Genomic DNA, 130,495 nt, shown 5'->3' with positions numbered 1-130,495 from the left:
CAGTGGCAGCGCGGGTCCGCTGTGCGGCGCTCTACACAAGGGCTTACCTTGCTTCTGGGATGAAGCAACGGCGGGTTGGAGGCTTGGAGTTAATCCGGCCAATTGCTGGGGAGGGAAAAAGTAACTTAATAAATGACCGGGCTCCGTGAATGACTGCTTCCACCTTGAAGCAAGGTAAGCTCGCGCTCAGAACGCCGATAAATGTAACACTCCGTCATTCACGGAGCCCGGTCATTTATTAAGTTACTTTTTCCCTCCCCAGCATTTGGCCGGATTAACTCCAAGCCTCCAACCCGCCGTTGCTTCATCCCAGAAGCAAGGTAAGCCCTTGTGTAAAGCGCCGGTTAACTAAACACTCCGTCACCCAAAGAGCCCGGTCTCTCATTAGGCTATCTTTCCCCCATAGCAACTGCACGCTCCCGGCTGCAGCACACGCAGCCAGGTAATCCCCAGCAACCACGAGGACCCATCTGAAGGAAACCTCGACCAACACGGATATTTTCCCCACCGCTACACGGCCCATACTACATGTGGCCAGGTAAGCCTCCATTCCTCTGTGAAATCCTGTTATTGATCCAATGTAAGCCCCAGCCTAACGGCAACATTATAATTAATTCACAGCAATTGATGTTGAAAACCGGCTGAAATCTCTTCCACCGGTAAGAAGAGCTATTCCAATTATAGGCGACTAGCAGTAGCGCCAGGTAAGCCTTACTATTGAGTGCCAATGAGACATGGAAACAGTACACTCATGGCACGACCAGTGAGCACCACTCACTACCTGGTAGTACCTATCTCCCAGAACAGGGAGATTTACCCTGAAATCCTGGCTTCTGCAAGGCATGACTCCTGCCCTCATTGGAAGGTGACTGCCCCTAGGCACTGTTTCACTCACCAAGTCACATCATCACAGAGCACTAGAATGCAATAGTAGCATCCCCCATGTCACCACGCATATATCACAACTATAAATGACACCCATGTCACTGCGCCGTTTTTTCAGCACTTTTTCACTTGTAAGCAATCTCTTTTAAAATTCACAATCACACTAGCCTAGAACCGGCGAGTCCAAGTACTGAAATGGCCTTTTTAAAAACTTATAATTGTGCCCTGTCGAGTATTAAGCTTTCTTGAACATTTTTCTTTCTGTGGGCCTAGGCCTAAAAATTGTCATTATTTCTCCCCCCCTTTTTTTACAGGCTATATTTACTGCAGGCACTAACTGTAAAAATTGTCCTGATGATGATCCCATTGTATTATGAGCCCTTAGGGATCGAAACGTCGACGCACAATGCAGTGTAGCATATTACTTAATATGTTTATTTGAAATTGTTGACACTGCAGGGTGAATTTGTTGTAACTGTATTTACTATAACTACAAGTCACCTTTTGGCTCAAAAACTTCTTGCTTGCCTGAAAAACTTTTTTCTTGCTCTATCTCCTTCTTCCTGGTTTATCTCTTCTAAACCTCTCGGGATAGGTACAGGACTGTACCCTATCTTGCCACTATCTTTGGCCCCTCCATGGGCCAACACAACTCTATGTTATCCTATGAATAAACTTACGTCCGGCTGGACGTTTTTCAAAAATATAGTACTGATTGTAGTCTATATTATTATCTGCATGTGATATTGTGAATCCTTAGGACCCCTGTTCCCTATAACAAGTTAAGTAACCCACGGTCCGAAGGTCCCTTACTGGGTTCCCTTGTGTCCAAAAACGATTTGAGCGCAAACGCTGGTTTGCAAGGTCTCCAATCTTGTCCAAACTAATTAGTTTGGGTCCCCTAGTACCTAGTACTTTTTACCCCACTGTTTCTATACTGATCCCACACGGGCGATTCCCACTCTCCCCTTCTTTACCCCGCCCCCTTATTATTTTGACAGGGCTATTATGTCTAATCATGCTCCGCTATATACAGATGACTACTTAAAACATTTATGCTCTAGACCATCATTACTTTCTGAGAATGCAGACATTTCCAACCAAGTTAGTAACTCACTTCCAGAACAGCTTGAAAAACTGAGAAAAAAGCAGGTCCGCCTACAGTTGATGATTCTGATGTTAACTGACTATCTCAAGGCGGAAGTTATCCCTCTGGGCTTACAAGTCCGGAATGTACCAGGTATCTTCACGGACAATCCAAAATATATAACAGGTTTTAGTTACATAGGTACCACCTGCTCCCGGCATTGGCTGGCATTAGGGATAGACACAGCCTCCGAAACCCTAAAAACACTGGAAACAGAAATTGCAGAGATTTTGAAACAACTTGAGGCTCCTGAAAATATTGCCGATAGCAAGAAATTAATAGAACAGGTAGACAAAACTGTAGCAGAGTTCTATAGGATTGAGCAAAATAAGAAATCAAATAAAATTAAAAAAGACATAAAAACCTACAACATTGAAACAACATATCCTTATCTACAAAAGGATTTTTACACCACCAAGGCATACAGCAACCCCCAACAGAATAGACCTTGGGGAAGGTTCAACAGGAGACAGAACCTTGTTGGCTTTTCCGATACTTCAGCCGAATCTTCTGATAATTCAGACGCCGGCGAGGGGTCAAGTACATCAAGACGTGGTGGAGCACATCAGAATTCGAATCCTTTTTTAGCCAGAGGCCAGCAAGAACCACCACAGCGAGGGAAAGTCAAAAAGCCTCAGAGATGGGTAAACCCACCGGGAGAAAGGAGGACCAGGAACAATTATTACCAGTGGTAATACAACCTGGCCCCACAATAGAGACCATTCCTATCTTTAACCTTTCCACTCACGTGCTGGCACAAGACGAACTCTCCCTCTTGAAAAAGGGTCTGACGTTTGTCCCAACTGTGGCCCCGAATTTTATGGAATTGCACACCGAACTCCTAAAATTCTTCAGAAGAATACGACTAAAAGCATTTTTCCAACTTCATCCCTCCCCCGAGACAAATGCTCAAACTCCCTTCCGGCCACCATCTACCTTTCTACCATCGGCCAATATGATCCCGCCTGAGGTCTCCACATTTGAGAAATTAGTTCTAAAGGACCTCTCGCACATGAAAGGGCAAAAAAAGTTTGTACCGTATAACATCACTCTTAAGGAGAAAGAGTCTATTGTCTCCCTAAAAAATAATGACGCCATCGTGATAAAAAGTGCTGATAAAGGGGGAGGCATTGTCATTCAGGAGTTGGACTCCTACACAGCTGAAATCCAGAGGCAGCTAGGAAATAAAGATCACTACCTCAGACTTGCATCAAATCCAACCAAAGTCATTCAGGAAATAATACTAAAAATAACAACCGAGGCAGTACAGGAAGGTTTTTTGACTAAGAAAGAATTTAACTACCTTAATGTAAAAAACCCAAGACTACCAGTAATATACACCTTGCCAAAGATTCACAAAAATCTAAATGCTCCCCCTGGCCGCCCGATTGTGTCAGCTTGCGGCTCAATATTGGAACCCCTAGGTGCATTTGTTGACTTCTTTATCAAAGAATTTGTCCCCCAAACATTTTGCTATGTGCGCGACTCCATGGCCATGATCAATCTGATTGAACACCATCCCTTCAATCCAATCACTGACACACTTTGTACCATGGACGTGGAGTCGTTGTACACGAATATCCCGCAAACAGCAGCCCTACTTGTTATACAACGCACGTTGGACAACCGTCCGCGTCCACATGCCATTCCAACATCTTTTATCTGTAAGCTTCTGGAAGTATGTCTAACCAAGAATTTTTTCACCTTTCAAGGCCTATTTTACCAACAAATCAAGGGGACCTCCATGGGGGCTATTTTTGCTCCAAACCTGGCCATATTGTTTATGGACGAGTTGGAGAGACTAACAATCCTTGTACCTTCCAACCCTTTTTTCTCCGGTGTAATTATGTGGCGAAGGTACATCGATGACATCTTCATGATATGGAGATTAGGCATCGATGTGCTTTCCCACTTCTTACACTGGATGAACAACAACTGCCTGGGTCTCCAATTCACCCTCACCTCTGACAAAAACTCCATCAATTTCCTTGATCTGACAATATTACATCAGGAGGGTGAGCTGTTCACGAAACTTTACAGAAAGCCCACAGAGAGAAATACTCTGTTAGAATACTCAAGTAACCATCCTAGGGCATTGAGGGACTCCCTACCTTTCTCCCAATTTTTACGCATTAGGCGCAATTGCTCTCGCAAGGAAGATTACTTCCGCGAAAGCACCATTCTGTCGAACAAGCTAAAAAATAGGGGATACCCGGGAAAGATTGTTAAAAATGCTCTCAAAAGAGCGTGGTATCGCCCAAGAGAGACACTCCTTGTCCCTAATCAGAAAACTAAGCAGGACAAAATAGCTTGTGTTACAACATTTTCTCCCATCTCCAATAATGTGAGAAAAATGATTCTGAAACACTGGCCAATAATAAATGCAGGAATTCTGGATTTGGAACGCCCACTCTTTGCATTCAAAAAGAGCAAAAATCTTAAGGACCACTTAGTCCGGGCTGCTCTCCCTAGTCCTACCAACGCATCCACTCTTGAATCCGCTTGGGGTCTGTCCCCCACAGTTGGACACGTGAAATGTGGTGGGTGTGTAGTCTGTAATTTCACAATTGAAGGAAAAAGTTTTTTATTTGATAACGTCACCTTTAAATGCAATACACTTACAAATTGTAACACCACCAACGTGATATATTTGATCCAATGTCCTTGTAAGAAAAACTATGTAGGACAGACCGCTCAGAAAATCAAAACCAGGATTTGTCAACACAGGAGCCGCATCAGATGCCGCACACCAAACGCTCCTTTGGTTGAACACTTCGAGGAATTCAACCACAATGAGGATGACATTCGTTGGACTATCCTGAAGCCATTGAAGCTTCCACCAAGAGGGGGCAGCATGTCCCAACTACTGAATAAAGAAGAGCTCAAATGTATAATATTACTGGACTCTATTCATAAGGGACTTAATCGAACAGAGGACTGGACATCACTCCTCTAAAACAACTGTATGCAGCCCTTCACTGTATTTATTGTGCTCCTTGTGGAATAATATGATGTGAACACCAGAGATCTGAAAACGATGGTTTACCCTATCAACCGAAATTGTATGTATGTAGAGCATGGCTGGCCAGCACTACTCGCCGTATCTGCACAAATTTTACTCACCCCCGTGTAGCAGCACCTCACGCTACAATACAATATGTCACATCACCTAACTAATACCCATTTCACAATCTATAGAGCCTTTATATTAGAGGCATAAATACTGTGCACTTCGAAAGTATTGAGTAACCGGCCGAGTTTATCATTACAAGATGTCTGCCAAACTACAGCCACTTGAGAGTAGCTCACCGACCGTTCCAAGATGTCTGCCATCACCATAATGGAATTAGTTCCTTTTCTATTTTTATTATTCAACAACATAAGCCTAACCCACGAGGACTTCACACACAGCGGACCCGCGCTGCCACTGTGAAAGGGCAGAAGCCGATCGAGCTTCGCCCAACCCGCCGCTGCTTCCACCTTGAAGCAAGGTAAGCTCGCGCTCAGAACGCCGATAAATGGAACACTCCGTCATTCACGGAGCCCGGTCATTTATTAAGTTACTTTTTCCCTCCCCAGCAATTGGCCGGATTAACTCCAAGCCTCCAACCCACCGTTGCTTCATCCCAGAAGCAAGGTAAGCCCTTGTGTAGAGCGCCGCACAGCGGACCCGCGCTGCCACTGTGAAAGGGCAGAAGCCGATCGAGCTTCGCCCAACCCGCCGCTGCTTCCACCTTGAAGCAAGGTAAGCTCGCGCTCAGAACGCCGATAAATGTAACACTCCGTCATTCACGGAGCCCGGTCATTTAATAAGTTACTTTTTCCCTCCCCAGCATTTGGCCGGATTAACTCCAAGCCTCCAACCCGCCGTTGCTTCATCCCAGAAGCAAGGTAAGCCCTTGTGTAAAGCGCCGGTTAACTAAACACTCCGTCACCCAAAGAGCCCGGTCTCTCATTAGGCTATCTTTCCCCCATAGCAACTGCACGCTCCCGGCTGCAGCACACGCAGCCAGGTAATCCCCAGCAACCACGAGGACACATCTGAAGGAAACCTCGACCAACACGGATATTTTCCCCACCGCTACACGGCCCATACTACATGTGGCCAGGTAAGCCTCCATTCCTCTGTGAAATCCTGTTATTGATCCAATGTAAGCCCCAGCCTAACGGCAACATTATAATTAATTCACAGCAATTGATGTTGAAAACCGGCTGAAATCTCTTCCACCGGTAAGAAGAGCTATTCCAATTATAGGCGACTAGCAGTAGCGCCAGGTAAGCCTTACTATTGAGTGCCAATGAGACATGGAAACAGTACACTCATGGCACGACCAGTGAGCACCACTCACTACCTGGTAGTACCTATCTCCCAGAACAGGGAGATTTACCCTGAAATCCTGGCTTCTGCAAGGCATGACTCCTGCCCTCATTGGAAGGTGACTGCCCCTAGGCACTGTTTCACTCACCAAGTCACATCATCACAGAGCACTAGAATGCAATAGTAGCATCCCCCATGTCACCACGCATATATCACAACTATAAATGACACCCATGTCACTGCGCCGTTTTTTCAGCACTTTTTCACTTGTAAGCAATCTCTTTTAAAATTCACAATCACACTAGCCTAGAACCGGCGAGTCCAAGTACTGAAATGGCCTTTTTAAAAACTTATAATTGTGCCCTGTCGAGTATTAAGCTTTCTTGAACATTTTTCTTTCTGTGGGCCTAGGCCTAAAAATTGTCATTATTTCTCCCCCCCTTTTTTTACAGGCTATATTTACTGCAGGCACTAACTGTAAAAATTGTCCTGATGATGATCCCATTGTATTATGAGCCCTTAGGGATCGAAACGTCGACGCGCAATGCAGTGTAGCTTATTACTTAATATGTTTATTTGAAATTGTTGACACTGCAGGGTGAATTTGTTGTAACTGTATTTACTATAACTACAAGTCACCTTTTGGCTCAAAAACTTCTTGCTTGCCTGAAAAACGTTTTCCTTGCTCTATCTCCTTCTTCCTGGTTTATCTCTTCTAAACCTCTCGGGATAGGTACAGGACTGTACCCTATCTTGCCACTATCTTTGGCCCCTCCATGGGCCAACACAACTCTATGTTATCCTATGAATAAACTTACGTCCGGCTGGACGTTTTTCAAAAATATAGTACTGATTGTAGTCTATATTATTATCTGCATGTGATATTGTGAATCCTTAGGACCCCTGTTCCCTATAACAAGTTAAGTAACCCACGGTCCGAAGGTCCCTTACTGGGTTCCCTTGTGTCCAAAAACGGAAGAGGATTATATTTCATCTGTGCCAGCTCTGTGCCAGATGCTACTTGTTGTGGATAAACGAGCAAGCATCAACTTTCAGAAATGTGGTAAGTCTTATGCATCCTACTCATTGATACTATGGGATCGATCATTGAAGGTGGTTAATGCTTCCTCCTCAGCTCTCCAGATCACTTCTTACATAGTCATGATATGGCATGAGGTAAAAAAACTGTCCATTTGCTCAGGAGTTCTGGCCGATTTATTATAGCATGTGGGTGTCCTTCTTTCAAATAACAGTTTTTGCTCTCCTTTTATAGATATATGTATCTGTGCCAATGTTGCTGCTCTCTACAAACTTTTTGCAGTTTGCCAGCCTTAAAGTTACTTTCCTGTTGGTTTCATCTCTTAATCTGGTTAATGCTCTCAACCCCTGTCAACTGTCCCAGGTTTCCACACTCTGTGAGGCTACTTAGTCCTCTAATGCTCCTCTGCATACCTTGGAGTATTTTTGCTCTCTTTGGAATTACTTCTGTCTGGTATGCTGATCAGACCCTTCTGGGTATGGTACCTATTTATACGCGTTTAATTTTGTTGACAGCAACAGTGGTGTGTTTTATTCCTCCTTGGAGTTACTTTTAATTATTATATTTTTCTCTGCAATGTTTCTGGTTCAACATTTTGGACCTCAGATCCAGACTAAAATACTAGTAATTGGCCCCCACTTGACTTATGGACCTAGTACACAAGGATACCTGTTCAATGAGGGTAAGTGAAAATAATTATTTTGACTGACTCCAAGGTTAGGAGGAAGATTTGCATCTGTGGGTGAGTATCTGTAATTGCAGACTGCATTTACAGGGTTCCAATTAGCTCTCCTCACTCAATTTTCCATTGGCTGTGTTGTTAAAGTGCAAGTGACCTGGACAGATGGTATCATAGTCTATTTCTTTGTCACCTGTGTTACGGGGTTGTGAGCAGAAGAGAGATGGCAATATGTGCCCCTGTATTGCCTGCCTCACAGGTCATTAACATTATTAGAAAATGGATATGCAAGAACATGTTCTGGAGTCCTATTTTCTTATGGGTATCTGCTGTCACAGAATGACATGGTCCATTCAGGATGCAAAGCAGGTCCACAGCTCCTGCGACATCCTCTCTTATCCCACTGAAGACTTTTGCCCCGCAATGACAGCTGCAGGGGGGAATCTGTGCATGACAGCTTAGGTCATTCCTTGACAGCAACTGATGGGGGTCGGAGGGGGAGCATTGTAACAAAGGACATCACGGCACCTTACAACTCTAGCAGCAACCTTAGTGGTAGGGGACCTTTGCCAGTATCTGCAGTGATCTCAAAGTATCCTCATGACCTCTAGAGCATCAATAACTATACAACTTGATTTGTTTGAAATTTTCTTGATTTTAACTTTCGTAATGTGATGACTTTTGCATTTTTGGTTTTATGTAATGGTTTTCAGTAACCAACAATAAATATCATTCATTCATTCATTCATTCATTTATTCACTCTAGAGCATCAATGAAACATCACCCATCTCCCCACCCTCTTCTTTGCAGGTACAACTATGTGTCATAAGTGTGTGTATCAGCCATATATCTTTCTTTAGCAAGTGTTACTCAGTATTATATTAACTGAGTATGACACAGCTTCTTTCTTTTGTATCTAAACAGCTGAAGGCCTTCCAATGCGCAGCCTGTTCATCAGACTACTAGTGAGTATCACATACCACCCCCACCATATTCCACCAGATCCCTTTTTGCCAAGTTCTTTGCTGGCATTTCTATACAACTTGCCCATGAGGATCTTAAATTCAACTCAGCTTTTATCCATATGAATTTGATGGTTTTATTTCCAGTCTATTGGTTATCAGTACAACATACTGCCTACATTGTACAGAAACAGCCAACATGTGGATTGTATAGAAAACAAGATAGCATTTACAGATACTTTAAAGCTCAGAGTAAGACCTGATGAAATGATCATGTTTTGAATACTTTGTTGTGGATTTTCAGGTAATTTCTTCTTATCCCCACTGGGATGTCGAAAGGGGAACCTCGGTGTTGGCTCTTCTCGAGCACCTGATTCCTTCAAACTACCCATTTCTAGTGGGACTCGTAAAAATGAAGATTCCCCCCCTGATAGCATGTTTAGAAGGTAAGACACCAATGCATGAGCCAGTGAGCACACAAATTAAACAAGCATTAATGGTATTTAAACAAGCATTGACAAAGCCAATAATTCTGGTGTTCGCTGCTAGCGTTTGGGCTTTGTTCACGCTTGTATGTTTTAACGGTTTTTGTAAAACTTTTTTTGTGGGAGGAGACATCAGGAACTCACCAAGATAAAAAACATATTGTCTAAAGTATAAAATATTGTTTTGGTCTTGAAAAGTCCACATTCTCATAGTAGTCCCTGGAATTCAATAAAAATACTCTGTGTGTGAATATATTCCTTGTCTAAAAGTAGAATGTCATCACTCAGTGAAGTTAGCCTAGGGCTGATTGGCCCATTGTGAATGCTGGGGAGGACAGAAGAGAATGTGTTTGATATGACACAATAGATCCGCGAATGAGGAGGTCTGTATAAGTAAGCAACAAAAAAAAAAAAGAAATAAATACACATAGTCATTTTTTGTAGCCGGCTGCTGCCATACTCCAAACCGCATCGACAGAAGCTTCATACAAGTTCTGGGTTCCTCATGTTGACAGCATTGGTTTGCTGAAAATCAGTTAGTGACAAAGCTTCTGCAATGAAGTGCTTCAGCTGTCAGACGCAGGCTTGATCACATAAAGAAGCGGTATCTTGTATCCACGTTTTAAAGTGCACATTTGCTCAAAGATTCCATGAACATAGAAAAAATACTTCTTCAATATATCCAAGGCCATCATGATTATTACACTTCTCAGATCTGCAACAGGTCTTATATTTCAATTGTGACTTATTTTAACAATGCAGTATCACCACTTCTTCGAAATTATTGAGTTTGAAAAAAGTCCACAAGTGGCTTCAATATAAAACACATTTATTAACACCAAACGTTGTCTCTACTTTTATATTAGAAGCAGGTATTAGTCAGGGTACATGGGAGGGTAGATTAGCTTACAGATTAGCCTACTTGGGCATAACATTGTTTGTATGAAGAGTAAGGCTGAACAGGGTATTTTACCACAATTAATATGTAGGAAAATGTTATGACACTGGTTCAACCATTAGTTGCAGTTAAAAGAAATGTTTTAAATGTTGCATAACTGAATTCTATTATGTGAGAATTTCACAATGAGGGACATTAAGAAGAGTTGGCGATATTACATTGGTAGTAATAACTTGATATGTATTACTGTTAGGTTGCACACTCTTGTTTTCTGAAACACAAGACATATTTCAGTCTGTGTATACCAGATATCATGTGGAAGTGTTTTAATGTGTTTTTAGATAGATATTACTTATTATAATTTCATTTAGGTGAATTATGAAGTGTTAAAATCATTTTGGTCTTGGATATAGTAAAATAGTTTTTGTATATGTATATGTGATTTTAGAGCAAGTATGCACTTTTAACTCTGAACTATGATGATGATCCCCTTTGTGATCATGGCTGCACCTGACAGCCGAAATGCTTAAGGGCAGAAGCTCTGTAATACACTAATTTAAGGAGTTAAGAGTAACATCAAGTGCACATGAATAAGTGAGGGCCTTGAAATCAATTACTAGGTGAGGCTGAACCAACAGACATATTTTTCACACTTTGAACTGTGTGATTCTACTTCTGCCAGTGCTTGGTATGTAAGCCTTTGGCCTTTAAAATGCGTCTTGACGTTTACCTTTACTTACCTATATATCTTTTTTTCCAACTGCTATTTCAGCTTCAACGGAAGGAACCTTTGGCTTGGCACTGTGGAAATGCATCCTTGTTTCAGTAAGGATTATTTGATAATGAATGTCACACATGACTCTTGACTCTTTGTTTTCTTCCATAACAACTCATTCAGAGTGAATATATGCAGATATTTAATTCACCCCTTCATTGTGTTGTTCTGCTATGTGGTTGCAATATTTTCACCCTATTTCTATTGTTTCTCTGGATTATGATAGTTTCTATGACCTTGATTATGATTGGGCACAGAGGGGGAGAAGCCGTACTGGGTACACAACATTTTCCTAGGCTGTAATATCTACAAGCAGCATTAATAACCTCTTTGGCCCAAGTTGACACTCAGAAATTTAAAAATCATGTACTTACTGCACCTAGTCCTGCATGCATCATAGTGTATCCCCATGTTTTACTCAGGTAAATTACAGGCTCTGCTGTGATTAATATTAATGTTAATGTGGGTGTACTTGTAAAGCGCACTGTGACTCCAAGGAGTATCCTGGCGCTGAAGACCGCTGGGGAACCCGTCCTTGTTTTCCCTGTGAGATGGTCCCTTTGTGGGTATCTCCAAGGTGAAACAAGGCATCCCCGGCGTCTGTGGGGGGCCGTTGTAAAGATGAGGCAAGCTTAATGCCCAGAGTTGCCGAGTGTGTTCCCTGGTTAGAGTAGGCACCGAGGCGAGAATTATCGAGTCCGTTTGACCCTGGTTCACGACCCTGCCGCGTCGGGAATTGAACCCTGGTCCCGGGCCGTTCTCTGTTTACGGGTCTGCCGCCTCTAACCAGTGAGCCACACCACTCCACCACAATCCATTACTCATAAATTTGACTGCTGTTGCACTGGGCTAAAAATGTAGCCACACACTGGTAATCGGGTACTCTGTCTTTTTTTGACCCCAGGATAGTCACAGTAGCACAAAGTTCTTTTTCTCCATAGATTGTCACAATATTCCTCTTCCTGCCCATTGCTTTTCGAATTATCAGTATGTTGATATTATGCAGTCGGCTTGGCACATGATCAGTGCTCCCTATCTTCATCTGAATTATCACTCTTTCACCGTTCCAGTTCAACCTTGTGATGGCCATGTAATAGCTTTCTCTATTCATCCCTTGGTTAGCCCACTACTACTTGGTTCCTTTTTAATTCCCAGACAGTCATATTAACTGTATTTTGACGAGGTCATCACACTCCACTATGCTATTATTATGCTCCTTGTAGGAAGGTGGAATCTGACTACATTGTTGCCCCCACTTTTTTCTTGGTGTTTTGATGGTTTTTGACTTAGTTTGACTGGGAACCTGCTAGTCAGGTCCCCAGCCTGTCTGCTTTCTCTTATAAATTGATTCCATGTACTTTAGATACACTGCAGATTGGATTCTAGGGTACCCTTATAAATCCCTAGTATATGGTATACTATGTACCCAGGGCATAGGTACCCCAGAGGCCTCCCAGGGGCTGCAGCATGTATTATACCACCCCTGGGAAGCCTTCCAAAATTAAACAACAGGTCTGCTACACCAGACTGTGTAAGGTGGTGTATGCAGCCCTTACTCATATACATTTTCATATAGGTGTCTATTCACTACACATATGAACCTATCAGTCACCCCTATGGCAGGCCTTATCAATCCTGAAGGCAGGGTGCTGGGATTTGTGTGAGAGGGTGCCCATACATGAGCAGAGCCCCTCTACAGCCTTCGGAATCTATCTTACGGGGTTGTTAGTGATGCAGCTTAGACCATATACTCTTAAGTGTGGTATAACCTCGCGGCTTCACAGGACCATGTGGTTTTGGGGTAAAAAACACATTGGAATCATACCTCCACACCAGTAACTGGTGTGGGAGGTATGATTCCTCCATGGTAGAACCACTAGTGTGGGGCACCGGACTACCCGGTACTAGGTTTCCTTAACGCTGGCATCACAAAATGGATGCTGCAGCCACAGACATGAGTCTGGCCACCTGCTGCTGGACGAAACTCCAGCAGGGGAGGCCTGGACTAAAGGTTTCCTGTCACAGGGAGGTGTAACCACCTCACCTCCCAGACAGGCTTTAGTGTATTGGGGCTGTGCAGGTGAACTCCAAGAGTGCTTTGAAGTCTGCACTGGGAGAACATTTGGTGTCCCTGTGCATAGCCCAGTTCATATCAGTTGCAGGGGCTACCAGCCCCTGCTCTGGCGCGAAACTGGACAAAGGAAATGGGTGTAGCCATCCCTCTTCCCAAACCCTCCCATAGGTTGGTCCCCGGAGTTTGTCCCACCCCTTCCTTGGGTATAAAGTAGGAACCCCTGACTACAGGACTTTAGATTTACCTGGACAAAACTCTGATACTGAATCCTGGAACTTCGACGATCTACCTGACACTAGATGACTGAAGAATCTCTCTTGGAGTAAAGTTACTCCCCTGCGTGGCAGGCACCAAAGACGCATCTGACCGGTTTGCATCTCCGAAGCTACCGCCGGACTCCAAAGAATTTGCAACACAGGAGGTGGGTTTCCAGACTTTCCAGAGGCTAACCTGAGCTCCGAACAAGGCTAAGACCCGTAGCCCTCTTGGGGACAGTGGAACCGGAACCCCTGCACACCATGCACATTTGCAAGTGCATATGCTTCTTGGTGATCCTTGAGGCTATGCTTTGAATTACTTGTAGCCCAGACCCTGTGCCGCATTTCCACCAAAGATTGTTGGCCTACAATCCACGAGTGTTCCGTGAGCCAACCCTTTGTGTTTTCTCTCGAAGTACCTTCGCGATCCCTGGTTCGTCGACCTGTGGGTCCCTGAGAAGGCAACTTTGACTCTCCTTGGGCTTCCCTGGTTGCTCTAGACGTGCCCTGACTCTAAATCACTTGGTGAGTCGCCTGGGCCCTGCTGGTCCACACCAAAGCATCTTTTCTCCTTCTGCGTGGGTTGCTGTTGCTAAGGCTTGTGTTCAATCCGAGCACCGATGCCGCAGCACTCAACATGCTTTGTGGGACAGCTCAAATCCAGCTCCTGGTCATCGTCTATGCCTCCGGGTCCTCGTTGCTGCAGAGTCTCCGGCGCCGTCTCGAACACCAACTCGAGAGGAGGAAGAGGCTCCCTTGCCTGAGGTTTCGACGACTCTGGCTCACCAATCCGAGGAGCAAGTCGACAAGAATCCGGTGCCTCCTCGGGAGCAGCCTGTGGGTTCATACCCTCCATTTCCGGGCCCGGGACAAGACCCTACACAGTATTTAAATGCTATGTATGGTGTCTTCACAAGAGCCATGTACGCCTCTGGAGCACCGGTTGGTCCCATGGGTCTGATGGCCTTTAATCTGGGAGTCCCCCAGATGTATGCTCTGGCGCCGTTCATGCCATTTATGATGGCTCCGGCACCGCCTTGGCATCTCTCGGAGCCGCTGAGGTCTTCGACGCTGATTCCTTCGTCACCGGTGCCAGTTCCTGTTCGACCTCGAGCCCAGTGACCTGGTCCTTCGGTTCTGAGCTCGACGCCGGCTCTGGCTCAATCGTAGTCGATTGCGGATTAGCCAACGCCGTTCCCGAAGGAGAGGTCAAGACGTGAGGCTCAGCGACTTCTAGAGGAACAGAGGTACAGAGAAGTGGAAATAGAAGAAGGTGAGCTGCAGGAATCGGAAGATTTATTTGATGACCTAAGGGAGGCTAGTGGATTGGAACTGTCTCTGGATTGGGAGTTATCATCTGTCCCAGATGCCCCTTCAAAAGATGTGGCGCCATATCATGTGGTCATCAAGAAACCAGCAGAACTGTTGAATTTAAATTTGCCTACTGCGGAGTACAAGTCAAATATATTAACAGAAGTACTCCACTCTCTATCTTCAGTGGTAGAGCCTATGCTTCGTTTTAATGAAGCATTGACAGAGCCAATCTTGGAAGTGTGGCGTAGGCCTCTTGCGGCTCCAGCAGTTTCGAAAGCTGTCGCAAGAAGATATAGGGTGGCTCCTGGAGACCCAGACTTTTTATCTTCTCATCCTTTACTAGAGAGCTTGGTGGTACAGGCAGCCTGCTCCAAAAAATCTGCAGGTGCTTTCCCTCAGGTGCCTGGAGACAAAGACTCTAAAAAACTAGACCAATCCACAAAGAAAGTTTTTTCTTCAGCGAGCATGGCTCTCAAAGCAACAAACGCCACATGCCTCTTAGGGCGTTACATCCACGCTCTGATGGATTCTGTTAAACAGTTGGCCCCTAAAATTCCAGAGGAGGACAGACATAACTTTAATGAGGTGCTTGTTGATACACAAGCTGCTGCTCGACAAGTCATCCAGAGTGGTTTGAACACAGCTGACTCTGTGGCGAGAGACATGGGGTCTTCTATTGCCACCAGAAGAGCAGAATGGTGAAGACTTCCGAATTCTCTGCTGATGTCCAGGCTGCCTTAGTGGATCTGCCTTTTGATGGCTTGGGACTTTTTGGGAAAAAGGCTGATGCTGCGTTGGAAAGATTCAAAGGTAGCAGAGCAACAGCCAGGTCTTTGGATCTACAGTCCAGAGGAACTGTGAGTAGAAGGTATAGGGGATTTGGAAGGTCCTCCTTTCGAGCCTACAACCAGCCGCAACAGCAGCAGCAACAGCAGCAGCAACAGCAAAATCCGCTGTACAAATCGTACAGGGGCAGACAAAGAACTGGTCCTCGAGGACGTCAAGCTTCCTCCTCCTCCTCCTCTTCCTCTTCCCACCCTCCTCCAACCTCAGCAAAGCAGCCTTATATCCGCCATTCCGGATAATGCGGGTCCTGTGGGGGGTCAACTTACCTATTTTCTACAAGATTGGGAATCGGTCACATTTAACCTTTGGGTTCTCAATCTCGTGGAGAATGGGTATGCTCTTCCCTTTCGGGAATTCCCTCCGAGTTACCCTCCTTGCCAAGAGTTTTGCTCAGATCACCTGCTACTTCTGCAGGAGGAAGTTCTGGCGTTACTAAGAAAAGGTGTGATAGAGGTCGTTCCGGAGCAGGAAAGGGGTCAGGGATGCTACTCCCGGTATTTCCTGATACCCAAGAAGGATGGCAGACTTCGTCCGATCCTGGACCTCAGGATCTTGAACCTCTTTCTGAAACAGGAGAAGTTCAAGATGCTCACGCTTGCGCAGGTTCTTCAAACGCTGCTGGAAGAAGACTGGATGGTGTCGATCGACTTGCAGGATGCATATTTTTACATCCCCATCCTGAAGTCACACAGGAAGTATCTCCGTTTCACGGTGGGTTCGCAGCATTACCAGTTTGCGGTCCTTCTGTTTGGTCTTACTACTGTACCTCAAGTCTTCACCAAGGTGATGGCTGTGGTGGCAGCACATCTCAGAAGGTCAGGGATATGAGTATTCCCTTATCTGGACGATTGGTTGATCAAAGCAGAATCTCCAGAGAAAGTGCTCCATCATCTGCAAGTCACAACTCAGTTGTTGTACAGATTGGGATTTTCGATAAATGTACCCAAATCTCACCTGGTGCCCTCCCAGTGCAACCTGTTCATAGGTGCTATACTGGATACAACTGTGTATCGGACATTCCCTCCTCCTCAAAGGATTCGCAACATACAGGAAATGATTCCTTTATTTTACAATGGAGCGGTCTTTCCAGTCCTGAAGGTTCTTAGTCTGCTCGGTCTGATGGCTTCCTGCATTCTGCTGGTCAACCATGCACGCTGGCACATAAGGGCACTCCAGTGGTGCCTCCGCAGGCAGTGGTATCAACACAACGGAGATCTCAGGGAGTCTGTGGGGATCTCAAGAGAAGCTGCAGTGGATCTGACTTGGTGGGGCATGAAAGGCAATCTGTCTCAAGGAAAGCCTTTTCAACTGCCTCCGTCGGTGGCCACAGTGATAACGGATGCATCCACCCTAGGGTGGGGTGCTCATCTGGGGGATCTGGAGATCAAGGGTCTTTGGTCTCCAGAGGAAAGGTTACTCCACATCAGTCTTCTGGAATTGTGGACAATTCGTTTGGTGCTCAAGTCCTTCCTCCCTTCCCTTCGCGGTCAGTCGGTTCAGGTCCTGACGGACAACACGACCGCGATGTGGTATGTCACAAGCAGGGAGGAGTGGGATCGCAGTGTCTCTGCAGAGAGGCTCTGCGTCTTTGGTCTTGGGTTCAGGACCATCAGATTTGTCTGATGGCAAATCATCTGGCCGGAGTTCTGAACGTACGTGCAGACAGTCTCAGTCAGCAGCTCTCGGCTGATCACGAGTGGAGGCTTCATCCGGAGGTGGTTTTGTCACGTCTTTCGGACGTGGGGAACTGTTCGGGTGGACCTGTTTGCCACTCACGAAAATGCTCACTGCCTGTCATTTTGCAGCCTCCAGTATCCGATGCAGGGAGCTTTGGGGGACGCGTTTCAGTTGAGTTGGGACTCAAGACTCATTTACGCATTTCCTCCCATATCCTTGATTCCTCGGGTTCTGAAGAAGATACGTCAAGACCGGGCCCAAGTCATATTGATCGCCCCGGATTGGCCAAGAAGGATGTGGTACACAGATCTTCTCCACCTCTCCTCGTGCCCGCCACTCCGTCTCCCTCTGAGGGCAGATCTCCTCTCTCAGATGGAGGGGCAGGTTCTACACCCCCACCTCCAGACCTTACACCTTCATGCCTGAAGATTGAACGGGGCAACCTAAATTCTTCTTCTCTCCCACATGACGTGGTGGATGTCATTTTATCGGCCAGGCGTGATTCCACCAAGTCTATCTATTCTTATAGATGGTCTAAGTTTGTCTCTTGGTGAGGGGAGAAGTCCATTGACCCTTTGAAGGCTCGATTGTCTGACATACTTCAGTTTGCTCTTTCTTTGGCTCAGCAAGGGTTTGCTGTAGCTACGGTCAAAGGTTATCTTTCGGCCTTGTCGGCATTTCTCTGTCTGCGGGATCAGCTGTCCTTATTTAAATTTCCTATTGTTTTAAGGTTTTTAAAGGGCCTTACAAATAAATTTCCTCCTACTCCCTTTATTGTGCCTCAAAGGGACTTGAAACTTGTGCTCACTTTCTTGATGGGTTCACCTTTTGAACCTTTGCACAATTGTCCCTTGAGACTGTTGACTTTTAAAACGGTCTTCCTGATTGCAATTACCTCGGCAAGGAGGGTAAGTGAGCTTCAAGCTCTTAGTTCAAAGCCCCAACTCTTGACCATTCATGCCCAGGGCTGCTTTTCTGCTTAAGGTGGTAACTCCCTTCCATCTAGGGCAGTCCGTTACCCTTCCTACCTTCTATCCTCCCCCTCACCCTTCCAAGGAGGAGGAGAGCTTCACCGCTTGGACCCTAAGAGGGCGGTGATCTTCTACCTTACCTGGACAGAACCAGAGAGATCAGAGTGGATGACCAGCTCTTTGTGGGTTTTGTGGAGCCAGAAGAGGCAAGGCGGTGCACAAGAACACATTGTCAAGATGGATTGTCTTTTGTATCAAGATATGCTACACTCTGGCGGGTAAGGAACCTCCTGAAGGTTTAAGAGCTCCTTCTACCAGAGCAAGGTCTGCTACATCTGCTTTGTCTAGGGGTGTGCCTGTAGAGGACATTTGTAGAGTGGCAACTTGGGCCTCCCTCCACACTTTTGCGAAGCATTACTGCTTAGATTTTGAAGTGAGGAATGACGGCCACTTTGCGCGTTCTCCAGGATTTTCTGGTATAGGAGAGTGGACACCCTCCTCCAGGAGTGGGGACTGCTGTGGGACTCTATTCACAAGGTGAGGAATCCACTGGCAGATGTATCCATCAGATGAACAAGTTACTTACCTTCAGTAATGCTTTTTCTTGTGGATATAGTATCTGCCTGTGGATTCCTCACTGGCCCACCCGCTTCCCCATTGTCCACTCTTCTATACCTGTATTAGTGTAATTTTTTTTATGTAAATATTTTATTGTCAAAGGAAATGTGTTAATATTATTGCTTACCTGCATTGACTACACACTGTGTGAGTGTTATTGTGATTATTTGGTACTGTGTACATTGTGTGTATATCTACTGTTGTCGGTCCGTCTGTTGTAGTACAGAAAAAAGGGTGTCATCACGCCGACGGAGTCCTGTTATGGAGTCAGTGACGTCAGCGGAGCCGCGCGCGCGAAGCCGTGCGTTCTGTGATGTCGTCCACGTCGGCGTGAAGAGCTACAAAAGAATTTCCGAATGTTGCTGACGCAGGGGGATATTCACAAGGTGAGGTATCCACCAGAAAAAGCGTTACCGAAGGTAAGTAACTTGTTCATCAAGAATAGAATAAAGTAAGTTCTACTGAACTTAGAGTTGGGTGCCAAGGGTGTAGCACACCCTTTCTCCAACTCCAGAGAGAGTTTAGTAGTCCCTCTAGAGTAGGTAGGGGCAGACACCACACCACACTAGTATGTCTTCAAGAGCTGAAGCCAGTGGCTCCAGATTAACCAAGTATGACCATGTCCCATTTCCAGAATTGAGGACCATGGCCACGTCTAGGAAATTGAAGACAGGGAGACACCTAGACACTCAATGCCTCATAGAGGCCTTGTTTTAGATGACCTCAGAAAGACCCCAGGGTCTGATGAGGCAGGCAGAGTGGGTGGGACAGCAGAAGGGGAAAGGCAAGGAAGTGAAAACGTCCAAGACCTAGACTCTGAAGCTGGCCAAGCGGATCAGGATGATTTTAACCTAGACAATCCAACTCTCCCAGTGGAGAAAGGAGAGAACCCCCTGGGGGCTCTCTTCACCCGTGCAGGAAGGGTTAGCAGTGTACCTAGGAGGTCTAGATCTCCTTCTCAGGAGTCTAATCACTCTGGTACATCTGTAGGGACCTCTGTCTCTCATAGTACCTCAGCCTCCTACAGGAGAGAGTCCTCCCATGATATACATTGCAGACTGCTTGCATTTGAGGAAGAGAAACTCAGAATCAGGAGAGATCAGTTGGCTTTAGATAGGGAATCCATGGAGCTCCAGAGAGCGTCTAGAAATGGCAGAAGCATCAGTGTCCCTCGAGGTAGATAACATACTCATGACCATAGGAACCTGAACAAGATTGTCCCTCCCTACCAGAGTGGGGATGGCATCCACAAATGGATAACTGCATTTGTACTGTAAAGTACAGAGGGTCCCTCAGGAGCAGTGGGCAGCAATCCTGTGGCTCTCCTTTTGCAGACAAAAGCAGAGACAAGTTCCTGACTGTAAGAAAAGAGGATGCTGATAATTATACTGTCTTGAAGAGTGCTCTGATTGATGGGTTTGGCTTAACCACTGAGCAATACAGGATTAAGTTCAGAGACACCCAAAAGGCACAGACTCAAGACTGGGTGGACTTTGTAGATTGTGCTACCAAGGCTCTGGAAGGTTGGATACATGGCAGCAAGGTGCATAACTATTTTGGATTGTACAATTTGATTATGAGGGAGCAGATCCTTAATAATTATCAAAACCAGCTTTAACACCAGTACCTGGTGGACTCTGATCTGACCTCTCCCCAAGAATTGGGGAAGAAGGCAGGCAAATGGGTCAGAACCAGGGTAAGGCCTAAGAGAATCAGATTGGTGACGAGAAGAAATATTCTACAAAAAAGTCCCAAGAGAAAGGTGGGGATAAAACAAAAGACAAGTCCCCTACAGGGCCCCAAAGGTCCACTTCTTGGGGTGGGTCCCTAACTCCTTCCTCCCCTGAAGAGAAACTCTATTGCCATGTGTGCAAGAAACCTGGCCACTGGAAAAATGACCCCATTTGCTCTAAGGTTAGCAATAAAGAAAATGTTCCTCCAAGCAATACTATCATTCTTCCTGGTACTACTAGTAGTAATCCCCCAAGTGGTAGTAATGCACCCAAAACGTTAGGTGCATTCTCATGGGGAACTGAGGTGGACCCTAGTTTAGAAAGGTCTCCCTCACAAGCCTCCTCAGTCTGTGATGGTGGCATGGGATTTGCCACTTTTACTATGAGTCCCAATACTTTGGGCAAGTACAGACAGGAGTGCTTAATCAATGGTCAGAAAGCTGTGGCATTCAGGGAAACAGGGGCTAGTGCCATCACGGTGACAGGGAAACTAGTCCCCCCCATACCAGCTTTTACCTGAGTTTAAGTACCAGGTGACAAACATTGATGGCATCAGAACAGATCACCCCATGTCAATCTCAGCTGGGGAGGGGTCACTGGCCCAAAGAGAGTGGCAGTGTTCCCAAATGTGCCTGTAGATTGCCTGGTGGGCAATGATCTAGAGATTTCAGCCTGGGCTGAAGTTGAATACCAGGCACATCTTAGAATATCGGGCCTCCCTGAGAGGAGAATTAGTGGGGCTGTGAGGGACACAGCCCAACCCCAGGGAAATTTTGGAGTGGTGGAGCCTGAAAGAATGGTCCACTCTACTCCCCTATAGAGCAAAGGGGTTAAGGAACAGTCTTCCTCCCCCAAACTATAGGTAAGGGTCAGCTTCCTCAGGGTACTGAGCCTAGCCCTTATGAAGGAACTTCCACAGAGGTAGTCAGGCCTGGCAGCACCCCTGATGGCAGGGGACCCTTCCAAAGTGGTACCCGGCCCGGAGCAGGTAACCTGCCCTACTCTACCCTCCCTCAGTTAGCCGAGGGCTGTAGAGATCAGAGAGGTCAGTGGACCCCACAGGGCCCACTGTCCAGAGAAACCCCCCATCAGCAGATTAGTGGCACCCAGTCTAGTAGCCCTAGCCAGGTGAACATTCCTCAACCCCCTGAGGGATCCCTTTTGACAGTGAATAGGGACCACACCCAGATGGACTCTGTTGGGCAAGGGTAAACCTTGGACCAAAAGGTTCCAAACCTGCCTTGTCCCTCTAGTGTTCCACCCAAAGGGACTCAACACCCAGCTATAGGCAGCCAAAAGTTAACCCATAGAGTGAAGTGCAACTCAGTTGTGGAAAGAAAGGCATCCATGGTGACCAGTGATCTGAGGAAGCTGAGACCAACTTTATTAGGGCCTCACTTCCCTACTCAGACACCTCACCAGCCTTTCTGATAGATACATCTGCCAGTGGATTCCTCACCTTGTGAATATCCCCTTGCGTCAGCAACATTCGGAAATTCTTTTTGTAGCTTCGCGCCAACGTGTACGAGGTCATAGAGGCACGGCATCGCGCGCGACTCCGCTGACGTCACCGACACCATAATAGGCCCAGGCCGGCGTGATGACATCAGTTCCCTTTTTTCCACGTCGTTGACGCTAACGGTTTTCAAGGGATCGTCTGTAGCTTTTACAGTAACTTTGTTACTCTGTTATTTTCTCTGTGTTCTATTTGTCTTCTGTTGAGATGTCTTCGAAGAAGACCGGATTTAAAGCTTGCGGGGAATGTGGCAAGACAATGTCAATCACTGATCCGCATGAGTGCTGCGCCTGGTGTCTGAGCTCCGACCATGACGTCGAGGATTGCCCTTCTTGCAAGAAGATGACACCGAAGGCCCTTCGAGAGAGGGAGACGAAGCTCCTCATTGCAAAACTTAAAAGCAAGAAAGATAAGAAGACTTCAAAGTCACAAACTCGGCGTTCGAGGTCGAGGTCTCGTTCGAGGTCGCACTCGGAGTCGTCTTCTGCTCATGCTTCGAGGTCTTTGAGGAAGAAACACAAGAAGAGGAACCATCAGTCCCGACATCACTCAGGCAAGGACTCGAGTTCGTGGCCGAAGTCGCAAGTGAAGCTACTTCATAAAGAAGCGGTGGCTTCGGCTTCGGAAGCCCAGAACTCAGAGGGTGAGGCTTCGCGTGCGAATTCGCCTGAGTCACCGAAGCAGCTAGCGAACCCTTCTCCGGACCCGTCCCATCCTTCTGGTCAGGAGGATGAAGGTGAGGTGGAGGTAGTTGGTGAAGTTGAGGTTCCGTTGCCTGCGGGTCCGTCGACTCCGGTGCACTAGCCTGAAGAGGAGGTCGACGTCGTGACGACTCTTTTCCCTCGGGAGCAGCCTGGAGGCTCATATCCTACCTTCCGGCCCCAGGTCAGGATCCGACGCAATTCCTCAATGCCATGTTTGGTGTCTACTCCAGGGCAATGTACCCGTCTGGTGCACCTGTTGGTCCCACGGGTCCTATGGCTTATGCTCCTGCACCCTTTATGCCTTTCATGCCGGCTCCAGCACCGCATTGGCATTTTCCGATGCCGGCGAAGCCTTCGACGCCGAATCCATAGAGGCCGATTCCTTCGACGCCGGTACCCTCGACTCCGATGCCGATTCCGGTTCAACCTCGAGTTAAGCTGCCTCGCCCGACTTCGGGTTCGACGCCGGCTCCGAATCCAGCGGAGTCGGTCGTGGATCCGTCGGCTTCGTTTGTTAAGGAGAGGTCGAGGCGTGAGGCACAGAGGCTTCTGGAGGAACAGAGGTATTGGGATGAAGAAGTGGATGAAGGTGAGCTTCAGGAGTCTGAGGATCCTTTTGATGACTTGAGGGAGGCTAGTGGCCTAGAACTGTCTCCTGAGTGGGATTTGGCCTATACATCTGATACACCTTCTAGAGATGTGACTCCTTACTATATGGTGATAAAGAAGGCGACAGACTTGTTAAACATCACTCTGCCTACTGCTGAGTACAAGTCGAATATTCTGACGGAGGTCCTCCATTCACCTTCCTCTGTAATTGAACCAATGCTGCCATTCAATGACGCTTTGGCTGAGCCAATCTATGAGGTTTGGAAGAAACCTTTGTCAGCCCCTGCTGTTTCAAGGGCGGTTGCGAGGAGATAAAGGGTGGCTTCTAATGACCCTGACTTTTTTTCAACACACCCCCTGCCTGAAAGTTTAGTTGTACAGGCTGCCTGTTCTAAGAAGTCTGCGGGAGCTTTTCCGCAGGTTCCTGGGGAAATAGAGTCGAGAAAGCAGGATCAGGCTGCTAAGAAGGTCTTCTCTTCAGCCAGCATGGCATTAAAATCTACTAATGCGACTTGCCTGATTGGACGTTACATCCATGCCCTGATGGATTCTGTAAAACAGTTGGTGCCCAAGATTCCTGAAGGGGATAGAAAAGGACTTTCAGGAAGTTATATCGGACACTCAGGCTGCAGCAAGGCAGGTAATCCAGAGTGGGCTTGACACGGCAGATTCGGTGGCGAGAGTCATGGGCTCTTCGGTGGCCACTAGGAGAGCTGCGTGGTTAAAGTCATCAGAGTTCTCAACAGATGTGCAGTCTGCCTTGATGGATTTGCCCTTTGATGGGTCTGGATTGTTTGGGAAGAAGGCTGACGCTGCTTTAGAGCGTTTTAAAGACAGCAGAGCGACGGCGAAGTCGTTGGGCCTTCAGACAAGAGGCACATTTGGGAAGCGCTTCAGAGGATTTGGCAGGTCTTCCTTTCGAGCCTTCAAACAATCTCAGCAACAGCCACAGCAGCAGCAAAATACGCTGTACAAGTCTTATAGGGGCAGACAAAGAGCTCGTCACAGAGGTCGTCAAGCCTCCTCCTCCTCCTCCTCTTCCCCTTCCCAGCCCCCCGCCAACGCAGCAAAGCAGCCCTAGATCCGCCATTCCGGATCATGTGGGGCCAGTGGGGATCGGCTTACCCATTTCCTACGAGATTGGGAATTGATTACATCAGATCTTTGGGTTCTCAATCTCGTGGAGAATGGGTATGCTCTTCCTTTTCCGGAGTTTCCCTCAAATTACCCTCCTTTCCAGGGTTTTTGTTCGTAGGACCGCCTGCTTCTCCTGCAGGAAGAAGTCCTGGCACTGTTCAGAAAAGGTGCGATAGAGGTGGTTCCGGAGCAGGAGAGGGGTCAGGGATGCTACTCCCGGTATTTCCTGATCCCCAAGAAGGATGGCAGACTTCATCCAATCTTGGATCTCAGAATCTTGAATCTTTACATGAAGCAGGAGAAGTTCAAGATTCTCACCCTTGCACAGGTTCTTCAAGCACTGCTGGAAGAAGACTGGATGGTGTCGATCGATTTACAGGATGCGTATTTTCATATTCCCAACCTGAAGTCGCACAGGAAGTATTTCCGTTTCACGGTTGGGTCGCAGCACTACCAGTTTGGGGGTACCGGTATTCCCATGTCTGGACGATTGGCTGATCAAAGCAGAATCTCCAGATAGTGCTCCATCATCTGCAAGAGACAACTCAGTTGTTGCGCAGGTTGGGTTTTTCAATAAATGTACCCAAATCTCAGCTGGTGCCCTCCCAGCGCAACCTGTTCATAGGTGCGGTACTGGACACAACTGTGTGTCGTGCATTCCCTCCTCCTCAAAGGATTCGCAACATACAGGAAATGATTCCTTTATTTTACAATGGAGCGGTCGTTCCTGTCCTGAAGGTCCTTTGTCTGCTCGGTCTGATGGCTTCTTGCATCCTGTTGGTCAACCATTCACGCTGGCACATGAGGGCACTCCAGTGGTGCCTCCGCAGGCAGTGGTATCAGCACAGCGGAGATCTCAGGGAGACAGTCAGGATCTCGAGAGAAACTGCAGCGGATCTGTCTTGGTGGGCGTGGAAGGCAATCTGTCTCAGGGAAAGCCTTTTCATCTGCCTCCATCGGTGGCCACAGTGATAACGGATGCATCCACTCTAGGGTGGGGTGCTCATCTGGGGGATCTAGAGGTCAAGGGTCTTTGGTCTCCAGATGAAAGGTTGCTTCACATCAACCTTCTAGAGTTGCGAGCCATATGTTTAGCGCTCAAGGCCTTCCTCCCTTCCCTTCGCGGTCAGTCAGTTCAAGTCCTGACGGACAACACGACCGCGATGTGGTATATCAACAAGCAGGGAGGAGTAGGGTTGCAGTGTCTCTGCGTCTCTGGTCCTGGGTTCAGGACCATCGGATTTGTCTGATGGCAAATCATCTGGCTGGAGTTCTGTCCCTACGTGCAGACAGTCTCAGTCGGCAGTTCTCGGCTGACCACGAGTGGAGGCTTCACCCGGAGGTGGTTCGTCACGTCTTCCGGACGTGGGGGAACTCCTCAGCTGGACCTGTTTGCCACTCACGGAAAATGCTCACTGCCCGTCATTCTTCAGTCTCCAGTTTCCGATGCAAGGAGCACTGGGGGACGCGTTTCAGTTGAGTTGGGACTCACAGCTCCTTTACGCGTTTCCTCCCATACCCTTGATTCCTCGGGTTCTGAGAAAGATACGCCAAGACCGGACCCAAGTTATATTGATCACCTCGGATTGGCCAAGAAGGGTGTGGTACACGGATTTTCTCCACCTCCCCTCGTGCCCTCCGCTCCATCTCCCTCACAGGGCAGATCTCCTCTCCCAGATGGAGGGGCAGGTTCTACACCCCCACCTCCAGACCTTACACCTTCATGCCTGGAGATTGAGAGCGGAAACCTGAATTTCTTTTCTCTCCCACACGATGTGGTGGATGTGATATTATCAGCCAGGTGTGACTCCTCCAAGTCCATTCATTCTTATAGATGGTCTAAATTTGTTACTTGGTGTGGGGATAAGTCTATAGACCCTTTAAGGGCTTGTTTGTCCAATATACTTCAATTTGCACTTACTTTGGCCCAGCAGGGTTTTGCGGTGGCAACTATCAAAGGTTATTTATCAGCCTTATCGGCTTTCCTTTGTTTACCGGACCAGCCCTCTTTATTTCAATCTCCTATCGTATTACGATTTATCAAGGGCCTTACCAATAAATTTCCTCCAACACCTTATATTGTTCCTCAATGGGATTTGAACCTTGTGCTTACAATTTTGATGGGTTCGCCTTTCGAACCTTTGCACAAGTGTCCCTTGAGACTTTTGACTTTCAAGACTGTTTTTCTGGTGGCAATTACCTCGGCAAGGAGGGTAAGTGAGCTTCAAGCTCTTAGTTCAAAGCCCCCGTTGTTATCCATTAATGCTGAATGAATGGTTCTCAGGACCAGGGCTGCTTTTCTGCTGAAGGTGGTAACTCCATTTCATCTGGGGCAGTCCGTTACCCTCCCTACCTTCTATCCTCCCCCTCACCCTTCCAAGGAGGAGGAAAGGCTTCACCGCTTGGACCCTAAGAGGGCGGTGTGTTTCTACCTGGACAGGACGAGAGAGTTCAGGTCAGATGACCAGCTGTTCGTTGTTTTGCTGGCTGCAAGAAGGGGAAGGCGGTGCACAAGCGCATGCTCTCGAGATGGATTGTTTTATGCATCAAGATCTGCTACTCCCTGGCAGGTAAGGAATCTCCAGAGGGTATAAGGGCTCATTCTACTAGAGCTAAGTCTTCAACATCTGCTCTTTCCAGAGGTGTACCTGTTGAGGATATTTGTAGAGCAGCGACTTGGGCCTCCCTCCACACTTTCGCGAAGAATTACTGCTTGGATACCGAGGTGAGAAGGGATGGCCACTTTGCGTGCTCTGTCCTCCAAGATTTTCTGGTATAGGAGAGTGGACTGCTGTGGGACTCTATTCACAAGGTGCGGAATCCACTGGCAGGTGTATCTATCAGAAGGAAGAACAAGTTACTTACCTTCGGTAACGCTTTTTCGGGTAGATACAGTATCTGCCTGTGGATTCCTCACTGACCCACCCGCCTCCCCGTTATCCACTCTTCTATACCTGAGTTTATTGTCAAGGAATTGTTTTATTTTAATTGCATTCCTGCATTTGCTTCACACTGTGTGTGTTATCTTAACATTTGTGTACTGTGTATACTGTGTATATATTTATTGTCAACGGTCCGTCCGTGTGCCTCGAAGGCACGGAAAAAAGGGCGGAACTGATGTCATCACGCCGGCGTGGGCCTATGATGGTGTCGGTGACGTCAGCGGAGTCGTGCGCGATGCCGTGCCTTTATGACATCGTCCACGTCGGCGTAAAGCTACAAAAAGAATTTCCGAATGTTGCTGACGCAATGGGATATTCACAAGGTGAGGAATCCACGGGCAGATACTGTATCTACAAGAAAAAGCGTCACAGAAGGTAAGTAACTTGTTCTTTACTTTACCAAACCACACCACAGGTAGTAATTACCCATGGTGGAGACCCTCTCATACCCTTAGGGTGAGGGATTGCTTAGTGGACCATAAGACAGGGGGTAACCATGCTAGTGCCGGTACTTCCTTATGTGGCCACTTAGTCAATAAAGGCTCAACTGGGTAAAGTTTGCCTTATCTTCTTTCGTTTGAGGGGGTTATGTAGTAAGGTGGAATCTGACTACATGGTTGCCCCCACTTTTTACCTGGTCTTTTGATGGTTTTTGACTTAGTTTGGCTGGGAACCTGCTAATCAGGTCTCCAGCCTATCTGCATTCTCTTATAAATTGGTTCCATGTATCTTAGGTACACTCCAAATTGGATTCTGGGGTACCCTTATAAGTCCCTTGTATATTGTATACTATGTACCCAGGCCATAGATGCCCCAGAGGCCTCCCAGGGGCTGCAGCATTTATTATGTCACCCCTGGTAAACCTTCCAAAATGACACAACAGGTCTGCTACAGCAGCCTGTGTTAGGTGGTGTATGCACCCCTTACTCAGATATAGGTTTCCTAGATCTACCTTTTCGCTACACATATGAACCTATCAGTCACCCCTATGGCAGGCCTTATCAATCCTGAAGGCAGGGTGCTGGGTTATGTGTGAGAGGGTGCCCATGCATGAGCAGAGCCCCTCTGCAGCCTTTGGAATCTATCTTCCGGGGTTGTTAGTGATGCAGCCTAGACCATATACTCTTAAGTGCAGTATAACCTTGTGGTAAATGCCAACTTTAAAAGGGCTGCACAGAACCATGCTGTGTTTGGTGTCAAACACCTTGGAATCGCACCTCCACACCAGTAACTGGTGTGGGAGGTATGATTCCTCCATGGCAGAACCACTAGTGTGGGGCACCAGGCTACCCGTTACCAGCTTTCCTTAACCCTGGCATCACAAAATGGATGCTGCAGCCATCGACATGAGTCTGGCCTCCTGCTGCTGGACGAAACTCCGGCAGGGGAGGCATGGACAAAAGGTTTCCTGTCACAGGGAGGTGTAACTACCTCCCAGACAGGCTTTAGTGTATTGGGGCTGGGTGGGTGCACTCCAAGAGTGCTTTGAAGTCTGCACTGGGGGCACATTGGGTGTCCCTGTGCATAGCCCAGTTCAAACCAGTTGCAGAGGATACCAGCCCCTGCTCTGGCGTGAAACTGGACAAAGGAAATGGGTGTAGCCACCCCTCTTTCCAAACCCTCCCATAGGTGGGTCTCCAGAGTTTGTCCCACCCCTTCCTTGGGTATAAAGTAGGAACCCCTGACTACAGGACTTTAGATTTACCTGGATGAAACTCCGATACTGAATCCTGAAAGTTCGACAATCTACACAACGCTAGATGACTGAAGAATCTCCCTTGGAGTAAGGGAGTTACTCCCCTGCGTGGCAGGCGCCAAAGACGCATCTGACCGGTTTGCATCTCTGAAGCTCCCGCCGTACTCCGAAGAATTTTCAACACAGGAGATGTGTTCCCAGACTTTCCAAAAGCGAACCCGAGCTCTCAGCAAGGCTGAGACCTGTAGCTCTTGTGGGGACTGTGGAACTGGAACCCCTGGACACAGTGCACATTTGCAAGTGCATATGCTTCTTGGTGATCCTTGAGGCTGTGCTTTGGGTTACTTGTAGCCCAGACCCTGTGCAGCATTTCCACCAAAGATTGTTGGCCTACACTCCACGAGTGTTCCATGAGCCGACCCTTTGTGTTTTCTCTCGAAGTACCTTTGCAATCCCTGGTTCGTCAACCTGTGGGTCCCTGAGAAGGCAACTTTAATTGTCCTTGGACTTCCCTGGTTGCTTCAGACATGCCCTGACTCTACATCACTTGGTGAGTCCCCTGAACCCTGCTGGTCCACACCGAAGCATCTTTTCTCCTTCTGCGTGGGTTGCTGTTTCTAAGACTTGTGTTCAATCCAAGCACCGATACCGCAGCATTCGACATCCTTTGTAGGACAGCTCGAATCTAGCTCTTGGTCATTATCGATGCCTCCTGGTCCTCGTTGCTGCAGAGTCAAGCTTCACCTCTTCGCACCTGAATCACCTGACATCGGTGGGCCTCGTCTATCATGCCCCTGTTCACTGGCAAGTGACCCAGACTCTGTCCCCTCTACTTTCAGGTCCTTCACATCTTCGACCCAGGCTAGGATCACACCGGACACTTTCCTTCTTCACGACAGCAGCCCTTTGCAGCAGGTCGCCATTGAAAATGACAATTCTCAACACCATTTGACACCTATGCACCCGGCTTCCCTAGGTGAGGTAACTTGAGTTCTCCGGTGCTCCTGTGAGTGTTGGCCCTATAACCCCTTAAGTCTAAAAGGGTTTGCTCAAAGTCCTCTCCTAAGTGTCCTTAAACTTTAAAATTTCATCCCCATAGGAGCTAATGGAGCTCGCGGCTGTGTTCTCACACTGCACACGTCCCCCGTGGGTCCCCTGTGTCACTACCTTGGGTGGTTCCTTAGGGTCCCAGCGATTCTACAGGCTCTAGCTCTTGTGTCTAGTCAAGGCGTGGTTCTTATACCACTTTCTTGATATATGGTTTGGTCTCCCCGTGGGGCCCATTGTATATTGTGCTATTTACTTAAGTTCTATCGTGTTTATGTTGTGTACCTGGCTCTGTAATCTCATAAAGAGATTACTAGAGAGTGTTTAGTAATAAATACATATGATATATATATATATATATATATATACATTCACTGAAAAAACCATAGGTTTGACACCAGTTCTAGTTAGCTGGAAATTTTACTGACATAAAACCATTTAAATTCCCACGTTATAGTTAGTTGGACTCACTATAACTTGCGCGCCTGCAATGTACTGTTGATGACGTCACATATTACATCACTCATGACATGGTCAGTGACATCACTCATGACATCACTGATGACACCATCCAGTGAATGTGTCTTTCTGACAAAAAAAATGTTTTATATATGTATATGTAAAGGTCGATGGAAGAATAAATGTTTAAATAAGTGTCTTAATAGATGTTTTAAAAACAAAATTGATTGGTTAACTGGCTTATTAAGTGTATCTTAGTGAATACATATATTAGCGAGTATTGTTTAAATATTTAAATGTTTGTATCAGTGTTTCACTTTGTGTATAAGTGGCTGCATGGGTTGGTGAGTAGCTACATGTGTGTGTATATGGGTTATTAGATGTTTTTTTAGTATCAGAATGAGTGTCTGTATGGTTTGGTGGGGGTGTTACTTAGCACATAGATGCATCAATGACTGACTCACTGTTTGTATGTGTTTTGAAGACAGCATACGTGCAGGACTGTATGGGTGGATGAGTGTGTATATGTGTGTGTTAGTGAGTGAATGACTGTCTCACTAGTGTCTTTATCAGTAACTACATATGTTTTAATCTAGTATATGTGAGTATTGATGTATATGAGTGAGTATATGTGAGAGTGAGAGATTGAAAGAGTTCTGGTTTAAATAAGTATGTGTTTCTATAAGTGATTGTTTAAGAGAGTAAGTATGTGTACGTTTCCTTAGAAGTAAGGTGGTAGTGTGTGTATAGCTGTATATGCAAATAAAGAACTAGTTACTTACCTGTACACTATGGTTCTCCAGTATTATCTTTCATAGATTCACATGCTTGTATCTTCCCCGTCGTCATGGTGGGAGTCTCCCGGTAAATAATAATCATAGCAGTAGAAGAAAAAACTGCCTGAAACCATAGAGTAGAGAAACCAGAGGGTAACCTCTCCTCCTCATTATGTGGCCCAAACTACAGCCAATCAGCAACCAGCCCCAGCCTACCCCATTCCCAGCAGAGCCACCATACCTCAGATTTCCTACCGCCCAAGAGTGAGCTATACAGGAAAACCAGAGATAAAAGGCGGTCTACCTAAAGGAAACGGGGAGGCGGGCGGGCGCATGTGAATCTATGAAAGATAATACTGGAGAACCATAGTGTACAGGTAAGTAACTAGTTCTTTCTCCAGTATTCAATCTTTCATAGATTCACATGCTTGTATCAGATTAGATAGCAGTTCCTGTAGTTAGAGCGTTTCTAGGCTAGACCCCTTTCCTATCTCGGGGTTGTGTGCCATAAATTGTTTCTATTACAAAAGAACTTTCCATAATACCAAGGCATGATCAATTAAACATTGACATCATAATTATTTGCGTAAAGAGAAAAGCATATTATACAGTAAACAGAAAGTTGCAGAATACAAGTCATAAACATGTACCTTATTTAAAGAGATGTCGCAGGACCGCCTGCCCCACTGCTGCATCTGCTTTCCATTCCGTGTCCAGACAGTAATGCTTGGTGAATGTATGAGCAGTCGACCAGGTTGCTGCTCTACATATGTCTGGAAGGGGTACTCCTGCCAGCAATGCAGAAGACGTCGCCATTTTCCGTGTATCATGGGCACGGACTTTCCTGTCGAGAGGTCTTCCTGCTTTCTCATGACAGAAGCAAATAGCGGAAGCAATCCATCTGGATATGGAGGAACGTGAAAGGGCCAGCCCTTTTCTGACTCCTGAGTAAGCAACGAACAGTTGGTTTGATTTGCGAAAGCTTTTAGTCTTTTCAATGTAAAATTTCAAGCATCTGCCGATGTCCAAAGTATGCAAAGCTTTTTCAGCCGCCGTGGATGGGTTCTTAAAATATGTCGGCAGAATGACAGGTTCATTTAGATAAAAATAAGAGGGTATTTTAGGCACAAATTTAGGGTTGGTTCTTAGCATCACCTTATCCGGCTTGAATTGAATGAAGGGATCCAATATAGAAAAAGCTTGTATCTCGCTCACTCTTCTGGCAGACGTGAGCGCCAACAGCAAAGCCACCTTCCATGACAAAAATTGTAATTCTGTTTTGTGTATGGGTTCGAAGGGAGCTTTCATCAATTGCGACAATACCGTGTTAAGCTGCCAAGAAGGTGGAGGATGCTTGACAGGAGGAAACTTCCTGAACAGCCCTTTCAAGAATTCCTTGATTAGCCTATTAGACCACAAGGAAGGGCATCCTGGTGATCTTCTATACCTTGAAATTGCAGCTAGATGGACTTTTATAGATGAGTGAGCCAGTCCTGATCTGGCTAAATGTAGTAAATACGGAAGGATTTGCTCAGCCGAGGACGTTAAGGGATGCAGTGCCTTAGTCATGCACCAACTACAGAATCGCTTCCATTTTGCTACATATGTCCTGTTGGTAGACAGAGCCACAGAACTTTGCAGTATTTCACGACATTCTGGGGTGATATCTAGGGACCGGAATTCGTGCTCAAAAGGTTCCAAGCAGACAATCTTAGTGAGGTCAGTTGCGGATGAAGTACTTGGCCTCTGTTCATGGAAATCAGATCTCTGGTTATCGGGAGCTGTATTCTCGGTTCTACCGACAACTGCAGAAGCTCCGTATACCAGAACTGCCTCGGCCATGCCGGGGCTATCAGTATTATCTGGCAAGGTTCTGCTCTCATTTTCCTTAGTAGTCTGGGAATTAAGGGAAAAGGAGGAAAGGCATATGCGAACATCCCTGTCCATTTGAGGTGAAGAGCGTTCCCCCTCGAATCTTGTTGAGGGAATCTGCTGGCATAATGACTGCATTTTTTGTTGCTCTGAGTCGCAAACAGGTCCAGGCCTGGTTTGCCCCACAACTTGAAAATCCGATTCAGCTGGATCTGGTTGATTTCCCACTCGTGGCAAATGTCGGATGACCTGCTTAACCGATCCGCTTTTGTGTTGTCCACTCCCGGAACATGTTCTACTTGCAGCGATATTTTCTGACACAGTAGCCATTTCCAGATTCTTTGTGCCAGAATCGACAAGGGTTTTGATCTCGTTCCACCCTGTTTGCGCAGGTAAAACATTGTTGTTGTGCTGTCTGTCCGCACCAAAACCGCTGAGCCCTGGATCCTGGGAAGGAAAGCCTGGAGGCCCAGAAAGACTGCTTCCAATTCCAATAGGTTGATGTGACGTTTTGCCTCTTGAGGAGACCAAAGGCCCTGAATTTCTAGGTCTTGCAGATGAGCCCCCCAACCTCGCAATGAAGCGTCTGACGTCATGACGTAGCTTGGTGATTGTGGTTCGAAAGTGAGGCCCTTTGTTAGATTGCTCCTGATACCCCACCATGACATTGCCCGCTTGATCTGCTTTGTTATGACCAGCTTGTCGTCGAAGGAACCCTGGGCTTGGACCCACTGCTTGTCCAGTGCTTCCTGTAACGGTCTCATTCGCAACCGACAGTTGGGGATCAGCGGAATGCAAGAGGACATCATTCCCAGTAATGATTTGAATATCCTGATGGAAGTGAACTTTTTTGCTGCTAGGGATGCAGTCAGATTTAAGATTTTTATTATCCTTTCCTCTGAAGGGTAAGCTTTCAATTCTTGTGTTTTCAAGATTGCTCCCAAGAACTGTAGAACGCAAGTCGGGACAAAGGATGACTTTTCCTTGTTTATCCAAAGACCTAGACCTTGGAAGAGATCCATGCTCATTTGTAGAGATCTTCGCGTTGCTTGGAACGATGGTCCTTTTATCAACCAGTCGTCCAAGTACGGGAACACCTGTAGACCTTGTTTTCTCAAGTGCGCCGCTATAGGGGCCATGCATTTCGTGAAAACTCTGGGGGCGGATTTCAGTCCGAAAGGTAAAACTCTGAACTGGTAATGGCGCCCCTCCACCATGAATCGAAGATATTTTTTGTGCTTTTCGTGAATCGGAATGTGGAAGTATGCTTCCAGCAGGTCTAGAGAGACCATGTAGTCTCCTTTGCGAAGCAGTAGCAGAATTTCCTGCAAGGATAGCATACGGAAAGAAATCTTTTTTATGTATGTGTTCAGATCTCTGAGGTCCAGCACCTGTCTCCATTTCGATGACTGCTTTTTCCTTATAAGGAAAAAGTGCGAATAAAAACCTGTTCCCCGCTGGTTTGGTGGTACCTCCTCTATTGCTCCTTTCAGAATGAGCGATAAGACCTCTGCTTTGAGAGCCGTTAGGTGTTGATGAACTCTGCAAAGGGGTGGACGATTTGGAGGTTTTTGCGAGAATTCCAGGGTGTGACCCTGTGTAATAATGTCCAATACCCATCTGTCCGAAGTTATGGACTGCCAATACGGGAGAAACTGAGAGAGGTAGTGGAACTGGTTGATCTGAAGCGGCAATAGAGGCGCCTGCGGAACATCACTGTCTGCGCCCAGAGTCCTGCTTTCCCCTGGCTGCGGACTTTCTCCTTCCCTGCTGCTGGAAGGAAGTGTTTGAGGACCGAAACTGTTGGTTGGAGGGGTACTGACGGTAGCCCTGCTGGTTATACGGTTGGTACCGATTAGATTGATAAGAGGACCGTTGTTGCTGAAAGTGTCCTCTGGAACCTCGACCTCGAAAGGACTGATAACGGCCCTGTTGCAATGATCCCAAGGATCTAGCAGTGTCGGTATCTGCCTTTATCCCCTGCAACGCCTCATCAATCTGTTTTCCAAAGAGACTTTCTCCATCGAATGGCATATCCAATATCTTAGACTGGACTTCCGGCCGAAAAGACGTAGCCTTGAGCCATCCCTGCCTCCGTAGGGTTATCGCCCCAGCCATTTGGCGAAAAGCTAAAGATGATATGTCCATTGCCACATCTATGGACTCCGACGCTGCTCTGGCTCCATCTTGAAGAATGGTAGTTGCCTCCTCTTTCTTGTCCTCCGGAAGGTGTGACAGGAAAGGCGCGATGTCCGACCACATCTGTCTATTGAACCGACTCAGCAGAGCCATTGCGTTGGTAGATTTGATGGAAGCCGCTGCCATCACCGCAAAGCGTTTTCCTATGCCATCCATCTTCTTGCCCTCCTTATCTGGGGGCGCCACACATGTGGCCATCGGGTTCTTGGAGCGCTTCTGGGCTGCTTGAGTCACCACCGAGTCTGGACGAGGATGTCCGATAAGGCATGCTGGAGCCTTCTCTACAGCGCGATACTTCTTGTCCAGCCTGGGTATGGACGCTGGGACTGAAGCTGGATTCTTCATCAATTTGAGTCCTTCCTCCCAGATATGCTCAATGATAGGAATAGCTCTTACCGACTTCCTGGAGGACTCCTTAAAGTCATAAAGGAAGCACTCGTTTTCCTTTACTGGCATAGAAAGTTTGAACCTTGTGGCCGCTTTCTCCATCAGGTCATGAAAGCTGGCTATATCCGCTGGAGGAGAACTTGATTGAGGCAAGGGTGACGCCGGAGACGTTGGAGCAATATATTGGTTCCATTCGTCTCCCACTTCCTCGTCCTGAGCAATTTCTCCTTCTTCCTCCTCATGATCCGACTCATTCAGGTCATCACGAATTGTAATTACATTTTGAACCTCCTTCCGAGGAGGGGGAGGTGGTTGAGTTATAGGCGCCTCTTTAACAGGTTGAGAGCTTTTCTCAGAGGCCGCCGGAGCATTATCTTCTGGAAAACGACGATAATAGTTGTCTATCATACTCCTTAAGTCGGATATTAAAGAGATTGGTACCGACATTGACTCATCTCGTGCAGGCGTATCCACTTCCTCCTCATCATCATCATAGTGATAGGCCTGGTGGAAAGACTCATATCTCATTTGGCCCCTGACCGGCCGGTCTGTGAAGGCATAGTCCTCCTGTTGATCTTCCTCATCAGTGTCCTGATGCTTAATATGGAGCTGAGAAGGACTGTACGCCGCTCCAAAAGATCCTTCCTCCTCCGATTCCTGGCCATCTAGAATGGTGGAAGGTAGCAGAGGTGATATCTTTGGCGTTGAACACTCTCCTTTTCTGCTCGTCAACCCCCCCGTCGACGGAGCAATCCTTTTAACAGAAATGTAAGTTGACGTTATTTTTGTTGGAGAAGACATCTTCAATGATTTATCCACCGTCGACGGGGTCGTCGACGGGGCCGTCGACGGGATGCTCGTCGACGGGGTCGTCGACGGGATGCTCGTCGACGGGATCGTCGACGGGATGCTCGTCGACGAAGACTTAACTCTCACCGTCGACGGAGTCGTCGTTGTCATCGTCGTCGACGAAGCTGTCGACATCGAGACTGTCGTCGTCGTCGTCGTCGACGGACTGGTCCTGGTCGTCGACGGAACGGTCGTCGTCGCCATCGTCGACGGAACGGTCTTCGCCGCCGTCGTCGACGATCTCGTCGTCGATCTGACTGGATTTTTAACAGATCTCGTTGACGGAAGCGACGACGGAGCCCTCTTTTCTGAGGAAGGCTTGAGAGGAGTTGGAGGGAGTGAAGTAGAAGGTTCACCTTCTTTAGATTTTCCTGCTTTATGCCTCACATCTCCCTTTTCCTCAGAGGACCCTCTTAACTTCTTAGAGGAGTGTCCCATGGCTTCTCCTTCAGATTCGGAGTCATGAACCTTCCTTTTTTGAAGCCATATAAGGAGGCGCCCTTCCCTATCCCTCAGAGTTTTGGGAGGGAAGTTCTGGCAGTACTTGCAGTCCTTAGGGATATGCTTGGGGTACAGGCAGTACAAGCATTCCTTGTGAGGATCCTCAGAAAAAAGCCTGGCCTTGCCACAGGATCTGCAAGCTCTGAAAAGACTCTTCTTAGAGCTTTCAGACATCGTGACTGAAGTAATTCCAACAAGAAAAAACTGTACCTGAATCCAGCTGACAAAGGTCAAAAGTTCAGTGAAGAGAGAGAAAAAACTGAGCAGAGCTCAGGGAGACTCCTTCTCACACGAAGGCGGTTAGAAATCTGAGGTATGGTGGCTCTGCTGGGAATGGGGTAGGCTGGGGCTGGTTGCTGATTGGCTGTAGTTTGGGCCACATAATGAGGAGGAGAGGTTACCCTCTGGTTTCTCTACTCTATGGTTTCAGGCAGTTTTTTCTTCTACTGCTATGATTATTATTTACCGGGAGACTCCCACCATGACGACGGGGAAGATACAAGCATGTGAATCTATGAAAGATTGAATACTGGAGAAATGGATGTTCAATAGTTTATTTGCATGTGTGATTATGTGTGTGAGTAACTTTTGGATGACTGTCGGTGTGTAACAGGATGTATAGGTGTTTCACTACATATGATGAGTGAATATATGTATGAGTGACTATATAGAACTGTTGGGGAATGAGTGGATGTGTATATAGATGGTGGTATTACTGAATTGGTTGTTGTAAATGGTATGGGTATCTCTATTTTTTTGAAAATTTTAGTTTCTATTTTTGAATATGTGTTTCAAGGGTTACATTACACTGAAAGGAGGTCTGTCACTCTGTCACAAGGATGGTGTAATCAGTGATGTCATGAGTGATGTCACTGACCATGTCATGAGTGATGTAATATGTGACGTCATCAGCAGTGCACTGCAGGCGCGCAAGTTATAGTGAGTCCAACTAACTATAACGTGGGAATTTCAATGGTTTTATGTCAGTAAAATTTCCAGCTAACTAGAACTGGTGTCAAACCTATGGTTTTTTCTGTGAATTTAATAGGTTTTTTAAATGCTAATTCCTAACTATAACTGGTGTGAAACCTATGGTTTTTTCAGTGAATTTCATAGGTTTTTTAAATGCTAATTCCTAACTATATAAGGCCTGAAACCTATGTTTTTTTCAGTTAATTTCAAAGTTTTTTTTAATGCTAATTCCTAACTATATAAGACCTGAAAGCCCACCAGGAATCTCCAGTATGCGCCAGGGGACTGCATTGCAGAGAGGTGTAATGAAGCCACGCCTCTTTTTACACCTCTCTGCAACGCAGCCCGCGTGCATGTTTGAAGATGGGGAACTAATTCCCCTTGCATACTGGGGGCCCCTGGGGGCCAACTAGCCCACCTGGAACCTCCAGTATGCGCCAGGGAGCTGCATTGCAGAGGTGTAATGAGGCTATGCCCCTTGTTACACCTCTCTGCAACGCAGCCCCCTGCCGCGTTTGCAGAGGGGGAACTAATTCCCCTTGCATACTGGGGGTCCTTGGGGGGCAACTAGCCCACCAGGAGCCTCCAGTATGCGCCAGGGGGCTGCATTGCAGAGAGGTGTGATGAGGCCACACCCTTTTTTACACTTCTCTGCAACGCAGCCCCCATGCATGTTTGAAGAGGGGGAACTAATTCCCCTTGCATACTATGGGTCTCTGGGGGCCAACTAGCCCACCTGGAACCTCCAGTATGCGCCAGGGGCTGCATTGCACAGAGGTGTAATGAGGCTATGCCCCTTTTTACACCTCTCTGCAACGCAGGCCACTGGCGCGTTTGCAGAGGGGGTTCTAATTCCCCTTGCATACTCGGGGTCCCTGGGTCATATCTGCCCAAACACCGATATTCCGAACGATTGAAAATGACTTTTCTTGAGAAACATTTGGATTTGGATTATCATGTCCTATACTTTGGAATTTTTGAAAGAGTGACTTTGAGGATGCTATAAATTACTCAAGTCTGCCCGAATTGTGTGGGTAAAATTGATACCTAGTCACTTTGAATAAGAATGTACTTGCGTCTCGTCTAACATTTGGAAGAAATATCTAGTTATATGACAACAGGATACCGACATAACTTGAAGGAAATAAGAACGCCCTGAAGAAGTTCTGTTGTACAGAACGAAACGTTTCATCTGGCTGTGGTACATAAACTTAAGGAAAATAAAAGCATTTGAATATACACCAAGATTCAGCGCTTCAATAAGGATTCTAAGTGATATGATTTGATTGGACTTATTGTGCAAGTGGTGCTGTGCCAAACTTTGGAATATTCTCCACTACACTCTACTACTTACTCTCTCCTACTCCACTACTCTTAAATACTCACTCTCTACTACTCATTCTCTACTACTCTACTACTCTCTACTACTCTCTCCCTACTACTCACTATCTACTACTCTCTACTACTCACTCTCTACTACTCACTCTTTACTACTCACTCTCTACTACTCACTCTCTACTTCTCACTCTCTACTACTCTCTACTACTCACTCTCTACTACTCACACTCTACTACTCTCTACTACTCACTCTCTACTACTCTCTCTACTAGTCTCTACTACTCACTCTACTACTCACTCTCTACTACTCTCTACTATTCTCTCTCTGCTACTCACTCTCTACTACTCTCTACTACTCACTCTCTACTACTCACTCTCTACTCCTCACTCTCTACTCCTCACTCTCTACTCCTCACTCTTTACTACTCTCTACTACTCACTCTCTACTGCTCTCTACTACTCACTCTACTACTTACTCTCTACTACTCTCTACTACTCTCTACTACTCACTCTCTACTACTCACTCTCTACTACTCACTCTACTATTCACTCTCTCTACTGCTCTCTACTACTCTCTACTCTCTATTACTCACTATCTACTCTCTACCTCTCTACTTCTCTCTCTACTAGTCTCTACCTCTCTACCTCTACCTCTACACCTCTACCTCTCTACCTCTCTCTACATGCACACATATACACATATATATGCATATATATGCATATGCATTTATGTGTATGTATATATATATATATATACATATATAAACATATATAATCTGTATATCTATATAAATACAAATATAAATGCATGCATACATATACATATATGCATACAGATGCATGTTATTTACATGAAAGTTTAAAAAACACTAATAAAAGCAAAGCTAAAAAGCCACCTCATTACAAACAGAATGGCTTTAACTTAAACGAGGGCGAGATCTATTGCATTTTCAATGCTTGTTTACTTTGGTTCCATCAAGAAGGCATTCAGATGTGTCACACATTTGCAATAAATTCTGAATGTTAGCACTCTAGTTGCTCATTAGATCACTGTAGTAAAGCTACTGCTCACCAGGGAAGTCTGCTGCTGGTATTCAAAGTGCATGTTTCAGTCTGCATGTCAGAAATTTTTTAATGTAATAGAAGAGGATTTAAGAAGTCACTCAAAATGATCCCTAATTTTTCTTTCTGAAGCACTAATCATACTTTCTATGGCAAAATGAACCCCCTCATTTTGTTCCTTTTTAAATGAAATGTTTTCAGACTTACCACTTCATTCCAATCAAGATGGCTTCTGGTGTGCCATACTTTTGTCATAAGTAAGACTGTTAGCGCTCTAGTTGTTTTTTAGAACACTCTGGGACATTCTGTCATTGGGCTATACGTGGGCTACATCTGGGTGATATTTGGGCTACATTTAGGCTCTTTTGTCTCTGGTGGCCATCTTGGGAGACTGTATGTCAGAATTTTTTATTGAAATTGAAGAGGATTTGAGAAGTCACTCAAAATGTGCCCTAATTTTTCTTTCTGCAGCACTAATCATACTTTCTATGGCAAAATATACCCCCTCATTTTGTTCCTTTTTAAATTCAATGTTTTAAGAGTTACCACTTTATTCCAATCAAGATGGCGTCAGGTGTGCCATAGCTTTGTAATAAGTAGGACTTTCTGATAGATACATCTGCCGTGTGGATTCCTCACCTTGTGAATATCCCCCTTGCGCCAGCAACGTTCGGAAAATTCTTCGTAGCACGCCGGCGTGGACGACGTCATAGGAGCACGGCATCGCGCGCGACTCCGTCTGACGTCACCGACTCCATATAAGGCCCACGTCGGCGTGATGACGTCAGTTCCCTTTTTTCCGCGTCGTCGACGCTAACGGTTTCTGGGATCTTCTGCGATACTTTTGTATCTTCTCTGTTTAGCTGTTACAGTTTCTCTGTTGGAATTCACTTCTTCGCCGAGGATGTCGTTGAGGAAGACAGGTTTCAAACAATGTGGTTCCTGTTCACGGATGATGTCGATCACCGACCCGCATTCCGACTGTCTGTGGTGTCTTGGTTCGGGTCACGATGTTAAGAACTGTCGTTCCTGTGACAAGATGAACCCCAAAGCCTTGCGAGAGCGGGAGGCTAAGCTTCTGCTTGCAAAGGTGAAGGAAAGAGAAGCCGGAAGGTCTTCGAGGTCGGTGCCCAGGTGCTCGAAGTCGAGACAGCTGTCGCGGTCGAAGTCTAGGTCGGCTTCGAGGGCCAAGGCGAGGTCGAGAGAGAGATCAAGGTCCAGAGAGAGGTCGAGGTCCAGAGGGAGGTCGAGGTCCGGATCCAAGTCGGCCTCTGGCCATGCTTTGAGCTCCTCGAGAAAGAAGCATAAGAGGAGTAAACATCACTCCAGACACCACTCTGGCAAGGAGTCTTTGGATTCGAGGAAGAAGTCTCGTAAGCATCACAAGGACTTCGTGTCTCCTTCTCCGGCTCGATCTCACGTTGGTTCTCCAGTTCAGGAGCCGGAACAGGATCTGGAGTCGCACCATTCATCGGTGCATGAAGAAGAGGTTCCTCGAGCACCGACTCCGGTTGTGGAGCCTGAAGAACAAGAGGGCCAGGGTGCACCTTTGCCGGATCAGCCTCCTTCGGAGCGGCCGCTGGGTTCATACCCACTCTTTCCAGGTCCAGGTCAGGATCCCTCGCAGTTTTTAAACGCAATGTTTGGAGTTTACTCGAGGGCAATGTATCCCACTGGTGCGCCTGGTGGTCCCATGGGTCCTTTGTCTTTCAATTTGGGTGTGCCCCAGGCTTATGCCCCGGCCCCCTTTATGCCGTTTATGCCAACGCCTTGTACTCCTTGGCTCGGTACGGCGCCGCCGAGGTCGTCGACTTCGCTTGCGGCTTCGCCGACTCCGGATCGGCTTCGTGGTGATTCGGATCGTGGTGCTTCCCGTCCTCGGGCTCCTCGCTCGACGTCGGCTCCGGCGCCGTCGGAGTCGTTGCCGGATCCATCGACTTCGGTCCGCATGGAATGGTCGAGGCGCAGGGCTCAACGCCTCTTGGAGGAGAAGGAGTATATGGACTCCGAGGTTGAGGAAGGAGAGTTGCAAGATGAGGGGGATTGTTTTGAGGACCTTCAAAACGCAAGTGGCGTGGAACTTTCTCCTGAGTGGGGTTTGCCATCCGTTTCAGATACTCCATCTAAGGACTTGGCACCCTATCATGTTGTTATAAGGAAGGCTGCAGATTTGCTTGGCTTGACTTTGCCCACTGTTGAATACAAGCCCAACATCCTTACGGACGTTTTGCATTCGCCTTCTTCAATTGTGGAGCCTACACTTCCTTTTACAGAGGCATTTACTGAACCAATAAAGGAGGTCTGGAAGAGACCTTTGTCTGCTCCTGCGGTTTCCAGGTCAGTGGCAAGGCGTTACAGGGTGGCTCCTGATGACCCTGAGTTTCTTTCCTCGCATCCTGCACCGGAGAGTCTGGTAGTGCAGGCCGCCTGTTCCAGCAGGGCTGCGGGCTCTTTCCCTCAGGTGCCGGCAGACAAGGACTCTAAAAGTTGGACCAGTCTGCTAAAAAGATTTTCTCCTCGGGTAGCATGGCCTTAAAGTCCACCAATGCTACTTGCCTTTTGGGGAGATACGTTCATGCGTTGATGGACTCTGTTAAACAACTTTCTCCTAAGCTTCCGGAGGACGATAGGAAGAACTTTAACGAGGTGGTTGCTGATACTCAGGCTGCAGCTCGTATGGTTATACAGAGTGGTATGGACACGGTGGACTCTGTTGCCAGGATTATGGGCTCTACTGTTGCGACAAGAAGGGCTGCATGGCTTAAGTCCTCCGATTTTTCTTCAGATGTTCAGTCTACATTGTTGGACTTGCCATTTGATGGGACAGGCCTCTTTGGCAAGAAGGCTGACGTAGCTCTGGAAAGATTCAAAGACAGCCGGGCTACGGCGAAGTCTTTGGGCCTTAAGTCAAGGGGCTCTGCGTCTAGGAAGTTCAGGGGTTTTGGCAGATCCAATTTTCGTCCCTACAACCAAGGACAGCAGCAGCAGATGTATAAAACCTACAGAGGAAAGCAAAGGGGCCGTGGTCGTGGACGCCAGGCCTCCTCCTCCTCCTCCTCCTCCTCTTCCTCTAATAATCAACCCCCTCCCACTGCAGCAAAGCAGCCCTAGATCCGCCATTCTGGATCATGTGGCTCCGGTGGGGGGTCGGCTTACTCATTTTCTACGGGATTGGGAATCGGTTACATCAGATCTTTGGGTTCTCAATCTCGTAGAAAATGGGTATGCTCTTCCTTTCCAGGAGTTTCCTCCCAATTACCCTCCTTGCCAGGGTTTTTGTTCGGAGGACCACCTTGTTCGCCTACAGGAAGAAGTCCTGGCTTTGTTCAAAAAGGGCGCGATAGAGGTGGTTCCAGAGCAGGAAAGGGGTCAGGGGTGCTACTCCCGGTATTTCCTGGTCCCCAAGAAGGATGGCAGGTTACGTCCAATCCTGGACCTCAGTATTTTGAATCTCTATCTCAAGCAGGAGAAATTCAAAATGCTCACTCTTGCGCAGGTTCTTCAAGCGCTGTTGGAAGAAGACTGGATGGTGTCGATCGACTTGCAGGATGCGTATTTTCACATTCCAATCCTGAAGTCGCACAGGAAGTATCTCCGTTTTACGGTGGGATCGCAACACTACCAGTTTGCAGTCCTTCCGTTTGGTCTTACTACTGCGCCTCGAGTTTTCACCAAGGTGATGGCAGTGGTGGCGGCACATCTCAGGAGGTCGGGGATACCTGTATTTCCGTATCTGGACGACTGGCTGATCAAAGCGGAGTCGCCCGAGAGGGTGCTTCATCACCTGCAAGAGACATCGCAGCTGTTGTTCAGGTTGGGTTTTTCGATAAACGTGCCCAAATCTCACCTGGTGCCCTCCCAGCGCAACCTGTTCATAGGTGCGGTACTGGACACTACTGTATGTCGTGCATTCCCTCCTCCGCAAAGGATCCGCGACATTCAGGAAATGATTCCTTTATTTCACAATGGAGCGGTTGTTCCGGTCCTGAAGGTCCTTCGCCTGCTCGGTCTGATGGCTTCTTGCATTCTCCTGGTCAACCATGCACGCTGGCACATGAGGGCACTCCAGTGGTGCCTCCGCAGTCAGTGGTATCAACACAACGGAGATCTGAAGATCTCCAGAGAAACTGCGGCGGATCTGTCTTGGTGGGGCGTGGAAGGCAATCTGTCTCAAGGAAAGCCTTTTCAGCTTCCTCCATCGGTGGCCACGGTGATAACGGATGCATCCACTCTAGGGTGGGGTGCTCATCTGGGGGATCTGGAGGTCAAGGGTCTTTGGTCTCCAGAGGAAAGGTTGCTTCACATCAACCTTCTAGAATTGCGGGCCATACGTCTGGCGCTCAAGGCGTTCCTCCCTTCCCTTCGCGGTCGGTCGGTCCAGGTCCTGACGGACAACACGACCGCGATGTGGTACATCAACAAGCAGGGAGGAGTAGGGTCGTGGTGTCTTTGCAAAGAGGCTCTGCGTCTCTGGTCCTGGGTTCAGGACCACCAGATTTGTCTGATGGCGAATCATCTGGCCGGGGTCCTGAAGGTACGTGCGGACATTCTCAGTCGGCAGTTCTCTGCCGACCACGAGTGGAGGCTTCACCCGGAGGTTGTTCGCATCATCTTTCAGATGTGGGGAACTCCTCGGGTGGATCTGTTCGCCACTTGCGAGATTGCTCACTGCCCGTCATTCTGCAGTCTCCAGTATCCGATGCAAGGAGCATTGGGAGACGCGTTTCAGTTGAGCTGGGGAGGTCAGCTCCTTTACGCGTTTCCTCCCATACCCTTGATTCCTCGGGTTCTGAGGAAGATTCGCCAAGACCGGGCCCAAGTTATATTGGTCGCCCCGGATTGGCCAAGAAGGGTGGTACACAGATCTTCTCCACCTCTCCTCTCACCCGCCGGTCCGTCTCCCTCTCAGGGCAGACCTCCTCTCTCAGATGGAGGGGCAGGCTCTACACCCCCACCTCCAGACATTACACCTTCATGCCTGGAGATTGAACGGGGCAATCTGAATTCTTTCTCTCTCCCTCACGATGTGGTGGATGTCATACTTTCTGCCAGGCGCGACTCCACCAAGTCCATCTATTCGTATAGGTGGTCTAAGTTTGTCTCTTGGTGTAGGGAGAGGGATGTTGACCCGTTAAGGGCTCATTTATCTGATATCTTGTTGTTTGCTCTTTCTCTGGCGCGGCAAGGGTTTGCTGTTGCCACTGTTAAAGGTTACCTTTCAGCCTTATCGGCATTTCTCTGTTTGCCGGATCAGCCCTCTCTTTTTAAATCTCCTGTGGTATTGAGGTTTTTGAAGGGACTCACTAATAGGTTCCCTCCTTCTCCCTTCATTGTGCCTCATTGGGACTTGAATCTTGTGTTGACCTATCTGATGTGTTCGCCGTTCGAACCCTTACACAAGTGTCCGATGAGGCTTCTTTCTTTTAAGACGGTCTTCTTAGTTGCAATTACCTCGGCAAGGAGGGTAAGTGAGCTTCAAGCTCTTAGTTCCAAGCCCCCGTTCTTGTCTATCCATGCTGAAAGAATGGTTCTCAGGACCAGGGCTGCTTTTCTGCCTAAGGTGGTGACTCCCTTCCACCTAGGACAATCCATTACCCTTCCTACCTTTTATCCTCCCCCACACCCTTCCAAGGAGGAGGAGAGGCTTCATCGCTTGGACCCGAAGAGAGCGGTTAGTTTCTATCTTGATAGGACTAAAGACTATCGAATAGACGATCAGCTCTTCGTGGGTTTTGCTGGCTGCAAGAAGGGCAGATCGGTGCACAAGCGCACACTTTCCAGATGGATTATTCTCTGCATCAAGATTTGCTACTCTCTGGCGGGTAAGGACCCTCCTGAGGGTATTAGAGCTCATTCAACTAGAGCGAAGGCTGCTACTTCTGCATTGTCTAGAGGTGTTCCTGTTGAGGACATTTGCAGGGCCGCGACTTGGGCCTCCCTCCACACTTTCGCGAAGCACTACTGCTTGGATGCTGAGGTGAGGAGGGACGGCCACTTCGCACGCTCTGTTCTCCAAGATTTCCTGGTGTAGCAGAGTGGACACCCTCCTCCGGGAGTGGGGACTGCTGTGGGACTCTATTCACAAGGTGAGGAATCCACACGGCAGATGTATCTATCAGAAGAACAAGTTACTTACCTTCGGTAACGCTTTTTCTGGTAGATACAATATCTGCCTGTGGATTCCTCACTGACCCACCCGCCTCCCCGTTGTCCACTCTGCTATACCTGGGTTTATGTGCAAATGTAATTATGGTTTTGTATATCTAGTTTTGTGTAGTTTTGCACTTTAATTGCTTTTGATTTGCATGTACTGTGTACATTGTGTATATATATATATATATGTATATGTACTCGTTGGTCCGTCCGGGTGCCTCGAAGGCACGGAAAAAAGGGCGGAACTGACGTCATCACGCCGACGTGGGCCTTATATGGAGTCGGTGACGTCAGACGGAGTCGCGCGCGATGCCGTGCTCCTATGACGTCGTCCACGCCGGCGTGCTACGAAGAATTTTCCGAACGTTGCTGGCGCAAGGGGGATATTCACAAGGTGAGGAATCCACAGGCAGATATTGTATCTACCAGAAAAAGCGTTACCGTAGGTAAGTAACTTGTTCGTTAGCGCTCTAGTTGTTCTTTAGAACACTCTAGGAGGCTGCAGTAGAACACAAAGGAATCAACTGACAGTGAAAAATTGTCTAACAGACGCGACAAAGAATTTTCAATTCTATTAAGGACACGGAGGCGAGGATTATGCTTCTCTAATCTTTACTGACAATAACAGCAGCCAATAAAAACTTTAAACTGGCATGACCCCGGAAGGGCAACCCCCCCCAACACTGGTCTGCACCAATCACTGTCCAGTCCCATACATAGCAGTCACTGAAAACAGGAAACCTCCTCTTTCTTTGCTGCTGCAGCAGCAAGTTAAGTGCCTTTTCCCTTACTTTCGTGTTTTATGGGGGTATTGGCATTTACGGGGTTTTATACTAGTAGCGCTTGAGTGCTTTCATTGTTATTGCCCCGATGATGTTTATTCGCGTGTTTTGAGTGCTTTTGGCATGTTTGGAGCGCGCGTGTGTGGCGCGATTCGGCTGAGCACTGTGTGAACGGCAGGGGCGGTGGAGCAGGAGGAGGCAGACGCGGGTCCCTCGCGCACAAGGAGCAGGCGAGTGTGAGCCCCATACGCTGTGCGCACGCGCGAGGCGCCGACTTTCAAGTGAGATTGCCGACTGCCTTGCGCGTCCTGTTTCAGTCCTGCATAAATCCTTGGCCTCAGTTGAACGCTAATTTTTAAATTAAATGTTTTAAGAGTTACCACTTTATTCCCATCACGATGGCTTCAGGTGTGCTATACCTTTGTAATAAGTAGGACTGTTAGCGCTCTAGTTGTTCTTTAGAACACTATAGGAGGCTGCAGTAGAACATAAAGGAATCAACTGACAGTCTCTGTCCTTGTTGGATGTACATGTTTTACTGAGAATGTCAGACTTCATTCTCACATGACTGAGAAAGATAATGTGAATTTACAAAAAAGATGCTTTCAGTTTAGCTTATAGATCCCCTTCCAAACCACTGTGGGAAAATCATGAGATATTAGTTTTTTTTCAAACATGATTCATGATATCACAGCAGAAGGCTTTTTCACATGGTAAAATCACCTTAGAACACACCACAATTCCTAAAATGAGTATGGTACCATCAACAAATGATTTATAATGTAACTAAAGTCCTAAAACCCTCTATTAACTACAATGCTTTTTAATGAGGTGCTATCGTGTATATTGGTCCCAAGATGGCTGCCAACACTTCTTGGATGAAGTGCTGACAGACAATCAGATCAGATGTGTGGTTAGGCTCCGCCCAGATATTTATATATTTTTTAACCTAAATTACTCAAAATCCACTGGAGCACATATCTTGAGACATAGCAAAGGCACATCGGGCTACCAGTCCCTACAATTTTGCCAAGTTTTGTGGAAATCCATTCCACCGTTCGGGCTAAAAGTGAGTCCAACCGCCCTATGGAAATTAACATGGGGAAAACACGTTTTGGGACACCCCTTTTATCTCGCCCCCCGCTTGACGAATCCCCCCCAAACTTTCAGGGAAAGAGCGGAGCGCAGCAAGGCAAATTACAGGCAGATTCCTCAACCGGCGCCAAAGTTATTCCCAATAGAATGTAGCGGATTTCCTATAGAAAACAATCCTAACTATAACTACCTACTGGCGACCGCCAGTAGGTAAAATATATATATATATATATATATATATATATATATATATATATATATATATATATATATATATATATATATATATATATATATATATATATATATATATATATATATATATCTTGTGTGGTTCTCCTTTCATTTAGACATTCAAGAGGTTATGATCTGGTAAACCAAGCTGATTTAAGCTCCTTCAAGACTTAGCCTAAAGGCTGCTCTCCATAGCTACCTTTGGGATAGCTTTCAATAAAGGTTGTCTTAACCTATCATCAGTAAAGGGTGTTTGGACTGGTGCAAGGTGCCCACTATAACTAGTGGACAGCATATGTCAGACCAACATCTCACACTCCAGAGATGCAAATTTCTTTTCCTTGTATTCAGTCTTCACCCTTGTTAACATTAAATTTACATTTGGCCCCCACGCTAGTGATCGAAGAGTCTATATGTTTGCATTCTGCTCCTAAGTATGTGATACTGTTGCACAGTCCCCATCTGATTACTGCACTGTTGCTCTTTTCACAGTAATTTGCTGACAGCATGCTTTTGTTTCGTGTGTTTCTTTATAAATCATGAACACTGTAAAGGTCTCCTTGTTTCTTCTGACCACTGATGTCACACCACACTAGTTAAGCGTTGCTGTATGTGTTCTCTGGTTCTTCTGCCATCATAATATTTTGTCATTACTGAGGTTGTTGTTAGCCGTAGTTTGTTCACTCATCTTCTCAAAGTTAATGCACCCAGACATCAGCTGTAGATACTGCATTTAAGTATATATTACTGCTTTAAAGTTTATTTCTGTTTTCTTTGCAGTTCCTGGGGAGTATCCTGAAACAAGTCCCATACAGAGAATGGCACGTCTCATTAATGGAGGAGTTCAGCTTTCAGATTCCCAGTTTCGTCCATCATGAGAATGAGGAGGTTAGTGCTCTCAAGGGTCAGCATGGAGCCAAATAACACAAAGGCAGAGAAGGATAGAACTGTGTATTCCAATTGCACTGTGATTGGTAAAGTTCATTTTCATACTATGGCTACACAGGACTGGAATAGACCTGCCGGAAAAATAAGGTATGGTTCTCCCACTCCCTGTAAAAGCTGACCTACTAAGAATCAGATGGAGATGCACTCCATAAGGTAATTACTCTCCACCTGGCTCATTAGGAGCCACCACATGTCAGGGTTATACTCATTGCCCCAATGGATCTCCTTCAGCTAATAGGTACTCTTCATGTTAGAGCCACTCTCCATTCAGTGGATCTGAGGTCATATTCATGCAAAAAGCAGTTTAGGTATTGTTCCTATCAGAAAGCAAAGAAGAAAGACAGGCAAACAAAGAAGGGGGAATCCTAAGGATTATTTCCTGGTGCCCTCACACATCCATGAGGATGTCATGAATCATAGTGCGTGTTCTCTTTGTAGGGTCAGCGCTGCAATGCCCCATGGGCCCCACAAAGTGGGTTTGTGGGCGTTTTGAATGTGAGTGTGGAGTGAATGTGAGCAGTGACGTGAAGGGAGACTAAAACGGTCTCAGAGATACCAAACTTGACTTTAATGTAATGGTTCCCTTGGAAGGATTAAAAAAACATAATTTGATAGGGTCTACTACAGTGGTGTGATGTACCCAAGTAGCCTAAATCTGTGAGTGTGGCCAAGTTGACATCTTTGGCCCCAAACAGCCTAAAAAGATCCACAACACTTCTTCAGGACCCAAATAAATGGGGAAAACGATTCCTTACCCCTAAGACGTGAAATGCAATGTAGGCATTCCCTCAGAAGAAAATACCTGTTTTAAAATGTTTAAAATTGATTTTCCAACCTAGACAATAAATGATGAAAATAAAGAAAACACAGTAAACAAATGTTTTGTATGTGTGGTCCAATACGCCACCAGAATGGCTTTTCCAGCTCACTGTATCATAGTGTATCCAAAGGTACACATGTACATGCTATTGTTGGCGCTGATCAGTCGCCACAACCTGAAAGATGTGAAAAAACAAGCTAGTGCATACAATATAGCAGAACAGGCAAGTGGACATACGTGGAATGTGTATTTGGAGTGATTGTTCTCAGGTGTGGTGTGTACAGCCCCGGGAAGGAGGGATGACCAAATGGCCTATGAGGAGAAGAGGGGCAAGCCTGAGCCAATAGGAGCGAGCCCCCTCGTATGCTAGTGCAACAGACATATCATCCCTCAGTGGCGGCCGTCTCAGAGTGTGTAGTGGTCAAATGCTGGCCAGCCCAAAGACACCATGGTTTTTTTAAATGGGACGTCTAAGCAGTAAAATGGGACAGTTGAATGTTTTCTTAATGGAGAGTGACGGTAAGAGAAAAGCATGGTGCACTGGCATATATAGTGACAGAGAGTAAGTCAGGTGCACATAACTGCTAGCCATCCCTCATGGTGGAATCTAGGCCTATTGGTATCTGTGTTCATGTTGGAAATATGGTTCTCCTCATGTAATAAGTAACATGGGTGACCAAGTGGTCTATTTCCAATGGATTAGAGTGCTTGGAGAGCGCTATTTGGCAAAAGGCTAATGAGGAGAAGAGAAGGGGTACGCTGGTACGCTAGAGCCAATAGGAGCAAGCCCCTCGCGTGCTGGTGTAACGGAAGTATCATGCCCCAGTGGCAGCCATCCTGGAGTGTGTAACGGTCAGATGGAGGATTGCATAAAGTCATCAATGGTATTAGTGTGGGGCCGTCGAAACAAGTTGACACACAGTAAAATGTTTTCTTATTGGAGGGTACTGCCTAATTGCTTTCAACAGAAACATTCATGTTAATGAAGAAGAGACCCATGCCAAGTCGTAAGATACTTTTCATAAGCATTGCTTAGTGTGGTGTGAGAGACTATATACCAGGTCATTTCATATGTGACATTGTGTCAGTGGTGATATGGTAGATCAGATTGCATGTATGAAGAGAATGTCAGTATATCCATGGTAAGGGAGTATCTAATTCTGCAGGGGACTGACTGGGGAATTACCCCTCGCACCAGCCAGAGGTTTTAATTTTTCAGACATTTGCTGTTGGTGGAGAGGCAGAAAATCCACTGTTGCTCTCTTCTGAAAAGGTTAACCAGGCCCCATGAGTTAGTTGCTTCAAAATTGTCCACCGGAGGTCATCTGGAGAGTAATTAGAGTCGCAAAAGTAATTGGGAATTTTTGTAGTGCTGTGTCTGCAGTGGATATTGCACCAGTGCTCCATTATTCTTGGTTTGATGGTGCTTGGGGTCATTCCCACGTAATGAAGGCCACACGGGCAAGTGATCAGGTAGATGCCGTTTTTTTGTATTGCAGTTAGTGTAATTTTTCTGTATCCAGGTGAACTGGGGACCCAACTTGACCTCTTTGGAATGTTTATAAGAGGGAACTTTCCCCGTAGGACTCACCGGGATAGTGTCTTGTGACAGGTGGTAAGACCCACAAGGTGTTCTACATGAAAGACTTTTGAATGCGGAGCCTGGTGTGTACCAAGAGGTTCTGGGTACACTTAAAAGTAAATTGTGGCCGTGGAATCTCAAGTGACCCAGTGCATAAAATTCCCCAATGTTTCATTATGGTGCGTTTGATCCGATTGGAGTTGGGGGTGAAGATAAGGACACTAGTAAGGACATTTTTTAGTGGGTCTTGTGTTGGTCTCTAAAAGAGATTCCCATTACTTGTTTTGTGTACTTTTCTCAGCTCGTTTGATAACTCTGGATGTGTGGTACCAGGAGGACAGAGTCCTACTAAGTGTTTTGGCTTGAGCGCTATAATATTTAAAAAAGCTGCAATTTCACCGGACACAGAGGAACTGCCCATATGGCAAGTTGTCCTATAAGGCTTTTGGATGGTGACTCTTAAATAACAGAAGACTGTTGCTATCAGTGATATTTTTATATGTCTTAGTGCATAGTTTCCCCACCTTAATGGAGATTAGTAAATCCAGGAATGGTATCTGCCTTGTTGAGGCAGACTGGGTGAATCTCAGGTACGAGTTAAGAGTACTGATCCAGCATCCAAATTCCTGGCATGTGGTGTTATCACCTTTCCAGAAGACCAGAATAATATCTATATATCTTCGCCCCGTTAGAATGTTGGCATTGAAGGGATTCATGTCAGTAAAGATGCGTTGTTCTTCAAAATGGGCCATGTATAGACAGACCAGGCTCGGGGCAAGTGTCCAGCCCATTGATGTCCCTTGTATCTGATGATAGATCCAGGTATTGAATTTAAAAAGTCATTATTCTACGCTATCGTGGCACATTCGATAATAAAGTCGATCAGCGCTGCTGTTGTCCAAGTTTGTGCTCTGAGGCAGGCCTCAATGACCTCTATGGTGGCGTTTTGAGGTGAGGTGTACAAGGCCTCTGTCTAAGGTCAAAAGGAAGTTGATTTCCTGTTGATCATTGGTGTCATCAATCAGGTTTAGCATGTCCCTTGTCCTTGAGACCAGTGGTATAAGGTAGTGGTCGCAGAACTTACTCAAAGGTTCCAATAGAGATCCAGTGCCGTAGACGATTGGCCTTCCTGTAGGGGGGCTGTTTTCCTTGTGTATTGAGGGCAATACATAAAAGTAGCGGGTCCTTGGTAATGTATTCACCAGGAACACTGCTTCATGTTTAGCAATTCAATCTTGTGCCTCCGCCATCATGACCATGGATTGAATTTGTTTTATGAAGGTCTCAGTTGGATCTGAGCTCATTGAGCAGTAGTATCTCCCATTCGCTAGCTGGCATGGGCCTTCTTGGTTGTAATCGGTGATGTCCATCACAAATTTGCTCTGCCCTTTTCTGCTGATTTAATCACAATCAAAGGATCCTCAGTCAAGGCTTTAACTGATCTGCGTTGTTCTGGATGACAAATTGTTGAAGAACCTAGGAGCTCTTATCTGTGCAGTCTTCTTCAGTATGGCTTTTTCAAAGATGAAGACCTCACTGGGTGTCATGCCTGAAGTAGGTGTCAACTCAGAGAGAATCCGTAGTACTGAGTCCTAACTGTTATGGGTTTTCCTGTCCTGAAAAAAATTCCTGAAGGCAAACTTGCGGAAGAACTGGTGACTTTTGCTCTTCCAAAGAGGCGGGCACGAATACAAGACCTTTGCGTAGTACTGCAATCTCGTCTTCGGTGAGAGCCCTCTTTGAGAGGTTAATGACTAGTCTTCCTTGGCCGACTGACTTCTGGTCTGCATCTTGGTTCTTGTTGTTTCCAGTGCACTTGTGTGTTGTTCCTCTTCTTCTTACTCTGCTCCCACCCAAAAAAGGTTGGAGAAAGGGGTGTTGGAAGAAGGGCTGCAGTGGTTGGGAGGGGACATCTGGAATCCAGGGTACCACATTTGTCGGTGTGCTGAAAATGGGGGTATTGGATATCCATACATGGATGGTGGGGAACCCTTTACCCGTCGTTCTCATTGCTGCCTCAACTGTCATTACTTGAAATGCTGTTTGAAGAATGATGTGTCCTAGGAGATGTGATACAACCTTCGTCTGAAGAGAGCGTATGCTGCAGGAGGTAATCCGTGTGCTCGTTCATCTGAGCATTGTTCTCTGAGAGCTGTGATTTGAATGCTGAGATACTGAACCCAGCTTTCAGTGCAATCCCTGTAATGTTGATTTTGATGATGAGTGCATCAGACAGGAATTTGGCCATGTTTATGATAAGAATGAGTAACACAAGAAGGGTACAAAGTTCCCCGATGAGAGTGTGAAATACAAGTGAGTGTAAATGCGTGAGTAGCGTAGAAGATGGTAAAAGGGGAGGGGGGATTCCCTTTGTGGAACTAAAACCCTCACACACCCAGCAAGCTAGGTGTCATGCTTCATCATATGGGTTCTGCTCCTCGTCAGACTGGCGCTGCAATGTCTGACGGGCACCCACGAAGGGGCTCTTTATCGGAGATCTTTTGTTCCTGCCATATGGTGCATGCGTGTGAGAGGGCAAGTGAAAGTATAGTCGTGAAGTGGTGGTGAAATAAAAAAGGTGGGTCAGTCCACAGAGAACTTTATTGGCGTGGCTAACTCCCTTGATTAAAAAGGGGTGGGAGGGGAGATATATGCTGAGACAGATACACAACAGAATATCTTCCACCCTCAGGTCAGGTCAACATGTTTCTTGCCGTCATGACAATTCTTCAGGACCTAAGTGCTCAGTACTACACAGTGAAAAAAGTAAATGAATGTAAATTACAACCTTATTCCTTGTGGTCAATAAGTAGGCAGGCCAATTGGTCCTGCTTATGCGATGCGACCCTAAGCAGTTCCCTAAGGTGCCCCGCAGTCTGCTCCTGTGGGACCTGCAACAATGAGTAAGGTACCCAAGCGGCGTGCGGTCCTCACCGTCAAACCTACCCCCAGCAACGTCTGGTCAGGACGAGGGGTGACAAGAATTAGCCAGTAATGTGTGTATTCCATGCAATTTGTGACCATTCTCATCCTGAACACCATATCATCAAGAAACAGGCATTGTGCTGCAGTTACTAAGAGCCCGTTGGGTGCTATATTGGCTCTAAGGTAAACTGAAGATGTCCTTACTTGTGTGACCACCTTCACCTCCAACTCCGATCAGATCAAATGCACCATTATGTAACATTGGGGTATTTTATGCACTGGGTCCCTTTGGATTCCACAGCCACAATTCACTTTTAAGAGTACCCAGAGCAACCTGAAGGACCTCCTGGTATACATGAGACCCCATGTTCAACAGTCCCACAGGCAGAAAACCTTGTGGGCCTTACAACCTGTCGCGAGACAATATCCTTGTGGGACCTGCTGGGTATGCCCACTCACTGAACATTCCAAAGAGGTCAAATTGAGCCCCCAATTCACCTGGATACAGAAAGGTCACACTAACTGCAATACAACAAAAACTGTGTTGACCTGATCACCTGCGCGTGTGGCCTTCTTTACGTGGGAATGACCACGAGGGCTATCAAAGCAAGAATATCAGAGCACCTGGGCAATATCTGCTGCAGGCACAGCACTACAAAAATGTGCAATAACTTTTGTGACTCAAACCACTCTCCAGATGACCTCCAGTGGATGCTTTTAGAAGCAAGTAGCTCGTGAAGCTCTGTTAACCTTTTCAGAAAGGAGCAATGGTGGATTTTCTGCCTCTACTCCAACAGCAAAGGTGCGAACGATGAAATCCTTTTGTGTGAGGTGTAATTCCCCAGTCAGTCCCCTGTGACATCAGATACTCCCTTACCATGGAAGCATTAATATTCGCTTCATACATGGGATCTTATTTAACATATCACCACTAACACCATGTCACATATGGGACGGCCTGCTATGGAGTCTCACACACCACACTAAGACGTGCTTATGGTAAGCATTTTGTGAATGGCCATGGGCCTCTTCATCATTAACACAAATGTTTCTGTTGATACCAATGAGGCAGTACCCCCCATCAAAACATTAACTGCTTAACCGCGGTGTGAATTCTGCCGCGGTGCTGCGTTTTTAATCAGTGGGCGGGGCCGCGTCAGCAAACGGACTTGCACAGCACTACGGAGGTAGTGCTCGCGATGGCCGTTGGCCGACAGGAGCACTAAAGGGGTTAAACTGTCTTAATCTACTGTTTCAGACACTGCTGTACTAATACTATTGATGACTTTGGGCATTTGACTGCCACACACTCAAAGATAGCTGCCACTGAGGGATGATAATTGCACTACACCAGCATGCAAGGGTTCGCTCCTATTGGCTTGAGCATACCCCTTCTCTTCTCCTCATTAGCCATTGGCCCAATAGTGCTATCCAAGCATCCTAATATATTGGGAATAGACCACTTGGCCGTCCCATGTTACTTTTTAATGAATAGGCCCATATATCCAACATGTACTTAGATGTCAATATACCTAGATTTCACCATGAGGGATGGCTAGCGGTTATCTGCACCGGGCTTTCTCTCCGTCACTATATATCTGAGAGCAATTAGGTGCCCCATAGTTTTCTACTACTGTCACTGTCCATTAAGAAAACATTCAACAGTCTCAGTTTACTGCTTAGATGCTGCCTTTCAAAAACCATTGTTGACTTTGGGCTGGCCTGCATTTGACCATTACACATTCCGAGATGGCCACCACTGAGGGATGATACCTATGTTACACCAGCATGTGAGGGGCTTGCTCCTATTGGATCAATATCGCCCCTCCTCTCCTGTCCTCATTGGCCATTTTGTCATCCCTCCTTCCTGTAGCTGCACGCATCCCACCTGAGATCAATCACTTCAATACCCGCACCTTAAAAGGCAGGTCTTCTCCTCTGCGGAGTCTCTATCCAGGTGACCGGAGGAGGGTAGGTCTCTGGCACTCTCTGTGCAGAAATCACATAAGTATGGTTGCTTCTCTAGAAAACTCTCAGCTTTTCCTTTTCTTTTCACCCTAAGGTCATTTGGGTCCCCTTGATTTACTGTTTCTTTATGTTGGGTATCATTGCTCTTACCACAGTTAGCAGCTAAGCACTACCCTCAGCTTTTGACATATGGGCATTATAGATTGATCCAAAGGATAAGACAGGTCATTCACACCTGAGGACAACTAATCACTTATGATACACTGTGTAACACCAACACAGATTGGTTTTAGTTTGTCTGTTAGACCAATGTCGACTTTCCTGTTCTGTTATATTTGATGTATCAGTGTGGAATGTATGTTATTATCCCGCTGTCTTTTTCACGGAATCACAACGCGGTTGTTACAACAACTGCGTTGTAATTCTGCATACCATTACTCAGCAAGTTGGAATGATGACTTCCAGAGGGGGGTCCCTGGATGTTGAATTGTATAACTTACTATTCCAACTCCAGTCTGTGCGGACAATAGGGAAGGTGTTGGATATTAAATCCAACACCTTCCCCCCCCCGCAAGTCGTTGTTCCAACTTGCGAAATAATGGTATGCGGAATCACAACGCAGTCGTTGTAATGACCGCCTTGTGATTCCCTGCTGGGAAAAAGATTTGTGGAAACGCTGTTTACCATCAGCGTGTGCTTCGCTTCTTTCACGTTGTGGTAACTGATCAGCGCCAACAATAGCATGAACATATCTACCTTAGGAGACACTATGATACACTGTGCTGAAAAAGGGATCCTGGTCTGGTGACGCATTGGACCATACATTAAAAACATTTGTTTACTGTGTGTTTTCTCTATTTTCTCATTAATTTTCTAGGTTGGAAGATCAATTTTAAACTTTTTGAGCAAGGTATTTTTCTCCAGGGGAATGCCTTCACTGCATATTACGTCTTAAGTGAGGGGTAGGTTTATCCCCCTTTTCTTTTAGATCCTGAAGACGTAGCGGAGATCTATTTTGGGCATCAGTCGGTAAACAAGTCAACCGGACCACACTCACAGGATACATCATGTCCCTGTAGTATCCCCTACCAAATTATGATTTTTTAATCCTGCCAGGAGAACCATCACATTAAAGTTAAATTCGGTGTGTCTTAGACAGCTTTAGTGTCCCTTTATTTCAATATACACATTCACTCCACCCCATACATTCAAAACGCCCTCACACTGGCGCTTCTCATCAGACAGCAAAAAAATGAAAGGTCTCTGCTAAAGCGACCCTTTGTGGAGCCCTACGAGGAGCAAGTCCAATGATGATACATTACATCCTCATGGATGTGTGAGGGTACCTAGAAATAATTTTTAGGATTCCTGCTTCTTTTCCCGCAATTTTTTCTTCTTCACTTTCTAGAAGAAAAGTAACTCCACTGCTTTTTGCATTAGCAGTTTCTGAGCCTAAGTACAGAACCTTTATTGTTTCCCACCCCCTCCCCTTTTTTGTTGTTTTGAGTCATATTCATGGCCATGTACAAATCTTTACAATGTTCATAAGATATAACATAACATTACATAATAAACATTTCTCTCAACTCATTAAAAGCAATTTCAAAGTGAGAGACAACGTGTGTTGAGTTTAATCAAAGATGAATGCTCCTCTATAAGTAAGACTCTCATAGAGTGGGCAAGAGGTGCTGCTTATTCTGAACTCGGACTGTCTTTAATTCACTCCCATATTAGGGTTTTATTTTCCGGTGCATCGGCAAATGCCTCGCCGCCTGTGATGATACAGCGCTGATCTTACATTTCCTTCGACGCATGTTCTTATCTGCCCGCTTCATCTTAACTCCTAACCATTCAGTAAGTACCAAGTGTATTTCTTACAATAATCATAGATCTATTCCCCTGAGATAAAATGTCCCCCTGTACAACCAGAACAGACACATGTTGAGAAGGAAGTCATAAGGGACTGAGGAGCATCTTGGTGTACATTGTTCAGGTTTGTACCTTCATTACAGGAGCTTGACGGTAAATTAATGATGACCAGTGAAACCTTCCTCACTCAGCACTTCCTCTCATCCATAAGTGTGATATCTACTCCATGGATAGCCACATCATATCATACTGAAAACCCTCCACAGAGTAGATGAGGACTAAGTTAGCAGAAACTAGACAAATAGTTCCTTTGTTCAGGTGACCACTGCTGCATTTCATCTGGGATAGTTAGGCGCCTCTTTAGGTGATCTCTCCTGATAGATGCAAGTGATTGAATAAGATTAGCCAAGTTTAATCAATATAGCATATAAAGCGGAGGAAGGTCTAAAGCTGTGTAAAAGCTTTTAAATGATTCTCTCAGAGAGACCTACTAAAAAGACAACAGAGCTGTCTGTTTCTACCTGTTGTCAGGGGGGAGTTCTCAAGGATTGAAGGGCAAAGCCGAATCTGGTGTAATCCCTGCACAGTAGACTTGAGGGAGAAAGGATAAGCCCTCGTGCTAAAGAAATCTCACTCCTTCGTCACAAAATAGGCTTGTGAACTGAACTTTCTTTGCAGTGCCTTTATGTGAAACAGTAAAGAGAGAACCTAGTGACGGAGCACAGATACTGACTGAACTCTTATCTTCTTATCCAAAGATGCTTCTTCAGTCCCATGGCAAGGACACTCCAGCATAGTTGTATAAGAGTATCCTTAAATCATGCTTTCTGGGCACTGAATATATTTGCTTTAGTATCATTCACCAATACCAGTTGTAAACACTGAAGGTCCAATCAAGAACCCCATCTTTAGCTTTTCTTTCTAATATGGAATCTCTTGTCCTAAATATCTGTGTTTGGTTAATGTGTCCCTGAGGCTGTGAGTTGTCTTTCATTCTTTGCAGGATATAGTAATTGGCTTTCAAACATGTGCCAGAGTTCATGAATTCGAATGCCGTCAAGTACTTGAAGAGTTCATGGGTTCCCTTTTAGCTACTGAGCAGGTAAGAACCATGCATCTCTTTCTGGTCATAGTTTGAACTTTTCCCAGCAGCAGCAGTTCACATTTGCAAAAGTGTATTTTAAAATTAGATAAAAGTTTACAAGGAAAAACACTAAAATATGTCTAAAGACTTATGTGGTCTACAATACTGAAAACAAAAATGTATCAAACAGATGGCCAGTGCAGCCTCCGATGCCTGATGTGTACATAACATTTGTTGAAAAAATATAAAAATTTGTTTAAAACATTTATTTTGATGGCATTTATGATATCAAATGCAACAACCTCTTAAATTCACCATTAATGACAAGTAATTCAACCTTCACTTCCTCCTTTGGATTACTCATGACTTCAGAAGTGATAGAGCACAGACGGAAAGACCGCTCTCCAAGACAACTCATATTTAGGAATGTGGGTGTACAATTCAAGACCTACAATTCAAGACCGGGTCTAAGACCAGGCCCTGGACCCAAGAGTGGCGGGGTGCTCAGGAGCAAACGTCAGGCTGGGCTCTGAATCCCCAGAATACAGAATGCAGCAGCATTGAGGAAAGGGACAGGGATGAGGGTATATACCATAGCACACAGCTTACTGTGTTCAAAACTGCTGCTGAAATAGTGACTGGTCCTGGCCAGGAGGCAACTGGTACTGACCCTGGTGTGTTTTGATACAGGATTACCAGTCCTCTCTTTTGGCAAGATGGATGGGCCTTCATAAGGTCAACGTGAACAACCCACCCTGACAAATGGCAGTGTATTGCAGTATGATTGCATTATAGGGGCTGAGAGCATAGTTCTGATAGCACCCAATACTATGTTGGCTAAAATACTGCTTCCAAGTTATTAAAATCAAATCGGAGCGCTCAGTCAGATCTCATTGGAAGCAAGCCTATAAGACCCGACAATGAGATCTTAGATAGGACTAAGATGGGCTGCAAGCAAGACAGGAAAAGTTGGGGTATAAGCTGCAGAGGGCTGCATTCTTCTCTGCAGTTTTTTTCCTCACCCACAGAAACACTCGGTTTACTTGTGTACTTTCTTTCTGGTCTCCTCCTTTGACTTTGTGCACATGTTCATGTTTAACAGCGTGAACAGCGTAATAATAATAAATTACGTTTTCATTTATAGGTCTTGTAATTGTATTTTTGTCGTTTCATAGAGTCGTCACATGTCTTGAAGATACTATTTTTTAATAAAATAATAACCCAGGCACAAATAAATATCACGTAGGCCCAGTGCTTTAAGTGGGCTGGGTCTTGCCGGTGCACCAGCTGTTCTAAAAAGCATGTGCGGGGACAGCTCCCTATCAGGCTCTTTATTTGCTGACACCCTCTGGGCAGAAACCTCAGTTTTGTCTGACTCCTGTTTTCCCTGGAATGTCTGCTCTGATCCAACTGCTTGAAGAGCTAATGTTCATTGCTGCTGGGAAGCGTGGCTCTTTTCCCAGTGCAGCACACTGTGCAGAACAGCAAGGCGCTTTCTAATATAATGCAGAATACATCATTACAGTGTTCACCACAAATGACATTAACTTTCATTGTCCTCTACTAGAGAAGGTTTCTACCCTTCATATGCTTGTATACTTTTACAGTCAAAGCAACTCCTTACATGCTGTTGTTACACAAAAGGACATATTCCCCAGCCAGGGCACTCCAAGGCCATGTTATGCTGTTCTCTGTTTTTTAATCTGTCAGTTTATTCAGAGCAAGCTTTGTCCGGGGGCACTAAAGCACTTTACATGTGAACAATACGTTTTTACGTGACAACTGTTTTGCAGGAAGAAATGCTTTGAGTGTGTAATCACACCGGGAAACCTCTTGGAGTAGCTGTGCGCCTTACAAATTCAAAATAATAATAATAATAATCGAGGTTTTGGAACATGCATTTTGTTAAACGCCAATGTTGTTAAAAAGAAGTTGCGCTGAAAAAATAGTTAGGAGGGAAAGGCAAGGAATGTACTTGAATATCCCTCTTTAAACACAGGAAAAAACAGGACCCATTTAAACTAACCTTTGCAAATCCACCCTTTGAGAGAGAAAAGACTTAAAAGGAAACAAATTATTTGAAAAGGACCAAGCATGTATACCCTCAGATATAGCCAACAGAAATACATACCATTGAGAAAGCCGACAGCCCTGCTAGTTGTATATGCAATGTTACTTGCTGTAGTATATATCTGGATGCAATGACAGAAGTACCAAAATATCAGTGGGGCGGCACACTATGCAAAAGCACATATTTTTAGCTCATGTGTTATAAGCCACATGCTTATTTATATCTGCCTCGCCCCTTTGAGAGACCCACCAGTGTTTCATCCCACAAAGCATGCTCCGAACAGTAACTTGCTACATTCCATTTTTTTTTCTTTCTGAGCATGATGAACTGGCAACTGTGGTAAACGTTTATGCATGTGGTAATTCAGCATTATTCAAAGCTGGGAAAAGCATAGGGGTATTGTGTTGGATATTTGCATAATTCACCCTGGCAGCTGGGGTTGTTGCAAATTGCTGGGGGCTTTGTTTCAATTATTTTGTGGCTAATCTTGTTAATTGTTCTCTGATTCTAACTCCTGTGGCCTTGCCCCCCCCACACTGCAGTGGAACTGAAAGTGCGAGCAATTAATTGTCCCTGGCCACGGCCCACCTGGTCAATCTGCAGGTAGGGCCTTTCAGTGCATAACGTGGCGGACACTGAAGCAGCCTCTCACTCCGTGTGTCGCCTGTTCAATAAAATGTGAACATCAGCAGATTTTCTTAGAAAGTAAATGTGGGTGAAAAGGTTGGCATGTGTATGGAAATGAGTGGCAAGCCCTACGTAACCACACTATAAACATTCTGGAAACAGTGGAAGTCATTTTACAATCGTTATCTGATCTGAAGAAACCTTCTACATATGTTTCTTTTCTTAAATGGGATCATACTGTAATTGCATGTACAGGTGATTTTCCTAGGATTACCTTTGTACACGTGTGCTGCTTTCGTGGGCATTGTCCCAAGGGCATGATGAAATGTTGCACATGTGTTAGCACTCATAATTTCTGCATCTACAATTTTGTCCACTGCCCCTATATCGTGGCCAAAGCACACGCAGCCATTTTCTTTGTTGGAAATACTGCTACCACCGATTCATAAACCACAATATCTTCTTGGTCGCTCTTGCTTGCTCTCTGCCTCTGAGAACACGGAAGAGAACACATGTGTGCTGGCACAGGCAAAGCATTGTAGCACTATTCAAGTATCTCTCTGATGATAAACTACACATCTAGATGAAGTCATGTTTTTTAAGTCTCTGGCTGTCTCAAATTGAGATGTACTGCATCTAGTATATGGGCTTATGCCTGCCAATAAGCTTCCCGTTCTGATAGATACATCTGCCAGTGGATTCCTCACCTTGTGAATATCCCCTTTCGTCAGCAATGTTCGGAAAATTCTTTGTAGCACACCGGCGTGGACGACGTCATAGGAGCACGACATCGCGCGCGACTCCGTCTGACGTCACTGACTCCATATTAGGCCTACGTCGGCGTGATGACATCAGTTCCCTTTTTTCTGCGTCGTCGACGCTAACGGTTTCTGGGATCTTCTGTGATTCAGATAGTGACTTTGTTACTATTTGTAGTTACTGTGTTTCTGTTCTTCGTCGAAGATGTTGTCGAAGAAGACGGGGTTTAAGCAGTGCAGCACGTGTGCCCGGATGATGTCTATGACAGATCCACATGACGATTGTTTGTGGTGTCTGGGTTCAGACCATGATGTCAAAGGCTGTTGATCCTGCTTTAAGATGAACCCTAAGGCTTTGCGAGAAAGGGAGGCTAAACTTCTGCTGGCAAAGGTGAAAGGTAAAGAAGCCAAGAGATCTTGGAGGTCAAAGTCTAGACGCTCGAGATCGAAGCCGAAGTCCAGATCGAAGTCGAGATCGAGGGACAGGTCGGAGTCGGCGTCGAGGCTGGCTTCGAGACATGCTTCGGGTTCCTTGAAGAAAAAACACAAGAGGAAGAAGCATAGTTCAAGACATCATTCTTGGTCATCGGACTCGAAAAGGAAGTCTTCTTCTCGAAGACATCATAAGGATTTTGTGTCTCCTTCTCCTGTTTGTGAGCCTGAAGGTGGTGCCTCGCCTGTACGATCTCGAGAGAATTCTCCGGATCCGGAGCTGGAACAGAATCCGGATTCGTGTCAGTCTTCGGAGCATGAAGAAGTTGTGGAGATTCCTCAGGCACTGACTCCGGTGGATAACCCAGAGGGACAAGAGGAGCCGAATCCAGAGCAGCCTCCTTCGGAGCGGCCATTGGGTTCGTACCCTCCCTCTCCTGGTCCTGGACAGGACCCTTTGCATTTCCTTAATGCCATGTTTGGCGTCTATGCGAGGGCAAGGTACCCCTCTGGAGCACCTGCGGGTTCCATGGGTCCATTGTCGTTTAACTTGGGTGTCCCTCAAGCTTATGCTCTGGCGCCTTTTCTGCCGTTTATGCCGACGCCATATCCACCTTGGCTCGGTGCGGCGCCGCCGAGGTCATCGACTTCGCACACGGCTTCACCGGCTCCGGAGCGACCTCGGGATTTGGATCGAGGCTCGACGCCGGTTCCGGCTTCCCATCCTCCAACTGTTCCGGCCCCTCGTTCGACGCCGGCTCCGACTCCGTCGGAGTCATTACCGGATCCGACGACTTCGATTCGTCTGGAGTGGTCGAGGCGTAGAGACCAGTGTCTCCTGTAGGAGAAGGAATATGAGGACCCTGAAGTGGAGGAAGGAGAACTTCAGGAGCAGGAGGATTTTTTTGTGGATCTCCATAGTGCTAGTGACCTAGAACTTTCTCCAGAATGGGGGTTGCCTGCAGTTTCGGATGCACCCTCTAAGGATGTGGCGCCATACCATGTGGTTATTAAAAAGGTTGCTGAGCTGCTAAATTTGACTTTGCCTCAAGTGGAGTTCAAATCTAATATCCTCACAGAGGTTTTACATTCGCCTTCTTCAGTTGTTGAGCCGGCTCTGCCATTCACTGAGGCTCTGACTGACCCAATTTTGGAAGTCTGGAAAAAACCTTTATCTGCTCCTGCGGTGTCCAGATCAGTGGCGAGACGGTATAGGGTAGCACCTGGTGACCCTGAGTTCTTGACTTCCCATCCTTCGCCGGAGAGTCTAGTGGTGCAGGCCGCTTGTTCGAACAAGTCAGCAGGCTCTTTTCCCCAGGTACTTGGAGATAAAGACTCAAAGAAATTGGATCAAACTACTAAAAAGGTTTTCTCATCAGGTAACATGGCTCTGAAGTCTACGAATGCTACTTGCCTGCCGGGCAGATACGTGCATGCCTTAATGGATTCGGTTAAGCAATTGTCATCTAAGCTTCCGGAGGAAGATAGAAAGAACTTCAATGAGGTTGTCTCTGACACTCAGGCGGCAGCCCGCCAGGTTATTCAGAGTGGCATGGACACGGCGGACTCTGTGGCCAGGATAATGGGTACTTCGGTGGCCACCAGAAGAGCCGCTTGCTAAAATCTTCTGAGCTTTCAGCAGACATTCAGGCTGTTCTTATGGATTTGCATTTTGACGGCACTGGCCTCTTTGGAAAGAAAGCGGATGCGGCATTGGAGAGGTTCAAAGATAGCCTGGCGACGGCTAGGTCTTTGGGCCTGCAAACTAGAGGCTCTTCCACTAGGAAGTACAGGGGCTTTGGGAGGTCCACTTTTTTCGTCCCTATAAACAAAGCCAACAACAGCAACAACAACAGAGCCCTTTGTATAAGTCATAGAGAGGTAGACAAAGGGGTCGTTCCCGTGGACGTCAAGCCTCCTTCGTCTCGACTTCCTCCTCTAATATCCACCCCCCACCTACAACAGCAAAGCAGCCCTAGATCCACCATTCCGGATCATGCGGGTCTGGTAGGGGGTCGGCTTACTCATTTTCTACGGGATTGGAAATCGGTTACATCAGATCTTTGGGTTCTCAATCTCGTAGAAAATGGGTATGCACTTCCTTTTCAGGAGTTCCCTCCCAATTACCCTCCTTGCCAAGGTTATTGTTCGGAGGACCACCTGCTTCTCCTGCAGGATGAAGTTCTGGCACTGTTCAGAAAGGGTGCGTTAGAGGTGGTTCCGGAGCAGGAGAGGGGTCAGGGTTGCTACTCCCGGTATTTCCTGATCCCCAAAAAGGATGGCAGACTTCGTCCAATCCTGGATCTCAGGATCTTGAACTTGTATCTGAAACAGGAAAAGTTCAAGATGCTCACTCTTGCGCAGGTTCTTCAAGCGCTGTTGGAAGAAGACTGGATGGTGTCGATCAACTTGCAGGATGCTTATTTCCACATCCCCATCCTGAAGTCGCACAGGAAGTATCTCCGATTTACGGTGGGGTCGCAGCACTACCAGTTTGCGGTCCTTCCGTTTGAACTTACTACTGCGCCTCAAGTTTTCACCAAGGTGATGGCAGTGGTGGCAACACATCTCAGAAGGTCGGGGATTCCTGTATTCCCGTATCTGGACGACTGGCTAATCAAAGCGGAGTCGCCGGAGAAGGTGCTCCATCATCTGCAAGAGACAACTCAGTTGATGCACGGGTTGGGTTTTTCAATAAATGTACCCAAGTCTCACCTGGTGCACTCCCAGTGCAACCTGTTCATGGGTGCGGTACTGGACACTAATAATAATAATAATAATAAATTGATACTTGTATAGCGCACTACTCACCCGCAAGGGTCCCAAGGCGCTTGTACGAATACCGCTGTGGAACCCATCCTGGCTTTCCCTGTGAGGCGTCCACTCCTGGCCACCCCCAAGGTGGAGGCCAGGCATCCTTAGCGTTGTGGGGGCCGTTGTGGAGATTAAGCAAGCTATTGCCCAGAGTTGCAGAGTGGGACTCCATGATTGGAATAGGCACCGAGGCGAGAATTATCAGGTCCGTGGAATTTTGAGCCCAAGACCCGCCGAGGCGGGGAATTGAATCCTAGTCCCGGGCTAGACCTCTGCATCAGGGTCTGCCGCTTTAATCATTGAGCCACACTTCTCCACACTACTGTATGCCGTGCATTCCCTCCTCCTCAAAGGATTCGCGACATACAGGAAATGATTCCTTTATTCTACAATGGAGCGGTTGTTCCAGTCCTGAGGGTCCTTCGTCTGCTCAGTCTGATGGCTTCCTGAATTCTGTTGGTCAACCATGCACGCTGGCACATAAGGGCACTCCAGTGGTGCCTCCGCAGGCAGTGGTATCAGCACGACGGAGATCTCAGGGAGTCAGTGAGGATCTCCAGAGAAACTGCAGTGGATTTGTCTTGGTGGAGCGTGGAAGGCAATCTGTCTCAAGGAAAGCCTTTTCAACTTCCTCCATTGGTGGCCACAGTGATAACGGATGCATCCACTCTAGGGTGGGGTGCTCATCTGGGGGATCTGGAGGTCAAAGGTCTTTGGTCTCCAGAGGAAAGGTTGCTTCACATCAACCTTCTAGAGTTGCGGGCTATACGTCTGGTGCTCAAGGCCTTCCTCCCTTCCCTTCGCGGTCAGTCGGTTCAAGTCCTGACGGACAACACGACCGCGATGTGGTATGCCAACAAGCAGGGAGGAGTAGGGTCGCAGTGTCTCTGCAGAGAGGCTCTGCGTCTCTGGTCCTGGGTTCAGGACCACCATATTTGTCTGATGGCAAATCATCTGGCCGGAGTTCTGAAAGTACGTGCAGACATTCTCAGTCGGCAGTTCTCAGCCGACCACGAGTGGAGGCTCCATTCAGAGGTTGTTCACGACATCTTTCAGATGTGGGGGACTCCTTGGGTGGACCTGTTCGCCACTCGCGAGAATGCTCACTGCCTGTCATTCTGCAGTCTCCAGTATCCGATGCAAGGAGCTTAGGGGGACGCGTTTCAGTTGAGTTGGGGAAGTCAACTCCTTTACGCGTTGACTCCCATACCCTTGATTCCTCGGGTTCTGAGGAAGATTCGCCAGGACCGGGCCCAAGTTATATTGGTCGCTCCGGATTGGCCAAGAAGGGTGTGGTACACGGATCTTCTCCACCTCTCCTCTCACCCGCTGCTCCGTCTCCCTTTCAGGAGAGATCTCCTCTCTCAGATGGAGGGGCAGGTTCTGGTTCAGGTTGCTGGGGCAGCTGCGCGCTATAGAAATATAAATAACATAACATAACATAACATAACCCCCACCTCCAGACATTACACCTTCATGCCTGGAGATTGAACAACCTGAATTCCTTTTCTCTCCCACACAATGTGATGGATGTCATTCTTTCGGCCAGGCGTGACTCAACGAAGTCCATCTATTCGTATAGGTGGTCTACATTTGTTGCTTGGTGTGGCGAGAAGTCTATTGACCCTTTGAGGGCTCACTTGTCCGATATTTTACAGTTTGCTCTTTCTTTGGCGCAGCAAGGATTTGCTGTCGCCACAGTCAAAGGTTACCTTTCGGCGTTGTCTGCATTTCTCTGTTTGCCAGATCAGCCATCTCTTTTTAAATCACGTGGTTTTGAGGTTTCTAAAGGGCCTCACTAATAAGTTCCCTCCTTCTCCATTTGTCTTGCCTCAATGGGACTTAAATCTTGTCTTAACATTCTTGATGGGTTCTCCCTTCGAACCCTTACACAAGTGTCCTATGAGGCTTTTGTCTTTTAAGATGGTCTTCCTACTTGCGATCACCTCAGCAAGGAGGGTAAGTGAGCTTCAAGCTCTTAGTTCCAAGCACCCATTCCTGACCATACATGCAGAACGTATGGTTCTTAGGACCAGGGCTGCTTTTCTGCCTAGGGTGGTAACTCCCTTCCATCTAGGTCAATCTATTACCCTTCCTACCTTTTATCCTCCCCCTCACCCTTCCAAGGAGGAAGAGAGACTGCACCGTCTGGAACCTAAGAGGGCGGTGTCCTTTTATCTTGATAGAACAAGAGACTTTCGAGTGGATGACCAGCTGTTTGTTGGTTTTGCTGGCTGCCGGAAGGGTAGAGCGGTGCACAAGCGCACACTTTCCAGGGGGATAATTCTTTGCAGCAAGATCTGCTACTCCCTGGCGGGTAAGGACCCTCCTGAGGGTATAAGAGCTCACTCTACCAGGGCAAAGTCTGCTACTTCTGCGTTGTCTAGAGGTGTACCTGTTGAGGACATTTGCAGAGCCGCGACTTGGGCCTCCCTCCACACTTTCGCGAAGCATTACTGCTTGGATACCGAAGTGAGGAGGGACGGCCACTTTGTGCGCTCTGTCCTCCAAGATTTCCTGGTATAGCAAAGTGGACACCCTCCTCCGGGAGTGGGGACTGCTGTGGGACTCTATTCACAAGGTGAGGAACCCACTGGCAGATGTATCTATCAGAAGAACAAGTTACTTACCTTCGGTAACGTTTTTTCTGGTAGATACAGTATCTGCCTGTGGATTCCTCACTGACCCACCCGCCTCCCCGTTGTCCACTCTGCTTTACCTGTGTTTATGTATATTTTTGTATATTTATGTTTATGTTTGAAATAGGTTTTCTTAGCTTGGCTACACACTAAGTGTGTGAAATTTTGAAATGTATGTACTGTATACAATGTATTTGTATATATCTACTGTCATTGGTCCGTCTGGTTGCCTCGAAGGCACGGAAAAAAGGGCGGAACTGATGTCATCACGCCGACGTAGGCCTAATATGGAGTCGGTGACGTCAGACGGAGTGGCGCGCGATGCCGTGCTCCTATGACGTCGTCCACGCCGGCGTGCTACAAAGAATTTTTCGAACGTTGCTGACGCAAGGGGGATATTCACAAGGTGAGGAATCCACAGGCAGATACTGTATCTAGCAGAAAAAGCATTACCGAAGGTAAGTAACTTGTTCTTTGCTGCCACCATCATCACTCTTCAATTTTGTCCACATAATTCCACTGCATACCATGCCACATATCTCCACTACACAACTTCACACCACGCCACACAATTCTGCAACAAAGAATTCCAATCTACCACATCTCTCACTTGCACTATCACTAGCCCTGTCACCTCTCCCCTACACACCCACTGCCCCCTAATCTCTCCCTCACACTCCCGGTACTCCCTCCCATCTCGCAATCCCACCGTCCCTTTCATCACTCCCTCATACTCCCTGTCTCCTCTCTATCACTTTGAGTCTCATGACGAGCTCAGCTCGTCATGAGCCACGGTGCTCGTATGCTCATGACAAGCTCAGCTCGTCATGACCATTAGAACGCTCGCATGCCGGGCAAATTCCCCTGCTGTATGAGCGTTCCAAAGAAACGGGTGAGTACAAGACCACCGTGGCTCATGACAAGCTGAGCTCGTCATGAGCACGGGGGCGCTGTGCGCCCCCCACCCCCCAGCATAGCAGGGGAATTTGCCCAGCTGTGAAGGGGCTATACTGCCTGCTCACTCAGGCTACTTTCCTGTACCACCTCATGCTCTGCACTGGTCCAACTCTCGCCTCCCCCATTTGGGCCCCCTTTTACTCGTATCTCCATCTCTCTCTGTCTCTTACTTTCTCTGACCCTTCTTTCTCGCTCTCTCACACTCTGTTCTTGCCTCTCTCATATGGTTCAATTCATGTCTTCCAGCACAGTTTTTTTCCTGGCCTTTTCAAAAAATTTCCATCCCTCAAACCCACGCTCTCCTCCTCTTCTTCGGGTGTATTCTGTGTACACATGTGCTCCCTCTTTATGCATCTGTGGCTTGCTCTCCCCTTCTTTCTCACACACTCTTTCTGCTCCTCTAGCTCAAATTCAATCAGCACTTTGTGCACAAACTACCTATTCCTGTGTATCCTCCTTTCTATCTATTCTGTGCAGCTCTCACCCCTTTCTATTCACCATGCCACATTATTCCACCACAGAAATACACCATACAATTCCATCCAACACAATTCCACAACTAACAATTCCAATACAACCCACATAATACATCTCAACACCACATACATCCACTACACTCCAAACCAAGACACATAGGTAAAAGAGTTTGTCATTTACAATGTCAATAGCTCTAACTCTCGCAAAACGAAGACATATTGTATTGCAAATGTTTGTTAAATTATCCAAGCCAATAACTGCGCAGGTCTCTGCTTATTGACTGAGGGGTATGACAGGGGTGATGAAGATGCTCAGTGGCTAACAAAAGCAAGGCAATGAAATGCTCAGACTAGATGAATAGTTTAGAAAAATGCACCAGCACCAAAAAGTCGGTGCCTACCTTTACCCCTTGCGTGCTCATAACGGAACCGTTCCGTCACGAGCCTCGGGTGGGCTGTGCTGGTGACGGAACGGTTCCATCACGGCCCGCTCGCCGTGCCTGCACGGCGTGAATTCCGCGCCTTTGCTGAGCGTTCTATTGGGCAAGCGGAGCCGTGACGGAACCGTTCCATCACAAGCACAGCACACCCAAGGCTCGTGACGGTTCCGTCACGAGCATGGGAGCGCCGCGCGGCCCCCTTCCCCCTCAGCACTGCGGCGTAATAGCCGCCGCAGCTAAGGGGTTAACCAATAGCTGCCGATCCAGAAACATGTAATAGGATTCTCTAAGAATACGTCAGCCACAACAGCAGTCCCAGCTCTTTCTAGGTAACCTTTTCACACTGCACTGGTATTGCATGTATGTATGCAGAGATATTTCTATAATCTAAACATCAGAAATATTGGAGTGTTGATGGATGGGCCAGCCCATCAAATAATGTACTCCATTTGGACAGGGCAGTGTTGGCATGTACTCCACTGACCTGGCAGATATACAGCCCACCATATGGAGGGATTTCTGCCAGCCGGAAAATTCCATGCTAGTTTGTAGGACTAGAGTCAATAACATCAAAAGTTGTGGTAAACTCCAGCTCGCACAACTGCAGGTCCGGGTTTGACTGTGAAGTGAACAGATTAGTAGCGTTTCATTGCTGCATTTCACCCTGATTCGAGAGCAGCTATTGCACAAGAGGCAATTCTTGTTTTTTAAAAAAAAATATATATCCTTTATTGGATTCACAGGAGTAAAGAACACTTGAATGGTACATCATGCATTTTTTTTGTTTTTTCCCACATCACAAGGATGCCAGTCATGGTCGCGGGACGTAACATATTTTACAGTGGTACAGCGTTGCATACAGATCAACAGAATTATAGTACAAATGTTCCAGCCGTGTCGGCTCTGTGAAGTAGATGACATCAGAATCTCACAACCAGAAAATAAAAAGGAAAATGGCAAAGGATATGTGAAACGGGGGCTATGGTCGCCCAACTTGGGGACGTGGTGTGTGTTACGGAGCTAGGGTGTATCAGTGCATCGGGAGCTCTTGGGTGCCTTCGAGTATGGACTACAGGAGTTCTGCAGGTGTCGGGGAGTGTCATGGGTTGGTAACGGGGGGGGTGCCTTGCGTGTGGAGTGCTAGGTGGGGTGTCTACATGATGGTCAAGGTGGGGTATCATCAGCCGGCGTCCCAGTGTCTCTATGTAGGGAGCCCAACATCTCGTCCCATAGTGTCGGGATCGGGAACTTTCGCAGTCCCGCCGTTTCCTCATTGTGGAGTGTTATGCTTTCTGCCCGTGCCCAATTGTCTAGGGAGGTGCGCCAGTGGTCCGCTAGGGGTGGGGTGGTACGTTTCAAATGTTTTGTTATCAGCCTTTTGGCCGTGAGGAGGCCGAGGTCCCAGAAACGGGAGTGGACCTTATTATGTTTGGTCCGCTTGAATAGGCCTAGTACGCATGCTTCCTATGTATGTGGCACCAGCATGGCAGTGCAGCGCTCTAAAGTTGGTAACACTGTCTGCCAGTATGTTTGAAGCTGCGGGCAATGCCATAGCATATGTAGCAAGTCCGCACCCTCCAGAGCACAGCAAGAGGCAATTCTTGTTGATTTGTCCTGTAGCTGGATAGTAATTTCTTTCTTTAAAAAAAATCTTTTTATTGAATTTTTAACAACGTTAAGATCACAATACTGTAGCACTGCATTGTCATCCACCCCATGCTCCCCTTGCACAACAACCCTTTTAGTTCCAGAATACCATGAAGTAGACCCCAATTAAGTCAACTGCGACCAGTCCGGTAAACTATGGCGGGATCTATGCTCCAGACAACTGTGTGCTTTCCCCCAAGAACTTCCTATGGGTTGTCTACTCTGATTTGATTTGATTTAAAAATGTGTAAAGCGCACGACTGCCCTAAGGCGTCTTGGCGCTACTCTGGGTATTTTTTGCTGCTCTTTCCACCGTCCCCAGAGTCTATCATATTCTTGTGAGCATCCTCTGGACCTATAAACTGCTTCCTTAACTAAAGAACAGTAATCCATCCCTCTTAGCCAGTTTGAGAGTGGGGAGGCCCCAAGGATCCCCAATGGCCCGCTATGTGACGTTTAGCCAAAACACAACCTATCCCAGCCATCATTTTTTGCCCCCTTACCCATACCATTGTTGGAATACTTCCATAATTCCCAATATGGGGTTGCGTTCTATCAGAAATCGACATACCATTTCTAGGTTGGAGAAAAGCAGGTTCAAATACACCTTAATCATCATCCTATTCCACATGCATAAGAGAACCTCTGGCCTGTCCCCAACTGAGACATTCAGGGCTGCTGTTACTCCCCATCCTCCACAGCCTGTCAGGGGTGTAATACATTCTAGGAACGTATTTAACCTGGTCTAATCTAAAGCAAGGTAATATTTCCAATTCTCCAGTTGCCATTGTTTGCCTCAATCCATTTGTATCATCCAAGGGCTGCAGGTCTGATTCCTTTCTTTCCTGCAATTTGTTTAGCAGGTCTGGAATGTTTATCACCAGAGTTCTGTATAAGCAAGATATGTCCTTCCTACCAATAGCTGACATCATGAGTCAGATTTCTTATGGGTTGTACTCTGTGAGAGCTGTGTACATTGTGCCTGACCGCCAATTGGTAATTTTGATTATGCATCATTAATTAAAACTGTAACATACACATAGCATAAGTGATTAAATAGGATTGACTGTGTTAAATAGCAAGGTTAAAATGAAGGTTAAAATGGCCTTATTTGACCAATGATGTCCATTTAGTGATTCTTTAGGTTAAAATCGAAAGAAAGCTGCTCTGTGCTCCTTTTGTCCTTTCCCGTGCCGATGTTGTTTTGCCTGAAAGGGATCCTTGCATAGATTTGCATATAAATAAGTCTTGTGCGAAGTGCAGCAATGCAGACTAGGCTTATGAGATTCGTGGGACCAAGTGTCTCCTATGATGGTCTTTCCGCTAAGCAGTCCTTTGATTTGTGTTGGCTGTATTGTAATGCTTATTGGAGTTGTGTAATGTGCTGGGCTAGAATGGTTCTAACTTCAGTCTCTTCTCTGCAATATTGAGAAATTTTGTAAATCGACAGGTGAATTGCATGTTGACAGATATGAAACAAATCAGCACTGCCTGTCTGAAGGAACGGATCCTGTATAGATTAAAAAGAGGTAGCAAGAGTAGATGTTATTCTTGTACTAGGCTTTTACAGTTGCAAATTATGTGCGCAAGATCTTCCGCTCCAAGGCTACATAGTTGACATGTGTTGTCTCTGGGTTTCCTCTTCCAGGGTGGAAGGTGTGGTAAGATAGGCATTATACCCATTCTCTATTGTAAACATTTCACCTTCAGATCGATATTGAATCCATAACTAAAATATTTTGGTAGTTTGGCTGCTACATAGTTGTTTAGTACATACCAGGCATGTACTCTCTTTGCAAGTGCAGGCTTAGCTTCTTCCAATGACAGTGCTTTGATGGTCTTGTTAACCACTTTCTTGAAGCAGAAGTGTGGGACACTGATATTGCCCATAGGTTTTCCAGACCAAGGGAATCTCTAAGATACATTCCCACCGGTAAGTTCTTTCTTAGTGATAGTTCAACCCAAAGTTGCCAGTTCAGTGTATCTTGCTCTGCCCCAGTGATCTTGTGCCAGCATTTTTTTATAAACCCAGTAACCCAAACTCCATCCTTATTTGGGCAGGGGAGGTGTATTTTGGGAGGCTGAAGATTGTTCTAAATGACCTGGTGATTATTTTTCCACAGTAGTGGTGTCTCTTCCTCTCATTGCCTCGCTCCCGTATGTTAACGTTGGCAGGAGTTTGACTTGGATAACCTCTAATAGAGGGCTCAGAGAGGGCCGGGCAATCACTTTTTAAAAAGGTTTCTTGGTGAAGTATATTGTATTACCTTTTTGTTTCAGTGTTTCCATATGAGGGTTCAAGGAGCCTTTGTTATCTAGAAGAACACCCAAGTATTTGTATTCCTTTGCTGATTCTAGTTGGTGTGTGTCTAGAAGCCTAACTGGTGCATGTCAGCGCTGTAAGATAAAGAAAGAACTGGGATATGTATAAATCGTATTCAGCTTTGAGTGGATCATAAAACATCATATAATGTGTCTGCCAGACATCTCCCAATTTAGGGATCCCCCAACTTATTTCAGTGCCCTGGACCCCTACCATTTCCGATAGGCATGTACTAATCCACAGTGGCTTATTCCTAGTGGGCACCCTCCACTATCCAACCTACTGCAGTGCCTCTTGCCAGCTAATCACAGGAATGGCTGAAATAGCCAGGAGAGAGGGCAGGGGGGACTCCCCATACAGCCAAAACCCTGGGTCCTGCCCGGTTAAGAGAGTCCGCTCAAATCTCGTAGCTGGGTCCCCCCAATCCCCAAAGATCCAGTCATTAACCGCAAGCATGTGGACCGACTAGTAATACAGTCTGATGTCTACTGCCCCTAGTCTGCCATCATAAGGGGATTGTATGCACTTCTTATGGGAGATTCACTGTGCAGATCCTCCCTACTTGTAGCTATTGATGTTGGCCAGTAGGGTTGTAAATGAATGGGTACAGATTTTGTGGGGCTAGTGTTGCAAAACTTATACCAGCTTTGGCAAGGCCACGATTTTGAAGAGGGCTATACGCTCCATAATGATCGGGGGAGGGAGCTCCATCTTGCCATATATCCCTTAAATTTGCAAGTAAAAGAGGTGATTTTCCTGTCCCAGCGTTCCTGTGGGTCTCTTCATATGCACATGCTCTAATGTTAGACAATTGGTTTCTGATTGGCAAAAGTATGCACCCTGTCCAAGCAGAATCCATAATCTTGGTCAGGGTAAGCTAGATCCACACTTAAAGATAACCTGTGCTCACCCTCTGGTGAGGCTTATTTAAAGAGGCAATATGTAAAGTATTTGTGTAACACACACACAGTAACACAATGAATACACCACAAAAAGACTCCAAACAGGTTGAGAAAAAGCAGTTTATCATATTATAAACAAAATAAGAAATAAATGACAAAAATCCAATGTATAGACTTTGAGATATTGAATTTTAAGGCATACACGCATTAAAGTGCTTAGAAGCAAGTAGTGCTAAAAAGGTTACTTTAAGTCATGCTGGACCAGGTCAAAGTCGAATATCAGGCTGACCACATGGAAGTGTAGGCCAGCTAAGAATCCACGCAGAACCTAGTGAACAAAGCACCTTTCCTGATCGCAGTGAGATGTGTCGTGCTGCGCCATCTAGTGAAGGCGATGTGTCGGCTCCGAAAATGGGTACTGGAGTCAAGAGGTGTCGAACAATTTGTCGCATCGGATTCTACCACGCTGTCGAGGAGATGCATCAATCTCACCAAGCAGCAGTGGCAGTGTACTCTGTCTGATGCATCGATCTCTGAAGGCAAAGTGTTGGTTCCAAGGTGATGTGCTCATTTTACTTACGCAACCGGATCGATGCACCAGTTGTGATATACACAGACAGAAGATGCGTCAAATTCCATGCAGCAAGTATCTGGGCCACATCCAGTGAGTTCAGGCGTAGGGGTAGAAACATTAATATCCCTGAGTCTCAAGCAAGAGGAGGCAAGCCAACAAGCCCTTGGAGATCACTTGGACGGAAGGTAGAGTCCAGCTCTCCTCCAGCAGAGTCAAAGAGCAGCAGACAGCAGGGAAACACAAGAGAAAAGCAAACCTTCCAAGCCTGCAGTCCAAAGATTAGTTATTTAAGCAGCACAACAGTCCTTGTAACAAAGATTCAAGTTCAAGATCCAGAAGTGCCTAATTTGTTTTTGGGGGGGGGGGGGTCAGAAACCCAGTACTTATACCCAAAAGTGCCTTTGTTGTGGCGTTGGGTGACTTCAAGGCAGCTCTCTTAAATGCACATGTTCCCCTTACAGGCCAGACCTGTCTGCCAGGCTATCTGTGGGGTGTAATCGGTCCTTTGTGTGGGGACAGGATACTACCTATTCAAGTGAAGTGTTAACCTCTCCATTCCATCCAGCCCAGGCAAGGCCATCAGAATGCAGATGTATGTAGATGGGTACTCAAACCTACCTATCCTTCCTGGGTTGTGGCTTTCTAGAGGGAATGCACAAAGCATAGCTGTCCGCCACCCCAGACATGCATTGGAGACGGGCTGTCAGGCACACAAAGCAGTAAGTGCAGAGAGATGTCCACTTTCTAAAAGTGGCATTTCTAAAATAGTAATGTTAAATTCAACGTCAGCAGTAAGTAGGGTTTATCACTACCATTCCAAACATATGAAACAGGAAACAGCTACTCCTCTCTGATCAGGAATTATAGCTTAAAAAGTATATTAAGGAATTCCTGAAGCTAATCTATGAGAGGAGTAGGCCTCACTGTAGTGAAAGATGAAATATGCTGTTTGTCACTACTAGGACATGCAAACTATAAAGTAAATGTTCTACCTTTTGCTTACTTACCACCCTGCCCTAAGCCTACCTTAGGGGTGACTTATATGCAATAAAATGGAAGTTTAAGGCTTGGAAAGTAGTTTTAAATGCCAAGTCGAAGTGGCAGTAAACTGCCCACAAAGGCACTGCAGTGGCAGGCCGAGATGGGTTAGACAGGCTTCTTCTGTTGGTGGAACAATCGTGGCTGCAGCACACTAGCGGCAGTAAATTTACAGAGGCTGGGTATATGGTATACCACCTTACATGTGACTTACAAGTAAATTAAATAGGTCAATTAAGTATGCACCCATTGCACACATGTTTAGAGAAGAAGCACATGCCCTTTAGCACTGATTAGCAGTGGCAAAGTGCTCAAAGTCCTAAGGCCAACAAAAGATTCAGCAAAATGTGCAGCCAAAAAGATTGAGGTAAGACCACCGTAAGACTGACAAGTCTAACACCAAGTATTTAAATACTCCCCCTCGCCGGGGAGTCTGGAAGTAAATCTGGAGGAGAACCCACCATAGGCTTTATGGCTGATTTCCCACAGTTCACCCTCAGGCCTGACACTTCTTTGCAGATTTTTAGAATATCAATTAGCTTTAGGATGGATTGGTTTAGGCACTGTATATAAAGGAGGACATTGTCTGCATACAAAGAGATGCAGCCCTCTAATTTTCCGCCATACCTCAAGCTCTACACCTGCACGTCCAGCCAATCTATTAGCCATGTGGTTCAGTTGCGAGAGTGAGCAAGAGAGGAGACAGCAAGCCTCTGCCTATTTGGAACAGCTGTGAGTAAATCCTGTTCACTCTGACCCTAGCCATAGCATCATGTATAACAGCCTCACATACTAAAGGAATCTAGGACCAAAATTAATATTTTTCAAGATATTGTGGAGGAAAGACCATTCAAATGGGCCAAAGGCCTTCTCAAAGTCAAGTTGCATCATGGCTGTGTGGTCGGATACAGAATGTATGTGGTCCAAGTACATATTTAGCCTCCTAAGACAAGGCCTTGTGCTTCTGACTGGCATGAAGCCATTTTGATCGCAATGCACTAGGGGGTCTCATCTGTTTCAGTAGCCTGGTTGCTGAGGCCTTTGCAACTATTTTGACTTAAATATTTATTAGGGAGATCAGTCTGTAAGAAGCGCAGTCTGTAGGTGGCTATATGGTTTGGGGAGGGCTACCACTGAGGCACTCCAGATATCATAGGGAAGTAGCAAAGCTGTCTCTGCAGCTTCAACCTTCGTGAGGAAGTGAGAGAGTAGTGTTGATGCAAACCTTTCCAAGAATTGCATATGGAATCCATTTGAACCAGGCACCTTCTCAGATTGTATCTCCTACAAGGCTGCAAATAACTCCTCCTTCGACAGGTGAGCATCCAAATTCACCCTCCCACTGCTGGAGAGCCTCGGCATGACCAGGTTTGCAGGAAAGAGGTTTTGTTGCTCCAACCCGCCCGGCGGCTTTGATTGGTAAAGTGCCTCATAGTAATGTGTGATTTGTAATGGGTCACCTCACTCGCGGGCCCCATGTCTATGGGACAAACCTGTCTTCCCGAGTTGGCTGCAAGTCTGTTTAGCAATTTTCCTGTCTTACCTCAAATTCGTACTCTCGGTTTTTAAAAATCAGACCCTGGTGCCCTGGCATGAGTCATCAGTTTCTGTTTAAGTGCCTCCTTAGTAGCCTCTAGATTACAAAATGTGTCACGATCTCTCATTTGGTTAAGGCGGTACTTTTCTTTCTCCTCCCACAGGGTATGCTATTATTAACCCCCAAAGAACTGCTTTCATTGCCTCCCACAATGTGATTAGGGAGACTTCTGTTGTGGAGCTTGCTCTTAAGTAGAGTTCTATCTTTTTCTTCATGTGTTCTTAAAACCTAACATCCTTCAGCCACCCAACATAAAGGCTCCAGTGCATGTTAGACCTACACCTCCCCAGCCCCATAGTTAATTACATCGGTGATTGGCCCAACAGTACCCCTGCATGAATTGCAGCTCCTGACGACTATCAGAGTCCATCAGCTGGGAGGAAGAAGTAGTCTAGTCTTGAATGTGACCTATGGGAGTAGGAATAATATGTGAACATGCATGCCAACTTGTTCTTTGTTCTCCACGGATTGCAAAGTCACAGGGACTCTGCCAATGATGCAATGGTTTAGCCCCTCTTTTCACATCAAGTTGTAGGTCCATGACATCATTGAAATCCCCCCTACGATAAGCTCCTCATCCAGGCCCAAGGTGATAACTGTCATCAGATTTTTCATTGTAGTCTCCTGCAGGGTCGGTGGAATATACACAGACACTACTGCCAATGGAATGCCAAACAGGAAGCCCGTAACCACCACATATCTATCTATGGCATATCAGATAGTGTCCACGACCATCAGGGGAAAAGTAACTCCTCTGGAACCCCTAGTGAACCCTGCATGATTAAAGACATAGTGTCCAAAAAAGCACCCCTATTCCCAAGAAAATGTGTCTCTTGCAATAATGGAATCACTAGGACCAGATTGTGAGCCTGTCGAAGGATTGTTGTGCATTTTATTTTATCCAACAATCCACTGAAATTTCAAGACAATTGCTTGTAATGAATGGTGTTGTTGTCAGAGGTCATGGCAGGTCATTGCGCCCCTTTGACTGGGGTCCGCAATCTGTCTTGCATGAGACGTAGTGTTGTGACCAAAATCAACCCTAAAGTACTCAACTGTCCCCCCAATAACCCTGTACTCAATACCTCTAAAGTGGAAGCATTTTTGGCCTCTAAAACAAGCAACCCCAAAAGAAACAACATATAATACAATGTAATACTTAATCAAAATAAAGTAACCACAATATTCTTGTGTAGTGGGGAGTGCTTTGCATCGGGCCAGCCCTTCTCCCAAGAGGCAATGTGTCTCTTCTCCCTCCATGAATGAGAAAACACTTGTAGCTCTACATGGAGGAAAGAAAGGAAGGGGACTAAACCCCTCCTCTATACCGCAGAATAATATCTCATCATCCACTAGTAGGGTCCCCTTCCTGGTACTCACCAGAGCTCTATGAGGAGGATGCCCTATGTTTATCCTCCTGTTATAACCAGATTTGGCCTCCTATCAGTCTGCTGCATTTCAGCCTTCAGGCTCCCGATATGTCATTGGCTCCTTTGTTGATATAGGCAGTTGTTTCATCTCTGCCGCTCAGATCTAGGTCTCTTCCGGGCTTTAAAATAAAAATTGTTCCCTACTAATACATAACTTTTAGTTTGGCAGGGTACATCAGCACATTCAATGTACTTAGCCCTGACTTTCCACTTAACTTCTAACATTTACGAAGGAGCTGCACTTAACTGTGTAATTGGGGAAGAGCATAAACTTGGAGTCAGTGCAAAGGACGCTGGATGTTGGCGTGCATGCCGCGGGATAGAGTCTCTGCCTACAAAGTTGAGTACCCTAATGATAATGGTTCTAGGCTGTGTCACCAGCGGAGGGCATGGGGCTAGCGCTTTGTGTGCCCTTTCCAGAACAAAGTAGGGGGATAGCTCACAATCCGGGACCCTGGTTCTGAAGTATTCTGTGAGGAATTTCTCTGGATGCTGGTCCCCCACGCCATCTGGCAGGTCTACCAGCTGGGAGGGGACAAAAGGGTCCTCCCTACAGACAATGCAAGGGACATCTGCCCACGCTTGTCTCTGTGAGGCCATGTCTTACTGGCCCAATGATGGGGCCCCCCTCTCTCCAGATGTCCTCCTGAGACACCATGGTGATCAGGAGTGGAGTAAGGCTGGGCTTGTGCGACCGTCACTGCCCCCCCATTGGCCTTAGCAGTCTCCCTGGACGTCTGGGCTCCCAGAGGGAGATCACCTCCTGAGGTGGAAGCCATGTACCCAGTAGCCTACGTTTGGGGCGAGACATCTTGTGTGGGTCCCGGCCCACCTGGGCTGTAATCTTAGTCGTGGATGCTCATGCTGCCTATCCAATCTCCTCTAATGTGGCCCACCAATTTGGCTCGGCAGTCACAATCCGATGTGGCTGCCTAAACGTGAAAAGCGGTCCCTACCACTCCCCTCCCATGTGGCTGTTTCCTCTGTGCCCCAAGAGTCAATACGGAGGTAAAGATGGATCGCCGCTGTGGGATTGCAGCTCCAGGATGGGTACTTTGGCAGCAGGCGTTGTTTGCCTAATGCTTTTCTCTCATCCATGGCTCCCTGCATGGGCTTGGGTACGACAAAGGGTACAAGAGTAGGGGCCGCCTGATGGATGTTTGCATCGGAGAAAAGGTTTCCCCATAGTCGTCTCGCCCAGTCTGCAGTTGCAGCCCTGCCCACGTGTGGCACCCAGTCCCGCTCCTCCACTCTAAAGTCCCTGTTCTGCTGTTTCCAGCCACCGCTTGGAAGTGAAAGTGACTTTGTGCCACACGCCGGCCACTTGGCTGTCTTCTCTCCCTTGCGCGACCCTGGAGTCGATGCACAGGGGGGTTCACCATTGTGAGTTCACAGCTTCAGGTGATGTTTGTCACCAGCAGGCACGTCTCCAGGCAGGTCGTACGAATACCCAGGCTGTCGATCGCCAAAATTGTCTCCCATCCTGGGCTCCCTGGATGGGCTTCTGTGGGCCAAAGGGGGTTAGTATATGGGCCACCACACCGGTGCTTACGGCTGAAAAAGGGTAGCCTAAGGGTCGGATTCAGCAGGATTTTCGGAACTGGCACGGAGCTCGCATAATATGTAGCCTCCATCTTACACTACTTGGCAACTCCTCCCAGTAATTTCTTTCTTGATTCTCTTTACAATGTAGTGGAGGTGAGTGATTTGTCAATAGTAGGCGAGAACTTTGGGAGCCAGGATGGTATTCATCAGATAAGGTAGATACTGTATTGCTTAGAAAGAGACATACACAATTTCTTGGGTCAAGAGCAGAGTGACCACTTCTGGTAGCAGCACACTTGTACACTGTCAGCTTACCATTATTCACTGTTTCTGCATCTTTGATCCATTACTCGCAAAAGTAATAGTTCTGCTTTTAAAGGGGATGAACACAAGGTTCTAAGGCCGTGAAATGCCCAAGTAGGAAGTGAACATAGTATGCTATTTCTTGTACAAATGTTTTTCTTAGTTTTTTAGTTTCTTGAGGTGTGCAGCCTTTTGTGACTTCCGTCTCTGTGAGACTCATGAGAGTCTAGATGTGTTGACAACGGTCTTGGTAAGGCTGATATTTTAATTATATTTTCAGGATCCATCTATTCTGCTTGAAGAAGTAACACCACCGGAACACAGGGATGCCTTCGACATGCCCACCATTGCAGCTGAGAAATATGTGAGTCTTCTTTAAAGTTCTATACCATCAAGTTCATGTGCCCTCTCTCTCAAACTCTGTCACTTCCATTCCATCTACACAAAACAAAGTAAATCCAAAAGATACCAGAGGAATAACTGCCCAAGGAAACTGTACTCCATTCTCAGAAACAAAAGGAATGATTTACAATATTACCAAGGAGTGAATGGTGTAGTAACTCACTCGGGGCTAGATGTAGGTAAATAGTATTTACGATTCGAAAATACAGAATTTTACCGATTCGGTATTTTCGAATCGATAAATGCTATGTAGCTAAAAATTCGGTAAAAATTACCGAATTGTTAAGATTTGGTATTTACTGAATCGGTATTTACCGATTCGGTAATTGCCATTCACTCCTATGGGCCTTGAGGCCCATAGGAATGAATGTCAATTATCGAATCGGTAAATACCGATTCAGTAAAATAAAGAAAGAGTCAAGGGTGGCAGGGTGTCACATCGACACCCTGTTGCACCCCTAAATAGTGCTTGTGTGCACATGTGGCACACATACATGCCCTAAGGACATGTATGTCTGCCACATGGCACTGGTGTAAAGGCACAGATTTGCATTTACAGAGGTATTCGTTATTTACCACCAACTAATAGTTGGTGGTAAATAACGAATCCTTAAAGCACAGAAGCACTCTTCAAAGTGCTTCCTACATGTCATTTACCGATTCGGTAAATACCGAATCGGTAAATGATGATTAGGTAAATACCGAATCGGTAAATACCGATTCAGTATTTACCGAATCTGTAAATTGGCCCCCCGTTACCGACCGGTAATAGCCGTCCTACATCTGGCCGTCAGTCTCTCATCCAGTGGTACCCTTAGAGAGCTAGAACCGATTTCGTAACTTCAACGCTGGTTTTAGTGCACAGTGTAAATAGACAGAGGTGGAAGCTATCTCTTGCTGGAAACAGGAATTAATTCAAACAAGCACCCTTCTGAATACAAGACTAAACTCTTCTGTGAGAGGAGAGAACAAAGTACACAGAGGTTGATCGTATTTGTGGACGAGCAAGGAACTATGGGATCAAAAATTCCCTTTCACCTTAGGAGCAAATTTAGCTTTTTCTATCCTCACTTCTGAACCAGGCAAATGATTCAGCTGCATTGGCAATGAGCAACAGAGAAAACAATCTCCTATTCCCTGGGATCAACCTGTTACTGGCAATGCCCACAGTTTACAATTTTTTAGAAAAATAAATAATCTGTTATGCATGTTGTCACATCTAAATAGCCTTCTCGTTTCCATTCTCTCTATCTACCAGCTCGAGGACATGATCAAATGTATGAAAAACACTCTCATGTTGTGCGACTACATACTTTCTAAGTAGGGTGAGGTAAGATTTTGATGCTTTTGTATTCTGTCAATGTCAGTGAGAGTGTGAGTACTATCAGATTGAAAGGATCACACAACAAACCATCACTAATCAATGGGGTCACTGGAATGTAATGTAAATGCAAGGTGGATTTGTACAGTGCTGCTTGTCACCCATGAGGGTAGCCAGGCGCTTCTTCCATACAATTTTGGGTTTGCTGTACTTACCAAATAATCCACCCTATGCTACATAGATTGCAGATTTCCACTAATAAATGTATTGATAGTTTAGAATAATCAAAAATAACACATGGTGCTGCGCCACAGCAAACATTAACTACTCACCAGATTACCCCACCCACGTGCTATACTGGTATAAGAGAGGCAAAGGTTTTTGGGAGAACAGCATTAATGGGTAATAAAATAGTAGAATAGTATTCTCACAGAATGTAATTAATTATGCTGCATAATTTTCACTGTGTCCCATAATATAGCCTTCCAAATGTGCCTCCTGAATATTGATATTGTCATACACTAATATAACTGACAAAAAAGCGAGCCAAAATATCAAAAGGTAAAAATGAACAGATTTTCTGTACCTAATTCCATATATGTGTACCAAATATATATATACATATATCTTAATTTATGTGGAGTTAAGAATGGTAAATATATCTGCCCCTCTTTGCATTTACCATTCAATATGTTGTCCTTCGATATTTTGTCCATGGCATTAGTGTGCAACAATATTCTTGTACAAGACGTTCAAGAAGAGTACAATTGGCCCTTCATAGTCTCATAATTCCAGAAGCACTTCTGGCAGAAGGCCTTTGATTAATGTTTTAAATTACATTACAATTGGGTGTGTTGAAAAGGAACGAAATACATAGGTTTTCAAGTCTAGAGAAATATGTAACCAACAATGGACATGGAGAGACTGAGGGATCACATCCCATTGGTGCTGGAGAAGGAGCGATTCTGGGAAAGGGTTGTCTACAGGAGTTGTCATCAAAGAAATACCTTTTTGTTGGGAAATATTGGGTGCAAACCCTTTTAGAAGAGAAAGACAGTGGACCTTTACTTTTGTGAATCAGGCCCTTTGTTTTTATGAATTCATAGATGTACCATCTGAAAATACAGCCATCAAGAGCTTGGCTGTAATCCCAGTATGGATGCTTTGTGATTTCGAAAGAGGGGCATAATAATTCTGAAAATCTGGTTCAGATGCAAGGGGAGGGCATGAGTAAGCATTGGTATCTGCCTCCTTGAGTTTAAGACTGGCATTTATCAGGTTGGGATCACATTGTTAAAAATAATCCATCTGATTACAAAACACCTACTGCCTGTTTAGGGACTTCACAGAGTCTTGAATTCTGTAGAGTAGCTCCTGTGTAGTAGAGGGTGTGACAAAGAAGAGGGCAAGAGGCAGCTGCTGGAGTACAATATTTGAAGGCAGCACATTTTTATGAACTAACTTACCTCTTGTCATATTTGAAGAGGCACAATCTTGTCAGTGCTGACTCCCCTTCACCTTGGTTAAATGTATTCAAATTCTTTGCAAGCCAAAGTTGGAAACAAGGCAAAATATATCTTATGAGTTCATGGTGCCTCAATTGCTTGCTGCACTGTAAGGATGGGCAATTGCCTACTTGAACTATCTGACCATGTACCTTTCAACTTCCAGGTACCAGCCTAAGTACCATCTCTATGGCCTTTGATTCGGACCACCGTGGCTGATATCACTGATAGCATTTATTGAGGACCCCTCACCATCTCCCTTTCTGATAAGCACTCAGTGCTGAAACACCGTCTCCCACCAGAGGACATGCAGAGAACCATTAGAAATCATTGAACAGTAAAGCTTCACCAGCCATAGAGAAACATGAAGATTGGACTTTTGTGATTTAGTGAAGGATTATGACCCTATCTCAGGAGTACGGTTGAGGATCGCCTTGAATGACAACGAAGTATTGCTTACTCCGGTCTGGGGCTCCTACATCAAATAATTAACCGATATCAGTCTTGACACGTGGTCATCACAACCTGAGCAATATTAAGCAGTTGTAAATAGTTATTGTACAGCCATGATGAATTTTAAATTGACTACTATTTGTAATATGGACTTGACTCTTTAAAATATTTGTATTGCGACTGCTGTTTCCCAGACCCACTGAATATAGACATTGTACATTTTTTGTATATAATCTGTTGTTAGGGCCCTTGGCAGTCATTTTTTTTTTTTTTTAAAGATAATAAATCACACTTGCCTTTAATGAGAACTCTCATATATTCTTGGCTACACAGTAATCCTTCAAGATCGAGTTTCAAAACTAAGTAGGTTTGGGGCCCTTTGCATCACCATGCGTCACTCATGAAAAATCACTCTCAGCATGTTTTTTCTTTGCAGAATTTAAGATTTGGATTAAACATGTTTCTTCAATCACATTAAAAAGTTTGAAACACAGGGACCCACTGATCTTCGTCTATTAATTCACTTGGGTCAGTCCTGTGCAAGGGAAGCAATATGAAATAAAGAATTCCTTTCATCAGCCTGGGGGGTAAACTGCTCCACTCACGGAGTTTGCAGAGTTTTCCCCTCTTTGCTCGCCACACAGAGTGCGGAGTTTCGAAAAACTCTCTGTAGTAGCATGGAACTGAGTTTTTCTTCTCCGATGGGTTGCCAACGTTAATTTGGCAAGAGCAAGCTAGGAAAATCCACCGCTAGACTATTTCTCAACACGGGCGGTCACAGCAGGTGATTACCGCTCACATTGAGAGCCTGCCACTTGCGTTGAGAAAGCTGCCCCTCGAGTAGAACATCAGCTCAAGGGGCAGAAGGAAGCTGTACCCTCTTGTGCTGCAGGTGGTGCCATTTGTGCAGTAATAATCCCAGTACGAAAAATCTGTAGCTTGATTTAACTCACTCCGCCGTATGCGGAGCTCAGAAGAGCACAGTGGAGTTTTTTTTATGTCTTTGTGAACTCCTCCCAGGCCTACTAATGTGTCCCTTGTTTATGTAAACGCTTATGCCAGCAATTAAAAATCCATGAAGAACCTAGGAAATCACATTTACACAAATTACCATAAAAACAATCAATGTTGATCACATTTAATAATGGTCTTCAACTATTTTCAACCCTCATCACAATTAGGGGTGTTTCAAGGGACAAAAATAATCTCACTCTTTAAATTGTGATGCAGTGTCCTTGAGCAGGGTAATGGGCACATACATCTTTCTTGGGGAAATAAATAAAGGACAATTTTTTTTTAAAGTGACCTCGAATTACTTTTTCTACGCTTGACTCATTCTAAGAAGGCAGAGATGTAACTGAGGGTCATATGGCTTCTCTGGCATTGGTCAGAGACAAGGTAATTAGTAAACAACCCCCAGTTGCTGTCTGTCTCAAAATGTCCTTTGTGAGAGAGAATTTGCTTGTTGTTTTGTAAAAGTGGGAGGGATGGATTCAAATGAGCAGGATGAGGGTTTGGTGCTTTTTATGGCAGGCTTAACTTTACTTGATGTATGAAAACTCATATTATTGGGTATAGTGCCTCACTAAAGTCCCATAAAAACTGCCTTTTGGGGTATGTCTTTAAGGCCTAAGGAGGTTTGATAGTGTGCAAATTGTCATAACAATATGATAGTGCTAAGTTTTTTTTCCTTTTTTTACAAAGAACTGTATACACAACCTGTGGTCTGTTCTCAAACCGTGTTAATTATTCACTGAAGACTTTTGCTCTGTGTTTCCATATGAGCTCACTGTAGTATGATGGTTGTAATGTCACCTTGCCCAGCAAAAGATCGCTAAAAGACTGGACCTAGTAATGAATAACTAGGGTGTGGCTTAACAGCTGGGGCGGCTGACTTTGAAACTGGGGAACCATGTTGGAGTTGAGGAGGCTCAAACATCCTGTGATTCTGGGCAAATCACTTAATCTCCCCCGCCTAAAAAACAAAAAAAAATGAAGGTGTCAATCCGTAATGCAACGGATGCTCATGTACCGGGCTCTGATACCTTAGGGGAGAGCTCACGCTATATCAAACTGAAAAGAAACCGTTTCACCCAACAACAGGTTGACAGACACACTACCAAACAATGGGTTTTCATGCCATTCTAAATAGGAAACAGCTACAACCAGGCTACAATACAATATAACCCTGTCTCTCCTTAGGAGAGGAGGAAAGACTGTCTACAGAACTAGGAGCACTACCTGTCCAAAAGACATTCCAGCTGATAAAGTAGAGGCCAGTCATGTTGGTCGTAAAATGGTGTGCAGGTGGTGTTACATAGCTTTTCACATCTGACAGCAATGGCAGGCTTTGATTTCCACTAATAACATATACTATTTTGCTTTTGATACTTTTAGCCCTAATGTATTGTGCCTTTGTTTGTACTGGCCTTGTTGGGATGACTGTTCTAATCCTTGGATGATACTAGAGGATGGGGCTTTTTAAACCCCAGAACATTAATCACCTATTGCCTGCATAATGAATTGAACAGACACAATTGTGGTAGGAACATCATTGTCCCTCCAACTTATCGGGTAGGTTTGGCCGCAAATGGGCTTTCTTCCACCATGTATGGCCCACTGGGAGGGGTGTGAGATAGCTGTGTATTTTCCCTTTACCTGCAAAAACACACATATATTCCTACAGCTCTGTAAGCTAGCAAAACCTAGCCAGGAGTGATTTTAGAAAGAAGTGATATGATAAAGTGGTTCCCAAAGTTGGGCCATTTCCCTGGTTGCTCCAAATTTCACATTTGAGTGACATACTGATATTATTTAGGAGACACAGATGTACCTATAAATCTTCAATAGATTCAGGAAACAAGCCCCCTTATCCATCAGTGCAAAAACAACAGTTGATGGACAGAATGTAGAACAATGTCATAAATTTACCCCATTACTGAGATCTGGGCCTAAATCTATCGTTTTTTTACTCATCATGCCATTCCAGTTTGAACCCAGCCATATGCAAATCAGTTTTGACCCTGTGCCCTATGGCAACAGTCCAGCCGGAACTGCCAAGCCAGGTCCTCCCTGGACTGGAAACAATAATCCTAGGACCGGTTTCGGGCTTTCAGCCCTCATCAGCCAGGATAGCTTGATTCCAGTGGCTGAAAGCCTGAAACCGGGCTTTCAGCCACTGGATGCTTGTTTCCAGTCCAGGGAGGACCTGGCTTGGCAGTTTGAGCTTGACTGTTCCCATGGGGCACAGGGTCAAGAATGATTTGCACATGGCTGGGTTCAAACTGGAATGGCATGGTGAGCAAAAAAACGATGGATTTAGGCCCAGATCTCTGTACTGGGGTGTATGTATGACATTGTTCTGCGTTCTGTCCATCAACTGTTGTTTTTGAATTTGTCACCCCAGAGGGGGTCGGGTATGCTCAGACGTGAGTCCTGTGCTCTCCATGCCTCTGGAATCAAGCTATCCTGGCTGATGAGGGCTGAAAACCCGAAACCGGTCCTGGGATGCTTGTTTCCAGTCCAGGGAGGACCAGGCTTGGCAGTTTGGCTGGACTGTTCCCATGGGGCACAGGGTCAAGACTGATTTGCATATAGCTGGGTTCAAACTGGAATGGCATGGTGAGCGAAAAACTATGGATTTAGGCCCAGATCTCTGTACTGGGGTGAATGTATGACATTGTTCTGCATTCTCTCCGTCAACTGTTGTTTTTGCATTTGTCACCCTTATCCATCAGGGCTTGTTTAGTGTAACAGATACAAAAGAAACCTCAATGTTACTAAATCGTGGCTAATGGAGTAAATATTCCACAGAAAGTGCATCCTGTGGTTACAGCCTACTTGGAAGGGAATAGAGTTCCTGCTGACAGAAGAAGTCACATTCATTCCAGGGACAGGATCACTTGTTAAATCCATTTTTAATGGGTAGCTGTAGCTGCAGCCGAAGATAACACATGATGAAAAAAATGACTTGCTATTATACCTTCCCAAAATCATCATTACCAATGCAAAGAGCTTCTATTAACATATTCAGAGCACATAAAGTGATATCAAGGAGGGTAACCACATGTCATGGAGCCAGGGTGGGCGAGTCCATTAATGTTACCTGTCAGCAGTGGCCAGCATTAGTAGAATACACCTCTCACCTACCAAGAGACCAACAGTAATTAGTGGTCAACAAAAACATTCTACAAGAGATTATACAAGTTTACTGACAGGTGAGACAATATGTATTACATGAACTGAGACTGCAGCAGGCCCACTTTACTTGTTACTCCTACCCCGATTAATCCACTAACTATAACTGTTACAGGGCAAAATGAGATGTCTCTTAGGTAGCCATTAAGACTTGTTGTATCATTTTTAGGCGGCCCAAGATAGAAAATGGTTACTGGTCTTAATTTATAACAATGAGAGCCTTTTACCAATGGCTTCCTGTGGCTAAGCTTACAGATGAACCAAAAATTGAGCAAAAAGTATACCCTTTTAACACTAGGCCCTCAGGGTAGAAAAGTTGGGCAGACCAAGGCTTGTCAGGGAAAAGGTCAATCGAACAATCAATCAGGATTTATAAAGCATGGCTAATCACCTGATAGGGTATTCATGGGCCTTCAGGCCCCACAGGCTTATTCGAACATCCAGGTCTAGAGAGTCATTTGAAAACCTGAAAGTGAGGTGATTGGCCAGAGGTACGTGGAGACGCTATTCCAGGTCTCTGCTGCGATGTGGGAGAAGTAGAATCCTCTACTTCGGTAGATGCAGGGAGTACGGGCAAGTGAAAGGGGGGCAGAACGTAGTCTTCTTGACGGTTGGTGGAAGTTCAGGCGGTGGTTAATGTAGGCAGGTCCTTGTTTGTGTAGAGCCTTGTGTGCCTGGATCAGCAGCTTAAATTGGCATGTTTTCTGTACGGGGAGCCAGTGGAGTTTCCTGGGGTGGGGTGTGATATGGGTTCATCGGTGAAGGCCAATGATGAGTCTGGCTGTAGCGTTCTGTATGTTCTGAAGTGTCTGTAGGAAATGTGTGGCAATTCCTACATAGAGGGCATTGCTGTAGTCCAGTCCGCTGGTGAGTATGGATTGTGTCACGGTACGCCTCTTTTGTAAGGGGAGCAACTTGAGGATCTTACATGGCATGAGCAGAAGGAAGAAAGCAGGCAGAGGAGAAGGCGTTTGTAGGTTACTGTAGAGTGAACGCAAACACAGTTCTCATCCCACCGCTAGACACCAATTATGTTGGACCTGGGGTTGCCAAGTCACATAGGGTAGCCTGGCCTAGGGTAAGACAGTCAGATCCTAGAAGCAAAAGTGTAAAGTTTGCGCTCCATCCAGTAGTAAATCAGTGTTCATCCATACAAAAACGACACTACACCAAGTTTGTGGAAAAATATGGACTGGTTTATAAAAATAGATTGTTTCACTTTTACTTTTCACACAATTATTTCACCCTATGCCCCTTTTCACTTATAGAGCTTCAACAATACATTGCAAATCAATATTACACTTTCTTATCCAATGGCATAAGAGTTCAGCACTAATTTTGGCCTACCAGTCTTCTAGCAGTTACTTCACAGTTAATGAAGAGAGAACAGTAAATTGAAGAAATCAACCTATACAGTACCCTCAATAAATCATAGGCTTTTTAAACGTACAGAATAAAGGAGACAGCTGAAAACTCCACAGTTGATTATTTTGGTTATGAAACTTTAAGCAGCTCGATGGCTAAATGAAGACAGGCAGGCTAAACCTATCTCATACCAGTGGTTGGCTCATTCTATGACTGCCTTAACTTTTCCATATAGCACAATAATTCTCCCAGATCGTGGATAACCTGCACAAAGATATTTCCCTTTCTTAAACTGTGCGTTTACCCAGAGCAGCCTTGATCTTCCCTCAACCCAATCTGTGGGAAGCTCCCTTCGTTATTTCCTAAAGTTTCCTTTACCTCCGGAAGTCACTTCCCAGGCGGGGGGTTCGTCTCAGCCACCAGTTCAGGAGATGGGAAACCTGTCGGGGGCGTAATTCGGCAACTCTTTGTCACCCGTACCTGTAGTACAAACCCTCAGCCGGAGTTGGAGATGGCTACGCCAGGAGTAGGGGTTTCGGACAGCTTTCCCTCCCCTCCTGGCTATAACCCCGCTTACTTCCTTTCCTCCGCAGTCGTCCCTGGCCCTCCAGCTGATGTGACTCTCCGATGAGTGACGAGCGCGTTCCGTCGGTTTTTCTGACAGGAACTGCTCTGATTTACTCTTCCGGTGCCTCCGAGATCCTCCCCTCCTTCCTGGTTCCAACGGGGAGAGATCACGCCCGCTCAGCCACGCTACCAGCTCCTCCCCTCCTTGGTAACGTCGCGCTGCTCTTCCTGGATGTCGGCTTCGCGCTCCTCCTCTGGCGCTTCCGATACGCCCCAGCAAACTCTGACCCTAGGCGCTGCCGGTTGCAGTCCAAGAGCAGCGGTTCCCTCCTCACTCGCCTGCCGCAGAGAGTCGCCCAAACATGGGAAAACCCAGATCGGCAGATCGCCATGCTACACGGATGGGTTCCTGGCTCAAGAGGGGAAAAGAACCCGCTTCAGGCAGTCCACGGAGCTTCAGGTAACCAGACGACATCAGAGGGGTCAGAGATCCATTACTGATGGTTCCCACGGGTGAAAGGGGTTCGTTGTCTGTAGGAAAAAGACAGTCCCACAGGCACTTTTCTGACCGACCTCAGTTAACAACCCGGACTTCGGCTAAGGGCAACAATCCCTCCTTTCCTGTGGGTCCTGAAGAAAAGATACTCCTGCTGGGTCAGGTCAACAAGGGAGGGGTAGCGTCAGCAAGCAGAAAGCAGCCCCACGAGGCCGTCAAGTCCTCCACACTGCGCCAACCTCCTCTTCTCCCAGCCTGTACTCCAACTGAACTCTCTCCTCTTCACCTCACACCACTACACAAAATGGCTGCCCAACATTCCACCTTATATAGGCTACCCTCAGGATGTCCACAGGAGTCCAGAAGGCTCTGGAATCCCTTATGCTTTCCTATGGGTCTTTATCCTGAGGTAGCCAAACAAGTGGCAGTTGTAGCCACCATTTTGTTTAACCTAGGTTTCAGTCAGAAAGGCACCTAGGCCCCAGGAGAATGACTACGAAGGCAAAGAGCACCTAACCCCTAGGTCAACACCTAAAAACTCCAGTAGACATAAAAGATAAAAAGGTTGAGGAGCAAAAAGGGGACAAAATAAATAAATGAATAGGAGGGACTACCTAAAGGGCAGACAGGTCTAACAGCGTTGATCTGTGATTTCATGGGGAACTTGTTGTCAATTAATATTCTGAGGTTTCAGGCATGGTTAGAGCGAGTGAGGTGTGATGGCCACCAGGAATAATTCCATGTGTTGCTGCTGTTGCCAAAATCAGTACTTCCATTTTGTCTGTATTCAGCTGCAAGCAGTTGTTTTTCGTCCAGTCTGTAACATTTGTCATGCATCTGTGGAAATTGGTTCTGGTGGTGGTGGGGTTGTTGGTGAGTGAGAGGATGAGTTGGGTGTCCTCTGCATAGGAAATTATGTTGAGAACGTGGGATCTGACAATGTTGGCCACTGAGGTCATATATGTGTTGAAGAGTGTGGGGTTGAGGGATAAGCCCTGGGGGACACCGCAGGCGACCTTCCTGCGTTCAGAGGTGAAGGTGGGAGGTCGATCCTCTGGGTTCTTCCTGTGAGGAAGGAGGTGATCCATCTGAGTGTGTCCCCTTTGATGCAGATATAGTGGAGTCTTTCAATCAGTGTGTGGGGTACAGGCTGCCGAGAGGTCAAGGAGGATCAAAGCTGCTGTTTCTCCTCAGTTGAGGAGGATTTGTATGTCATCGGCGGCTGCGATCAGAGCAGTTTCGGTGTTGTAATTGCTATGGAAGCCAGATTGGGAGGCTTTGAGTAGCTAGTACTGCTCCAGGTTTGTCATGAGTTGACTCAGCACTTTTCCAGGTATCAGGAAATGTTGCAGAGGTGATAGAGGTAGTGAGTAGGGTGGTGAGTTCCTGGCATAACCTTTGGTTTTCAAGGTTGAAGATGTTGTGCGGGCATAGGTTTGTGGGATGAATTTCATGGTGGAATTTGTGTCGTTCGTTGAAAGAATGTTACAGGTGGTCAGTGTGTGGTTCATGTCAGTTATGGTTGTGGCGTATCTGTTGAGGACGTCCGTAGGTGTGGTTGGGGATCGAGGTTTCTGTATATGGTTGCAATCTTGTCGATGTAGAAGTAGGTGAGTTTGTCGCGCAGCTCCTGTGAGGGTGTGAGGGTTGGGGAGTTCCTTAATGATTTAAAAAAAGTTCCTTGGTGTTTTTGGTACTGGTTTCGATGGATGCGGCAAGGACTGTCTTCTTTATTGCCCTCAGCAGGCAGAGGGTAGAGATTGAGGGAGGTCTTCAAGGCTGCCCTGTCTGAGGTGTCCTTGCGCCAACTCCTCTACAACTCTTTGCTATCACGTTTCGCTGTTCTGAGTTCTTGGGTGTACCAGCTGGCCTTTTTGGAGGATTTTCTCTGGACATTGCTGTTGATGGAGACAATGCTCTTTGCGCAATTGGTTATCCAGGCGTTGAAGTTTGTCACTCACTGTTCGAGGTTGGTGTCGCTAATAAGATTGGAGGTGTTGTGGGCGTTCACCCAGCTGGTCTCTGAGATTTTGTTCCACCTCCGGTGGGGGGTGTAGACCATCTTGGGGGTGGTGGTGCAGGGGCTGGAGATGCTGAAGTGGATGATGGAGTGATAGGTCCATGTGAATTTTGTGACAAGGCTGTATTTGACACGGTTGCTGGAGGTGAAAATTGGGTCCAGCGTGTGTCCTGAGGTGTTTGTAGGGTCGTGCTTGATTTGGGTATATCCGGGGCTGTTCATACTGTCCAGGAGGTGTGCAGTGTTTTTGTCAATGGGGTCGTCGATGTGGAAATTTAGGTCACTCTGGAACACCTAGTCCTTGGAATCTAGCACTGGGGGTGCAATGAAGTCTGTCGTGAGGCTGCACAAGCTGGAGCATGGGCCTGGGGAATGTGTGGGTGCCTCCAATGGTTGTTTTGTCATCTGTGTGGAGCTTGAAGTTGAGATGTTCCATGGCAGTGGTGGTGTTGTCGGTGGTGGTGTTACACTGTATGGTTTGTTGGTGTGGTCCTGGTGAGTGATTTTATATGCGTCTGTATCGCTGTGGCAATGCCTCGGGTTGATGTGGGGTTGAACTAGGTCTCAGTGAGGAAGACGATGTTGGGTGTGAGGATGGCGATGAGGTCTTGTAATTCAGTGGAATGCTTGCATAGTGAGCGTGTGTTGAGAAAGGTGCTTGCAAGTTTGTGTTTTTGGTCAGGTGGTGTCTGTGGTGTATTCATGGTGGGCTGGTTGCGGGGATGGTATGTGTGCAGTGGCAGGTGAGGTGGCAGTGGGTGCAGGTCAAAGGTCCTACTGTGGGCTCGTGCAGGGGCAGTGTTCGTTGCGGCCGCCGGGTTTGAGGGTATAGAGCTTGGCAATGGTATATATTTGAGGTCAGGAGAGCCAGGGGACATGGCACTGGGTGCGGTCCATGAGCAGAAGGGCACAAACAGGCTTGCCTTTGGTGCACCTTCGCCGCATTAAGTGGGTCCTGGGGTGGGCGAGGCTCCTGTTGGTAGGAAGAATGCTAAGTTGGGAAAATCCCTGTGGTGTCACTAGATCAGTTTGGGATAAGCAGGAACTAGAAGAAACAAGCAAGTGCCTACTAAATGGTGTACGGTAAAGTCAATGAGACATCCAGAGTCAGCAGAATCCAGGTCTAGCCATTGTTTTCACACAAAAAGAAAAAGTAATTCACTTATAACATACAAATGTATACAGTTCATAAATTTGAGAGAGTGAGCAAATAATGCACAGCTATCAAAGCAATAATTGCTGTGAGCTGAGACTCATAGAACTAATCTAGGCTACTCCTCTGAGAAAGGTATAACATAGTTCTTCAATGAATATTAGGACATTAGCCCTTATTGAGTAAGTGGTGGGTAACATTATTATTTTTACTCTTTTAAGTCAGTCAATTCCTCCCCAAGAAATTGTGGTGAGGTAGATCATGGATAGTACCCAATGACAGTTCTTCGTGCGTGACATCACCTTTCTATCTTTATTGTTTCTCAGGCAAACCAAGGCTGTGAGTGCCAGTGAAAGGCAAGACCTCATTGAAAGTATCTTTCCTACAAACCCACCAAGTGGGATCACAGTGGCTTTGCCTCAGCCCAGCTGACGTTGCCCCAGACCTTCCCTTCTATATGTGGTGCACCTGCCCCTGTCTGATGAAGACAATCAGCACCAGCATGAACAATGAGGAGACTGCAAACCGCTCTCTGGTTGTGTTCCATTGAATATTCACTGGGGGAATCTTCCTCGGACCCAAACCCAACCCCATCACTCAAATGACCAGTCCACCCTATGTTGCAGCAATGATCAGGGGATGGAGACAGAGGCCACCACTGATTCTGGAGAGTGGTCTGACCTAGTGCTAAGCTGCTTACTGCACTTCAGTTTTTCAGATAAGGCTATCAAATGTGATCAAGATTTTTTCAGTTTCCAGTAATAACAAGCTCCATGTCTTCATGGCGGGAATACTACAAAATGCATTTGTGGTATCCCTGGTCATGCCTCAGCTACAGGAGATAATTTCCTGGACACACAGCAGTGCCACTAGGGTCTCAAGGCCTCTCCACACAGCCTGAGGTGCAGATACTTCTCAGTTTAGCCGCTCACATCTTTCAGTTCTTTCTCTCAATTCCTCACTGTTCCCTCCTCATAGGTATGATCTTCTTCATGTAAGAGCACCTCTATAACCCATCCCCAGCAGTCAGCCAGCTGCTTTCTTCAAGGCGGACTCCAGGCATCTTTTTTCCCGACAGACTGCAGAGCGTCAATGTTCATATTCTCACACATGAGAGAGGGTGGCTGGCATTTAGAAGCCCCAACCCTCAAGCAAAAAAGAATTTCAGAGTCTCCATTGCTGTGGGACCCTGGATTCAGCAAGACAAACCATGAGACACTGCCTGGTAGTTTCTGCCTCACATGTATACCATGTTTCCAGACGGAGTGTGCATACTCCAGAGTCTAACTCTGGTATTTGTTTCAGGCATTTCCTGACTTACATGTATACCTCCCAGACTGGGGGGTTGATTATGATCTTGGCGGATGGGATACTCCATCGCAAATATGGCTGATATCCCGTACACCACATTACAAGTTCTATTACATCCTATTGAACTTGAAATACAGCAGAAGGGATATCCATCACGTTTGTGATGGAGTATCCCATCCGCCAATATTGTAATCAGGCCCTTTGTTTCACAGTGTCAGTAGAAAGGAGGGGTAGAGTTGGGAGTCTCTTCTAAGGTAAACCCAAAATAAAGGCACAGAATTGCCACTTAAACACCTCTGAAATTATTGTGGGCAACACTTCTAGCGAAGAATTAAGCCGCAAAAAGTTTACGATTTTCCCTTTACAATAAAGGGTCCTTCTATTGCCTATCCTGCACACTCTGGAGTCTGGTTCACTACAAAGGAACTAAGAAATGCTGGATGATAGCCCCGCCATTCACATTGCCACTTTAAGCTCTATCCATCTCTCCACGCACAGCAACTCCAACACATGGATCATCCGTGTCCCACATTGATGGAACAAATGACTGGCAGTCCAACTAAAAAATGCAGACCACAGTCCAGCAGGAAACTCTTTCTGACACATAACTTGTAAAAAGGCCTCTACAATCTTTTACTGACACCAATGTTAGTTTCTACAGTCCTGTGAGTTGCAGGTAATTACACTCAATGAAAGGAGAAGCATCCACTCAAGACCATTCTATGTCACAGAAAACCCTCTGCACACACAGTTTACTCCAGAGAGTGCACTATTTGTGCACTGACCTGTAAACAGTATCATCCAACTGACATCCCATAACATTCTTACATTTATGGGTCGGGGGAGTTGGGCTCTTGCTACTCAAGCTCTTCATGGGAGCTCTAGCTTAACTTCCATTTTTCTTAGAGTTAAAAAGTTTAAGCAAAATGGAAGTTAAGCACAGAGTTCCCAGGCAGCAAAAACAATAACACATCAATCTCTAAAAAGCACATGAGAAACAAAGAGCATACTATATATTGAAGAGTACTGATGTGTTTTCTGCCTCTCCGGTGCCTGCCACTATCTTTGCATCTGCGTGGATCTAAAGACCCGCTCTTTTCTTTCTTTCACTCACAACTCACTTGAATATGTTGTGGGTGCATAGCTTTGGTGGTAGAGTAAGAGATCCTGATCCTTCAGGGCTGTCCTTGTCTCATGGATCACCGGATTACTGTGGTTGGCTGGGCTTTGGAATAGGCTCAGCTGGCACCAATGATTGGTTGTTGGCAACTGGAATAATGAGAGATGCACCTTAACAGGATCTGACTCTTTGACGCAGCACACACATGGATAACCTGGTGCCAAGGACTGGATGCATCAAAGTTCTCTTTCTGTTTTTTCCTGAATTGGCCATAGAAAGGGTGACTTCTCCTAGGAGTCACTGTCTCATCATGTAATAAGTTATATACATTTTTCACAGGAAGATACTAGTATCAGATGTTAACCACTGAATTATCATAGATATGGTTTCGGACCTGGGGAACTGGGTTCGAGTCTCGGTAATGATGCCAAAAACATCCTGTGATTCTGGGCAAATCACTTAATCTCCCCGTGCCTAACAAAAATGAATGTGTGTCCTCATGTAACGTAACTGGTGCTATGTAGAGCGCTCTGATACCCGATTTGGGTCAAGTTCGCACTACATAAAACTCTTTTAAAAAAATAAAAGAAAGGTTACATTTATTTCAAACATTCTGTCACAAACAGCTTATTGCAAAAACACCAATTGATGGACAGAATGCAGAGCAATGTTATACATTCGCCCCAGTACAGAGATCTGGGCCTAAATCCATCGTTTTTTTGCCCTCCACACCACCCCAGTTAAGACATGGCATATGCAAATCAGCCTTGACCCTGTGCCTCATGCGAAGAGTCCAGCCTGAGCTGCCAAGCCATGTCTGTCCTGGACCACAATCAGGCATCCTAGGACAGGTTTCTGGCTATCAGCCGTCTTCAGCCAGGATAGCTTGACTCCAGTGGTGTGGAGAGCATGGGACTCACGTCTGAGCATACCCATCCCACTCGGGGTGACAAATGCAAAAACAACAATTGATGGACAGATGGCAGAACAATGTCATACATTCACCCCAGTACAGAGGTCTGGGCCGAAAAACATCGTTTTTTTGCACTCCACACCACCCCATTTCAGACATGGCCATATGCAAATCAGCCTTAACCCTGTGCCTAATGGGAACAGTCCAGCCCGAACTGCCAAGCCATGTCTTTCCTGGAACGGAATCAAGCATTCTAGGACCGGTTTCTGGGTATCAGCCGTCTTCAGCCAGGATAGCTTGACACCAGTGATGTGGAGAGCATGGGACTCATGTCTGAGCATACCCATCCCACTCGGGGTGACAAATGCAAAAACAACAATTGATGGACAGAATGCAGAACAATGTCATACATTCACCCCAGTACAGAGATCTGGGCCTAAATCCATCGTTTTTTGCACTCCACACCACCCCAGTTCAGACATGGCCATATGCAAATCAGCCAGGGTCAAGACTGGTTTGCATATGGCCATGTCTGAACTGGGGTAGCTTGGTGAGCAAAATAACGATGGATTAAACCCAGATCTGTGACTGGGGGTGAATGTTTTGCCATTATGCAACATTCCGTCCATCATCTTGTTTGTTTTGTTGTTCACCCTATGTGGGAAGGGTATGCCCAGATGTGGGTCCCGTGCTCACTGCGCCACTGGAGTCAGGCTATCGTGGCTGAAGACGACTGAAGGCCAGAAACCGGTCCTAAGATGCTTGATTCCGGTCCAGGGAAGACATGGCTTGGCAGTTCGGGCTGGACTGTTCCCATGAGGCACAGGATCAAGACTGATTTGCATATGGCCATGTCTGAACTGGGGTGGCTTGGTGAGCAAAATAACGATGGATTAAACCCAGATCTGTGACTGGGGGTGAATGTTTTGCCATAGTGCAACATTCCATCTATCATCTTGTTTGTTTTGTTGTTCACCCTATGTGGGAAGGGTATGCCCAGACGGGGGTCCCGTGATCACTGCGCCACTGGAGTCAAGCTATCCTGGCTGAAGACGGCTGATAGCCAGAAACCAGTCCTAGGATTCTTGATTACGATCCAGGGAAGACATGGCTTGGCAGTTCGGGCTGGACTGTTCCCATGAGGCACAGGGTCAACACTGATTTGCATATGGCCATGTCTGAACTGGGGTGGCTTGGTGAGCAAAATAACGATGGATTAAACCCAGATTTGTGGCTGGGGATGAATTTTTTGCCATTGTGCAACATTTCGTCCATCATCTTGTTTGTTTTGTTGTTCAACTTATGTGGGAAGGGTATGCCCAGACGTGGGTCCCATGCTCACTGCGCCACTGGAGTCAAGCTATCCTGGCTGAAGACGGCTGATAGCCAGAAACCGGTCCTAGGATGCTTGATTCCAGTCCAGGGAAGACATGGCTTGGCAGTTCAAGCTGGACTGTTACCATGAGGCAAAGGGTCAAGGCTGATTTGCATATAGCCATGTCTGAACTGGGGTGGCTTGGTGAGAAAAATAACGATGGATTAAACCCGGATCTGTGACTGGGGGTGAATGTTTTGCCATTGTGCAACATTCCCGCCATCATCTTGTTTGTTTTGTTGTTCACCCTATGTGGGAAAGGTATGCCCAGACGTGGTGTCATGCCCCGACGTCCCATTCGTACTGTAACTTTAACAGCAGGACACTATTTAAGACGTACACAACATCGGAACGCCGCTTTGCGTTCTTGCGTCTAGCCCTTACTGCTGAGGGTTCCGTCCCGACTTGTTTTGCCTAACTTCCGGTTTCCTGTTTGTCGATTGTACTTCCTGTTGGTTCCTGCCTCCTTCGTGAGGGTGTTTTCGTTCGGCTTCTCCTTTGTTGCCGTACATCCAGATACACCGTCTCTGACGTCTACTTTCCTGGCGTCCGTAATTACGGTGTGGTCTGTGTTGGTTCTAATTCAATTTCCCCTTATTCCTTGTGCTCCCCCAAGCGGCCGGGATTTTCCCCGCCATCCGGCCGGGCACAACATGTCATCTTTTCCTACTCCAGGTGCTCTGCCCGGCGGCCGGGTCTATTCCCCGCCATCCGGCAGGGCACCGCTAGGTTCATTAAGAGAGCATCGTGTCCATTCTCCCCATCTCCTGGTGCGCGTGTCCATTCTCCCTATCTCCTGGTACTTCTCTCGGCGGCCGGGTCTATCCCCGCCATCCGGCTGGGCACTACCAATATATTCAGCATTTGGATTCCCTACTGATGCTGACTCCCATTGTGCACATTCCCACTTCATCTTTCCCCCCTGACGTTATATACTTTATTTTTGTGGCTCTTGCGTGGACCAGATTGTGGTGTGATTTCGAAGTTCCTCTGCAAAGAATCACGGTAACAGCGCTTTCCGCTGCCTTTTCTTATCATATATCTGGGGGTTTACAAGAGTGGATAACTAATTGTGATTATTGTATGACAGATAACCTGGTGCAGGATACATGGTAGAGGCTCACAAACACGAATCCAGACTTACAGAAGAGTTGGATGTTCTTCCAGTTTTCTCCAGAGAATAGCAGAGTGAGATTTACATATCATGTCCTTACACTTACTAGTATAGAGTGGGATAGAGTTTTATTATCTTTTTGTCTTGTTTTGCACAGAAAACGAACACCTTATTCTACCCTTCCACTATGTCCTAAGGTCCAGACGTTTAGTTGTGGTAGGTGATGGTCAAATGTGTATAATAGACATTGTGTACAGATAAGGTGTGGTTATCAAGTATAGACAGTAATATATTTCTTTCCTTTCAGCCTGCCTTTTACCAAGCGTCCATTCTGAAGTCCACTGCCAAGATCTGTTGTCTTCCCCAACCTTTCCTTGTTTTGTTTCCCTATTTTCCCCTGGGGAGCCATTCGTTACTGTAGTGTTTGATAGAGACGAAAGGCCGTAGGGGAAGACTGAGGATTATTCTCCGGATTCCTGACACTCCTGCGGAACCTGCTTGGAAATCAATACACGTGGGTCCCGTGCTAACTGCGCCACTGGAGTCAAGCTATCCAGGCTGAAGACGGCGGATAGCCAGAAACCTGTCCTAGGATGCTTGATTCCCGTCCAGGGAAGTCATGGCTTGGCTGTTCGGGCTGGACTGTTCCCATGAGGCACAGGGTCAAGACTGATTTGCATTTGGCCATGTCTGAACAGGGGTGGCTTGGTGAGCAAAATAATGATGGATTAAACCCAGATTTGTGACTGGGGGTGAATGTTTTGCCATAGTGCAACATTCCATCCATCATCTTGTTTGTTTTGTTGTTCACCCTATGTGGGAAGGGTATGCCCAGACAGGGGTCCCGTGATCACTGCGCCACTGGAGTCAAGCTATCCTGGCTGAAGACGGCTGATAGCCAGAAACCGGTCCTGGGATGCTTAATTACGATCCAGGGAAGACATGGCTTGGCAGTTCGGGCTGGACTGTTCCCATGAGGCACAGGGTCAAGACTGATTTGCATATGGCCATGTCTGAACTGGGGTGGCTTGGTGAGCAAAATAACGATGGATTAAACCCAGATTTGTGGCTGGGGATGAACGTTTTGCCATTGTGCAACATTCCGTCCATCATCTTGTTTGTTTTGTTGTTCACCCTATGTGGGAAAGGTATGCCCAGACGTGGGTCTCGTGCTCACTGCGCCACTGGAGTCAAGCTATCCTGGTTGAAGACGGCTGATAGCCAGACACCGGTCCTAAGATGCTTGATTCCGGTCCAGGGAAGACATGGCTTGGCAGTTCGGGCTGGACTGTTCCCATGAGGCACAGGGTCAAGGCTGATTTGCATATGGCCATGTCTGAACTGGGGTGGCTTGGTGAGCAAAATAACGATGGATTAAACCCAGATCTGTGACTGGGGGTGAATGTTTTGCCATTGTGCAACATTCCGTCCATCATCTTGTTTGTTTTGTTGTTCACCCTATGTGGGAAGGGTATGCCCAGATGTGGGTCCCGTGCTCACTGCGCCACTGGAGTCAGGCTATCATGGCTGAAGAAGGCTGAAGTCCAGAAACAGGTCCTAGGATGCTTGATTCCGGTCCAGGGAAGACATGGCTTGGCAGTTCGGGCTGGACTGTTCCCATGAGGCACAGGGTCAAGACTGATTTGCATATAGCCATGTCTGAACTGGGGTGGCTTTGTGAGCAAAATAACGATGGATTAAACCCAGATTTGTGGCTGGGGATGAATGTTTTGCTATTGTGCAACATTTCGTCCATCATCTTGTTTGTTTTGTTGTTCAACTTATGTGGGAAAGGTATGCCCAGACGTGGTGTCATGCCCCGATGTCACACTCGTACAGTAACTTTAACAGCAGGACACTATTTAAGACGTACACAACATCGGAACGCCACTTTGCATTCTTGCGTCTAGCCCTTACTGCTGAGGGTTACGTCCCGACTTGTTTTGCCTGACTTCCGGTTTCCTGTTTGTCGATTGTACTTCCTGTTGGTTCCTGCCTCCTTCGTGAGGGTGTTTTCGTCCGGCTTCTCCTTTGTTGCCGTACATCCAGATACACCGTCTCTGACGTCTACTTTCCTGGCGTCCGTAATTATGGTGTGGTCTGTGTTGGTTCTAATTCAATTTCCCCTTATTCCTTGTGCTTCCCCCAGCGGCCGGGATTTTCCCCGCCATCCGGCCGGGCACAGCATGTCATCTTTTCCTACTCCAGGTGCTCCGCCCGGCGGCCGGGTCTATTCCACGCCATCCGGCTGGGCACCGCTAGGTTCATTCAGAGAGCATCGTGTCCATTCTCCCTATCTCCTGGTGCGCGTGTCCATTCTCCCTATCTCCTGGTGCTTCTCCCGGCGGCCGGGTCTATTCCCCGCCATCCGGCTGGGCACTACCAATATATTCAGCATTTGGATTCCCTACTGATGCTGACTCCCATTGTGCACATCCCCACTTCATCTTTCCCCCCTGACGTTATATACTTTATTTTTGGGGCTCTGGCGTGGACCAGAGTGTGGTGTGATTTCGAAGTTCCTCTGCAAAGAATCACGGTAACAGCGCTTTCCGCTGCCTTTTCTGATCATATATCTGGGGGTTTACAACAGTGGATAACTAATTGTGATTATTGTATGACAGATAACCTGGTGCAGGATACATGGTAGAGGCTCACAAACACGAATCCAGACTTACAGAAGAGTTGGATGTTCTTCCAGTTTTCTCCAGAGAATAGCAGAGTGAGATTTACATATCATGTCTTTTACACTTACTAGTATAGAGTGGGATAGAGTTTATTATCTTTTTGTCTTGTTTTGCACAGAAAACGAACACCTTATTCTACCCTTCCACAATGTCCTAATGTCCAGACGTTTAGTTGTGGTAGGTGATGGTCAAATGTGTATAATAGACATTGTGTACAGATAAGGTGTGGTTATCAAGTATAGACAGTAATATATTTCTTTCCTTTCAGCCTGCCTTTTACCAAGCGTCCATTCTGAAGTCCACTGCCAAGATCTGTTGTCTTCCCCAAACTTTCCTTGTTTTGTTTCCCTGTTTTCCCCTGGCGAGCCATTCGTTACTGTAGTGTTTGATAGAGACGAAAGGCCGTAGGGGAAGGCTGAGAATTATTCTCCGGATTCCTGACGCTCCTGCGGAACCTGCTTGGAATTCATTACACGTGGGTCCCGTGCTCACTTCGCCACTGGAGTCAAGCTATCCAGGCTGAAGACGGCTGATAGCCAGAAACCTGTCCTAGGATGCTTGATTCCGGTCCAGGGAAGTCATGGCTTGGCAGTTCGGGCTGGACTGTTCCCATGAGGCACAGGGTCAAGACTGATTTGCATATGGCCATGTCTGAACTGGGGTGGCTTGGTGAGCAAAATAACGATGGATTAAACCCAGATCTGTGACTGCAGGTAAATGTTTTGCCATTGTGCAACATTCCGTCCATCATCTTGTTTGTTGTGTTGTTCACCCTATGTGGGAAGGGTATGCCCAGACGTGGGTCCCGTGCTCACTGCGCCACTGGAGTCAAGCTATCCTGGCTGAAGACAGCTGATAGCCAGAAACCGGTCCTAGGATGCTTGATTCCGGTCCAGGGAAGACATGGCTTGGCAGTTGGGGCTGGACCGTTCCCATGAGTCACAGGGTCAAGACTGATTTGCATACAGCCATGTCTGAACTGGGGCGGCTTGGTGAGCAAAATAACGATGGATTAAACTCAGATCTGTGCTAGGGGTGAATGTTTTGCCATTGTGCAATATTCCGTCCATCATCTTGTTTGTTTTGTTGTTCACCCTATGTGGGAAGGGTATGCCCAGACGTGGGTCCCGTGCTCACTGCGCCACTGGAGTCAAGCTATCCTGGCTGAAGACGGCTGATAGCCAGAAACCTGTCCTAGGATGCTTGATTCCGGTCAAGGGAAGACATGGGCTGGCAGTTTGGGCTGGACTGTTCCCATGAGGCACAGGGTCAAGACTGATTTGCATACGGCCATGTCTGAACTGGGGTGGCTTGGTGAGCGAAATAACGATGGATTAAACCCAGATCTGTGACTGGGGGTGAATGTTTTGCCATTGTGCAACATTCCGTCCATCATCTTGTTTGTTTTGTTGTTCACCCTATGTGGGAAGGGTATGCCCAGACGTGGGTCCCGTGCTCACCGCGCCACTGGTGAGGAAATATAATTTTTGATCGAGTAGTGTTCCCCCAGCGAGTACCCCACCGTCTCCATGTACTAGCTTACAGTGCATGTAATTTCCCTCCTGTGCCAGCTACGAAGACGCAAATACATTTGCGTCCATCTTTAACATGTCCCCTTTCAGATCCGCCATGAACGGATTGAATATTCAGTTCCTATATATACCGTGCCACCGTCTTTTTGTGGTGCACTTTGCACGTTTTTCAGCTCTGGCGAAGTAGGCCCAGATTATGCCATTGAGCCTTTTCCGAGTTCTTTCCTGTTTCCTGACTCCGAGGGCCTCAGCCCAGGCTACCTCTGTACCAGTGACCCCCACCTTATTCCTTGCGCGGCTCCGCCGCATAGCCTAGCCTCTGCCTGCCAAGACTGCATTCAACCTTCGAATTATCTGCTCCACTCCTTGAAAATACATTCCTGTCTCGTAGCTTAAGTAAACATTCTCCCAGCTGCAGGAGCAGAGGGCCCGGTCCTTCTGTCTCCATGCAAGTAATTCATAGACTCCGTTGCCATGGTAGGCCCATGCCCCCTCACCCAGCAGGTCGACCCGTAGACACATGTACACGCACTCACAACCAGTATAGTGTAGTCTCCGCCCGAGAGACCTTTTCCCTTCCAGATATTACAGTTCCTAAAACATATGATATCAGATACGATTTTGGGATTAGTTGATCTGACATCCTAGACTTATGTCTACACTTACACGACTTATGTCTACCCCTGTAGTGCTAAATGTCAAGTCCCCTTCGCCCTCCAGTTATACGTCAGACTCACGTCAAGCTGCTGCGCGCGCATTTCTGCCATATATTTCTGCTGACATTGCAGGATTCTCTTATGGATCCACCTACTTGTGACCTCATGATAAGTGACGTTTCTAGTACACGCCTATTGTAATGCCTTTTTTCATGACGTTTCCATGTTTTATCTCTTCTTTTCCAGTTGTTACGCCTACTACATGCTCATACATTGTAATGCATTGACTATATATATGTACTTCTGTAAACAATATGTTGTCTGTCTGTCCCTTCCTGAACCTGCGTGGTGATGGAATGGTTATGCCACCTTGGCTCGAGCCAATAACCCAATTCCTTTTACAGGAATAAAACCCTTTTGAGTTAACCTCAATATCCCGGATTTTGCCTCTTATTTCTCTGAGTTATTCCTATTGATTATTGATTATAAATTATGTATTGGTAATCGATTTTACCACAGTTTTGGCGCCCGAATAGGGACCCCTCCCCCACCCCACGCGCCGGAGGTGCGTTGCAGGCCTAGCCCCCTGCCACAGCCGGACGGACAATTACGCGTACCCGCAGGATTTCCTGTATCTCCCTCAGGCCAACGGAGGTGACTGAGGCTGCGATCGACACCCAGACGAGGCGGTGAGGAGTGCGGAGGATCCCGACCTGAGCCTAGCTGAGAGAGCAAGATCCGTGGTATACCGAGGCCCACCAGATTCCGAAGTATCTGCGTCGAGTCCGAATCCAGTCCGAGCCCAGTCCAGTCCAGGGTTTCCGAGGCCTTCTGTTTCCGTGCTTCCTGGTGAGTACCGTTGCTAGGGACGCATCCTGACGTGCGCATTAGTTTGTGCCGGTCAAGACGGGTTTGGGTACACGAGCCTGTTCTGCACTGTTCAGCAGTGTATCTGTACTGTATAGCAGTATATCTAGTTTGCACCTGTAAAAGGTGTATCTGTGCCGTTTAGCGGTACATCCTGTTGCACTAGGTTGGTAGGTTTGTCATTGTAATTAATGAGGGTTGTCTTTGAAATGTTTTGATGTGTCATTTAAATGTCGTGGTATGAGTGAATGTTCGATCTTCATTATTGTGCTTAAACGTGTCTTATGTGTTCATGTTCATATCTGAAGTAAGAACCAAGTAGCCAGATTTCAGAATGCCGTTGTTTTCCAAACTAAGACAAATAAAAACCCGTAAAGGGGTTCTAGAAGAAGCTGTTCCCATTCCACCTAGGGACACTCCCGGGTACTTTATGTACCATAAACACGGCCTAGATGCTGTTTTATTTCTCGACTTGTGGGTAGACTACACTAAAGACTTGTCGGAGAATCAGAGATGGCCCGCTGCAGGGACATGGGATGCAGATTGCATCATGAGAGTAGAAGAAGCATTATGGAAAAAGAAAGCCAGACAGTCACAGAAGGATGCCATCGAGTTATGGCGTAAAGAGTCGCATAGGCGCACAGAAAAAGCTCACAGACTAGAAGAAAAGAGTAAGGAGGAGCCTGACAAGGCCCAAGAAAACGCATTAGTTGAGGAAGGTATCAGAGTAAAATTAGAACAAGTAGACAGACAGCGAAATACACTTATGAATGGCATGTACCCTATCTTGTCAAAAGGCCTGCCTAAGGCCTCTCCAGAAGTACCGAAGGACCTACCACCCCCATTGCTCCCGACTAAAACACACCAGAGGACAGCAAAGGACATTTTCCTTTCTTCCTATTTAGACGATGTGGCTCCCACATATGTTAATACCGCATCGCCACCAGTGCCTGCACCTGACGGTCAGGACGGTCAGGACAATTATGCTCTTCCTCCTCGGCAGGCTACTCCTCCCCGGATCCCTCCTCCTCCTTTTCCACCTCCTCCTACTTCCCTTGATACGAACCCGACTAACCCTTTCGGAGCCGGTGCCTCAGGAGGCGCGTCCGGAGGGACAGGTTTCCAGACTCCGCCACAAGCCCAACGTCTGAGCTTTAGAGAAATAGCGCAACAGCGTACACCTAGAACAGACATTACAATTTATGGAGATCGCCTAGCAGACTGTAGATATGATCCAGTACCTGGTAGAAAGAGTGATGAGAGAATGTTACTTGCATCAGTACGTTTACGGCGAGTCACGAACTTCCTGATGTCGTTACCTGGAATGACAGATCACTTAGATCGAATATATACGTTTGTTCAGACAGGAGTAGGGCCTGAAAGTATTAAAGAGGCCATGGCCTATCAGAAAGTGGATACTAAAGGCAAGTTATTGCGGTTTCTTATAAACTGCTTTATTAGAGAAGTGGATAGGCCGGGTATGAACCCGGAGGATGTAAAGGCACTCCACAAATGGGGTCAGCATATAGCGGATGGACAGCATGACAAAGATGCCTGTATAGATAATATGTACCGAAGAATCAGAAAGTCAATAATTAAGATGCACGAGAAAAGGCAGCCTGTACCGGAAAGAGATTCAGACAAACAGGAATCCTCAGAGGAGGAGGCGGAGGAGGAAGCCGAGACACCAGAACAGACCCAATTGCCAGCAAGAGAAATGGTGGCTTACGTAGGTAAAGGAAGACCATTTAATAATTCTATGCGCCCCGTGCGCCCGGAAAGTAAAAGAATATATCAGGAAGCCATGTGTAATCCTAGAACACCCGAACACTTATTCCAAGCTACTGACAGAGTACTTCAAGAGCGCATGGGGTACCATGTACTCGATTCCATGGATGAACAAGAATTAGCCAGGTCAGCCGTGCAATGGGCTGACAGCTCTGAGAAATATGGTGATGATGCGCTAGCACATACGTTCTTGAACTTGACACCGAGTGAACAGCGTTTAGCTGGTATGTACATGATACAGCATCTGCTCTTATTGTATAAAAGCCAACATTCTGATCCAGGCCCTCTGCCTGATATACTAATTGAACTGGTCACGAACAGATGGAAAGGTCTAAGTACTGACCTGATTAAAGTAATTCTAGAACACCGTCACAAGTATAGTGCGTTCTTATGTCCACAGATCAACTCAGCACCCGTTATGGAACGAAGGACCATGTATTACATGGATAGACAGAATCCGTTGCGAGAAGTGCACCCAGTACAGAACGCAGACCACACGCTTAGACGCGTGTTTGTGTATACACCTATAACTAAAATAGAATTGTTAGAGATGAAGAAACTAGTACCTAGTCATGATAAAGACCCTGCAGGTTTTCACCGTGAAATAAAAGACATGTTATTAATGGGCGATTACACCTATCCTGACCTTATGAAAATACTGAAAGTACTACTACCTCCAGGCATATACGAGAAACTCAAAGAAAAAGAGTGGGAGGTGGGAAATGCAAAGATTGATTGGGCTGCATTACAAAATGAAGAAGATACCCGAGTTCCAGGCCTAGGGCTTGGAGATAAAGTTAAAGCGTTACCAGGTTTATTAGTACAAGTGTTGCCATGCTTATTGAGTACGAAAAAGGAGGATTGGGGTGCAATTTCAGCATGTAAACAGAAACCCGATGAAGATACTAGTGATTTTTATACACGATTTGAGAAATGTTTTGGTATTAATAGCGGTTTGAAAGCAAGTAGCGAGTCATATCCACATCTTTTTGTAACGAAACTAGTCGAGAATTCCTTGCCCCAAGTTAAGAATAGAGTATTGAAAGTAGAAAGCACTTGGCAAGCTAACACCCCTGCACAAATGTTACAAATGTTACAGTACCACCAGAATAGACTTAGAGAAGAACAAGAACATGAACAAAGACGTATGAAAGACACAAAAATGAAAATGTTAGTTGCTCAGTCGGTTCCTGCCGACGGTCAGAAAAAGGGTGCGACCCATCCCGGGAATCCAACAGTTCCTGTAAAGGGTGTATGTAATTATTGTAAACAGCCAGGTCATTATATAAACGATTGTGCAGTTTTGAAACATAATATCGCCACGGGTAAGACTAAAGAGAGGCCACGTCCTCCTAGACACGACCAGACTTCACAACCGATACCGCAGAATATACAACATATTGCACCCATGCCAGCCTCCACACAGACCGTAGCGATACCCCAGCAGCAGCCCATTACCGCAACACAAAACACAACACAGCAAATGTATCAGTATGCACAGAACGATTACCCTGATTACCAGCGATACACATGAAACAGCCTAGAGAGGGAATTCCGCTTGCCTCTTATTGAAGTTCCTGTAGATCAGAATGGTCCCTATGTACATAGTCAAGTATTAGGGAAAGACAGAAAGTTCCTCATTGATACAGGGGCAAGCAGAACCACGATAAGCCACAACGAAGTACCAGGGGCACCCCTCTCAGGCTCCCAGAACGTGTCCCTTGGATTTTCAGGAAAACCCATTATTAACGAAGTATCGCAACCCCTCCCTCTTGCAGTAGGTCCTCTGACACGGACTACAGATTTATTGCTTACGAAATCATGTCCAGAAAACCTGTTAGGCATAAAAACACTGAAAGCTCTAGGAGCGATTATTTGTTGTTCTCCTGAAGGAGTACGATTATTCTTGCGAGATTTCAAAGGCCATTATGTATTGAGAGATATGGATCCCCGGTTACAGAACGTCCCTGCGCACTTGTGGGCGCAGGGCCCCACTGATGTAGGTTGCATGCACATTACCCCGTATCGAGTCACACTCAAGGCAGGAGTGATATTACCACGAATTCGACAATACAAGTTACCCCCAGATGCTGTGGTGGCTTTACTGAGAATCATTGACGAGCTGATTGCACAAGGAGTGGTTGTGGAGACTGACTCCAACGTGTGTAATTCCCCTATCATTCCTGTTCTTAAACGTACTGACCCAAATGCTCCACCTGTTTATCGATTAGTTATTGATCTACGCGAATTGAATAAATGCATTGTACCACAATACCCTGTGGTCCCAGATATCTCTTCATTACTAACTGCTATTGACTCAGAAGCGACGTTCTTCACTGTAATTGACCTCAAGAACGCCTTCTTCAGTGTTCCTATTGATCCGGAAAGCCAATATTTGTTCGGATTCAGTTTAAATGGACGATCTTTCAAATTTGCACGTGCACCTCAAGGGTTCACAGAAAGCCCCAGCATCTATAGTCAAGCACTGAAAAAACAACTCGATAGCATCCACATGCCGGTACACACTGCTCTGCTTCAGTATGTCGATGATCTGCTGATCACCGCTCGAAGCGAACCCGAATGTGAAACTGCTTCTCTGACTGTTCTGAACTTCCTGGCCGACAAAGGACACAAGGTGTCTCCTTCGAAGCTACAATTCTGTGTTCAGCAAGTTGTGTACCTGGGTCACTTGCTGTCCAAAGTGGGGAGACAGCTCACACCCGATCGCATTCAGTTAATCGTAAACATGTCACCACCCAGAACACAAAAGGAAGTGCGGGCTTTCATAGGCCTCACTTCATACTGCAGACAATGGATTCCCCAATATGCATTTCTAGCAAAGCCACTCATTCAGTTAACGACACAGGAGGCAGCGACTTCGTCTGTCCTCCCTTGGACTCAGGAACATATACAAGCTTTTGAAGACTTGAAGAAAGCCTTATGTCAAGCACCTGTTTTAGCAACACCATGTTACAGTAAGCCTTTTACACTTTTTGTCACAGAACGTGAAGGCACTGCCTTGTCAGTCCTCACTCAGGAACAAGCAGGTTCACACAAGCCTTGTGCTTATTTTTCTAGCACATTAGATCCAGTAGCCCAAGCCCTTCCAGCATGTTTGAAGTCAGTTGCAGCAACAGCATTAGCAATCAGACAGAGTGATTCTATTGTGTTAGGACACCCATTGACAGTACAGGTTCCACATTCTGTAGAGGTTCTTTTAAATCGCACTCAGACCCAACATCTGACTATAGCAAGATTGACAGGTTACGAACTGACATTGTTCCAACCTCATATTGAAATCAGACGCTGCAGCACATTGAATCCTGCCACGTTATTACCAGTAAGTGGAGTAGATCCATTGGCACATGATTGCATTGAAGTTATCACTATCACAACAAAGCCCAGACAAGACTTGACAGATGTTCCGTTACCGGATCCAGACCTGACACTGTATGTGGATGGATCATGTATGAGAACAAGGACAGGTGAATTAGTGGCAGCTTACGCTGTCACGACAGACACGGAAGTCATTGAAACCAGTTGTATTGACACTTTGTCAGCTCAAGCAGCAGAGCTCATCGCTCTGACACAAGCATGTATTCAAGCCAAAAATAAGAGAGTCAACATATATACTGATTCACGTTATGCATTCGGAGTCGTTCACGACTTTGGAGTCCTTTGGCGAGAGAGAGGTTACTTAACTTCTCACGGTGCCAACATCCAACACGGTCCCCTCATTCAAGCTTTATTAGACGCGATACATCTACCCACTGCAATCTCTATCATGAAATGTAAGGCACATACCAAGGTTACTGACACCATTTCCCAGGGTAACGACCTGGCAGACCGAACGGCAAAGCAAACTGCTCAGAACCGAATTCATGTACCTGACCAGACACAGATAGTGGTACCATCACATTGTATGACTGTTAGGAATCCCGCACATGATGTGATCGACATACAGTCACATGCAACACCAGAGGAAATTAAGGAATGGATTAAACTAGGAGGGGTCCAAACAGATCAGGGATGGATGACGAAGGGAAAATCTACATGGTTTCTCCCCGATTCTATGGTACAAGTCATTATTAACACAATACATAGTCCAGCACACCTGGGAGAGAAGGCAATGCTAGACAGTATTCAACACATATGGTCCAATAAAAACTTACGGGCAACAGCCAAACAGAAAGTGCGTACTTGCATGATTTGTGGTCAGTTCAATCCAGGTAAAAGCATCCCCGTAGAGCAAGGTGGATTTCAGCCTCCCGACCACCCTTTTGAAGTCCTCCAGATGGATTATATCCAGATGGAACGTTGTCGAGGATTCAAGTATGTCCTCGTAGTCGTGTGTGCTCTTTTCCGATGGATAGAGGCATACCCAGTTCCCGATTATACTGCTCCGACCACTGCCAAGCAACTGGTTCGTGAATACTTCCCACGGTATGGTTTGCCCCGTATCGTATACTCAGATAATGGCCAGCCGTTCTCATCCGCACTTGTGGAAAACATTACACTTCTGTTAGGTTACCAGTGGAAGTTCCATTGTGTTCGGCATCCCGAGGCAGCAGGTCTCGTGGAGCGCCATAATCAGACACTGAAAATCCGACTTTCCAAGATCTGTAGAGACAAAGGTATAGACTGGATAGTTGCCTTGCCGGTCGCCCTCTTCTATATGAGGATGGTGGTCCATTCCCGTTCTGGGCTATCCCCGTACGAAGTGGTCTTTGGTAGGCCACCGAATATGTGGGGGACGCCTATTCCACGTAAAATAACTGATGTTGATTGTCTTATGCTGACAGATTACCTTGCCTCCTTGATGTCTGCACTACAATCTTGTCGTTCACAGGTAGCTGCAGCCTTTCCCGACAACACCGAGACGAAGCCCCATGAGGTGGTTCCTGGTGACTACGTTTTCGTCAGGAATTTTGATCGGAAGAGTCCACTGGAGCCCCGCTGGCAATCCCCGAAGTTGGTTCTGCTCACGACGAGGACAGCTGTGAAAATAGAGGGCAGGAAGGGATGGCTGCATTCCAGCCATATTAAAAAATATTTCGGACTTCCTTCGGACTTGGACTCTAAGCCCTGCCCTCCTCCACAAACTGACACGAAACTCCCTTTGGCTGAGAAAACTGCTTCAGAAAATTATAGACTGAAATTACGATCTAGCAAGTCAGACAGTTTAATTGTTTAAGTCCTCCCCTAGGTGAATCGGTTAAATTAGTTTCTGACATGTATCCCCTAGATCAAGATAGAGAGAGAGATAGACAAAGACAACATAAGAAAAATGCATATTGCAAATCACTTCGTAGTCGCTGTATAGTGACACTACTTGTTATGTTTTTTTTAAGTTTGCTGGTTATTACTGCTAGTGTTCTGCTGCACATATACTATCCTATATTCAAGCGTGCACAATCTGCCTATAATGCTACTGCTGAACATTCTTTTAGTGAATTACCGCCTCACGAATTGTCCTACAGACTTGCGCTGCGCAATAACACTTTTATTAGTATGTTACATCACTCCCATCAGACTACCAATGCTACTAATTGTTGGATATGTGGTCGTCTCCCTCCTTACCAAGAAAACAAGGGTGTTTTGCCCCTTTTCCCTTACCCGTTCACTCACAATGGCACGTGTGGTGCATGGTTTAAAATGCTCAATTCCCTAGTTTCTACTACTGCTATTTACAAAGGTAACTGGGTTTGGGGAAACCTGAACTTAGTCCTGCTTAAGGTATGCTATCCTGACAAGGAGGGACTCCCCGTAGATACTGGAACTGATCTAGAAAATGAAGTATATGGATTAGGTAATTACACAGTTACATTTATGATTTTGTCTGTTGAATCCGAAGCTGCTCCTGTTCTACCTGCTATGGAAGTATTGCCCGTTACTGGTGAACTCTGTGTTCGCAAGAATGGTTCCGTACACTTAGGTCATAGTAAATGTACCACTGTAGTTGATTTCACTGATCATGGTAGGTCCACGTTTAGGGCCATACGTCATTCCTATTTTGTTTGTGGTCATACTGCATATGTCCGTTTGCCTCTAGATTGGGATGGTACCTGTTACATTGCATTCCTTCTGCCACCTGTTTTCCTAGCCCCTCCTGACTACCATAGAAACACCAATCTGGTTAAACACAGATACCAGAGAGATCTCCCGCTTGTCGATTATACTGAAACTACATGGGAACAATATACAGATTTCAATAAAGGTTTCTTCCCCTACCTAGGTACTGTTTCAAATAGTAAACTAATTCGTAGATTAACCAGAACCCTCGAAGCAGTGGTACTTGAGACCACTTCAGCCCTAGGCAACTTAACAGAGGAACAGTCCGCTATGCGGGTTGTTGTTCTTCAAAATCGTCTTGTTATTGACGTCATCTTGGCAGATAGGGGTGGAGCTTGTAAGGTCATCGGGTCAAGCTGCTGTATTTTCATTCCTAATAACGCGCCAACCGTGTATAAAGCTATTACACGTCTCCATAAAATTGCAAGTTTAATTCATCAGACTCCAGGCACCTGGACTTGGTCCGGTTGGTTCTGGACAACGTTATCAGCCTGGGGGTGGAAGATCCTATCCCTCCTAGGTATTGGTTTTCTCGTAGTATTCAGTTGTTGCCTGTGTCTCCAATGTGGTCCGGCGATTTGCGGCCTGTGTGCCACTTCATGTGTTCCGCATCCAAGTTCCCATTCAAAGCGCGTAAAAGAAGAACAAATGATGTTAAGTGAACAGGTTGATCAATTAATGAGAATCGATGTATCATGAAGGGTCCGTGGGGAACAAGGAGGGAATGAGGAAATATAATTTTTGATCGAGTAGTGTTCCCCCAGCGAGTACCCCACCGTCTCCATGTACTAGCTTACAGTGCATGTAATTTCCCTCCTGTGCCAGCTACGAAGACGCAAATACATTTGCGTCCATCTTTAACATGTCCCCTTTCAGATCCGCCATGAACGGATTGAATATTCAGTTCCTATATATACCGTGCCACCGTCTTTTTGTGGTGCACTTTGCACGTTTTTCAGCTCTGGCGAAGTAGGCCCAGATTATGCCATTGAGCCTTTTCCGAGTTCTTTCCTGTTTCCTGACTCAGAGGGCCTCAGCCCAGGCTACCTCTGTACCAGTGACCCCCACCTTATTCCTTGCGCGGCTCCGCCGCATAGCCTAGCCTCTGCCTGCCAAGACTGCATTCAACCTTCGAATTATCTGCTCCACTCCTTGAAAATACATTCCTGTCTCGTAGCTTAAGTAAACATTCTCCCAGCTGCAGGAGCAGAGGGCCCGGTCCTTCTGTCTCCATGCAAGTAATTCATAGACTCCGTTGCCATGGTAGGCCCATGCCCCCTCACCCAGCAGGTCGACCCGTAGACACATGTACACGCACTCACAACCAGTATAGTGTAGTCTCCGCCCGAGAGACCTTTTCCCTTCCAGATATTACAGTTCCTAAAACATATGATATCAGATACGATTTTGGGATTAGTTGATCTGACATCCTAGACTTATGTCTACACTTACACGACTTATGTCTACCCCTGTAGTGCTAAATGTCAAGTCCCCTTCGCCCTCCAGTTATACGTCAGACTCACGTCAAGCTGCTGCGCGCGCATTTCTGCCATATATTTCTGCTGACATTGCAGGATTCTCTTATGGATCCACCTACTTGTGACCTCATGATAAGTGACGTTTCTAGTACACGCCTATTGTAATGCCTTTTTTCATGACGTTTCCATGTTTTATCTCTTCTTTTCCAGTTGTTACGCCTACTACATGCTCATACATTGTAATGCATTGACTATATATATGTACTTCTGTAAACAATATGTTGTCTGTCTGTCCCTTCCTGAACCTGCGTGGTGATGGAATGGTTATGCCACCTTGGCTCGAGCCAATAACCCAATTCCTTTTACAGGAATAAAACCCTTTTGAGTTAACCTCAATATCCCGGATTTTGCCTCTTATTTCTCTGAGTTATTCCTATTGATTATTGATTATAAATTATGTATTGGTAATCGATTTTACCACACTGGAGTCAAGCTATCCTGGCTGAAGACGGCTGATAGCCAGAAACCTGTCCTAGGATGCTTGATTCCGGTCAAGGGAAGACATGGGTTGGCAGTTCGGGCTGGACTGTTCCCATGAGGCACAGGGTCAAGACTGATTTGTATATGGCCATGTCTGAACTGGGGTGGCTTGGTGAGCAAAACAACAATGGATTAAACCCAGATCTGTGACTGGGGTGAATGTTTTGCCATTGTGCAACATTCCGTCCATCATCTTGTTTGTTTTGACAAACAGCCTATTGTCATCCCAAACAGTACAATATAAAATCTCATAAGGATTATTCAAAAGCATGTGGTTATGCAGTTACAAAGAATCGAATAGTAGGTAAGTTATTCTTGAACAAAGGATGTTCTCCAAATTATCATTCAACAGCGTGAATTAATACAGTTGTTACTGGAACCTGATTTCAAACGGGTAATTCTGAAAAATGTCCTACAAAAACGGGTTCACTGTGTATAGCTACCGCTTCTTCAGGGCTGAAATTTAAGAAACAAAACACAACTATCTTTAGGAAACAAGAATTCCCATCCAGATAGTTTGTAATTCACAAACAAAATTCCAGTATATCTACCCACAAGTGGGTTCCCATTTGTGCTACATAAACTCTTTCTCTGGTGCTATACGGACAATTTCACTCCTCTTATATTCCTTACTTCAAAGTAATGAACCTAAAAGTACTCAAAATCTTTTCATGGTACATTTTTTCTAAATTAAGCACCTGTTACTCTATGTTTATACCATGCGTTCACTACAACTCAAGGTTACATTGGACTAATCTCTTTAAAGGACTCCGAATCTTTTACAATACATTTATTTAGGTGCACCTATTACTTCATACTTCCATCATATGTTAACTGGAATTCAAGATAACATTGACCTAATAACTTCAAAATGTTAATCCTCATGCTATGATTAAACAAAATCTCAAGAGATTGAGAGTTCTCCTCCTCTCCTGTAACAGTAATGGCTGAAAAAACCCTTGACAAGTTCAACTTACCTGTATTCTAAATCGTTAGAAATGCCTGATTCACCCCATTGTTTTATGCTCCTAAAACTCCAAAGTACAGAGAATTATAAAAGGTCTGAAAAGAAAAGGAAGAAAGGGATAAAGAATATGATAACAAATTAATTTAGCATTGTTCGGAGGAGGAGCTACACGGGCATTCAAGATGGTCGCGTGAGCAGAGAGCTCCCGAGACCCGCGCCGCCCTCTTGCATCTATCCTTTAGATATCCTGATTATTTCTATGGGCTTTTGAAGTTCTACTTCTGCTGATCCTGCTACACTTTCCAGGGCTGAGATCGGACTTCGGGAACCATTTCTACGCCGTCATTCACTTTCTGGCCTAACCCCGGACGGGACCGGGGTCTCTGCTGCTCTGGCTGGCCGAGACAGGGAGTGAAACGTCGATTGCGGGACTTGGGACTTAAGTATGCGATGCTGTTTCCAGCTCGACTTCGCATCGAGTACCAAGAACACACTTTTCTTTTTGATCGACCGGACAGTGTTGGCGACTGGTTGGACTCGTTGCCGAAGATGGACACTGGGAGTGGAGGCCCCGGCGGTGCGGACGGAGGTGCATCGGCACAGGAGTGATATTTTGGTTCTAGATGTTCGGTTTTGGGTCGCATTTACCGGCTGAGTTTTGTTTTTTTATCCTATTATTGCTTAGGCCTGGGGGTGGGGCGGGGTGGGACTGTCTCTCTTTTTCCTCCTCAGGGGTTCTTTGTGTAGAGTTTTATGAAGGGGCGACAGGCACACTGCAGTTTGGGGTGGCTTTTTAGTCAGCAGGGGTGCAGGGTGGGGGGTGTTGTAACGGGTTGTTGGTTGGGGGTGGAGGGAGGGGTTGTTTTTGTTTTTGTGTAGGTTTTTTCTCTTGTGGTACAATCTCTTTTGCTTTTATCCTTTTGATCTTGGGTTTCGAAGGGGGGAGGTTCGGGGGATCTGCTGGGATGGGGAGGTGATTTGAAACTGTTGTCTTGGAACGTTAATGGTCTGGGTGACAGGATCAAACGTGGTGTTGTACTTCAATTTGTTAGACATCATTCCCCTGATATAGTTCTGCTACAGGAGACCCATTTGATAGGGAACCCTTGTAAGGCTCTTGATAGACGAGGCTATCGGTTGGTAGCGCACGCTGGGTTCACATCGGGCTCCAGAGGAGTCGGCATAATGGTTAAATCCTCCCTACCCTTGAAATCGATGAAGTTGCCCTCGACGATAGGGGCCGGTATGCTGCTGTCTCTGGGCGGTAGGAGGGGAAGCTGCTTACAATTGTTACTGTTTATATTCCCCCAGGGCTCCATGCTACCACCTACGCCGATCTTGGAAGGACTCTCCTAGGACTTCCGGATGGTATCCTCATACTGGGTGGAGATTTCAATTCAGTGGTCTCGAGTGAGTGTGACCGGCTACCCCCCAGGGTTCTGCCGGCGTCTCAGTTGTGGCTGCCTGAGTTGCTTGAGACTCTCGGGTTGGTGGATGTCTGGCAGATGTTGAATCCCACACAAACTCAATACACTTTCCACTCTGAAACCCACGGCAGCCTCTCGAGGATTGACTACTTTCTGATGTTGGCTGCCCATACCTCCTTGGTGCGTGGGGTTCGTCATCTTCCCAGGGGCATCTCTGATCATTCCCCCTTGATGCTTGAGGTTTCGGTGGGATATTTTGGTGGGAGTAGGATTCCCCCTATCCATCCTTGGCATTTTAGGAACCCCAAGCTCCGTTCTGAACTTCTCAAGGCTATTGACTGTTATTTTAATGAGAATGAGGGGTCCGTCTCTTCCCCTATTTCCTTGTGGGAGGCCGTCAAGACTGTAGTAAGGGGCTCTGCACTGTCCTTCATTGCCGCTGATAAGAAGGCCAAGAGGGAAAACTTGTTAGTCCTTGAGGCCGAAATTACCTCGCTTGAAAGTGACTTGGGTGGTGACGATACTCCTGAAATCTTGCACTCCTTAGCGCTGAAACAGGCTTATAGGGCCCTGGTGACCGATGCTGCTAAGGTAATGCACAGGAATCAACTGGGCAGGCTCTATGATGTGGGAGATAAGGCTAGAAAGCTACTGGCATGGTTGGATAAGTCTGAGAGAATGAGCCGTGTGGTGCCAGTGATCACCCGTGTGACTGGGGAATGCGTGTCTGATCCAGGTGAGATTGTTGAATGCTTTGTGGACCATTTTCAGACAGTATACCGATCGGTGAGTGATAGAGACGAGTTTGACTCCCGCTTGCTTCTGCGTGATATTGCGCTGCCCTGTGTGTCGGAAGAGGATAGGTCTGCTTTGGATGCGCCCATAACGGTGGATGAGGTTGCTATCGCTATATGGTCCTTGCGTTCGGGTAAGGCTATGGGGCCGAATGGTCTACCCATCGAGCTCTATAAGCTACGGCCTGAGAAGATGGCAACCCATCTGCGAAATGTTCATTGATGCCTTTGAGGCGGGTCTCCTTCCCCTTGATCAGCGTTTGGCCACTATAGTCGTCATCTACAAGGAGGGTAAGCCTCGTGATCATTGCACTTCTTATCGCCCTATTTCGTTGCTCAACGCTGAGCCTAAGATCCTGGCTAAAGTCCTAGCGAATCGCTTGCTAACGGTGATCTGTGACCTGATCCATCCGGATCAGTCCGGTTTCATTCCTAATCGGAATACGGCGCTTAATCTTCGCAGACTTCACGGTGTTCTCGCGAGAGCTGGGACGCTGACTGAACCCGCCATCTTGGCCTCGCTGGATGCCACTATGGCCTTAGACACTATCGAGTGGCCTTATTTGTGGGCGGCCCTCTTGAAGTTTAGTTTTGGTCCTAACTTTATTGCGTGGGTACAGCTCCTGTATGAACGTCCGTTGGCCCAGGTAGTTGTTAATGGCAGAGTCTCTGGATCGTTCCCGCTGGGGCGCGGCACCCGACAGGGTTGCCCGCTCTCCCCCCTCCTCTTTGCTTTGGCATTGGAACCGTTGGCTGCGTGGCTTCGGTGGGAGCCTTCGATTAAAGGGATCCGGTGGGCCCCGGACCTTGAGGATCGCGTCTCTCTCTACGCAGACGATATTCTTCTTTACTTTACTTCCCCTCAGAAGTCCCTTAACGTGCTCTTTGATGTCCTCAACTCCTTTGGGAAGAACTCGGGGCTGGTAATTAACTGGACTAAATCGTGTATATATGTTATAGCGGGGGTGCTGCCTCCGCTACCTCGCAGATTCCCGATCCAGGTGGCGGAGACTGGGTTCAAGTATTTGGGAATTTTCATTTCCCTGGACCCCTCTGTACATTACGACCGCAATCTATATGTTCCTCTTCGGCGCCTTAACCTGGACGTCCAGCGGTGGCGCGGCTTGCCCTTGTCCCCACTGGGACGCGCGGCTCTTTTCAAAATGATGTCCCTCCCTAGATTTTTGTACGCCCTGCAGAATTTCTTTGACCCTGTTCCCTCTAGCTACTTTCGTGAGGTTGAGGGGCTCCAGAGGCAATTGATTTGGGACGGACGGGCTCGTATCTCCTTATCTAAACTCACGTTGCCATGGTATGATGGTGGCATAGCCCTTCCGGACATCAAGTGCTACTACTGGGCCTCACAGTTGAGCGCGGTCAACCATGTGACGTATTCCCCAGGCCCCGTCCCTGCCTTCGCAATGGACAAATTACTGTTGCCGGGTGGCAACTTCAACAGGGCTTTGTATTCGAAGGAGCCATTCCGACTTCTGACTGGACCTGCAAAATGTGCTGTGCGTGCGTGGAGAGATGAGACTGTGGCTACGGGCTGGGGTGATAAGATGACACGGCTGACTCCATTGTATGACTCTGAGAGGTTGGGCAGCCTGTGGCGATCGAAAGGGTTTGATAGACGGGATATGATCGGTATTTGCAAGGTGGGGGATCTTTGGTCCAAAGGCACAGTTAAGTCCTTTGAGGCCCTTAAGGTGGAGTACCAGCTTGACGACAGGGAGTATTTTCGATATCTTCAGGTGCGCCATGCTCTGGTCTCCGTGTTCCCTCCTGGGACGGAGATCCCCCAGTCGTCGCCGCTCGAGGATCGTATTCTGGATGGCCACATGCCTGACAGTACGATTTCCTTGATTTATAAAAAGCTCATTAATACCAGAACTGATCTTCTGGTGCGGCTCCGGGCCTCCTGGATTGCGGACGGCCTCGAACTAGACGACGAGGATTGGCAGATAGCGATCGCCTCCCCTAAAGAGGTGGCTATTCCAGCTCGCCTTCGTTTTGTGCAATTGAAGATTCTCCATCGAGTTTACATGACTGGTACGCGTCTGGTTCGAATGGGATACTCGATTGACGGGCTGTGTCAGCGTGGCTGTGGCATGAGTGGCACCTTTCTCCACATCATCTGGGAATGTCCGGTGATCTCCGCTTTCTGGTCCAGAGTGCATGATATAATGGAGCGGGTCACCGGGGTCTCTCTTTTACCTGAGGCGCGTTGTTGCCTGCTTAATGTCTGGGAGCCTACGGACTGTACGGTCGCTCAGACCTTTTGGGTAACTCTTGGCAACATGTTTGCCAAGAGGGACATAGCGCAACTCTGGGGTTCTCATAGACCGCCTGGGATAACTGCATGGAAGGAAAACATGGACTGGTGCATGTTTCGGGAGAAGACGGTCTATGAGGCTCGGGGCCGTCCCATGAAGTGGGGCAGGATTTGGTCACAGTGGAATGAGTACCATGGAGATATCTGCACCCCTCCACTCGAGTACACTGCTGATGTTCCTTTGTCCCCGTAATTGACGTTCCTGAAGGACTGACTGATAAAACTTCTTTGGGATCCTTTTCACCATCCCCCCGCCCCTCGATAGTAGTCACTAAATTCTTTGGAAACTGACTTCCTCCTCCTCTCCACCCCGCACCATAGATATTGCTCTTACCATGTGAGTGTTTGTGATGTTTGTTCTTGTTTTCATTAAAATTATAAAAACGAAACCTGGTCGATCCTTTCTTTATGGTGTTTGATGCCAGTGCACCGATATGTTGCGATTTATGGCTTTAATGTTATAATGTGTTGTCTGGTATCCAGATTTTTTGTCATAGCGGCCGGCCCGATTGGGTTGTAGGCGGACACTGTGTACTGTGCAATCTGAAAATAAAGGTTTTTATAAATAAAAAAAATAAATAAATAAATTTAGCATTGTTCTACCATTCCTGTCATCAGATACAGATATTTCCCACTGGTTTATGCTAGAACCTAGTGTCTCTCTCTTTCCACACTTTGAACTATAAATCAATTTCAAACGTCCCTTCAAATAATACAGTTAAAATCTTCACACATATTTACCGGGGGCATCCCAATCTCCTATAGAATCTACATCCATAATGTTAGACTTGGCATCTTTTGGCATGTTTCCACTGTCTTTTTGCTTTTTGACCTCTCGGTTTTAACCGTGTTTGCTGGTTTAGTGTCTCTGCGGACTTTCTCACTGATGTTCAGTGTGGAAGTGCAAGTGCTCCTATTGTGAATTGTGTTATGGATTGGTGTTCCATGATTGGCATATTTGATTTACTAGTAAGTCCCTAGTAAAATGAACTGAGGGTGCCAGGGACTGTAAATCAAATGCTGCTAGTGGGCCTGCAGCACTGGTAGTACCACCCACACAAGCAGCCCTGTAAAGCGTTCTCAGACCTACCACTGCAGTGTCTGCACATAGTTTGTAACTGCCATGTCGACCTGGCACGTGCATGCACTTGCCATGCCCTAATCATTAGGCCTGGGCGGCAAATTCCGTTCCGTTTGCGGAATTTGTCTAATTCCGCGTTCCGCGGAGAACGCAAAATTACCCGAAATTCTGCGTTCCGTGACTTTGCAATTTTTTTTGCTTGTTCGCGTTCTCAAATGCGTGTTCGCTAGATATTTCCCCCCGAGCATGCAAACAGCGATTGTGAACAGTAAAAAAGCATCGCGAATAAGCAATTCCGCGTGTTCGCTGAATTTCTGCGTGTTCGCAGAGATTTTTTACCGTTTCGCAGAGATTTGCGTAACGCAAATTCCGCCCACCACTACTAATCATCCCTTTTCTTTAACCCTGTGGGCATGGTGCTATGTAAAGAAAAGGTAAGACATGTACTGGTGTGTGTGTGACATGTTGTGGTAGTAAATTACAGTGTATGTCATTTTTCACTATGGAAAGGCTATTTGTCCCATAGGATAGAATGGGAGTTTGCTTATAACATCTAATAAACATATTTTCCCATTGTGACAACATAGAGAAATGGGGTTTAGTATGTCTAAACTCAGAATACAAAAAGGCATCTTTTAGTAAAGATGATTTTTATGTTCTGTGTTTGAAAATACCACTTTTAGAGAGTAGGTATTTTCTTGCTTAGCCATCCTGTGTGCTTCTGCTGAGAGTGTGGATTGACTGTCTAGCTTTGGAGTGACAGGTGCTGAGGGTGTACACTCTCTTCCGACAGCCACTGGGGAGTTCAATTAATCAATCAATTTGTAAAGTGCGCTACTCACCCGTGAGGGTCTCAAGGCGCTGAAGGGAGGGGAGGGGGGGTGCCGCTACTGCTCGAATAGCCAGGTCTTGAGGTGTTTCCTGAAGGTGAGATGGTCCTGGGTCAGTCGTAGGTGTGCGGAGAGGGAGTTCCATGTCTTGGCTGCCAGGTAGGAGAACGATCTTCCTCTGGTGGTGGTTCTGCGAATTCGAGGGACGGTGGCGAGGGCGAGGCTGGTGGGGCGGAGCTGGCGGGTGGGAGTGTAGAACGACAGGCGGTTGTTGAGGTATTCGGGGACCGAGTCGTGGAGCGCTTTGTGTGCGTGGGTGAGCAGCCTGAACGTGATCCTCTTGCTGACGGCGAGCCAGTGCAGGTTTCTCAGGTGAACAGATATGTGGCTGTGGCGAGGGATGTCGAGGATGAGTTGTGCGGAGGCGTTCTGTATGCGTTGAAGGCGTTTCTGAAGTTTGGCTGTGGTTCCTGCGTACAGGGCATTTCGTAGTCCAGCCAGCTGGTGACGAGGGCCTGGGTGACCGTCTTTCTGGTTTCGGTGGGGATCCACCGGAAGATCTTTCGGAGCATGCGCAGGGTGTTGAAACATGAGGATGAGACTGCGTTGACTTGCTTGGTTATTGTGAGGGAGGAGTCCAGGATGAATCCCAGGTTGCGTGCGTGGTCCGTGGGTATCGGTGCAATGCCCAGCGTCGTGGGCCACCAGGAGTTGTCCCAGGCGGATGGGGATTGTCCGAGGATGAGGTGTGTCCTGCCTTTCCTTATGGATCAGGGCTGGGCTGAACAGACCTGAGCTGCATTTAGAGTAGAGAGAGGAGACTTCCTTGCACCTGAATGGGTCTGGTCAGCCTCGGACAATGCTGTCTCCACCTCCTGCCAGGAACCCGGGCCAGAGAGTACAGAACTGGTTTGGGCGGGGCACAGGCACTCTCTGCCCCAGAGAACAAAGAGAAATGCAGAATAAATATTGGGGCCCAAACCCCAGAACTTTAGAACTCGCTGGAATCAAGGAACCTGCCAAGAAGAAGAGCTGGAAGAACAGCCTGGAGGAGTGCTGCCCCTTCGCTATATTGTTGCTTTGTTGTATTTGGCCTGCATTTGCTGCTTCTGCCTTGGGCAGTGATAGGACTGGACTGAACTTTCTTAAACTTGTGCTGAGTATCTCCAAGGGCTTCAAACTGAACTTTCCTCCTGTTCACGAAGTCTCAGGGACAGCAAAGACTTCTTTTACCTCTGGGTACCGCCTCTAAACCGCTGTTTCAGTTGCCCAGAAGGGGAATGCAACAGACTCTGTGTTCTGAAGGCACCGCAGAGAGCACCAATGCACTTTGCACCGCAACCCTGGTCTCAAAGACGGCGATGACCACCGACACCACCGAGCCGCTGCTTGCACTGCTACCTGTGGCCACTGCACTCTGCACTGCCTCGCTTAACTCTGCCGCCCTGGTCTTACCGACTACGTCATTGCCCGCTGAGCATGCCACATGGGACTGCACTGTGGTTCAAGGGCACTACTTGTAAAGGAACAGATTTAAGGCTAGCCATGCCTTCTAATGTAATGTTGATTTGTAGAGCGCTTCTTGTTTCCCGTGAGGGTGTCAAGGCACTGAGTAGATGACTGTAGGCATGTGGCGAAGCTGGGCCTTAACACAGGCCGTCTGATGGCCCCCGCATGAAGATTAATAAAATAGCCAGGTCTTCAGCTTCTTGCAGAATTTAAGAAGTGAGGAGGAGGCCCTGATGTGTTGGGGGAGGTCATTCCAGGATATGGCAGCTTGGTAGAAGCATGATTGACCTCCCGTTGTGCTTCTGTGGATGCTGGATGTTTGTGCAAGTGAGATGAGAGAAGTTGTCTGGTGGGTTGGTGGAACTGAAGCCGGTGATTGAGGTTGAACTAGGGGGGCGTGGCTTGTGCACCGATCATGCCAAAGGAAAAGGATTGACACTTTTGTGGGCAGGCTTAATTTAGTAAGGCTGCAGGGTTGGAGTATAGTGTATAGGGTGTAAGATTGTGGCTTAGGTATTATGTGGTTCTTGTTAAGGGTTAAAGAAAGAGGGCTAACAGTGTGGGTTGCAGGATTAAGGAAACCCTTAATACATTTTATGAGTAATAAAGATATAAATGTTTTAAATGTGGTGTAAGCTAATGAGTGTTTTGGGAAATGGTAGCCTATCCGTATGAAAACATACACAGGTTTACATTTCAGCTCGACATTGCACTAAATTAATTTGAATGGAACACACATGACTTATCAATGTACAAAAACACACCTACATGTACAAACACACACACACACACACACACAGACACACACGCGCACACACACACAACTTGCCTACATATCTACATCGTTATCTATAATAGTTTCTAGGACAATCATGTACACCTCTTATATCCTATTCTTCCTTAGTTTTAAAATAAGTAACCAAAAGATTTGGGCACTGTGCATAAGTTCACATGATTTTTTTGGGGGGAAAAAAAGCTAGGGCTTATGTTTGAATGCTAAATTTTGCTTGTGGTTGATTGTAGGTGTTGTGTATTTTATTAAACATTTAGAAATGTAGTATTTGTTTGTAAAGTGTTTTAACTGTTTGTGACATAGGCTTGTAAAGAGTTACATCTTAACTGATTTATAGAATTCCTTCATTGTCAAAAATTATCTTAGTTGTTTACAGTTGATTTTCTGCAGTGAAAAAATATTCTTAGTGATTTATTGTTCTCAACATTTTATAGGTATCAGATTAGGTATTTTGCTTTGGTACTCGGCATTAATATATTTTCTGGTAAATTTTGATGTTTGCCGCTCTGTTGGGCTGGAATCGCTGTTAGTAAACTCTGCTCTTCCTTTTAGCTGTTCTTGGTAGTTTTGTTTTTGAGGGCTGCCAATATGTTAATCTATGTTTTGAACCTGGGTAGTGGCAGGGTAAAAGTGTCAAACTTACAGGCTGTGGTGAAAAGACTGAAGGATTACTGGTGTTTGAATAAAACCCTATTCATCAAATTGAGAAATCAAATATATGTTTGAATTAAGCTGGGTTAGCTGACCTATTAAATAGTAAAAAGCAGAGAGGTTTCCTGGATACCCATACTGAATACCCACATATTTGCATATAATTATTTCAGAGGTGATGGCATGAACATCCACTGGTCAGCCTGACAACCTGCTTCGCCATTTCTATTTGATGGGCCCTCACTATGAGCTGTAAATGTTATCAGGAAGAATGGGAAAAGTTGGTCTATTTAATTTAAGATTTGATACTCTAAGTCAAAAGAGAGTAAATGGTAAATGCATGGACATATTCTCAAATGTACGACTGTCTTTTAAATTAGTTCACATGTATACCCTCAGATTTAATCTATCCTTTGTAGCATGGGGGCAAATAAGGCAGGGCTATCAATTATCTCTCTTCAGATCTTCTCAAAATGATTCCATCTAATAAAGATTTGATCAGACTTCATTTACGTAGCACACTTTGAAAAGAGATTACCCAAAGGAATTTCATGTGCACCTTCCAACAGAAATGAAATGCCACATTGAGCTACGCTAATTTTGTATTTTCCCCAGGTTCAAGATCAATTAGCTATGAACGTCACTCTACCCCCAGTTTAACTTGAACTGGAAAATGCATTCGTCCTTTACACGTATTTACTTCTATTAGCCGAATTATATTTATGATCAAAAGCTTTATTTAGCCACTACTAAATGTTGATGCCAGTTATTGAATTAGATTATTTACGGTTTGTCACTGAGCAATGAAGCATTTATGACAGACAAGCATTTCACACAACTGTCTAGACGTTTTGCTTCCAGGGGTCCTGAGTGACATCAAACAGAAAATTAGATTGAAGCTCGAGTTGCAAATGATGCCTCTCAGAATCCTGAGGTGAAAAACATTGAAGTTAATCACTGATACCCATCTACACTTTTATGTAATGTATGGCTCACCCAAATAATATGTCCCAGATTTCACTAGCTGTGCAGTGTAGAGGAGTCATAGGAAAGCCACTGTAACCTCACCTCCCTCAGCACCTTTTCCTATGTTACATTTGGTGTCCTGAAACACTTCTCATCAACCTCTGCCCATACCCACATCACTTCCATCCAAAGAAAGAATACCTGTTATCCTGCCACACTCCAGACAATCCTTAGCATTACTTTATCCTTTCCTTTGCAAATATTTACAACAAATTCACCAGGTGTCTTGCTATCCACCCTCAGCATCCTCTGCATCTACTGTCTCCTCCCGTTCCAATTATCTTTTTTTATTTTGAAAAAGCTGGTGTTTTTCCTCCCTCATTTTGGATTTATAACATATGAAATTTATTTTGCAGAGCCAAGTGTTGCATGGCCAACAGTATATCTGATTTGTTTCTCTTGCTGTAGTATTTCAGTTGTAGCCTCAGCCTTATTAATAAGTATGGGTGAATTTTGCAAATTCGCGATCCGCAAATTTGTGAATTAGCAATCCGCAAAATTTGCGAATTCGTGCGAATTTGGGGATTTTTTATTTTTGCGTGTTCGCGGGTGTCCGCGGGGAGCTTTGCGTGTTCGCGGGGCGCTTTGCGTGTTCGCGGGTTTTATTTTGCCTGGTTCATCACTGCCACCCTCTCGTTTTTTATGCCCTTCTGCCCTCTGTACCACTTGTTTTTGTGCCTTTCTTCCCTCTGCCCCACTCTTGTTTGTGCCCTTTTGCCCTCTGCCCCACTGGTTTCTGTGCCCTTCTGCCCTCTGCCTAACTCATGCCCTCTGTCCTACTTTGTGCCCTTCGCCCTCAGCCATAAGTCAGCTTCAACAGGAAGCACTAATAGATAAAGTAAAGCAGGTGCTCGAGTTGAAGGCCAAATTAAGTTACACAGTCATTAATCACCCCAAGTTTGGGGTGATTAATGATTGTGTAACTAAATTTGAGCTTCAACTCTAGCACCTGCTTTACTTTATCTATTAGTGCTTCCTGTTGAAGCTGACTTTTGTAACTATTTTAGAGGCTCTGGCAGCTTGCCGGCGCCATTCTAAAATAGTTACAAAAAGTCAGCTTGAACTTTTGACCCAATCCGCTCCGCTCGCGGATTTTGCGGGAAATTCGCGAATCTCGCGGATTGCAAATTTACCGAAAATCCGCAAAATCCGCGAGCGGAACGGATTTTCCGCCCATGCTTACTTATTAATACTAAGAAGTGTGAGGGCCTGATTACGTGTGTGGTGCAATGTCGCCAGCTCAACAACGCCTTCACTGTCCCAAACCCTCGCATGGACCACTGGCTGTAATGTGAGTTAGACCACTGGCCGTATTGTGAGTTGTATAAGTACAACTCTTAATACGGCCGGCGGTCAATTTAATACGGCCGGC

General features: G+C 46.3%; 1 protein-coding gene across 1 annotated transcript; it reads left to right on the top strand.

Moving 5' to 3' along the window:
* Positions 1–9,007: 9,007 nt before the first annotated feature.
* LOC147692257 (maestro heat-like repeat-containing protein family member 1) lies at positions 9,008–84,504 on the top strand. Its single transcript, XM_086936759.1, has 8 exons — positions 9,008–9,034; positions 9,336–9,477; positions 11,187–11,239; positions 49,790–49,897; positions 58,987–59,106; positions 60,125–60,223; positions 83,059–83,142; positions 84,439–84,504. Exons 1-8 carry the CDS (start codon positions 9,008–9,010, stop codon positions 84,502–84,504), a joined length of 699 nt encoding a protein of 232 aa, XP_086792885.1.
* The last annotated feature ends 45,991 nt before the right edge of the window (positions 84,505–130,495 follow it).

Source organism: Lissotriton vulgaris, chromosome 9 (assembly GCF_964263255.1).
Source record: "Lissotriton vulgaris chromosome 9, aLisVul1.2, whole genome shotgun sequence".
Lineage (NCBI taxonomy): Eukaryota > Metazoa > Chordata > Amphibia > Caudata > Salamandridae > Lissotriton > Lissotriton vulgaris.
Note: the sequence above shows the minus strand (reverse complement) of the source record. Positions and strands in the feature narration are given on the sequence as shown.

Coding starts and splice junctions, on each gene's coding strand:
- LOC147692257 (XM_086936759.1), top strand. CDS start 9,008: ATGCGCAGCCTGTTCATCAGACTACTA. Junction 9,478..11,186: donor CCTGATAGCATGTTTAGAAG/GTAAGACACCAA, acceptor CTGCTATTTCAG/CTTCAACGGAAGGAACCTTT. Junction 59,107..60,124: donor TCTTAACTCCTAACCATTCA/GTAAGTACCAAG, acceptor CATTCTTTGCAG/GATATAGTAATTGGCTTTCA.